Source organism: Staurois parvus, unplaced genomic scaffold (genome assembly GCF_062004578.1).
Source record: "Staurois parvus isolate SC_StPar_1 unplaced genomic scaffold, SC_StPar_1.0 ptg002864l, whole genome shotgun sequence".
Classification (NCBI taxonomy): Eukaryota; Metazoa; Chordata; class Amphibia; order Anura; family Ranidae; genus Staurois; species Staurois parvus.
Genome location: NW_028320660.1, coordinates 1162545 through 1306723, shown reverse-complemented (window position 1 = coordinate 1306723; position 144179 = coordinate 1162545). Strand labels below are relative to the sequence as shown.

Here is a 144179-nt window from a genome sequence, read left to right as displayed (position 1 = left end):
CCAAAAGTAATGGGACAGAATAATAATCATAAATCAAACTTTCACTTTTTAATACTTGGTTGCAAATCCTTTGCTGTCAATTACAGCCTGAAGTCTGGAACGCATAGACATCACCAGACGCTGGGTTTCATCCCTGGTGATGCTCTGCCAGGCCTCTACTGCAACTGTCTTCAGTTCCTGCTTGTTCTTGGGGCATTTTCCCTTCAGTTTTGTCTTCAGCAAGTGAAATGCATGCTCAAACAGATTCAGGTCAGGTGATTGACTTGGCCATTGCATAACATTCCACTTTTTTCCCTTAAAAAACTCTTTGGTTGCTTTTGCAGTCTGCTTTGGGTCATTGTCCATCTGCACTGTGAAGCGGTGTCCAATGCGTTCTGAAGCATTTGGCTGAATATGAGCAGATAATATTGCCCGAAACACTTCAGAATTCATCCTACTGCTTTTGTCAGCAGTCACATCATCAATAAATACAAGAGAACCAGTTCCATTGGCAGCCATACATGCCAACGCCATGACACTACCACCACCATGCTTCACTGATGAGGTGGTATGCTTAGGATCATGAGCAGTTCCTTTCCTTCTCCATACTCTTCTCTTCCCATCACTCTGGTACAAGTTGATCTTGGTCTCATCTGTCCATAGGATGTTGTTCCAGAACTTTGAAGGCTTTTTTAGATGTCGTTTGGCAAACTCTAATCTGGCCTTCCTGTTTTTGAGGCTCACCAATGGTTTACATCTTGTGGTGAACCCTCTGTATTCACTCTGGTGAAGTATTCTCTTGATTGTTGACTTTGACACACATACACCTACCTCCTGGAGAGTGTTCTTGATCTGGCCAACTGTTGTAAAGGGTGTTTTCTTCACCAGGGAAAGAATTCTTCGGTCATCCACCACAGTTGTTTTCCGTGGTCTTCCGGGTCTTTTGGTGTTGCTGAGCTCACCGGTGCGTTCCTTCTTTTTAAGAATGTTCCAAACAGTTGTTTTGGCCACGCCTAATGTTTTTGCTATCTCTCTGATGGGTTTGTTTTGTTTTTTCAGCCTAATGATGGCTTGCTTCACTGATAGTGACAGCTCTTTGGATCTCATCTTGAGAGTTGACAGCAACAGATTCCAAATGCAAATAGCACACTTGAAATGAACTCTGGACCTTTTATCTGCTCATTGTAATTGGGATAAGGAGGAAATAACACACACCTGGCCATGGAACGGCTGAGAAGCCAATTGTCCCATTACTTTTGGTCCCTTAATAAGTGGGAGGCACATATGCAAACTGTTGTAATTCCTACACCGTTCACCTGATTTGGATGTAAATACCCTCAAATTAAAGCTGACAGTCTGCAGTTAAAGCACATCTTGTTTGTTTCATTTCAAATCTATTGTGGTGGTGTATAGAGCCAAAAATGTTAGAATTGTGTCGATGTCCCAATATTTATGGACCTGACTGTAGTTGCCCAATTAAACAGTGCATTGAGGTCGGCTTGTAAGTTGAAGACATCCTGTAAAGATGTTATTCCACTGCACAGTTTGGTGTCATCTGCAAAGACTGAAATGGGATTTATAATCCCAGACCCTATATCGTTTATAAATATATTAAAAAGTAAGGGTCCCAACACTGAACCTTGGGGTACACCACTGACAACCCTAGACCATTGAATATGAATCATTAACCATTACTCTCTGAATACGATCTTTAAGCCAGTTTTCTATGCCTTTACATACGGATTTTTCCAAGCCCATAGACTTTACCTTACACATTAGCCTTGTGTGGGGAAATGTGTCAAATGCTTTTTCAAAATCCAAGTATACCACGTCCACCGCCACTCCTCTGTCCAAGGTTTTGCTCACCTCCTCTGCGTTTTTTTTTGCTTGTTTTTTTTTTTTTTTGTGTGCTATAAACAAAAAAAAGAACAACAATTTTGAATTTATATACTAGCAATGGCTGTGATCAGCGACTTGTAGTGGGACTACAGTGGGCATTCTGACACTGGGTGGGGGCTGACTAACTGCCACTGACATCCCTAGTGACACTAATACAGTGATCAGTACTAATAACTACTGATACTGTACTAATGGCACTGGGTAGGAAGGGGTTAACATCTGGGGCGATCAAAGGGTTAACTGTGTGCTGTGTGTGTTTTACATTGTGTGCTGTTTTACTTGGGAGACATGCTGCTTTGTATCTCTCTGCTGTGCAGAGAGATACAAAGCAGCATGTCCATGCTGGCAGGAGAGAGATGTGTTGTTTGTTTACACACAGACCTCTCCCCTCCCAGTCCTGCTGACCATCACCAAGTCCTGGCCGGGACCCGGCGATTGACATCCCCAGCAGCCAATAGCGGCGCAGGTAGGGTGGTGTGCGCTCACTACATGGAAAAGCAAATCACATATATATGTGATTTTGCGTAGCCTTGCCGCCCTGTAGCAGTAATTCTGCTATAGGGCAGAGGGCAAGTGGGTAAACATGAGCTAATTGGACCTTTTCAGGTTGAAGATGGACTCAAAATCAACTCCCAACCTACTGCCAGTTTTTAGAAGACACTTTTTTTTTTTTCCAAGCAGTGGTGCAGGGAAAAGTCTGCATCTTTCAAGAACACCATGATATTTATTCAGAACAATGCTCCATCGCATGCATCAAAGTACTCCACTACACGTCTAGCCAGTAAAGGCCTTAAAGATGAAAGAATATTGGCATGGCCCTCTTCCTCACCTGACCTAAACCCTGTTGAGAACTTGTGGATCCTTCTTAAATGGGAGATTTACGGTGAAGGAAAACAGTACACCTCCCTGAACAGTGTCTGGGAGGCTGTGGTTGCTGCTGCACAAAAAATTGATCATCAGCAGTTCAAAAAACTGACACCCCATGAATGGAAGATTTATGACTGTAACTGGAAAGAAGGGTGGCTATATTGGTCACTGATATTTTTTTTTTTTTTCTTGAAATGTCAGAAATTATTTTTACTGTTTCCACATTAAAATGCTATCAATGCAGCTTTGATATGACAAATGTTTGTTACTAGTTACAGTCCATATACATGATGTATTACTGCTCTTGACTGACAGGTTTTTAACTTTGTGCTCTTATCAGTATACTTGTTAGCAGTAACAAATGTATATCTAGTTTTCATTTAGTTGCATAATAATTCTGCGCACTAATAGTTGCCCAATAATTGTGCACACATAGATATTATGCTGCGAAAGTCAAAACTTCACTTCTTCACTTTCTTAAATACTTCGGTGTGAGGTTTATTAACATTTTGGATTGACCGAGAGCACTGTAGTTGTTCAATAATGAAATTAATCCTCAATAAATACAACTTGCCTAATAATTGTGCACACAGTGTATTGAGGGATGCAAGAAGTCATTAACTGTTAGGTTATGCTGATGTCTACAGTAGGATTGGACACTTGACAAACAATTGTAAGCCAGCCCAGGTTAACCACAAGCTATGCTAGGAGGATGGACATCTGTTTCTTAGCTCTACTGGGAAATGTGCTGGGATATGGATACTGCATCCAAGGAGAGCCTTATTTTTATTATAGGTACTTGTATAGCGCCATCAATTTACACAGTCCTTTACATATATTGTACATTCACATCCATCCCTAGCCCTCAAGGAACATACAATCTAAGGTCCCTAACTCACATTCATACATGTGATAATTTGGACAGGATCCAGTTAACTTACGAGCATGTCTTTGGAGTATGGTAGGAAACCATAGTACTCCGGGGAAACCCAGGTAGGCACAGGGAGAACATGCAAACTCCAGGCAGGTAGTGCTATGGTTGGGATTCAAACCAGTGACCCTAGTGCTGCTAGGCAGAAGTGCTAACCATTTAGCCACTGTGCTGCTCATATCTTCTTGGTCTTCAAGGAATGATGTTTCTTTGAACCCTCCCTTGACATCATCTTAAGGTATCATTGGAGGCCAGTCCCCTTCCTTTTCTTCACCTACGGCTTGGTCTTCTGAGCCCCATTCTGCCACCTCTCACTAGCTTGGGGTCAAGAAGTCTGCTAAAACCTCAGAGAAGCCTTCATTAGTATGAGGATGTATCCCAACTTTTCCTAGAGGCGCAAAGTTTGATAATCCTTTTCAGCTTTTGGGTAGCTTGCCGTTAAGGTTTTAAGCTGCAAAGAGTATCTGTCATGAGATTGCATTTACAAACTGGCTTGGTGGCTAGGCTGGTTTCATGGGATTAAACCTTGGTTCCTCAGGTGGTCCTGGGAGCCACTGTCCACTCCTTGGAGGTGTTATCTGATCTGAGTCATGATCAGAGTTTTGTTGTTCAAATCTTAAAGAGGCAAATGTGTGCTGTGCAGTCACTCTTGAGAAGGATTTTTTTGTTTCCGGAATCCTTATGGAATCAACTGAGTTGAAACTTCGGCTTTTTTTTCTATTAGACCCATTCTGATCTCCCTTCCACTGGGACGTACAGCAGTTCTTTGGGTTCCCTGTCCACCTCTTTTTTCTGCAAGGGGTGTCTTCCTCTACTTGTTGGCCACAGTTGGGTTGCGAAGTTTTTTTTCCTGTTGGAAAACTGTTGTTTTGTTCCACCCTTCTAGTGAATTAGGTTGACCAGCTTCACACCTTGATGTATGGTTGGTGTCCATCACCCATATGGAGACCTTCCTCACTGGTTTGGTACCAATGCAGAGAATTGATGATGTCTGTTGCTACCACAGGTAATAAGGCTTCACCTTTCATCAGTTTAGACACTTTGTGCATTGTTATTTGCCTTACTAAATCTGAATATGGATATCTGTATAGAACCACTTACGCATGAAGATCTTGACTGTTCTGGAAGTGTCTGGAAGGTTGCATAGGAAATGGCGTGGAGGGATTCCAGGTGAACCGAGTACTCCTTTTGGAAAAGTTGGAAAAACAAGCACTTAAAGCAACTCTGTCACTAGATTTAGAAGCTGAAAAATGCTGCTACATGTAAAGAGAACTAATAATAAAAAAAACCTGTCCCACTACCTAGCTTTGCTTTTACACAGCTATTGTGGCTAAAGAAATATTTTGCCTCAACAGTTCCAGGTGGGAAAGTTGTTCAGTCCCCCATTGCACTTTGATGCCTTCTTGCCCCTCTATGTCACTACAGAATATAGTAGTGACCTAGAGGATGGTGAATAGGAACCCACAGTGTAGAGAGGGGGACTGGGCATCTGTCATTCCCAGAAATGTGACAGATGCTGATTCTTAGACTCTGTTGCCTTCTGCGTAATGCTTTTTTTTTTTTTTTTTTCCACATGACCGCATAGGGCAACCCATTCACTTGAATGGACTGCCTTATGCATGACAAAAGTGCCAAAATAGCTCCTGCACCTTTGTTCAGTGATCCTCGCCCATTTTTGTAATATGCGTTTTGTCGTACCTGCATGCATGTTGAGTGGCATTCTGCTGCTCTGTTATGGGTAGTACCTTCTTACCTATCTGGATTGTAATTTCAGAATCTTTTACTAAAAATCTGTCTTTTGAGTGTAAAAACAAATCTTCAACAGGAACGCAGACAACAATACAAATCTGACAGAAGTTCTACTTCTCCCTATTCAGCTGAAAAAAACAAAAAGCATTTTTATTTCTGCCTGAGTTTCTGTTGGCGATATACCCTCACTTCCTGTCTGGTGAAACGGTTGTCAGCAGGATAGGAAGTGGAAGAAATCTCCCTCTCCCTATTCATGTAATTGGAGCACGTACTGTCCCTGAAGCCAACATGAGGCTTGAAGTAAAGCTTCTGGTTCCCCCAGTTCTGTAATTTTTTCTGCTGCTGTAAAACATTCACATTCATCTTTTTAGTATTCTTGCAGGAATAACAAGGTGTGGGTGTTTTTTTGTGGGTTTTTTTTACATCACTGGAACGAATTGTGTAATCAAAGCAAACAGACCCTTTAAGGAAGGTTCTGTGATGATCTGTCTCATTATTCATATAAAAGAAACAGATGGGAATCTGTTAAAACCATTTCTAAAATCCTTCCATTGTATTAACTGGCCAGGAGCTAAATTTATTCTAAATTTTAAAGTGTTACTAAACCCAGGACCCTGCATTCACTATATCTGGTCTCCCACAGTACACAGAACATGGAAGTGCAGTTATTTTAGTAAATATAAACTGCTTTTCTCATCAGCAGTTAGAGCAGTCTTGTGACTTCAGTAGAGTACTGGTTAAAGCTTGTAGGAGGAGTTTTCTTTCTGCTCTAGGAAGATGCAAAACCCATGACCTCTGTGTTGACTGCTGATTGGCCCTGTGCTGATTACATGCACTCTCCCAACAAAAAAAAAACCTCTCTAGCAATACACACTAAACTGAGTATGTGCAGAAGGGCTACAGGTACAGTCTGTCTGATCAGCGTGGACATTTGAACAAGAAGGGCAGAGAAGTCAGGATCAAACAGCATTTTTACACAATGCAGAGGATTAGCCCCTTCCATTCCACAGTGAGTATAACAAGCATGTTTTACTGCATATACAGACTGATTTTACTGTTGTGGGTTTAGGAACACTTTATGCTAAATGGAAGCATTATTGTCTGTTCTGGCCATGCTCCCCAACCCCTCTTTACATAACTTTTAGTGCTGCCAGGGGAGGAGAGAAGGGGAATACTACAAAGTGTCACTTGAGTGACAGCTTGGTGTCTGCTGTGCTGCTGACATCAAATTCAAGATGGCAGCACCCAGCAGCAGTCTCAGGGCTTTAAGATTTCTACACAAGTATTTAAACAGGCAGTCCACATTCAGGGCCGATCACACGTATGCGAATGCTGCTTGAGTGATTACATGCGTGTGGGCACGATTAGCTGCAAGAGTCGGCAGCTTCCTATTGCTTTTAATGGGGATGCCTACTTGCAGCTAATAGTGGGGAACCCTCACTGGGGTTCTCACAGCTGATCGCACACAGGGTGCATTGGCAAGTGTAAATGCACCCTTATACTGATCCTGCCTCCCAAGTCTCAATCGAGAACCTCGCAACTTCTGAGCCTTGACTAATCAATGTCACCACTGGTTGATGAGTAACAGGACTGTCCAGGAAAGCTTCAGATACCTGGGAAGAAATCAGTAGGCCCCTTTAATTCCCCGCCCCCAATCCTTTTATTTGTTTTCTTTAATTTATTTCCTTCTCTACTCCTTTCTTATCCTCCTTTCTGCCCACAACACACGCCCCGTTCCAACTAAGCCCTGGACCTATCCCTCCCTCCTGAAATACAAAAAAAAAAAACTAAAAAAGGACAGCTATGATATTATTTTTTTTTTCCTCGTTATCAACCACACCGGATATTCCCACTTTGAGCTCTCGTTGGAATAGATTGATATCTGTAAAGGATACCCTGACATGGATCAAAGCCTATCTTGCTGTATGATCAACCCTGGCTATGTTGATGGGGGAATCAAGCAATTTTCTTTCCACCCATGTTGGAAATTGCATAATCTATGGGCTGCTTAAGCAGCAGACAGGCAGTTGGGTATTAACACAATGAGCTCATATTAACTATATAATTTGCAAAAATTCAAGATGCTGAACATACAGCAAGATAGGCTTTGATCCATGTCGAAGTATCCTTTACAGCAGGGGTGGGCAACTGTGGCCCTCCAGCTGTTGGTGAACTACAAGTCCCATCATGCCTCTGCCTTTGGGAGTCATGCTTGTAACTGTCAGTTTTGCAATGCCTCATGGAACTTGTATTCTACAACAGCTGGAGGGCCACAACTGGCCAGATACAGATATCAATCTATTCCAGCGAGAGCTCAAAGTGGGTATATCTGGTGTTGTTGATAAAGAATCCCTCCCGCAGTGCTATTGTGTTCAGCTGGGGGGAAGCCTTCCCTGCCGCGAGAACACAGTGATCACTGCTGGCAGCTATAGCCGACGACGGTGTTAGCTTGAAAAAAATCCAACAGGCTGGTTGTACTGAAGTTGATCAATGGAGTAGTTGATCAATGGATCAACTTCAGTTCAACCAGCCTGCCCATAGATGGATCAAATCTCGGCCGGGCCCTGCTGAACTGGTTGAGATTCGATCCATCTATGGCTGTTTTTTTTTGTTTTGTTTTTTGTGCTTTGTACAATCTGAATGACACTCTGTTACATTTCCTTTTACATCTTAATCTTTGACCAAAATTTGAATGGATGTAAAATCATTTTGCTGTTTTTTTTTTTTTTTTTTCTTAAAGAATTTGTTAAAAAAAAAAACCTGATTGCTATGGGATTACAGCACTTTTCAAGTTCTCATCCTTGGCACTGCTTTAATGAATAACCTGCAAGCCTCTACTAGTACTACACATTCATAACATAATCACACATCCTGCTAGTGCCCTGTTGCTATATAGTAAAAAGCTTTTTGAAAATACCGGTTTAATTAGTGTGTTAATGAATTGTTTTTAATGTGTGTGCAGCTGGACTGCTTTGAAAGACCTTTCCAATGCTGTGGTAGTTGTGGATAGTTTGGAAATGCTCTTATGCAGCGTAAGGAGGAGAGAACTTGTGCAATCATCCTCCGAGAGACATGAATAAAGAATCAGAGATTACAGCTTAGGCTTGAAGGATTCCTTCATGTGTGATTATAGAGGATTTACCAAAGTGATGGAGTTCAGCTGCCTTATAGAACTACACAATTCTACAAATCTTACGGCACAGCATACTTCTGCAGTTCACCCGCAGTGTCCTTATATCTGAGTACCACCCTGACCTGCCCATCGCAACCACCACTGCATCACCAATCGATAAACTGCCTGCTGATCTATCAAGTCTTTCACATTCGGATGGCAGTTCAATGTAAAGCTCAAAGCGATATTAGAGAAGACTGAAAGCTGCTTTACATGTCCCAGTAGTTATTGGGTTATAATTAGAGGATAGTCACATACAAATCTGCACTCTCCTTATATCTACCATTATCACCTCCTAAAATAACTGGAGTATCTGCTAATTCCATACAGTAATTCTACTGTATATAGATGTGCTGTGGAATTGGATATGTATATTTGTTAGGGTTCCCACATGGCTGTTAAAAGCTTGACATATGTGGTGTCATATTTAGATCCCAACCACAGCACCACCTGCCTGGAGTTTGCATGTTCTCCCTGTGCCTGCGTGGGTTTCCTCTGGGTACTCCAGTTTCCTCTCACACTCCAAAGACATGCTGGTAGGTTATTTGGATCCAGTCTAAATTGGCCCTAGTATGTATATGTATGAATGTGAGTTAGGGACCTTAGACTGTACCCTCCTTGAGGGTTAGGGACTGATGTGAATGTACAATAATATATATATGTGTGTGTGTAAATCGCTGCGAAATTGATGGCGCAATATAAGTACCTGAAATAAATATGGTATATATGCACCAGACCCTACTCCAGTAGGTGGAACAAATTGTTCTTGGATACCCACTTAAATCTGAAGGTGCACCTTTAGACCACCCTAGCAGTCAGATCATGCTCTTGGGTGGACAGTTTAGGAACCCTTGTCCCATCAATGTTTGCCCAGTGATAGTACTGTCTGTAGTATGTGAGCTACTCCTTCCTCCTGTCCACATAGCCTAAACATGAAGAGTGTTGCCATGTGGCTAAAGTCGGCCATAGATGGATTGAATTTTGGCTAGTTCATCTGGGAGTGCCTGAGATTCGATCCATCTATGGGCAGTGTGGTTGATCCATTGATTAACTTCAGCACAATCAGCCTGTCGGATTTTTTTGCGTGTGATTACTGCCAGTGGCTATAGCCATCAGCAGTAATTGTGTTCTGCTGTCAGGGAAGGCTCCCCACCGGTAGAGCACAATAGCTCTGCAGTAGGGATTGAGTGATTTTCTTTCCTGCAGCCCGTGAATTGAATTGAATCATCTATGGCTTGCTTAAGGTTACTCAGCTGTGCTTATATGTCTAACCATCTTTGATTCTTATAGCCGGCTTAAAGGAGGCTTACAGTAGATCTGTAATCCAGTGTTTATACAGTATATCCCACCAATACTTTTAACATGGATTTATGTTAATAGTAATAGAAGGATTGAAACACTTGCCTGCCTTGAGAAAATGATGGTGCTGGCTTTATTCAGATGACTGAAGGCATTGGCACAATTTTAGAGTACTCATCTGTGGGCTTCTAAATGTTACCCCACTCAGTATGAGGACTTTTCTACAATAAAGACGTACAGTCACTTCACCTGCATTTCTGACAAGTGGGGCTGATGGCTTGTTTGTGTAGATGTAATCAAATACATAATTGTTGTTTTTCTTGCAAGGTACCTATTCCAGTATTATGATCTTGCCTTTTGCTACTGGTTGCACTGCAGTGTGCTCCACTTGTTACATAGATTTTGTTACACAGGCTTTGTTACATAGATTTTGAATTTCCATTGATAACTTCTATATACTTTTATAGGATTTGGATGACTTAGACTTTTGTTAGCTATACTTTTTTACGATTCCACAGACTGACTGTATGCCACCTGCCTTGTGGACATTACTAGTGCTGTAATAGCTCTTTGAGTTTTTGCATTTCCTTTTACTTGTTTTAATCACCTACTCGGTCTTGTCTAAAGAATGATTGCCATGCCTCAGTTAGAGGTATAGACAAGTAGCTTTACATCATTGAACCTACTTATGTTAATTATAGATGTGAAAGAATTGGCTTTATCATAAACTACTCTGGCGCTCTGATGCGGTGCAGGTTAGAAAAAAAAATTTCATGAAGGCCACCAATATTTTTGTGTATCTGCAACTTTTGTTGATGAAACTGTCATAGCTTATCACAAAATACACAGTTGCCCAATACTTCAAGTGCACTTATGCTTATGAATGAGGACGCAGAAGGCCCTTGCCCATTTCCCCAAACCCTTATTAGACAGCAAATCCAGATACTTGCCTTTCTCTTGGCCAAAACATCTACCAGGCTCCATCTAGAGCTGGAAAGCTACACGAAGGAAGGGTAGGAGCTGCATCTTTTCTCCCTATGACCATCTCTTACCAGCTGCATGTGCACGTACAGGTTATTGACAAAATGCTAGCACCCAGGAGCTGTTTCATGGAGGAAGACCTAGCAGCTGCATAATGATTTGCAAATCTGTATTTTAAACCAGGATAGTCCAAACTTTTCAGTTTGGAGGCCACATTGCATATTTTACAGTTTTATAAATTAATACATCAAATTTAAATAAATGAATAAGTTTAACTTTTTTTTTTGTAATCCGTGAGATATGATTTGGAACAACAGAAACAAACTTCAGTAAAACAAAGCAAAAGAAATTGCAGATAAACTTGAGGCCTTCAAAGTCCCCTTTACATCAGAAAAAGTCCCTCTTACATGAGAGTCCCCTTCCACCCTTAAATTGGCTTCCCCCTTACATCGGGGTCCCTTCAGAGGGCTGGATAAAATCTTGCTTCAGGCCAGATTTGGTCCATATGCCATAGTTTGAAGACCCCTGTTCTAAATTATGCAACTTGATGTTTTTCTTATAGATGCTTCTCAACAAAGCCACCATATCTTGGCTATGTTAGGTCAAGTACTCGTGTATGAAATGGGTAAAAGGGAGATTTCAGGTTTTAAATTTTACTTGGCAGATACAGAGTTTTTATAAAATAGCCAACTATTTAAGTTAGGATTTTGTAGATTGGGTCTTGGGCCCCGTTCACACTTGAGAATTATGTAGTGTGTGGCTCAAAGCTCAAAAATGCTCAGAATGTAGCATTGAGCATTTTTGTCCCCATAGACATCAATGCAAATGCCTGAAAAACACGACATGAGCTTTTTTCCAGCGTTTTTTTTCCAAGTGTTTTGTTGCGTGTTTTCTGCTCAAAAATCTACTCTCTGCCCCTTTTTCAGCAGATCTCCACACCTTTTAGTTGAAAAATGCCTGAAAAAGCTGAAAAAAACGTGAAATTCTGCTCCAAAAATGCTTGAAAAAGTGACTCTTGGGCTCCATTTACACCTGGGCATTTTAAATCGTGGAAGGAGTCAATGCAATTCTCCCCGCGATTTTAAAATGCTCTGCTAAAATGACAAACCACACAACACGAAGCTTGTTGCCCAAGAGAAGCTCCTGCTTCTTTTTGGATGACAATGTGATGTGGTTTGCGATTTATCGTGTGTCAATCACGGCAGAACTGCACCGCATTTTTAGGTGCCATTAAAATTAATGGCATTTCTGCCCAAGATTCAAAGCGCCTAGGTGTGAATGGAGCCTTAGGTGTGAATGGAGCCCCAGGTGTGAATGGAGCCTTAGGCCTCATGTACACAAGAAGTTTTGAAAATTCTAAAAGCTTTTCCTCCTGTCTAAAGCTTTTAAAAGTATTTAGGTACGTTTACAGCCATCAAGTGCTTGGGGGTTAATTAATTTCACTGCTAAGTCTGTGTGCATGGACACATAGGCTAACATGAAGGGATGTTTAGAAGCAGGAAAAAAAACACATCTTTATTTGTAGTTTTTTGCATGTTCTTTTCATCGCTCTAAGGCCCCTTTTCACACAGGCTCCCTGCGTTCCATCTCTGCTGTAGATCCTAGACTAATCCCCTGCTGATTCAGATCAGAACAGAAAAGGATGTCACATCTGATTTTTATTTTATATTTTTTAATTTCTCGTCCATTTTGTGATAGAGGAAAAATGGATTCATGTAATCCCCTAAGAGTAGCCAAATGTAGGAGGAAATGTGTCTGCCTATATCCAGCCACAGTTGATCAGGTCAGTAAAAGCGGACTTGGATGCAAATTTTTCTGTGCCCAACTGATCTGAACAGACCCCAATGCGGGCATACATTTGGCCACCCAGTGGGATATATAGCAGTTAATGTTTATTACATATAATCACGGGTCAACAATAAACTGACTGACTGCCCACCCATAAGAAAAGGACCTAAACCATGTGAGGATTTAAATTTTTTTTTAAAAAAGCCAATTTCCACCATTTTCCAAAATTCTTTGCCCCTTTTTTCTGGACAGCATTACCACCATGTAAATGTGGAGAAAGGTGGAAATGAAGGCATGTGAAATAGAGGAAAGCATTTGGTATGCCAAGTACATGTGTAAACCCCCCCCCCTCCAAAAAAAAATAATGTACCAATCACACAATCACAATATGTTTGTGTTGGTGAACCTTTAAACATGTTAAGCAACATTCAGGATAAAAGGGGAATTGTGTGTGAAAGTGACAGGTGTGGGTTTCTTTTTCCTTAACTTTTCATTTAATTCCAGGTCATGCAGAGCCAGAGATGTAAGCTGGCAGATGTTTGATTCAAGAAAGCAATAAACTGTACAAGCAGCAGATTCTGGCATCCAGCAATGCCAGCCTGATTTCCCTCACCAGGGCATACATCAGAGCAGTAAGCTGTGCCCTGGCTATGTTACATGACTCTCCCAGTCTCTCTACTGGCTAGCTAGAGCACATGTAAATAAATATAAAGCCACCTGCTCCCTATACAAAATGACAGCATTTAAAGCCTGAGTTTATTTTTTTTTAATTCAGCACGAGTGATGGTACTTATATTGACTGGGAACATTGTGTTGGTGGCTTCTGTCGTAGTTTAAATCTTCCTTCCTCTGCTCCCCCTCACCCCCCCAATAATCTTCCGGTGCAGCCGCTGGAGCTGTCATAAGCCCTCATCAAGAGAGCTATGCCCTCCCCTTTCTGCCTCCCTCTTCCATTCATAGAAGCTGTACTATAGATTGCAGCAATGAAAAATGCTTTTCCAAAAACAGGTTTTGAATAGGCTGGCGAGTGGTTAAAACCTATGTTTTTGTCCCAGCTGGGAAGATTTCCCCTCTCTATTTGTCCTGGTGACCATTGTCTCTGGTACAGAAAGTAATGAGAAACCCTAATTTTTGAGTTGCCATGCTAACAGTTCAGTGGGTAAACCCTTACGTTGGAAAGATCATCACTCACTTCCAGTTGTTTCTTGGACAGGAAGTGAAGTGAAATCTCTTTAAGGGGACCCTATTCAAAACTAAATACATTTTGGCTTTACATATACTTGTAAATAGAATATTTAGTTTGGTAAAGAACATCTATATTTTGGGGAAAGTTCATAGTTTGCTCAGGAGTAGTGTCCCACTGTTGATGTTAGTAGAAGGAATAGTGCCTCGTCTTTGGAGTCAGTGGAAAGAATGGTGCCTCGTCTTTGGAGTCAGTGGAATGAATGGTGTCTTGTCTTTGGAGTCAGTAGAAGGAATGGTGTCTTGTCTTTTGAGGCAGTGGAAGGAATGGTGTCTTGTCTTTGGAGTCAGTAGAAGGAATGGTATCTTGTCTTTGGAGTCAGTGGAAGGAATAGTGCCTCGTCTTTGGAGTCAGTGGAAGGAATGGTGCCTTGTCTTTGGAGTCAGTGGAAGGAATGGTGCTTTGTCTTTGGAGTCAGTGGAAGGAATGATGCCTTGTCTTTGGAGTCAGTGGAAGGAATGGTGCCTCGTCTTTGGAGTCCGTGGAAGGAATGGTACCTTGTCTTTGGAGTCAATGGAAGGAATAGTGTCTCATCAGTGGGAGGAAAAGTAAAGGCAAGCAAAGAGCCACATCTTGGCCATAAGCTGAAGTCTGGAGACCAATGTGATGATTGCAACCCTGTCATGAAAGTCTGTTGCATCACTTCTTATTGATCCAATTTTGTTCTTTAGTGTATTTAGAACATTTTCTTCTGGAATTTCTCAGACTCTTCCCTCTAACATTGCTGGAATAGATCTAGTACTCCTTTTAACAAGACTGAGTTTTCTGGTTTATTTAATAGTTAACAGAACCAGTTCTTTCCGATTTTCGGCTTTTCTGTCTCTGTCAATGAGCAGAAGCAGCCACTGAAAATCATCGGCAAGTTTCCCTGTTGTTATAAAGATAAAAGCTTCAGCTCAAAAAGACAGCTGCATAAGCATGACAACTTCCTGGGAATGAATGTAATATATTTCAAGTGTCTGTTTTGAAAATAGAAATAATTACATGTTTAGCAGTGAAGGCCTTTTCTAGAGACACGTGTTGTACAATGATGGAAAGCCTGCTGAGCGGAGAAATGTTACCCTCTGTAAATTGGGTGTAATTACAAAGTTAAGGGGAAGGAGATGAACAGTTTGGCCAGTTTTCATATTTACTTTACAGGACATGATTACTCCAATAATAATGTGTTCTATTGTTCAGGGGTGTGCACTGTACAGTGACAAAGCTAGGCATAGACTGGTCTCGTTACAGAGGCATTAAAGTGATCTGACTAGCTTCTTGGGCTGCTGCAGAGGGAAGACGTCTGCTTGTACACTTAAAATGCAGTAAGTGCTCCATACTGTGGGGTAAAGATAGAACAACTGTGAGGTTATTACTGTGGTCTGTGACCCTGTTCGAGAGATTTCTCCATTTCCAGTCAGGATGGGAATGAGTGGGAAATCTCTCCAGCATGGATACAGACTGCATCAAAGTGCAACTTTTCGCAAAAATGGGGCAGGTTAGGATTATTAAAATACCAGTATAATTCAAACACAAACCTTAGTGCCAATGGAAACTGGGTGTATGGCCTTCAGTGGTACCATTTTTATAAGCTTTTTGAAATGAAAAATGGTCAGCACGCCAGTAAGTAGAAATATAAAATGACTCCTCTTAGTCGTATATTACAGGACACAGGATTGTATGCTGAAACATTGGGTTATACTGCCACAGTCAGGAGAATTGGAAACTGGCAAAGCTGTAAGGACAACCTAGTATAACCCCTCCCGCTCTCAGCATGAGTGAAGCAAAACCTTTTTAATGATGCTATTCAGGCACTGGATCCCCTGTTTAGAGCTCATCAAGGCATATGATACAACACATTGAGTTAGCCATAGGGTGCTGTACTGGTCCAGGGCAGAGGAACACTCATTTGGTCAAACCCAGGCCCTAATGGACAAAGACCACTCAATAGTACTTGTCCATAATACCCTGGCTATTTGCATGGGAAAAGTTGCTGGATGTAAGACAGCTGTGGTAAGATATCCAGTTGCAAGTGGATGTTGTTTTCTATTTTGAATCTGGTGCCTTCTTTTATTTCCTGGGCTGCAGCCCAGATGCCCTCACTGAGCCTGCACAACCTCTCTGTGTGTATTGCAAACTGTGAGTACCCCTAGGGGAGGTTATTCACACCTACATCATAGCAGATCACAGGCACAAGGTGACATTGCCAGCTTACAATCAGCTATCTGCTTGGGGCAGCCGGAGTAGCTACCATCCTTAGGGGCCTCTTTAACCCTTTCTAGGGTGGCCCACTCCTCTAGTTTGTCAAGTGAGAAATTTTATGTTACTATGTCTGTATGGGTCAGCCTTTGGCATTGTTGTCCTCAGCCTGCAGGGACTGCAAACAGATCCCCTTAGTGTCTCCCAAGAGTTTCTCTGATTTTAACCTTAGCAGCAGCTGCTGTTACTTTCCTGGACTGGTCACATGGGGAGATTAGAATATTTACATATCTCCAAAGTTTAATGACACAATTTTGGTCCTTATTACCAGTGGTCACAGGCCTTGACTTAGAGCAGCCTGTGTCGGCCTTACCAAAGCTCTTCAGCCTGGGCTCTCTGAAAGTGCCTTGGTCTGCTAAATCTTCTCTATATACCTGTCTTGTATGGTGACTGGTCCCAGCCTGAAAAGATCTTCATCCCTTCCAAGTGTGTTGCCCAGTAATATATTGAAAAGAGTTTCCTGAAAAAGTGAAATGTCCCTCGTAGACCCAGCCAGTTCCTATTTCAACAAGAACTTAACTACCCCTGTTGAGGATATTTGGGTGTTCAAAGACCATGTGGATGAATGACTGGAATCCCCTGTTTTAAAGCCTTGTTCACCCTTGCAAGCTGTTGCAACCATATCCATCTGCCAATCTTTGGGCAGGCCCTGTCTCATGTTTCTGGTTCTATACTGACAGATCCTTCTGTCCTCCCTGCACTCGGAGCTCCTACCTGTGGCTCTGTGCTGTTGTGTCGATTGCGCTAGCAGATATGATCAGCCAAATATCTAGAATGGGCTTCCTTGAAGAGCATATACAGAGGACCCTTCAGCTTAAAATGTTACTAAACCCAGGAACCTGTATTCACTATATCTGGTTTCCCACAATACATGAACATGGAAATGCAATTATTTTAGTAAATATAAACTGCTAAATACCTTTTCTCAGCAGCAGTTGGAGCAGTCTTGTGACTTCTATCAGTGTCCAGCCAAGCACAAGTTACAGCTTGGAGGAGTTTTCATTTTGCTCTAGGAGGATGCATAACCCCTGACCTATGTTTGGACACTGCTAATTGGCCCTGTGCTAATCACATGCACTCTCCCAAGAAAAAGAAAAACCTCTCTAGCAATACACACCAAACTGAGCATGTGCAGAGTGACTCTACACGATATGTTTTATCAGGAGATAAGAAGGGGACACTGGAAGAAGGGGAAGATCCTTTAAAGACAATGTGAAGGAATAACCCCTTAGGTTCCACAGTGAGTATATCAAGCATGCTGCATATACAGACCGATTTTACTGTTGTGGTCGTCGGAGCTTTAGTGCAATATGCATTTCATGAGGATGCCTTTACCTGAGGAACACCTTTTCAGTGAATCCCTGGAAACCTTTTATGAAGGCAATCATGGGGATGCACAAAGGAGTACCCTTTTGCCCTGGGAAATGAGGACAAAAACTCCAGCACCAAAAGCTCATGCTCCTGAAATAAAAAAGGCTACTTTTTGTTTCTTTCAGGCATCCAAAGTCAAGTCTGGAACTTCAAGCCCGTCCTATCCAGAAGCAATTCCTCCTGTTGATAGGAGACAGCCTGCTTCTTGTTCCACTATCACCAGGTGGATTTGTTAGCTCCTAATTCATGTTTATGACCACAAGGGCAAGGCTTTTCTAGTTAAAGCACACCCCACTAGACCAGTTAGTGCTTCACAGGCTTTTCAGCATGAGGGATCTGTTTTTAGGGTTTGAAAGGCTGCCACCTGGTCCTCTTTTCATACGCTCATTAAGTTTTACCAGATGGATGCTCAGACCTCGGTTGTAGGGTTCTTCTGGTGCGCTGTAGCTCTGGTTAGCCTGTTGGTTTTTTTCTCTATGGGCAATTTAGTGTTTTATTTGCTGTTGCCTACCCCTCCGTTGGACTGCTTTTTAACATCCCAGTGTTTCAGAAAACTATCCCGTGTCTGTTCTTTTCATTACTTGCAACTGAGGCATGCTGGGAGATGAGGTGTTTTACTGGGCTGTTCATACATGTTTGCTTTGTCAGTATGTCCTGAAAGTGGCAGTATAATCCAGTGTTCCAGAACACTATCCTGAGTTTTGTGATGTACTCTAAAAAAGGATTATACCAGTAAGACAAAAATCCTATTGTTTGCAATCAGTAAAGAGCCAAAACACTGATATTTCAGACAAACAGTCCATGTTTTCAACTTGTGGAAGGGTGGATGGGGAGCGGGCCCTATGTTTCCTTGAACCATCTGTGTTTTGGCTGTCGTGTGATCACAAGTAAACTGTTTTGCATTTCTTGTCACTGGCCCAGTGATGAGCATTTCACTAACGCAGAATAGGAAGTAAGGTGAAATCTCCCCTGTGGGGCTAAAAACTTTACAGAATTTTTTACTCTTCCCAAGTCTAACTCAAAACGGTTTGAGCATTGTTAGATGCTACTGTGACCAAGCTATGCACATTAAAATATTTACATACTTGGATAACAAGAATTAAGTTTGCCTTACACCATGCCCTTAGTGACAGCTGTAGCTGAAGGCTTTGTGGAGCACCTCTGCTTCCCTCCCCTCCCCAAGCAATGGTTTAGCAGCCTTCTAGTCTCCAGTCTAAACACAGAGCAGGAGCTCCAAAAGGTAGCAGTGTCATGATTTGAGCTGCTCAGAGAGGTGACTTGAACAGCTTCAGTGCTTTTGCTGTGAAATTTGAGAATAAATTGCTTCAAAGTGCCTACAGCTACAGAGGTCAGTGTGGGCTTACTGTGAGGCTAATTTGATCAGAATAGGTAAATATCCATTGCCCAGACATGGGTTCACTTTAAAAAAGAAAATGTATAGTGTATACTGAGAGCATATTTTGAGCTGTTTTCTTGTACATGATTGTTGTATATTTTTGTTTACTGTATAAAACACAGATTTGTACATCAGCCACTACAGTGAATCTGCATAGCTGCTTAACATAACAATGAATCTGTATAGTTGCTTAACTGCTAAGAAAAGGATACTGATTTACTAAAGGAGTTGAGTGTCTTCACGCAATAAATTGTGTGAATATTTTCTTCATTTATCCAGGTGAATGTGAATATGCAGGTGAAAGAAGTAAACAGGAAATTTTAGCTTTTTACAGAACTGAAGCAATTATTCAGACCATTTATTCTGTGAAGATCTCTGCCCTTGAGATATCCGCCACAAAAGGAAGTCAAGCCCTACACTACAATCAATATATAGCCCTACAAATCAGGAAAGGCATCCGAAAAATGTAATTAGCAAAAAATGGCTTCCTCATGTACATATGCATATAGTCACAAAGTACACATAGAAAGTTGTGTTTAACAAGCGTTAATAAGATTTACATCAAGCTGATGTCCTTTACATAGAAATCGAAAAAAATAAAGCACTAAAATTTTTATTCATTCCCTTTAAGTGCTGAATGGCTGTATTTTAAGATATCGGCAGTGTCTCACTATAAAGAATTGCCATGCTTTTTATTAAGAGCAGTTGCTATATGTTGTGAGTGCTGAGTGTTGTGTATTGAGTATAAAAGTAGTATCTGACCTTGTCGTACAAAGAAACTGTTGACATTCATACATATTACAATTAGAAATTATTTGCATGTATTCATCACAAACATGATGTGCTGATATCTTCTTTCCATACACAGGACCAGAACTGTTCAGTTCGAAGAGCTTTGCCGTTCAAGCACAGAAAAAGATTCTCAGTAAAATGGCTACAAAGACCATGGCAAATATGCTTATAGATGACACCAGCAGTGAAATTTTTGACGAACTCTTCAAAGCCACCAAGGAATACGCCAGGAACAAGAAAGAAGCTCACAAAATCCTAAAGGACCTTATCAAGGTGGCTGTAAAAGTTGGTATTTTGTACAGAAATAACCAGTTCAGCCCGGAGGAACTGGAGATTGTGGAGAAATTCAGGAAAAAGTTGAATCAGACGGCTATGACAGCCGTCAGTTTCTATGAAGTGGAATACACGTTTGATAAAAACGTTCTTTCTGGACTCCTACATGATTGCAAAGGTCTGCTCCATGAATTAGTGCAACGCCACCTAACGCCAAAATCCCACAGCCGCATTAACAGAGTTTTCAATCATTTTGCTGATGTGGATTTCCTTACTGCTCTCTATAGTCCTGATGGGCATTGCAGGCCACACCTCAAAAGGATTTGTGAGGGAGTAAATAAACTGCTGGATGAAAGAATTATTTAAACATTTTGCCTTCATCTTCTTTTTCTGTGTGAACAAGATGGCTTCTTAATGGACATATTGATTGCAGGCAGCCAGACTGAAGCACAGCAGATGTCTGTATGGAGTGTCATTTTTATTTTGTTTTTGAGACATATTTCTGTTCTTCATATACAGAATGAGGCCTTCATCAGCAACCATTAAACTATATTTCCTTAAATAAGCTGAGGTACTTGACAACTAATAAAACCATTAGATTGCCATGACCCAATTGAAAAGGGTAAACTGAACTGCAGCATGGTAGATCATCAACAGCTGGAACGAAACATAACTCTTGAGTTCTGTTGTATTTAATATGGATGGGTCTTTACTTCTCCATTTGATGGTCTTTAAATCCTAAGTCTCAAAGCTGATTTCATATTTATTTGCTTAGGTTCACAACTTTGACAAAGGCAATTCAAGAATCTGCATAACCTTTGCTTATTTGCAAATCTACAGCAAGGATTTACCTGCATGACAATAGGGTGGTATGGCCTTAATCCTAAAGCAGAAAAGGTACAAAACACAGAATTCTTTAATAAATGGAGGTGGTTGAGTGAATAATTTATAAAAAGAACAAACTAATGACTAAACATTTAAAGAATTGGTTCATCCAAGAGTGAAGTACCCGTCATAGATGGAGTCTCGTGTTCTGTGTCACCCCTTCCTTCCACAATGCCAGTTACAGTTCACGCCTGCCTTGAATAGTTGGGTGACCGCACCCCACCCCACTCTCTGTTGCAAAATATAAATTAAAACCTTTACAGGTAGAATGGGACCCACTGCTAACGGCTACAGCAAATGTGTAGACCTAGGACTTCATCCGCAAAATCACCAAACTTCCTGAAAGAAAACCAGCCTCAAACAAAAACAGAAGCATATTTTGTTTGGACTGATCCTTTAAGGACAAATCTACTTTACAGATAAATTGACAATATTACCAAATAACAGATTAGAAATACAGTAAAATTCCAGTAATCAAGCAATTTTAATTTTCAGATGGCTACAGAACATAAAGGAAAAACGTGAAATGTTTACAATTTATTTCTAAGACTACATGCACAAAGATATTTTTTAGGCACTAATACAAGAAAAGCTTCCTCTTTGCCTCTGCAAGACTGTAGTTCTTTTTTGCCATCTGCATAAAAGTCTACTTTAAATAGTTGAGCAACTGTGTTTCAAAGCTCAAACATCTATGAAAACAGAGATTTGCAGAGCAAATAGTTTTTGATTGCTGTAAATCTATTGTTAGCAAAGGGCTTGAAATCACCATAGTTGGGCACTTGTTCATTGTAATCCAGTAATATTGAAGAAAAATTAGCTAGCCTTCCATATATCTGCATTTTGCTCTCTAATATGAGTGCCATGTAAGAGGATGATTTTATTCCCAGTGTGAGAATTTCTTGTTCTTTAAAAAGAGAAAAGAAAAATAGCTATTTATATTTCAATCTGTTTTTATTCTAAGCATGACATAAATTTACCATTTAGGCCTTGTTCACATGGATGTCTTTAGGCATAAAATTACCATAGCGTAAATAACACAGCGTTTTCCTGCACCTGGTGAGCCACAGGTGGAGCGTACAACTTGCCATAGGAGTGAATGGCTGTAGACCTCTATACTGGTTTAAATGCTTTTGTGCATCCACGTTTACCCACGCATGCATGTACAATGTATTTTCCTGAATGTGAATCTTCCACTTTCTGGTAAACACAGAGACAGAGAAGCATTGGTGTTTACATGAGGACCATAACGTACAGTCATTCACTTCTATAGCTGGTTGTACTCTCCACCCATGATTCTCCGGGCCTGGGAAAAATGTTGCGTCTTTTATGCTAGGCTAATTTTATGGCTGAAAACAAGGATGTGCATGAGGCCCAAGTAGAAATTTACACCTTGCTCAGCTCTTTAAAGTAGATTTATATGCTGATGGTAAAGAAGAACTCCAGAAAGTTCGATTATAGTTTTGGCAGAGGTGAAGAGGAAGCTCTTCCCTGTACAGTCACTGACTATACATTTTCCATCCTCGGTAGAAATTCAATTATCCTAGACATACAAGCTTATACATTAGTCAAACCCTGCTCATCAAAAACCTTGAGATGTTCCATGTAAATTAGGTGGTGGATATGGATGGAAAAGCAGAGGAGGTGGCTTTAAATGCCAAGGGCTGTGTGTCTCCAGTAATGGCCAGGCTTTGCAACATCCTTTACCAGATCCGCTGCTGTAAAAACTTACTTTTTCCTTACTGCACATTTCCAATCTTTTCGCTTACTTGAATTAAATTTGTTGGCCTTGTGGGATTTTCTGAATATCCAGAATATGAAGTGTATGGGCAGTACGGAGTCTCAGCCAAGTTTTTATAGCAATATATCTAGGCAAGGAATTCCCAGAAGTATGTGTAACTTAGGCATTACACTTTCCTCCCCCAAAAGCTTTGCCTAAAAACTTCTCTGAAGTTGTTCTTTTATTTCAACTAAAAAATAAAGTGAAGGCACCTAGACATGCCTGCACATACCTTCAGCACCTTGCTCTGCCCGACTGCTGCATTGTTCTAGACAGAGGGCTTGAGAACTTTCTGGTAGTGTTGAAGCTCTCCATCCTTACTCCTGTTCCACTCCACATTCCCTATTGATTCATCACCATATTGGGCTGCCTTACTGACCAATAGGATTGTGTGGAGGGCAGGCAGGTAAGCCTCAACAGTGTCAGAAAGTGTCAGAGTCAGAACAGCCTGTCATTTGGGCAGAGGTGCGGATGCCACAGGTGTGTGCTGACACTTCTGCATCCCTGCACAAAAATGTAAAAATACTTTGTGTCCTGCATCACCAATCTTCACTTTCTTGAACAGCTAGGGTTACTGAAGAATTTTCAGCATCAGAAATACAGGGTGGTGTGGTGGGACAGGTTAGTATGGCTTTCTTTACATTCCTTTTTTAATGTTTAATCTAGCAACAGAGTCCCTATAAAAGTGATTTGGAATCCTGGTGGAAGGATGAAAGTGCAATAAGGGCTGAAGTAGCTTGTTTAAACTCTGATCCTATGTAAGAAAGTTGGAGGGGAGGAACAAAGTATTTCATGAATTGGTTTATTCTGTATACTGCACCACAAGCCTCTGCACTGAAAGCATATGGGTCCTGCTGGGTTCTCATCCCTGCATGCTGTTAGCATAGGACCTGCACACTACTGATGCAGAGGCTCCTGGCAGAGGATGAGACAAGTATATAGAATTGAGTTTTTTATCGTTAGGCCTTGGTTTAAGATTTAGGATAGTGTTGGGTTTAAAGAATAAATATCTCCGTTCCAAGCACCACACACTGGATTTCCCCCTTGACACCCCCCCCCCCCCAAAGGGGTCTACTCTGTGTTGACATGATGGCCTCAGTGCTGCTCTCTACATTAGTACATTAAATGCAGGGTGCAGTGGTGACACTCTGCATTCAGTAAAGCCTTCAGTCTTCCAGGTTGAGTGATGCTGGTCATCGGTCAGCCCAGAAGACTGAATACATCTGCTGGCTAAGAAGAAGTGTGCAGGGAACCTCTCCAGACTGCAGCCAGGGCTGCTTTTTCATTTTTAAGACTGCCCAGGGGGCTTTAACATCAAATTAAAAATTTGGCCCAGAGTTAGGCTTTAAGTGTTGGGATATTATAAGGTAAATATGAATAAAGGGGTAAGAGCTCTTTCTGGGTTGTGTTGGGAGCAAGTTAAATATGGGTAAGTGCTCTTTCTGGGTTGTGTTTAAAGAGTAAGTTTGCCTTCATAAAAAATAATAAATGGACATCTTTTTGAAGGTAAAAAAAAATGTGCATTTATTTTATTATTTTTTTTTTCACTAAAAGCCTGCAAAGCAGTGCACCTGCGATCAGCCGATCGTGGGTGCAATCTCAGGCTCCTGAAGGCTGTCAGTGTATCTGTCTGCTCATACTGTCAGGCAGTTACTGAATGACAGCAAGCAACAATGAACTGCCTAGAGTGCTCAACACTGCTGGTAGTTCATTGAGAGCTACAATCCGTCAGCCACAAAGGCTGTCAGTACTTGTAATCCTCCCATTCACAGAGCTCTGTGAATGAATGACACGGCTGGGTGGGCGAAGCCCCGCACTGGCACATTTTTAAAATATTGTGACAGTGGGTGTGGGGAGAGGATCCCAGCCCCTATGTCACTACAGGGGCTGCTTTATCACTAACATGTTACACCCTGAATATGGGTGTAACTTGTAACAAAAGGTGAACTTATCCTTTAAGGAGAAGGCTTGTTTTAAAGCTTTAGGTGTTGAGTAGTAAGGGACAGTTTTAGGGTGGGGATACTTTCTTAGTAGAAGACTCGGCTGCTTCGGTTCAAACACTGGTTGTCTGCACCAGGAGCCTCGGGCTGAAAACTACCAGTTCCAGACACCTTTCGCTGAGAACAAGTGAATGGGTATGTCAGCCCTTCTATTAATCTTCATGCATCTTAACTGTATATGTCTCTTCATGTTCACACAGTCAAACTACTTTCAAAACCAATATCCTGACTGTTAGACTAGACAAAATGGTATCATATTTACCAACACTAAAAATGAATATAATGCTGTAAAAGAAGAGGGCATGGGATATAGCTGCTGTACTTGATTTTCCATTTATGAAGGTTGTTCTGTATTTGGGAAATGGCCTATCTAAGGCCCTTTAGTCCTGTGTGCCTCCATACCCTGTGCTTGCTCACATAGCAGTATTAGGTGGGTAGGCTATAGGGCAGAACATTGTAAATGACACCAAACCTTTTTATGATTTGATCTCTTTATTGATGTTATTAGAAGCAAAGCATAATATTAAAGTAGTTGTGAAGTTCACTAATCTTAAACACATTGTTCCACAAGGAAATGTTTACCTGTCATAAATTCAGGGTGGCTAGAATGAAATCCCCAGCTTCTAAATTGCAGATCACATGATCACTGTAGCTTTGTGAGCGATTCACAGTCCTGCTGGTGGGCATCTCACGACAGGAGGCGTCATGTCATTGCAGGAAATGACTTGCCACCGAGGGTCTGCATTTTCATGGCAATGAAACGCAGTCAGACCCAGCGGCATAACGTCACTTCCCCATTTTCCCAGCCAAGTGCAGTGGGGAATATGGCTTTCCACTGACTGTAAGATACAGGCACACTGCGCTTTGGCAGGGGATGGCAAGATGTAAATTGACCATGCTAGCATGGAGTGGCCGCCATTTTTAGTGTGGTCAGTTTACTTTCAGGAGAGGCACAGACAGGATCAACCAGGTATTAGCACCAGTAGGAGAAAATATAATCGCAAGTTTACAAAACAGATTATAATACATTAAAGAGGCATTTTTTAGGAGTTTTCCCCCAGGACTACAGGTGCACTTTAAATCAATATCACTGTGTATTAAAGAGGGATAAGCCACCCTTTATATACCTCAAAGAACCATTTTCTCATATGTTACTTCCATATTGTTAAAATATTTTTCTGCACAGCCAAAAGAAAACCTATTAAATATATATATAAATAAAGTATATAATATATAATTCTATAAAGGTTTAATTTATACCAGAAGATGATAAAAGTGTTCTTGTATATATGCTTTATGGGAAGAATACACATAACATAGAAGAGTGACAGCAGAAAAATAACCAAGTGGTCCATCAAGTCTACCTTGAGCACGTTATTTTGCTGTTGTGTCCTCAGAAAACACAATACCGTTTGTAGGGTTTACCTACATCCAAGCTTTTAAAACCCATTTGGAGAATCTTTAAGGACCCATTCACGCTTGGTGTTTTTGTACATTGCGTTAATACACATTGGGTTTGGTTTACTAAAGGCAAATAGGCTGTGCACTGAAAGTGAAGTTGCTCTAGATCTCAGGGGAACATGCAAGGAAAATAAAAAAAACAGCATTTTTGCTTGCACATGATTGAACGAAAGAAATCAACAGCTTCGCCTCATTTCAGAGCTTCCCCTCGGATATAAAGCAACTGCACTTGCAGTGCGCTTGAAGTACACAGACTATTTGCCTTTTTTAATTCAACCTCGTGTCATTCATTAATGTGCATTGCGGTAATGCAGCCCATTCATTTTGGATGGCCTACCAAATTAGGAGCAAAGACCAGAACGTGCATGTTGTTTTTTTCCCCAAAATGCACTGTGGTGTGTTACCCTATGTTGTGGTGCACTGCAGTGCATGTATGTCAGATCTACATTAGTTAAGGCCTTGCTAACACATAGCATACTATACCGTATGCCTGTGCATGGCCATGTTCATCAGCACAAGGGTGCACAGCTGTTTTGTGCACCCCACGTGCAGGCAGTCCCATAGATGTCAGTTGGGACACACCAGCTGCATGAACACAGCCACCCAATATTCAAAAAGTCCCAATATGACATCCATGCAGGTACATGTGCCTGAACGCAGACAGTGTGTGAATGTGCCTGAATGCAGTATATCCCATGTGAAAGAGACAGTGTTTTCAAAATGAATGACACCGCAACGTGCTAATACATGTAAGATGCATTGCAGCAGTGTGTGTAACTACAGTGGAAAAGTGTGATTAAGCCTAGAATCATACTTGTGTGACCTGTGTTCTGCTGCTCTGGCAGCCCATTCATTAGAATGAGCTGGCCTACCCACAAAAATGCAGGTAAAGAAGTCCTGGAGCCTTTTGTTACAATTGTGTCACACAGAATTGCATGGTGCTGTGACACCATGCAGTTTTGTGTGCATGAAAACAGCATTTTGCCATGCGTGGAGGTGCCAATAATGGAAAATTTCGGGCAAATTTTTTTTTTTTCTTTCTAGCTGTGGCTGCACCGTATGCTCATTTTACTCTAGGGGAGAGAACAGCAGAGATATACTCATGTGACCCGCACAACACTGGTTCCTTCAGCTCCAGCCCCCCTGCGGTCCAGCGATCTTGTAAATGGACTCTTCCTGATGTCACCATGCTCAAAGCACACTCCATAGACAGGAACAGTCCACCGATGGACTGTGGGGGAGTGGGGTTTTTCAGTGATTCAGGTGAGTATCACCCCTTGAAGAAAGAAAAAAAAAAAGCAGCTGATCCATGCAGTGGGGGCACAGCCCCACTGCATGGTGAAAAGACATTTTTGAGTTCTGCTTTAAGAACCAATGGAACCCCTGCACATCTGCTAAAGAGAAGCACATTTTGCCAGTGGGTTGGGAACGTGTGCAATTATGGAAGTGTTACCGACCCACACAAGTGTGAACCAAGGCTAAATGATTACTCACTTTTGAAAAAAAAGAAGTAATTGACCCCTTTATGATTCAAGACTAAAAAAGCATTTAGGTAGACAGTAAGTATTTAGGTGCATACGTCAGTACACTATAGCAAGAATGAAAATAAATCAAATCATCTGAATACAGTAAAATTCAATCTGATGGCTATGTGTTTTGGACATACAGTACGTATTCTTAGTGCTTTCTAGGAAATAAGGAACAGCCAAATGATCACAAAGAATGCTCAAAAGTGGGAGCACAGCTTTTTTTTTTTCTTTTTCTTTTTGAGCCTTTACAGGCTGCCTTATTGTACTTTGCACCTAGTCATTGTTCTTTGCCCTGATTTGATCTATTAAATAGTATAAGTTTTAGCAGAAATAATTTGGGTTACTGATGCAAGTGGCTTATTAAGCAAAATTAGAATTTTAATAACACATCCTCATTATACCCTCGTTTTAGATTTAATCAACTTTAATTGAACCAGCAGTGCAGATATGATGTAATAGTAAAATGAAATGAGATCTACATACCATTACCTTGCAAGATCCAAATTGCAAGCTCAGCGTTGGGAAGGAAAATGAGTGAATCCCTGTCAGTGTGTACTTTCCCTTCAGTTGGATTCACGAAATGTCTTAGCTGCTACTCTATGGAAGCCTTCATTTTTAACAAACTGCAAATCAATTGCCAAATGTTACAAAGTGTAGTGAGGACAAATGCTGTGCTTACTGTACGGAATTACACATGTTCGGTGGTACAAATCCTGCAACATCAAAATGTGTTGGCTTTAACCACTATTTGTAGAAGATAATTTTTTTTTTTTTTTTTTTTTTTAACCCTTTCCCCCCAAATTTTCCTTTGTATGACTTGTGACAATTCAGTGCAATGTGTTTCCATTTATTAAAGTAATATATATTGCTTTGTTTGTTAAACATGGGCCATATACAAATCCGTGTCGCCTCTTGTTATTTACTGCATGCAGAATGGTGTTTTGTATGTGATCTGGCCAGAAAAAAAAAATGGAATGTTTAACCCCATAATGACATAGTAACACATATATGTGGCATCCAGAAGGTGGGCTTTAAACCTGAGCGCTGCATACATGTGTTCTTGTGTTTGTGATGGGAGTGCTTTCCCAGCACAGAGACCAGGCTCTCCTACTAATGATTGGGACCCGAGACTCCCAGTCACCTAATTGCTGTGATAGCCTCTGATTGGCTATCACACTGATCAGTCACTGTGCAGCCTGCCCATGTGTTTCCTTTGTCCACAGAGATGATCTGCACAACCAATGCTGCTCTAAAATTTTACTTTGTTCAGGAAACCAGTGTCACATATACAGTAAGTTGACACATTTCATCTTACACAGATTTAAGCAAGAGTTATGAATTGAAGAAAGATTTTAGAGCAGCATCAGTTGTGTGGATCTATGGACAATCATTCTCAGCTGAGCAACTGCAGATCGAACACCCGCAAGCACTATTGATGGTGGATCAAAATGGTAGCAGCACTGAACTATATTCAGAAGAGAAAAAAAACACATGAATATAAACAAAGTGAAAGATACATTGTATATTTTTCTCCTTACAGTAAAGAAAGATTTAGACAAACAAAAATGTGTGAAAAAAAAAAAAAATCGCTAGATTAAGGCTTGATCTAGGTCATTTTCAGGGTAAGGGTCAGTATATTTTAGGTAGGATTGTTAAAAGTCTTTTTTTAGATTGTAATAGTTTTTATTGAACTTTTTTTTTTTTAAATAACATATAACAAATGAAAAAGTCATATCACAAAAGGTGAGTTTTGACACACTTTAAAAGAACATGGGTTATCGGATGCAAAGCAAGCAATAGGAGACCGGGGGCTCTGTAGAATAGAAATGAGATAACCCAAATAGAAAAGTCCACGTCATTTATCTAACCATTTACAGAGATCTCACACAGTGGTGGGGTATGGGAGGAGGAAGGAAAATGGAGAGGAATGTTAGGAGACATAGGGTAGGGGGAAAAAACCACTGTTCATGGACCGGAGACTACACACAGAATCAATGTTGGTTAAGGCATAATGTTGCAGAACAAACAGGGATAAGGTATAACCAACCACAGGGAACAGAAGAAAGAAGAATGAGAAAGAATAAAGAAAGAAAAGAGCAGAAAAAGACAGAGAGGGTCAAGTCAGGACACATTAAGGCACGGAAATATACCAAATCTAGCTAGATGATTCTTGCTGCCAACAGCATATAGGTTATCAAGTGACTTTAAGGGAATGTTGTCTGGGAATTTATGAAAGCGCTATCTTCGGGGATCCGAAAATATTCACCCCCATCACAGAATAGATGAAATTGAATAGGCAGATCCAAAATCTGGTAGTTATTGGACATTGCCACCAGATGTGGTACATAGTTCCCACCTGGCCACAATGCCGGGAGGATGTTGGTGAAACAGATGGATGCATCCTTTCAATCCAGGTAGGGACCGAATACCATTTAATAACGTTTTAGAATTCGCTTCAACTAGAGTAGTGTTGATAAATACCTTAGATAATTCAAATGCAGTATCTTGCCAGTCAGACAGGTCAAAAGTGACATTCAGGTCCCATTCCCATTGATCCATATATGGAAGCTTATACTGCCTCTTAGGAGATCCCTAGTCTGGCACGAAAGTTAAAAATTGGTAAGTATGAGTGGCCCATCTAATAAAGTAAGTTTCGAGCAGATAAAAGAGACAATCTGATTGTATCTAAAGATCTCGATAGAGGGCATTTGCAACTTATCTTTAAAGTGCTGTAAGGAGTATACACGATCACCCTTGAGATAGTCTCCTATCTGCAGCAGCCCTTTATTGATCCACCATTGAAATGGTGCTGATACTACACCAGGTACAAATTCAGGGTTACAAAAAACAGGAGCTAAGGGTGTGTATGGAAATGCTAGTGATTTTGGATGGCACACTCTGTCCCGGACTGTCAACAGAGTATGATAGAGAAAGGAATAGTATAGGAGGGCATAATCAGTTAGGAAGCCAAAGTAAAGAGGTGATGAGGTTGCAGGAGAGAGCTTAAAAAAAGCACCAAAAGGGGAGTAGGTTCCTTAGCAGTGGTGTAGGCCAATTGGGCAATTTAAGCAGCTTGGAGATTAGGAAGGCCAATCCCACCTCATGATTTGGAGACTTACAACATCATCTGGTTCCTCCAAGGTCTTCTATTGTCCCAAACAAAGCGAAGAACCTCAGCTTGTAAGTACTGCATATCATGTCTTGGAATTGATATGGATAGGGTTCTAAAATGATATAACACTTGGGGCAGAAATGTCATTTTAATCAAATTGATCCTGCCAACTCGGAGTAAGGAGTAGGCAGCCCAATGGCAAAGATTATCTCTAAGGTTAAAAAAAAAAAAAAGGGGGGAGATTAGTTAGCTCCATAAAGGGTCTCAAAAAAAGCAGTTAAATGGATCTCTAAATAAGGCAAGGAGTTGCGTGTCCATTGAAAATTATAAGTATTCCGGAGCTGCTCTGTTCATGTTTTTTTTTTTTTTAATTCGCATCAGTGCCAGTGTGTTTTAGGTAGGATTAAAAAAAAAAAAAAAGCAAAATGTGCTACTACAGGTACATACAACAACTAACATACATATAATTTGTATCACTGTAATTGTCAGGAGCAGGAAAATGTATTTTGGCCTGCTCTTTGGTGGTAGATTATGGAAGTAGCAAGAAATATACAGCTACATTTTAAAATTTTTATTTTTAACTATTTTGGGCCAGCTTTCCTTTAATTACATTTTTAAAAAATCAGGAGATATGTGTACCATTTACACCAAATGAAAGCCCAATTTGTCCTGAAAAAATTTATAATACACCAGGATACACATAGCAGTGATCATATGTACAGTTTTACTAACATGTCAAAGTTGCAAAATTGGGCCTGGTAGTTAAGGTTTGATTTTCATGAAGGAGTTAATATATATTCACAGTGAGATGCAATACACAAGAGCATGTAAAAAGTTAAAGCTGAACACCTGAAAACTAACCTGCACCTTAATGATGTCAGAGGACCTCCCCCATGGAACAGAGGGCTGGACTAGCAGTGCAGAGGTGGCTGCAGGAGTGGAACGTCAGGTATTTAAAAAAAAACAAAAAAAAAAAAAAAACTGCTGTTCCCGGTAGCCTAGGGATAAACAAGCAAACTCTTGCAGCGGTTTTTTCCCTATTTTCTAGCCGCTTTAAGTCATTTATGTAAGCCAATCCCAAAAGTCACAGTTCCATCATGTAGATCTTTTAAAGTTTTATAGGTGGAGTGAGACAGATGCTAGCCATATAGAATACTGATTATAAATAAAAGAAACTTGTAAGGAAAAAGCAGAGTATGCCACCTTCTTTTGCCATGCCAGATTTGTGTGTTAATCTATCGCCTAGCCATTGACCTATAATGCAAGCATAAATAGCAGGTGTTCTGAATTCACAGACTGCATACTTGATGTAGATCAGTGACGCAGAGAGCACTGAAATTATGAAAATTCATAATAGCATGCATGTCTTAGGCCGGCCATGCATTATACAATTTTCCTTTAGATTTACCAAAAACAGGTCAAAGCCCAAAAACTTTCAATTTGTATGCAATCAGACAGGCCCTTATACTACATTGTTGAAAATAAATCCAAAGGACATTGAACAAGAAAATTGTATAATGTATGTCCAGCTTTAACCTCATGATCTTAGAAGGGTTCCTTTTTTTTATTATTTCAAAAGATGCATGCAGTGTCACTTGGCGCATACCCAGTATGCCTTGATTGTGATGAAAATTTTGAAAATGGTGGTCTAGGCAATACAGAGACAGTATAAAAACTGATAAAAATTAGGAAAAAAGTTGCATGGAGAAAGGTATATATATATATTACACCCTGTTCCAAATTATTATGCAAATTCTATTTAAGTGTCACAAAGATGAAATATTTTGTTTTTCAGTTTAACTCATGGATGGCATTGTGTCTCAGGGCTCTTTTGATCACTGAAAACAACAGACACCTGTGATAATTAGATTGGCAGGTGAGTCTAATTTAAGGAAAAACGACTAAAGGAGGGTGTTCCACATTATTAAGCAGAGCACCATTTTCAAGCAATATGGGGAAGAAAATGGATCTCTCTGCTGCTGAAAAGAGTGAAATAGTTCAATGCCTTGGACGAGGTATGAAAACATTAGATATTTCACGAAAACGTAAGCGTGATCATCGCACTATTAAGAGATTTGTGGCTGATTCAGAGCACAGACGGGTTCGTGCAGATAAAGGCACATTGAGGAAGATTTCTGCCAGATCCATGCATCGGATCAAGAGAGCAGCTACTAAAATACCATTACATAGCAGCAAACAGATATTTGAAGCTGCTGGTGCCTCTGGAGTCCCACGGACATCAAGGTGTAGAGTCCTCCAGAGTCTTGCAACTGTGCATAAACCTTCTATTCGGCCACCACTAACCAATGCTCACAAGCAGAAATGGCTGCATTGGGCAGAAAAATACATGAAGACTAATTTTCAAACAGTCCTGTTCACTGATGAGTGCCGTGCAACCCTGGATGGTCCAGATGGATGGAGTAGTGGATAGTTGGTGGACAGCCACCCTGTTCCAACAAGGCTGCAAAGTCAGCAAGGCGGTGGTGGAGTCATGTTTTGGGCCGGAATCATGGGAACAGAGCTGGTCGGCCCCTTTAGGGTCCCCGAAGGTGTAAACATGACCTCTGCAAAGTATGTGGAGTTTAGGACTGACCACTTTCTTCCCTGGTACAGAAGGAAGAACTATGCTTTCTGTAATAAAATCATCTTCATGCATGACAATGCATCATCTCATGCTGCAAAGAATACCTCTGCATCAATGGCTGCTATGGGGATAAAAGGAGAGAAAGTCATGGTGTGGCCTCCATCCTCCTCTGACCTCAATCCTATTGAGAACCTTTGGAGCATCCTCAAGCAAAAGATCTTTGAGGGTGGGAGGCAGTTTACATCCAAACAGCAGATCTAGGAGGCTATTCTGACACAAATTCAAGCAGAAACTGTCCAAAAACTCACAAGTTCAATGGATGCAAGACTTGTGAAGCTGCTATCAAATAAGGGGCCCTATGTTAAAATGTAACGTGACCTGTTAAAATGTTTAAAAAGTTAAAATGTTAAAAGTTTGATTGAAATAGCTTTTGATTTCAGTAAATATGCTGCAAACACAACAAATGACAATTTTCAGTTCTTTACAACCTATAAAGTGTATTGAAACTTACTGTGCGTAATAATTTGGAACAGTGCATTGTAAGTTGTTTATGTTTAAAAAAAATGCTGTTATTAGGAGGTTTGTTCAATAAAATTTGAATTGTACTCTTAACAGTTGATAACATGAGAATTATACTGACTGTTAATTACATCAATTATTTAGGTAAATGAGAAAAATATAATTTGCATAATTTGGAACAGGGTGTATACTTGTTTATTTCTCCATACAGTATTATTGACAGTTTTATAAGGGGAGGGGTTCCTCTTTAATGCAGAATAAAGCAGGCCTTTACTCAAATGCCTTGATAAATAAGCCCCAGCATCATTTACCTAAGCATGTGTTGTGTTATGGTAACATGACATAAAATTGGATACATTTGAGTTTTTTCCTGCTGCCATCATAGACGTAAAACAGAATGTGGTTCTGCTGAGCTGCATGTTGAGAGAAGTAAGCAGGATATCACACGCAGGATTATCAGTGATCCAAAGAAGATTAACTCATGAATCTGAATTATTTTTTTAGTGACCTGACTTCAGTACACTGAAAACTGTCTGCTGAGAAGTTGGTGCCCTTTAAAGGATAAGTTCACCTTTTAGACAAAAATAATAAATTCAGTTTTTTTGCAGGTAAAAAAATTGCATTCATTATTTTTGTCTACAGGAGCCTGGAAAGCATGGCACCAGCGATCAGTAGATGCAGACTTGTCAGAATATCTGCTTGCCATACGGGATGTATGGGATTTACGGTCAAGCAGATGTACTGACAGGAAGCTTCAATGAACTGCTACGGTGCTCCACAGTGCTGTGGTAGTTCATTGACAACTACAAGCCGACAGCCACTAAGCCTGTTGGGACTTGGGTTCATTCATTCACAGAAGTCCGTGAATGAATGAAGCAGCTATGTGGGCGGAGGACGCCATGCCGTTTTCAAATTTGACAGATAGTACGGGAAGACTTCTCCTCTTACTATTTGTCAGAGGGGGGGGGGGGGCAGCTGCAGCTATTGGAACATGTTACATGTTCCACCCTAAAAATGGATGGTACATGTAACATGCTCCCAAAGGTGAACTTATCCTTTAACTGTCTTATGGAACAAGCACACTATTTTCCTCTGTAAATCTGTTATATTCATTATAGTCCACAAGGTAACATTGTACAGAACAGATACAGTTGTGTTCAAAATAATAGCAGTGTGTTGAAAAAAGTGAATAAAGCTCAAAATCCTTCTAATAGCTTTTATTTCCATACATACAAATGCATTGGGAACATTACACATTATATTCCAAACCAAAACATGAAGAAAAATATATCAAATTGTGTTGTTCCTCTGAAGAAAAAAAAAATTGAAGAAAAGTGAATATTAGACTGTTCAAAAAAATAGCAGTGTTTGTATTCTTCTTTACAAACTCAAACATTCACTATATAAACTGAAAAATGTTTGAAGATTTTGCTTTCCTTTGAATCACTTAATGAATATTTAGTTGTATAAGCACTGTTTCTGAGAACTGCTGTACATCTGTGTTGCATGGAGTCCACCAACTTCTGGCACCTGTGAACAGGTATTCCAGCCCAGGATGATTGGACTACATTCCACAGTTCTTCTCTATTTCTTGGTTTTGCCTCAGAAACTGCATTTTTGATGTCACCCCACAAGTTTTCTATTGGATTAAGATCCGGGGATTAGGCTGGCCACTCCATAACGTCACTCTTGTTGGTCTGGAACCAAGATGTTGCACGTATACTGGTGTGTTTGGGGTCGTTGTCTTGTTGGAACACCCATTTCAAGGGCATTTCCTCTTCAGCATAAGGCAGCATGACCTCTTCAAGTATTCTGATGTATTCAAACTGATCCATGATCCCTGGTATGCGATAAATAGGCCCAACACCGTAGTATGAGAAACATCCCCATATCATGATGCTTGCGCAACCATGCTTCACTGTCTTCACAGTGTACTGTGGCTTGAATTCAGTGTTTGGGGGTCGTCTGACAAACTGTCTCCGGCCACTAGACCCAAAAAGAACAAGTCCTTGCCATTTGACTATTCTTCTATCCATTCGAATGGTAGTTTTTCACTTTCTTCCACGTCTTTCAGGTTTTGGTTGCCATTTTAAATATTTGCGATCATTTTAGCTGAGCAGCCTATCATTTTCTGCACTTTTTTATGTGTTTTCCCCTCTCCAATCAACTTTTTAATCAAGGTACGCTGCTCTTCTGAACAATGTCTGGAACGACCCATTTGCCTCAGAATTTCAGAGAGAAATGCACTGTAACCAGCATGTACAACATTTGCTGCCTTCCTTCTTTAAATAAGGTCAATAACTGCCACCTGTTTTTCAAAGAATGAATGACCTCACTAATAGAACTCCACACTGCTATTATTTTGAAAATGCCCCTTTCAATTAGTGATTCAGTTACACAGAATCAGCAGCATGCGTGTCATGACTGTTGGGTCTGTTGGATTTCTATAACTCTACTACACCTGCTAGTAAATTATTTGCCATGTAGAAATATCATTTCTACCAAAAACAGTGATTGATCAGGTTAGTGATGTCTGACTGCTATTATTTTCAACACAACTGTAAATCTACATTACAGAAATGACCTGTTATTATGCAATGGGGTAATTATAGCATCTTCTCTCTTTAATTTACCTAAAAAGTAGCACCTCTGTTACATGTCAATTTACTTAATCCAAGAGTCTAAAAGAACTTGGACATAATCTAGAGTAATACTCAAAGATTAAAGCCAGTTTAAATTTTAAGTGTAGACTTACATTAGTAGACATGTCTTGGGGCCTTTTTACACGGGTAGACTCCGCCAAGCGGATCCGTCTGCTCAGCAGGGGATTGGTTCACTGATCCCTGCTGAGCACGAAAATGACAGGTCCATATCCACTCCCCTTGTGTAGTGCGGACACGAACACAGCCCGCTGTTCTCTATGAGGTGGACGGATGTAAGCGGCCTGTCTGTTTACACCTGACTGTCATCCAATCCGCTAGACAGATGGGGAACAGATCCCAATACATCTGTTTTTAGCAGGTCAGATCGGAGCAGGTGTAAATGGACACTGCCTCCCCATAGAGAACAATGGGTGGTCTGATCAGGTCCACCTAAACAAATGGACAGACAGACTCGATCGGTTTACCAGTGTGAAAGGGCCCTTACTTTTATAAATGCCGATTACATTGTTGACATATTAGTGAAGCAGATAGGAAGTTTCCAGATTTCTAGCATTCTTGTAAGATCAGCAGGCATTTTCAGTGCTTTCAAAAATGTTCTTAGATGTGAAGGCTGCATTAGTTAATTTTTTTCAGCCTAAAGGACTGTAATTTGTAATATAATTACATTTTATGTCCTAGGGTTTAGATAACCTGTAAGTGCTCTCAGAAGCCTGTCTACACTAGCACATACAGTAATTTATCTTGTTTATGAATCCTGGTCTCCATGGTCCAATCAATCAGATTTCCGATGTCACTCTTGGTCAAATAAATAATTGCATTTTAAATAAGTTCTGTATGCCTAGATGTAAAAAGAGGAATTTTCAATTACTCTTCCATATATTGGAGTACAGCGCCCGACAGAGCCTGCGTGTTCATAGACCCTGGCTTATAGGCTAGTTCCTTCAGCTGATTTGATACTGCCCCCTCCCCACCCCCCACAATAACCCTACCCACTCTCTAAATCCTTAGTTTAGTAAGGCTGGCCACACTGACCATAGAAGGGTTAACATTCTGCTGGTTCAGTGGGGGCTGAATAAATTTAAATCCGTGTATGGCCATCCCCATTTGAAAGTATTGAATCATTAGCTTGACTTCTGTCGAACGGGAATGGCCACTGGCTGGTGGAGAAAAAAACAAAAGTAATCTATGGTCACTTTGACCCAGGAATAGAAGGGAGGGTGTCCTATACTGTACTTCACGATATGGAATTTACAGGTAAATTAAAATTTGTTCAAGACACAGGTTAAGTATATAGAGACCCTGGAACTCCCCAAGCACTGAACAGGAATGGTGGGTAACAAGCAAACAAAACTAAGCCAAAAGGCCCAAAAACTAGAGTTAAGCTCCATGTACACGAGCCTAACCTGACTGCCGGCTTCCAGAAAATGCAAATTGCGGCAACCGCAGTACCGCAATTTTGCCGTGGCCAGCGGTCAAAACATTCCTATCCTGAACGCGATTCTTCTGCGTTTAGGAGAGGAAAGTTTAACCTCACCTAAACACGGCAGCTCCTAAACTCTGCTAAAAGCCTATGTGTACACGGACACATAGGCTTTTATGGAGTTGAGTTTAGGAGCTGTGCCAAAAAAATGCCAAAAGCTCCTAAACTCAAGATTAGCAGCTGCTCGTGTACATTTAGCCATAAACACCCAACTGCAGAGTGCTGCAGCATGAACCTTGCAGCCGAAAGCTGTACCCACAGAAAACTGGACATCTTCCTGGTAAAACTTAGAAAAGGTGTGAACAGAGGACCAGTTGGTGGCTCCACATAGCTGGGGAACAGAGGTCTAGTGCCAGAATGCTCAGGAAACATCTGGGTGTGTAAAAGTAGAGTGTAAGCTTTGGCGATTAGCTGTCTTGTCCATCTAGCAATGATGTGCTTCCTGACTATATCCAGGCAGTGAAGAGATATTGCCTCGGGATGCTTTGGAGGAGGACACAAGATGGCAGGACTACGTCTTCAATGAGGTGGAGGATTGATACCACTTTAGTAAGAGAAGACTACTTTAAACTAAACTCACAGGGTATTCCCCTTGTCTCAGAGAGGCCATAACTGACCTTGCAGATTCCCTTAAAAATTGTGGAAGAAGGTGCCCGTTTATCCTGTTCACTTTGCTGGTCCCTATATAGGGTCTAGGCTTTGCTGGTCTTCCATCCATAGGGATGAACCACAGCCATTGACCTGTGTAGCACCCTGTGGCTAACTACACGTGTTGCACAATGTGCTGAGGTGAGCATTCTTGGAGGATGTAGGATCCAGTGCCTGAAGCAACAACATAGGGTCCGGGTAGGGTTCCAAAGATTTTACCAGATCCAAATGCACTAATTCTATTGTTGTATTGGAAAACAGTGAAGTTCATTGAAGAATCCAAAGTAGTTAAAGAGTGATTTCTCCATAATGGAGAAGAGATTCATCACCTTTGGACACTAAAAAAAAAAAATGAGGACTCACGGGGGGCAGGGTTAATGGGGGTAGGTATCCAGGGGGCATGTCCTCAAAAGCTTGCCAGTGTCCAGTCACCTGAAGGTACCAGAATATAATCCAAGGTCTATGGATACTTAGCCTATGTCTTTTACTGTATGATTAAGATAGAACCTCACTTTGATTATAGCCACGTACCTGAAGGTTACCTTGTGATGGCAGATATTTTTTTTCTGCTCCTAGAAGCTAAATAGTGTTATCCTTTGTGTTCATGCACACTACTTTAGGTTATTAGCATTTTTTGAGCTTCAACATTGGAGCAAAAAAAAAAAAAAAGTTGTATTTGTGGAGTTTTTTTGGAGCATTTTTCCAGCAGAAAAAAAAACCTAAATGCTCCTAACAGCTTTTCTCTAGACGTTTTTTTTTCTCTACATGTACTGTAAAAATGCTAATAAAACACTAATGCTCCTAAACTCTACAAAAAAAAGAAAAAAGCTATTACTAGTGTTTTTTTGAGCTTAAAAAAAAAAAAAAAAAGCTAGTGTGCATGGAGGCTTAACCTGCTGCAAAACAAGCCATTAAAGCGGTCTATAGAGACACTCTACATGTTAGGTTTATAGACCCACGAACTTCACATTAAATTTGTGAGAAGAAAATACATAAAAACAACTCAATTCTTTAAGCCATTGCAAAAAATCATTCTAATCTTCAGGTTTATTCGTAGCTTCATACAAGAAAGCATACTGAGAATGATGTTCTTTTATAATCACTGCAGATTACTTCAGATTGTAAAACAATCCTATTAGGATGTGTTATATACCACTCCTCCTAATCCATAGAAGTGCTACCTACTGCCTAGACGAGTTAGCTTTAGCAGCTTTTGCAGAGACTGAAGATTATAAGTATTTAAAATAAAGCACATCACATGAGGATGCTCATGTCATTACCATTGTTTAAGAGAGTTTATTTTTGCACTATAAAGTCAATGTAGAACAGAATTCAGCCTGGCAATGACAGACAGGCAGTGTCACAACTTATGTGATTGCAGGACCTTTCTATAGACAACAGTTTTTAAAGCAATTGTTAACCATCAGAAATCATCAAACTTTGTGCCATTCCCTATATCATATATATGATACGTTGAGCAATGGTACACTCATAAAGATACATGTTGACACCACTGAGTTAGTTTATTTTTTCTTAATAAGATGTTGGCTATGGTGCGTCCTTCTTGATCCGGCCTTCACTACCAAAAAGTCCATGATCTAGGACAAGGAAGCAGGTTGTTAGTTACTGCCCACATTCAAGGTAGCCTAAAAAGTTTAAGTGATTACTAGGACAAAATTCCTAGAGCCCACAACTTCGCTCATTTGATGGTGGGAGTGAACAGTAACAGTTGGGGGTGTCTTAACAACATCCTATAAAAAGGAAAGGATGGGGAATGCCATCTCTGAAACTTTTTCAGTTAGGCTTTAGGTGCTACGCCTATAGTAAGGGTCATTATTCAACTTTGGTCAAAGCTGCAGTTTGTTTTTATCTATAGAAATCCCTTACTTGCACAGGCAGGTATTTTTTGGTAAAGGTGAACTGTGCTTTTAAGTTGGCAATGCAGGTTAAAGCAAGTAAGGAAACAATTAAGAACAAATGGAAATTGGGCCATCAAAAAAGGAGTATGTTAGTGAAAAAGTCATGGAACAGTATGAAAAATAAACGGGGGATAGGTTGAATGAGAGCAAATGTCCAATATAAGTAAATTGTGAAAAGGTGATAAGGGAGAAATATATGAAATCTGCAAAGAGTCAAACAGGGCAATAAATTGTTGTAAACCAAGTGGAGCGAGTGGTAAACCGAGTTACTGTGTGTCAGGCATTTATCTGGACTGTGCCGCGATAGAGCCACTAATGAAACTGCTCAATGGCAGTACTGCACACTAAAGTAAATGTTTCCTGGAAACAAGTTGTGCTATCGTTTGTAAGAACAGAATAAAAGCTGGTTCCATTGCAATGAAACTTTTACACTTACTTAGTCTAAAACTTATTCAAATGTTTTTTCTATTTTTAATTTAGATTAAAAGTAGACCTAATATACAGAAAAACATTTCAAAGCCATTGAAGACCATATCATTTAATGTCTTTTTAAATATAGAAATAATGCAATTCTCCTGCCTGCAAGGATACATGAGGTCAGTGCAAAAATCAGCAGCAAAACTTTTGCGGTCAGATGAATAATGTGCATTATTTGAATTAATACATAACAGGATTTCCCATTTGCCTGACTTAGCTTTTTATTTTTCAAGGGCGCCAGCTGCATAACTACAAGGCATATGTGAGGGTATTTGATTTCTCGCCACTCATACTACCCATGACCTAGGCCACTGTACAGTGGAAACCTTCCATGCTCAGTTCCTGCATTAGGTGGTGGAAGTCAGGTCCATGACAGAGCTGACATGTCTGTGGCTCATCTGCCAATGAGAATAAGAATTATTATATTTATTCCTAGTAGCAAAAGTGTGATTGGTTATACATAGTGATCATTTTTCCCCAGCCATTTAGCCTTATATACAAAAATGTTCAGCAAACAAGACCTTCGCTTAGCATTTCTGTGCTTTCCTTTTCATGAAAAGACAGAGGTTACTGCTTTTGTAGCGCAGAAATAATACAGGGAAAAGAATATTTTTTTTTTTATTAAGTACACTGCTCAAAAAAGTAAAGGAACACACATCAGATCTCAACGGGGAAAAATATCATGCTGGTATGGACTGGGTAATGTGTTAGGAACGTAAGGATGCCCCATCGTTTGATTTTCAGGGTGTCTTTGAATTCAGTCCTCTGTAGGTTGATAATTTTAATTTCTATCACAGTGAAAAAATGATGCAGCAGGCTACTCCATTCTGCTGAAAATTTCATTGCAACAACTCAAAATGGTACTCAGTAGTTTGCATGGACCCCCATGTGCTTGTATGCATGCCTGACAACATCAGGGCATGCTCCTAATGAGATGATGGATGATGTCCTGGGGTATTTCCTCCCAAATCTGGACCAGGGCATCAATGAGCTCCCGGACAGTCTGAGGTACAACCTGGCGTCGTCAGATGGACCAAAACATGATATCCCAGAGGTGTTCTATTGGATTTAGGTCAGGCGAGTGTGGGGGCCATTCAATGGTATCAATACCTTTATCCCCAGGAACTGCCTGCATACTCTCTCCACATGAGTCGGGCATTGTTGTGCACCAGGAGGAACCCAGGACCCACTACACCAACGTAGGGTCTGACAATGGGTCCAAGATTTCATTCTGATAACTAATGGCAGTCAGGGTGCCATTGTCTAGCCTGTAGAGGTCTGTGTGTCCCTCCATGGATATACCTTCCCAGACCATCACTGACCCACCACCAAAGTGGTCATGCTGAACAATTTACAGGCAGCAAAACTGTCTCCTTGGCTTCTCCAGACCTTTTCACGTCTGTCACATGTGCTCAGGGTGAACCCTTCTCTCATCTGTGAAAAGTACAGAGCGCCAGTGGCGGACCTGCCAATTCTGGTGTTCAGTGGCAAATGCCAATCGAGCTCTATGGTGCCGGGCAGTGAGCACAGGGCCCACTATAGGAAGTCAGGCCCTCAGGCCACTTCATGAAGTCTGTGTACACCAGTGGCCTGCTGGAGGTAATTTTGTAGGGCCCTGTCCAGCTCTCCTGGAATCTCCTCCATGCTCTTGAGACTGTGCTGGGAGATACAGCAAACCTTCTGGAAATGGCACGTATTAATGTGCCATCTTGGAGGAGTTGGACTGCCTGTGCAACCTTTGTAGGGTCCAGGTATCGCCTCATGCTACCCCATCTAGTACACCTGTTAATCAGTTTCAGCTGCTTTGGTTTTCATTTCATTACCAACCCCCTCTGCTACTTCCTTACCATACTCCAATTAAAACATTTTCCTTTAACTTTTTTTGAGCAGTGTACTTATGAGCATGGAATCTTACATAGCAATGTGATTGTCATGCAGCTGCTATTGTAAAAATAAAAACCATGAATGGTTTTCTGGGTTATGACACTGGCACATATGTTAATCAATGACAGCCTTCTTTAAATTTATGATAAGAATAATATTAATTACAATTTGTGTTCCTATAACATAGTCATTAAGCACTAACATGGCATAAAAAAAAAATGTCAAATGGTAAAACATATTAGCATCCTTATGTACACATTCCATTTAAAGGCACAAAAAGAAGTAAATAAATAAGGCTGCTAGGATGTCAACAGGCAGCTCTCCACATGGAGTGATTTTGCTTAAGGTGAATTTTTTGTTTTAAATAACAATCATGTTAAACTTATCTGCTTTGTGCAATGGAATTACACAAAGCAACCCTCATCCTCCTCTTCTCAGGTCCCCTCACCAGTGTTCCTGGCTGCTCTTCTTCTCAGTTCGCCATCATAGGAAGGTACCTTCTATTATCACACATTTGTGGGCTTGGTCCCAAGCCGCGCTGTCTGCATTCATAGACACAGACAAGGTGGCTTGGCTCCATCCCCCACTCCCTCGTCACAGCATTTGGCTGACAGCAGTGGAAACAAAGGGCTCCTGATGCCTCAGCAAAGCCTGCGAGAGAGGGTTGACAAGACAGAACTGCTGCAGATGGGAACAGCGCTGGATCGAGTGAGGACTCAGATAAGTATAAGGGGGGGGGAGGTTTGAGGGGGCAATAATGATACTGTACCTAAACAATTACCTTAAATGTAGAGCAAGCATTAAGCTAAAATAATTTAGGCTTTAGATCCACTTTAACCATAGAAAACAGCAACACTGCAGATAATTATGGATGGAAAAATGGAAAGATACAGATTTTACTTTCCCTTAAGTGCAGGCAACCATATCAGTAATTTCACAAGCCTGACACCAGCCTCTGTGGTACGGAAAACAATTGTACAAGTTCTATGAATGAAGGAGGTGGGTGATCAGTGCAAATCTTTCACACTCGCAGTGACTGATATTAACCTCAGAGTACTGGAAGAGCAATGCTGTGGGGGTGAAGATTTCTATAGTATGCAGCAGGACACGGAACATACTTCATTACAGGTAAGTTTTGTCCTTGGTGCTTTATAGCAAAATAAAAAAAATTGTAATTGATCTTCAGCTTTAAAAGAGAAGTGTGGGGTTTCCCCCCCCCCCCCAAATTACACTTACCTAGGTAGCTGGATCTGTCTGTCCCCCGCCGGCTCTAAGGGTGAAAACTCAGTGATCACACGACTGATGATCGCTGAGTTCTCACCGTCGCTGTGATGAGCAGAGCTCACTGAAGTGATGGGGTGTGGAGGGGGAGGGAGTTACTGGCTCTGCCTGTCAGTGGCTCGCTGAGAGGCTGAGCCAGGTGCAGCGCCAGACTCTGGGGTGGATCCCAACTTTAAAATCGGGATCATTCCCCAGCCTGGACTGACTGACGTTAGCCAGGCTTCAGCCCACTGTCAGCTGAAAATGGGTCAAAGGAGTGCAGAACGAAATGCACTCCTGTGATCCACAGAAGTAGCCAAAAGAGCTTTGACTGCATTTCTCCTTTAAGGCTGCTGGGGAAACAAAGGTCACAGAAATAGGAAGAAAGGCAAGGAAGACTCTGCAGAAGAAGCAGTAAGAAAACATTGATTAATGAATGGATAAGCTATAGAGCGCAGCTAAAAGAGAATTCCAGGGATAGCTTGGCCACAATTACACAATCAGGGGAACAATCCATTTTATGTAATAATGCTGAATTTGGGGGAGGGAGTGTTGCCACCCAATGATGTAGACCTGTAGTAGAAACGTTTGTGTAAATTCAGGACAACAACTCAGTCGTTACACAAGCTACGGCTTACTCTAGCAGCAGCCCCTTCCCCCATCCATTGAGGAAATACACTTATATTGACAAGTAATTAGTAACTGTTAGCTCACAATCTATTGCAGCTCTCAATCCTTACAATACCAGGCGTGTAATGTTACTTATTTTATTTCTTAAGAAAACCTGTAATGGAAAAATGACTACAAAAGCGGACATCTCCTTTTGAAAATTCTAGTTGCCTGGTTGTCATACTGACCCTCTGGCTTTAATAGTTTAAGTCACAGACTTGGACCAAATATACAGAGGACTTCTGACTTTGCCTGAACAGCATTCCTGCTATGGAACAACCATTTTCAGAAGTATGAACGCAGTGACAGCCCGTCTTTCTCCCCTCACAGGTTTACTTTAAGTAATGTTTTATTTATAGTGTTTAATCCAGCTGGAGTTCTCCTTTAATGCTTTACATCCACTTCCATAAATGTAAAGAACAATACTAATGACTATACGTTTAAACACTGTATTGCTGGCCTATTACTCTATGGAGGGTAAAAATCCATGTCATATCCCTGGTGAGAACTTCACCAATAACTAACACAGTTCATGGTATCTGACAAGAAGATTTTCAACTGAAGAGCATAAAAAAATAAAAACCTGTTTACATTCATTGTACTGCAAACCAATAGTGCAATTATCAATAACTTACAGGTACAAATTTTTTTGTAGTATTTGTCAATAAAAAAATCAATGCTTCTTCAAAGTCTTAAGTTATCCTGTACAACAGTCACACATCTTCCATCTGTTAGCAGCATTGCTTTGGTGCACAATATAATACAACCATGTAAACCTACAGAGGAGGCACAGCAAGTTTTAGTGGTCCTCAAGGGCTTTTTGGCATTGATAAAGTAAGCAGTCCAATAAAGCAGAAGATGATGATCTTATCCATAGAAGCAGCATTCCTTCCTGAAGGTGACAGTGCAGAAGACATGGGACGGAGGGCAGCAGCTGGCATGCGACTATCCCTTCATCACCTTAAAGCAATGCACAAGAGAGAATAAAGATACAATGTAGTAATAATAATGACAGACAAGCATGCATTGTTATAGCTTTTCAGCCTAATTCAGAACATAAACAGGCCTTCGGGTCAGCTATCTTATGACAGGGATCAGGATCAGTAATATTACATGTTACATTCAAAGTAAATATGGCATTATGGACTTTTTTTATGAAAACTTTAGCACACAATGTTAGGGTGAATGTATTTATGTCCACAGATGCAACACTACACCCTAGGATGACCATTACGATTGGCTGGAATATTTTGGCTGATTGTCAAATTATTTGGCTTACTGATCACGTGTCTTTCAACCCCTAATGAAAATTTTTAAATTAAAAAAAAAAAAAAAAAAATTTTACTAGTCAAAATTTCCTGTCTCCTGTCATTTTAGTATATGGCTAGCTTTAGGTTTTTCCTTGGAATTCAGCACAAGGCTGGTAGTCAGGTGTCTTGACCATTTTTGACTATAGAGGGTGGAAAACAAAGGGTGGATGTGCACGCTCAAAAATGTATAAAACTCGTCCCACATAAATTTCCCCCCAAGAAAAAAAAAAGTTCTCCCTGCAAGGAAAAATTATACTGTGATAGTATATGTCGCATACTAGCACACTATAGGAGACTTACAGTTGTGCTCAAACGTTTGCATACCCTGTCAGAAATCATGACATTTTGGCATTGGATATTAAAAATATGACTGATCATGCAAAAAACTCCTTTTTAAATTATAACAGAAATCGCCCATATAGCCTTGATCAAAAGTTTACACACCCTGGAATGTTTGGCCTTGGTACAGGCACGCAAGGTGACACACGCAGGTTTAAATGACAATTAAAGGTTACATTTCCCACAACTGTGGATTTTTAACCTTCATCTTGTGTTAGGGTCGGCACCGACCCGTTTTTAGGTTTTAAATGCATAAAATAACCATATAAATTTGTTTATTGCATCAAGGCTTTATGACTTTGTCAGGAACCTCTATTTCAACAAAATTAAAAAAAAAAAAATAGTTTTCACTAAATTATAAAATGCTCAAGTTGAAATTATAACCTTTGTGTTGTTAGGGTCGGTTTCGACCCAGTTATAAAAATAAGATTATAAAGCAATAAGGAGAGCCAAAACTGAAATCATGAGTTCACTGTCAACCAGCACACTGACAGCCAGCTCCTCTCCCAATCATGTGAGCTTTAGGGGATTCTCATTTGGCCTTGTTTTCCAGTATACCTGCACAAAAACGAACAAAGACGGGCATGTCCAGACATGTGAGGCCAGTTCACTATAGAATTGGTGACTTGCAGAGTGCACATCTCCAATTTGTAGCATGCAAAAATGAGAAGAAGATTTTCATAGAGCCAAGTTCTGGATAATATTTTTGGTGAAAATGAGGGAGAGGACACAGAGGAGCATAGTGATTTGGATGAGCAGGTTTCTGAGGAGGAAGACAATGTGGAGTATCATCCAGAAGACACAGACACATCTGATGAGTCTGATGAGGAGGCCACCGGAGCTGAAGCTGCTCCCGCTGAAATATTCAAGTCCAAAAATGGTAAGATCTGTTGGAGCTCAGTACCTCCTGATGTACATGGCAGGGCAGTTTCTGCAAATGTCATCAAAATGACCCCTGGAAACACAAGGTTTGCTGCGATGAGAGTCAGTGACATCAAGACATGTTTTGAGCTATTTATGCCATTGTCACTAAAAAGAGTCATCATTGCTATGACAAACCTTGAAGGAAAAAAGTCCATGGCAGCATGTGGAAAGACATTGATGAGGAATACCTGGATGCCTATATTGGTGTTCTTCTTCTTGCTGGAGTGTACAGATCCTGCAATGAGGCCACTGCCATCGACAGGCAGAAATATTTTCCGGGCAACAATGTCACTTCAGACCTTTCAAATGATATCAAGAGTCCTCAGATTTGACAGAGATACCAGAGCAAGATCGGATAAGCTTGCCCAATCAGGGATGTCTGGGAGAGATGGGTGCAGCTCCTTCCACTGATGTTCAACCCTGGGCCAGAGGTGACAGTGGATGAACGTCTTGTCCCTTTCCGAGGAAAATGCCCCTTCCGGCAATACATACCCAGTAAGCCAGGGAAGTATGGCATAAAAATCTATATTTTGTTATATATATATATATATATATATATATATATATATATATATATATATATATATATATCTGTTCTGTTTTTCATTTTGTGTTTGTACTAAAGTTCTATTGCTGAAAAAAAAGACTTTTTTGCCTTTTTGAAGTAATTATATATATGGGTCGAAATTGACCCGTAACACCATAGATGTTACTATAGTTAATAATATTAAAATGAAAAAATAAACAAAACAAATTTATTTCAGAGATGTGTTCTAAATCCCCTCAGTAATAGGTGACATAACAACCTTTTATTTAGTTATAGGATTCTCTTGAGGTTCATTTTACATTGTTTTTTAATTGAAATCGAGGGGTATACTGACAAAAAAAAGGCCCACGGGCCCACACCAAAAATATTAAAACCAATATTTTCATGGATAAGGAAGCCTAACAAGGTAACCAAGAGCCGAGAAACAAATTGGATGATAGATAATTGTTTCAAAACCGACCCGTTAACATAAGAGATGGTAACAGGAAACTAACACAAGAGGAAGGTTAAATTGCAATTAGTGTCTATACATAAATAGTCAAGTTTGTTAGCTCTCATGTGGATGCAATGAGCAGGCTAGACCATGACACATGGGGAGCAGAAAAGAACCATCAAAAGACCTGCTTAACAAGGTAATAGAACTTTATACAGATAGAAAAGGATATAAAAAGATATCCAAAACCTTGAATATGACAGTCAGTACTGTTCAATCACATACCAAGAAGTGGACCATTCAGGGATCTCTTAATGCCAAGCCAAGTTCAGGGTGACCAAGAAAGATTGCAGTCACAACTGCCTAAAGACCCACAGGTAACCTCAGGAGAAATACAGGCTGCTCAAAAAAAAAAAAAAAAAAAAAAAAAGACAGTGTGGTTGTTTCAAGGAGCACAATACGACAAAACTTGAACAAAAATTATCTGCATGGTCGACTTGCCAGAAAGAAGCCTTTACTGCACCAATGAAAGCCTGGTTGAAATATTCCTGACACCTTGACACGCCTCACAGCTTCTGGCACAAACCAGACCAAAATAGTGCTTATGGTTGTGAACATAAAACTCTCTGTTTGGAGCAACAAGAATACCATCCCCACTATGAAGCAAGGTGATGGCTCACTGATGTTTTGGTGGTGTGTAAGCTCTAAAGGCATGAGGAATCTTGTGAAAATTGATGGCAAGATGAATGCAGCATGTGATCAGAAAGTACTAGCAGACAATTAGCATTCTTTTGCACGAAAGCTGTGCATGGAACGCTCTTAGACTTTCCAGCATGACACTGACCCTAAGCACAAAGCCAAGTTGGAGTGGCCATCACAGTCTCCTGACCTTAATTTAATCGAGCCAATCTGGGGAGATCTCAAACGCACAGTTCATCCAAGACAACCAAAGACTTTGCATGACCTGGAGGCATTTTGCCAAGACGAATGGGCAAGTATGCCACCTGCAAGAATTTGGGGCCTCGTAGAAAACTATGTTAAAAGACTGCACGCTGTCATTGCTGCTAAAAGGGAGCAACTTTTGAACAGAGGTCACTTCATTTGTTTACTTGTTGCATTCTGTTATAACCTGCAGTTGAATATGAATCCCATAAGAAATAAAATAAATGCATTTTGCCTGCTCACTCATGTTTTCTTTAAAAATGGTACATACATTACCAATTCTCCAAGGGTATGAAAACTTTCAAGCACATCTGTACCATGAAACGAAACCCTCCAGTGGAGCGCCATGTCCGCTGACAAGGCTTCCATCTTCACGGGCCCTGGCCACTTGAATGGCAAAGCAACAATGACGTCATTTCCATGCATTCACACGGGAGTCATGGCCGCGGCATAGAGCTCTGAAGGGATGGCATGAGTATGCCGTCCCTTCAGAGCGCATGCACCAGTGATGTGACCGGCTGCTGCTCACTGGAATATCCCTAAACAATGCACAGTTAGGAGATAATCATTTTACCTACAGGTAAGCTTTATTATAAGCTTTCCTGTAGGTAAAAGTAGCAGAAAAGAGTTCACTGACACTTTAGATTGTAAAGGAAATTTGTAAATTCTGTATAAAATTGTATTCTATTTTGTATACTTTGCCTATGTATTGTACACTGCACTCCTTGTGCACACGGCATGAAGGCTAGGTTCACACCTATGCAGTTTGCATTTGTTCTGTTTCTGCAGTGCTTTTTGCGGAGTGTTTTCCGTTTTTGCAGGGTTTTTTTTCCTTGTTGCCAAGCAGATTAACAAGCAAAACGCAGCAAAAACACACTACATGCTTTTCCGCAGCGTAACCATTGAAGTCTATAGAACCAAAAACACAACTTTTTGCATTTAAAAAAGTCCCTGACCCTTTCCAAAAAATGCACTGGGTGAAAATGTGGAGATGTGGCTGTGTCCCGAAGGAAATCATATTAAATGGACTGTAGTGTGTTTCTGCAAAATGCTGCGGAAAACACTTAGGTGTTAACCTAGACTAATAATCATTTAATTACGTTTGAATTTCTACAAGTCCTGATTAGAAATTAGTCTGCCTATGTAACACGCATAAAAGTGGCCACCCGCCCAAGTCTATAACTGGCTTATGAAGCAAGGACACATAAACAGGCATCACATAGTGAAAAAAGAGGGAGAGAACAATGTTCTTGGACAACTTGCCAGCCTGTTTATGTGTCCTTGCTTCATAAGCCAGTTATAGACTTGGGCGGGTGGCCACTTTTATGCATGTTTGATTTTTTGGTACATGGGTGCACTAGGACCCTGGTTGCCATTGTGCTACATGCTGGGGTCCAGTGCACTCCTTTGCCTTTAAGAGGGGTGGCTCCCTCAGGTCCACCTGCCCTTGATCTATCCATTAAATGCATGTGCCTCTACTATGGGGACTCACAAATTTTAGAGTTAGGACCACAGATGATCAGGGTGCCGTGTCGTGGCTCTGTGGCTTACGTATGTATTTGCAAATGTGTGCTAACTAAACCCCTGTTATAAACGCATACTGTTAGACAGGTTAATATGGTTGTTAGCAAGCTGGCTGGCAAGTTGTCCAAGAACATTGTTCTCTCCCTCTTTTTTCACTATGTAACACCCCTAGTTACCATAAAAGTACAATTGTAATATTAACCTCCCTAGCGGTATGATTATTTCAGATTTTTGGTGCTGAAAGCAGTACCATTATTTTGCATGGAAATTTGGCGTTTTATATTGTAGGCCTGTAATTCTTAGGAATAACTCACTGAAATCTGTCCGAACAAGAGTCTAGTAAACATCCCGGGTATGATAAAACTTGAAACACGAAATCATAAATTATAATTTAATAAATAATCATAAAAAATAATAATATAATAATGCTAAATTTAATTAAATAATATAATCAAACCAAAAACAATGAAATTTGAAATATAACGCCAAGTTCGCACATCACTGAGCCAAGTCGCAAAATTGTTTTCAGTGTCTGATGACGAATTTCCCCACAAATCATTATCACTCAATCCTGCAAGTGGTTCTGATTTACTATCGCTGTTCTCTAGCTGGTCTAAAACCGCTTTTGACCTAAAGGGAAGCTTTTTGGACGCCATGGACATTTCTCAGTTTCCAGGCAGAAAGAACAGTAAAAATGCAGGCAGGGCACAGGACAAAGCACTCGGGACAAAATGTATGTGAAATGGTTTGATACAGTAATGTTTTACTATGTGATTTTAATGAATATCACTGTCATTTTCAAATTTCCCGCCGCTCCGTCCCCCGTACGTCCCGACACTCGCAGGGGACAGCACCCAGAAGACAGATGCCGGCATCCGCCGGATTACATTGCCGGGGACACTGCAGGAGGGTCATCGCGGAAGCGCAGGACAAGGTAAGTGATTGAGGGATCGCAGAGCAGCGCCGCATGGTATTCCCGAGTGTAGCTCGGGGTTACCGCTTGTGGTACTGAAACTTTACCCCGAGCTACACTCGGGAATTCAGTCAGGGAGGTTAATGTGATACCTACGTAATCATGTGTATGAAAAACTTCAAACGCGCTGAATAAACAGAGCTGTGATCTGGATAGATGCTGAGTTTATCTTTGTGTCTGTTCCCTAGTAGTTATTAATTTAGAACCACTAATTAATATGAGGATAGGAGTTGCCTAGCTATAACATTTTCAGTATTAAATGTCCAGAACAAAAGGAATTTGTTTAACAAACAGTTCTTTAAAATCTAATGGGTATTTCATTGAGCTGCAATAACTGCCTAGTCTAACGTACCTTCTCCATCAATCTACAATGTACCATAGAGTTTTTTTTAGCAATTTGGCAATTAGCACACACCTGGGCAGCCTCAGAGCAGAGAACTGGTACTTTGTCTGATTGCTCAGTTCTCATCCTTAGAGCTCGTGGGGGGCACCTAGGTGGGAATTATTTAACTTTAACTCTCTTTTAACTTACAGGGGGAAAGTTTTTTTTTTCTGCCTTTACTACCACTTTAAAGTTTTCGGCTACCCAAAAAAGCCCAATGAATTGGTAAGGGGGACATTCAATTTGCTGAATAGAAAATAGGGTGAATAGATGCATAGGTTGGAAACCTGTACCCAAAAAAGTTAAACATGTATTTCAATGTAAATTGTTATTTACTCAATTAAAATTTTGTCCCACTATTTCCAAATATAGTATTATAGTCCCAAATATGTCCCAGTGGGGAAATTTTAACTGGAGACATGAAATTAAACATGAAGTTGTATTTACTGTTTTTAATGAGATCTACGGGATGTGGTAACTAAGGGGTTAATGGCCAGGATATGGTTAATCACCTTAGGCATAAAGAAAGTATAAGCTCACAGCTTTCTCCCCTGTTGAAGACGATCAACTGCCAAAACGCACTGTATTTAGGAGATCAGAGTGAAAAGTCGCTATGCATTACTGGCTCAGAGACTTTTCACTCTGATCTCCTAAATACAGTGCATTTTGGCAGTTGATCGTCTTCATCAGGGGGGCTGGCCTCTTCTGGGTGTTTCAGGAAAAGTGGTCTGAATAAGCACATATTTCTGGTTGTTTGTATTTTATTATCTTTTCCTTTATAAAAAGTTGGTTTTACTATTCAAGAAGTGTTTTTCAGATTATTACAACAACATCTGGATGAGATAGTGTGTAAAATGAGGATCAGTCAACAATAGTGTCAGTAGAGAGCTTCACACAGCAGAGGGCATGTGGTCTGATGAGAAGTAAAGATGAGCTTAGATGATTGGTCCATTACAGTGAGAGCTTCTTCCTGACAGACTAGGATCTGAAAACACCCGTGTCTGGGGCATTACCTGCCATAGGTATACAAGGGTGTGTATATGTGCAGCTGCATGGCAGAAAATGCCTTTGCTGCTTATGAATGGCTCAGTACAGTGATAGCTTCCTGGCGGGCTAAGACTAGGATCTAAACATGCCTGAATTCATCCCTAAAGAGGAAGGAATGTGAGAGGGAGAATTGGAGAGCAGATGTGCTAACAGAGTCTGGGACTGTAACAACCACTGCCTTTCAGAAAGTGTGGTATGAATCCATCAGAAGGATACCTCCAGCAGCTTCCAGGCAGGAGATAACTGTTTGCATTAACGAGACCTACAAAGTACCAAACTCCAGTGCAAGTGAGGAGAAGGAGAAGATATGGTAGACTGGGCAGTTATTGCATCTGAATAAATTACCTGTAGAACATTTAGGCCTCTTTCACATGTGGACTCTGCCTGTTCATGAGTCTGCATGTGAAAGAGGCCTAAAAGTCTTACAAGTAATTTATTCAGATGCAATACCTGCCCAGTCTACTGAGCAGGTGGATGACAGCTCCATATCTGCTCCGTTTGTACAGAGCAGACACTGACACAGCCCGCTGTTCTCTGAGGCGGTCGGATGTAAATGGACCACCTGTCCATTTATATCCAACTGTAATCCGATCCGCTCCACTAGACAAATAGGGAATGAGTCTCCTATCCGTTTGTTTTTAGTGCATTGGATAGAATGCAGACGGGAAAGAAAAATAAACCAAAAAAAAACGGTCAGACGGATTCGATCGCTCTGCACGTAAACTGCAATATATTTTTTGGGCTTGGTTTTAGATATATGTTTTAAGCAATGAAAACCTTTCCTTCCCATGAGCTCTGTAATAAAATGGTGTACCTCCCCTGTGCCAGATTTTTTCATTAGGCTTTCATAAGTTCAAGATACCGTAGGTGAGAGTTAGGTAAGGATGATGCTCAAAGTCTTAAACAGCAACTCCACTTTTGTTGAGAAGAAACAATCCCCTCTGGGCAATCAATGTACACTGCAGGGATATTAACAAACTTTGTTGCAGATTCCTACTTGTTTCTCCTGTGGAGGAATAGCGGTTTGTTCTTCTGTGTCTTTTGGATACTAATTCTCTATGGGATTGACTTTTTCATTACTTATCAGCTGATGCACTTGCAGGGCTCTAATGAAAAAAGTTGCAGAGCCTGCATACTTTAGAAGTGATTAACCTAGAGAGAGGAGAAAGGTCCTAAAAGTGTTGCTTCTGAGAGGGAGGGGCCTGAACATGGTGCCTTGAGCAGCGTGAGCTCCGGGCGCTCACCATGACTGAGTGAAGCCCAATTCATGACTACCTTGAACTGCCCTGTATTGATCTGAGGGAGCTCCGGCAGACGAGGCGCAGGGGGCAACCGAGGTGCACCGGTGGCCAGACGGTGCTGGTGACAGCTGGCAGGAGTGGATGATCCTCCCAGAGCAGGGTCCATGGAGCGGCCGAAAGGTCTGTGAGCGGCGGCCGCAGGGTTCCCAATGGTCTGGGAGCAGGAGGAGGCGGCCGGATAGCCTTGACAACAGAGGACCTCCCACAGTGCATGGAAGTCTTAAAGGTCCGGGAGAGCAGGGTGGCTCTACGGACCAAAAATACATCGAGCTCTGGAAGGTTACCCCCTTGGGATGAGACCCAGAGGCCCCCCTCCCCCCAGATTGCCGGTAATGCTTAGAGTCCCCCCACAGGTGTGATTGGAAGTCTGTTGTGGAGGCCATGACGGGAGTCAAGAAGCAAACGGAGACTGATCGGTCCTGAAAGGTCGGTGTAGAGGGAGATTGTGAGTTGCCGTGGGCAACACCAGGACTTTCAGTCTTATGTTATATTTGATGCTTTTGTGACAAATCAAAATTAACACACCTTGGGGAGGATTAATCTGCAGAGGTTCTCTTTTTGGTGGTGGAACTATTTAACTTACTCTGGCCCCTAAGGCAATAGGAATAGGGGCAGCAAAAGCCATTAGAAGTAATAGAAAAAAAGGGATTTCTCTGGAGGACGATTCTATTGTATTACAGCAGAAAACCCAGCGCAGAGACACACTGTTGATTACATAGCAAAGAGTTATAGGAAGCCTGAGTTAAAAGAGGAGAAACAGGAAAGTTGAACCAGGAATGAAGAGCAAATCAGCTAAAGGAAGGGGCTCAAAAAAACCCCAATTAAATGTGAAGGGTACTACAATTAAAAACTATATACCCCTTCAGGAGAAAAGTCCAGAGAATCGAACTCAGGTAAAACAACAAGAAAGAGGTAGAAAATTCGAGACTATTCTAGACTGAGGGAAACAAAAAGGGAAAACAAGGACAGAGGCACAAGATGCCTAAGTCAAGAGGGTCCAAAAGAGGTCAAACTGCGGCTTGTAATAAGAAAAATGTATAAATCTTTAATTGCAGTAAAAACACAAATCAATACACATGGTAAAACAAAGACAATGATGAAAGGAGAGAGCATCACCACTACCAAAGAGAAAAATAGAAGAGAATGCGATGGTTGTCCGGGGTGACGCCACGCATGCTATAGTCCCCGCACCAAAAAAAGGGTTATTGAAAACCCAGATAAAATGGGTGTAAGATGTGGGAATAGGAGGAGTAGTGCCAGAGAAAACTATAGAATAGAAATCTAGGTCATAAAGTAAATTTAAAACATAATCCACTTATTTTCTAAACCGTTATCTAGATATCACATGAAAATTTGATGGATAGTAAGCATGATAATGATAAAGCATATGACCAAAAAATAGTATAAAAACACTAGTGTGTGCAATATAAAGATAGTGTTCCAAAAAGAAATCATGGCAATATAGATGCTGGCTTAATTGCCAAATAAATTACTTCATGCAGCCAAATTTGGAACACTCCAGCAGCCACACAACGCACATCTCAGTGAGAGATCGATATACTGAAGATCATGAAGTGTAAACACCGATCCCACAGTATCAGCTTAAATGTATACTGTATATATTCCTCCAGCAGGTGTATGTTCACCAATAACCTATTCATAGACCAGAATTTATATAGAACTGAACAGATATAAGAAGTTAGCTTCAAATCTGCCACCAAACGAACATGGATCCAGGGTGAGTGCAATTCTGTAATCCTTGATAGTGGTTTTCAGGTGTAAGCAATCATTTCTTAAATAGATCAAATGATGTTACCAAAAATAGGTATTTTCACACATGGTATACAGCATAAAGTCCTGCTGGTCAGGTTATATATGGCGCGGTCACTGATGTGGACAGTAATGAACTGATCAAGATTTCTGCAGAGTATACAGCGTATACAGAGGAACAGCTGAGCCTGCTTGTCAGGATATGTAGGCAGTTGGAGCAAAGTCAGGCAGATGAAGGATAAGCAGAGTATGCAACAGAGCGGCTGTGCCTAACACAATAGCTGATGGGGTTGGACAAGGTGCCGTGGGTGCATACAATTTAGCTTTACCATCTTTAACTTGCCGGTCCGAGAGACTACGTATGTGCTGGCGTCACCCGGAAGTGACGTTAAGCTTTTCGCCCACTGAGTCACGTGGGCTTCTTCAGATGATCGTCAGCCATATTTTTGGAGTCTTTTATATCAGAAGATAGACTCATTCTAACCAATAGCAGAATCGTAACAGATAATTACTAATGATTGCCATAAAAATCAACCAATGATATTCAGATGGGAGTGTTTTACACCAAGATGAATTATAAAACAATTTAGCAGGGGACATAAAACGTCTATTTTAATCCCATACATCCACAACAAATTAGATGATCAAAGTTGAAGATATATATCTCCAATATATTAAAAAGAAAGAGAGGAGTAATATGTAGGGATGTGTAGGATAAGACACACACAGTAATAGTGACAAATTCCATGAAAAACTTGAAAAGCTTACTAAAAAGCTGTACTAAAGAGACTAATAAAATTTAAATTTACAAACTGCTCAAAAAATACTCCAGAAATCCTCAAAAAAAAAAAAATTTGAATTTGAATTTAGATGATATGTGTATCAACTACAGATCCAAAAAGACCTGCAGGCTACATTCATTATTGAGACCCAAAAGGTGTCATAGATCCTAGTTTGACACTATTCTACTCTGTAAAGAGAAGGAGTGGATTTTCAAAGTCACCCCGCCTAGGGGGAAGTTTCAGTACATATATGACCTTAGCACGTAAGCCATTTTGTATTTAAAATACTACCAATACGTTCCCCAATACGCACTCTAAATGGTCGTTTTGTCTTCCCCACATAAATTTTATTGCAAGGGCATGACAGCATGTAGATAACCCGTGTCATTGCATAGTTAGCAAAATGTTTGATATGAAAAGATTTGGTACCATGCGCATCCCGGAAAGAATCCGTGCGTTCCACAAATATGCAAAAGGAGCAGTGGCCACACGGGTACATTCCCTTAAGAGGGGGCAAAGATGTGAGCCAAGTTCTAGAAATAGGCCGTGCAAACTCTGAATGTACAAGGTTATCCCTTAGGTTTGTAGCCCGCTTGGCCACCAACAAAGGTCGAGGCCCTACTATTGAGAATAGCTCAGGTGTTTGGGTATGTGCCAGTGTTTTGTGAGTATTGCACGTACTGTATTCCATTGCGTACCAAACCTAGTGATTATCCATGTTGGGGCTGATTCCTGCGTCGTAGGTAAACAATCAGATGTAGCCAATAATTCCTCCCGTTTACGTTTGGATGCTTTGGACCGAGATTTCCTAAGATTGCTATGGGAATATCCCCTTTCACGGAATCTACAATAAAGGTCTTGGGCCTCCTGTTTATAGTCTTCTTGGTCAGTACAATTGTGCCGAAGTCGAAGGAATTGGCCCGTGGGTATGCCCTGGATGAGAGATTTAGGATGATGGCTTCTCGCCATTAGGATAGTGTTTGCCACCGTTTCCTTACGGAATGTTTTCGTAAATAACCGGCCTGCCCTAACTGAAATTGACAGATCCAGAAAGGAAATTTGGTGTTCATCAAAAACGTATGCAAGTTTGATATTTATATTATTATGATTCAATTCTGCCAGAAAGAGGTGGAGATCAGATACATCATCCGTCCAAAGCATCAGCACATCATCGATATAGCGTACCCACATAGACACACGACTAAGATATAATTTGGACTAGTAGACAACCTGTTCCTCCCACCAGCCCAAATGCAAACATGCATATGCGGGGGCCCATGGTGCACCCATGGAAGTACCCGCACCTGATGATAGGAGGTACCCAGAAACTGAAAAAAGTTGAAATGTAAAGCCAGATCCAAAAGTTTGATTAGAAATTCATTCTGAGCATCCATTTGGGGATATAGTTGATCTAGGAAATATGAGATTGCCTTGATACCCCAACTGTGTGGAATTGATGTATATAATGATTCTACATCTATGCTTACTAATAATGCATTAGGGGGTACTGAAATTTGAGATGTTTTAAATAGGACATCATGAGTATCCTGTACATATGAGGGGAGCTTAAATACCATTTCTTTAATTAAGGCATCCAGATATTTGCCTACATGTTCCATTGGGCCCCCAATGGCTGAAATGATTGGACGTCCAGGGGGGTCCGGCAGTTTTTTATGAACTTTTGGGATTATGTAAATAATAGGGATGTTATATTCCTCTACTTGGAGGTACTTGCATTTGTGAGTAGAGATTAACCCTGCCTCACAGGCAAAGGACAGTTTCCTATTTATTAAATCTACCAGTCTGGGAAAAGGATTGTAATCCAATTTTACATAGGTAGATTCATCCAAAAGTTGTCGTCGACTTTCACATTCATAACGGCTGTCATCAGCACTATATTGCTTCCTTTATCACTTGGCTTAATAACCAAGTCTGGGGCATTTTTGAGTTCATATAGGGCACGACGCTCATCCTTAGTGATATTATCTTTACCCTTCTTATTCCAAGTCTATTCTAGACTGTCAGCTGGGTTCCGGGAAGGGAACCTAACAAAATCAATAAGATTGGAAAGTGTCATGGAACAGAGTGTTTCGGAACAGCAAGGAGCTATATCACAAATACCTACAAAAATTGACATGGCGGAAATGTCCGCAAAATTGGAGATGTGCCTGAAAAATGAGATGGGGGTACTATGCAATGACTTGGGTCAGATACGAATGTGAGTGGAAGAAGCAGAGGAGAGAATGGAAGCACACAAATTAATTAATAAATTGGAAATGCAGGTGGAGGACCAGGAGAACCGCAAAAGAAGAAAGAATCTATGGATCCGGGGCCTACCAGAAGAACAGGAAGAGGATTTAGAGGAGAAAATAAAGAGAGTGTGTAATCCAATAAGGGGAAGACCTGTAATAGAAAACCTGTAAATTGAGAGAGCACACAGGATTAGACGGCCATTAGGAGTATCGGTGAATAGCCCCAGAGATGTGATATTTTGATTCCATTTTTATGCAGATAGAGAAAGAATATGGAAAAGTCTACATGATACTACCGAAATTAAATATGAGGACAAAATTGTACATCTTTACTGATATTTTCCCAGAGACACTGGCAAGAAGACCATCGAAACCGCTATTGGAGCATATGAGACAGAAAAAAAATTCAATATAACTGGGGCTTTCCAGCATGCCTGATCGGCTGGAAAAATGAAAAGTCGGCAAGTCAGTCTCCCTGAAGACTACAGTGATTTCTGTGAGAATTTAGACTTGCAAGAAATAGAACTTGAAGTGTGGTCAGAAGGAGTTAATGAAAGTGGTGGGCAGGAAAATGGCAGCGGGTACCTAGGAAGAAGTAGGGAGGCAGCGTGTAGACAGGAGCGGGCAGGTGGGTAAGGTCAGACAGTGGTAGAGCATCCCTAGATATTGCTTGGAGAGGAGGATGATGCCCTTCTCTCTCTCTCTTTTTTTTCCTCTCTCCGCCACCTTCAGGTCCTCTCCTGGCTGCATCATGGTTTCTCTGCCCTTGGTTCCTCCTTGCCCAGGCGTGATGATGGCTTGGGAGAGAGAGAAGGAGAGGTAAAGAGAATTTATTGTTTTGGCGGGTTGCCTGGAGGTCGGACATGCTGCCAAACCCCAATCTAACTAATGATAAGAACTTGGGATTGGAGTGGGCTTGTGTGTTTTGAGCCTCACCCCAAATTAGGAATCACTAGTGGAAATAACGCACGACAGATATGTAGGCCTTGAGGGTGGTAGGGTTAGGGCGAGTGGGAGAGGTGGAGGATCATGTGGTTGCTGGGGGGGAAGGGGGGGGGGGAGATTGGGGGGAAGTTGTAGGGGAAGGGGGGGACATCCAGATCCCTGTGCTGGGAAAATGGATAAGATAGTGAAATAACTTCAGAAATGAGCTTGATTAAGTTTATGACTTACAATGTGAAAGGATTAAATTCCCCCATAAAAACACATAAGATAATTAAGGAAATATACCAACAATCCATAGACATAGTGTTCCTACAAGAGACACATATAACCCATGATACAAATGTTACGTTATACTCTTAAGTACTATCCAATGTGGTACTATGCAGATTCCGCAGTTAAAAGGGCTAATGGAGTAGCAATCGTGTTTTCAAAAAACGTTAGCTTTACCATGGAGGGGAGAATGGAGGATCCTGAGGGCCAATTTCTATTCCTGAAGGGAAGATCGCAAGGAATTGAATATACACTAGTTAATATCTATTGCCCGAATAAAAACCCAGTAACATCCTTGGAGGGTATATTAAGAAAACTCTCTGAATTTAAAAAGGGACAACCTGGTTGTGGCATGAGATTTTATTATGTGTCTGGATCCACAATTGGATACGTCATCTGGTACACAGAGAGAGGGTGGTAGGAAATTAAAATTAATGAAGATGTTATTACACCAAGGTCAATTGACCGACACTTGAAGAATAAAACATCCAAAAGAAAGAGACTACACCTTCTTCCCTCCAGTATACGGAACGTATTCAAGACTGGACTATATAATGATGGAGCATAGACAACTTGAGTCGCTGGTCAGCTCCAACATAGAGGTCATGTCTATCTCTCATCATGCTCCAGTCACAATGAGACTGCGAGCTGGAGTGGATCAGGACAAAACAACCAAGTGGAGACTAAATGAGATGCTTATACAAAACCCTGAAATAGAGAAAAGGTGAAGGCTGGAAATAGAGAAATTTTTTTAGTTTGATGAGACCAAGGTGGTTTCTGTGGCCACAATCTGGGAGGCAGATAAAGTATATATCAGGGGAATACTGATTGCGATAGGGGCTGAAAAAAAAAGAAAGAATGGGGGGGGGGGGGGATAAAGAGGGTGATAGAATAACTATATAAGTTAGAACAGTTATAGAAAAAGACGAGAGGTATGGACTTATACCAGAAGATAATCCTTAAAAGAACTAAAAGATCATATGGAACAGGAGTTGAGGAGAATATTTAATAGGGTATCAAAAGAAAGATATCAGTGGGGGAATAGACCTGGAAAACATCTAATGCAAAGGCTAAAGGAAAAGAAATCCAAACATTTTATAGATAAAATTCAACTTCCAATATTTTAAAAACTTCTTGCAAAACAATCACACAATTTTAATATAAAGATGGAAATAAACATCAATTGGGAAGCCAGCCAGTAAATTAAAGTTGCAAACAAAACCAAACGTATATATAGACTTGATCTTGCATCACTAAACTGTAATTATAGACACCATCAACAGTCTAACTTTACTTACCAATAACTTCTACAATATGAAGGTTTAATTTGTGCTGCAACACTGAAAATAATTCAGGAAGAGACTGTTGGGGATTTGGGATCTGAATTTTTTCCTTCACATCATTCGAGAGGGTCGGCCACAATTTACCAAACTCTTCAGTGGATATTGCCAATGATCTGTATGAAAAGTAAAAGCACCGTAAATTAAATATCTAAATATTTTAAATATAGACATTTACATAAGAAAGGCAGGATTTAAAAGAGGAGCTCCAGGCTCCCCCCAAAATATTAAAGTCAGCAGCTACAAATACTGTAGCTGCTGACCTTTAATAAAAAGGACACTTACCTGTCCAGGGGTCCAGTGCCATCCTCACCTGGGCTAGTTCTTCACTAGCCTCCGGGTTCCCGGTGTCGGCATAGCAAGTAAGGGAAACCAGAAGTGAAGCATTTTGGCTTCACAGCTGGTTTCCTGTTGCCCATGAGCTGTGCTGCGCCTTCTGAATGGTCCCATAGTCTTCTGGGACCTGTGAAGTGTTAGGGGTTTGGGTGCAAACAAGCAGAGCTTCCCCTTTTGGGTGGAGCTCCGCTTTAATATTAGGGTTGCACCGATACCAGTATTGGTGCCAATACTAAGCATTTGCTTAATACTCATGCAAATGCTTCGATACCTGAAACAGATGCCATTGTGGTGTGATTTGCGCCCATACAAAATGAATAAGCTCAAATCACGTGATTTAAACAGGGATGCAGGGCAATTCCTGTCCAAATCATATGTAGTTTCCCTGTGGGTGCAGTGGGATTTGTAGTGCGATTAGAGCCATTTTGTATGGCTCAAAGCGCACTGAAAATCACACCTCACCCACAGGGAAACCGCATGTGATTTGGACAGGAATCGCACCACATTCCTGTTCAAATCACGTGTGATTCTTTGCAGTGCAATTTATTTATTTCAGGTACTTATATAGCGCTGTCAATTTACGCAGCGCTTTACATATCTATTGTACATTCACATCAGTCCCTAACCCTCAAGGGGCGTACAATCTAAGGTCCCTAACTTACATTCATACATACACATACTAGGGACAATTTAGACAGGATGCAATTCACCTACCAGCATGTCTTTGGAGTGTGAGGGAAACCGGAGTACCCGGAGGAAACCCACGCAGGCACAGGGAGAACATGCAAACTCCAGGCAGGTGGTGCCGTGGCTGGGATTCGAACCAACAACCCGAGTACTGCCAGGCGGAAGTGCTAACCATTTAGCCACTGTGCTGCGATTTGAGTCCATTCATTTATATGGGCGCAAATCACACCGCTAAGATATCAGTAATGGCGAGTACTTAAACACAAGTATCGATACTCTTACTTGCCGATAAAAAACGCATCGGTGCAACCCTACCTAAAATCTCTTGAATTTTACATTTAGAAAAAACTAAAAACTCTCCTTTTACCTAATCTCCATGGCAGAAATCTGAGATCTACCCACCTGGAAAGGGATAGGACACAGACAGTAAGGCTAGGCTCACACCTATGCAGGTTGCAGTTATATTTTTCACTTTTGGGATGTGTTAATGTTGCTAAGGGGAGGTATCTGTTGTCACGCAGGAAGTACATGCTTTTTGGTGAAATTCCATTGAACTCTATGGAGCCAAAAATACACCATATGCTGCATGTAAAAAAGCCCCTGCACCTTTCCACGTTCTAAAAACGCACTGGAAAACACACGGGTGTGAACCTAGCCTAAATACTTACTCAGCTTTCTCAGTATATTTCATATACTATCTAATACAAGGAGGGAAACTCAAGTACTGTCATGGATATTTTGGGAAAAAAGAGACATTTTAAATGTCATTTCAATTTTAATCCACACTCACAGCATTTATGAAATGTGACAGTTAACATCCTAATGTATAGAGTTGTGCAGACGGAACCTTCTACTCCTGCAACACCTCGGCCCAGACCACAGGAACAAATAAATAGAAAGAAGTTCAACAGGTCCAAGTGATTTCATTTTTTTTGCTGTTGTTCAGGTAAAAACAGTTTAACTATTGGCCATTGATAGATAGGATTTTCCCCAGTTAGTAAAGCCCCCTGTATCTTGAATGCTTTCTGCCAGGCTGAATGAATGTAAAGCCTAACACACACAATCAGAAAAAAAGAACTATCACTTTCGAAGCAACTGTACGATAATCCGATCGTTAGTACACAGCTTTAATCCAAAATTATTCGAAGGGACAAACACGGAAATCTTTCTCGTATGATACCAGATTGTTAAATTTTTGTTTAATCAACACAATTTTTGGCCGAAAATACAATACAAATACATTGCAATACATCATGACATCACTTCTGAATTTTTATTCTGTCCTACAAGAATGTTCATAATTTTAGTAACCGTTTAATTATCGATATGAGACTAGCATGCAAAATAAAAAATGGACGATCATTCGTCCAATATTCTCGAGTGTATTACTAAACCCACAACAGTAAAATCAGTCTGTATATGCAATAAAGCATGCTTGTTATACTCACTGTAGAACCTAAGGGGTTAATCCTCTGCATTGTGTAAAAAGGCCATTTGATCCTGACTTCTCTTCTCCTCCTCTTGTTCAAATGTCCACGTCTTAGCTCCAGATAAGACAGACTGAACCGCAGCCATTCTGCACATGCTCAGTTTAATGTGTATTGCTAGAGAGGTTTTTTTTTGTCTTGGGAAAGTGCATGTGATCAGCACAGGGCCAATCAGCACTGTACAGACAGAGGTCAGGGGTTTTGCATCCTCCTAGAGCAGAAAGAAACTCCTACAAGCTTTAACCAGTGCTCTGCTGGACACTGATAGAAGTCACAAAACTGCTCTAACTGCTGATGAGAAAAGGTATTTAGCAGTTTATATTTACTAAAATAATTGCACTTCCATGTTGTGTGTACTGTGGGAGACCAGATATAGTGAATGCAGGGTCCTGAGTTTAGTAACACTTTAACTCTGTGCAAACAACCATGCTGCACATCAAAGATCAGAACAAAATTTAAGCCAGGCTTACAGAAGAAAGCTACATATCAAACTTTTTTCTTGGTCGAAGTTCAAGAAGATATGGAAAAAAACTTGACCACACAGAATCTATGCAAACTTTTCACAGATGCATAGTGAGCCCAAAAGACAAGACCAACCTCTTCTAATGGGCCTTCTGGGCCCATTATTATCCGCATTGGATGAGGCAGGTGGCTTGCCTAGTCAGTTTAGCTATAGAAAGTTTTGTAGCCTTGCATCCTTTAATTTTCCTTTGCAACTGAATAAGGAGGTTTCAGTTTTATATCCTTTCTCTGGTAGCCTGATTGTATAATAGGATTCATTTTACCACATCTAAAAACTCTGCTGGTTTCTTCTCTAAAGGTTTTTTCTCCTCTAGGAGAACAGCAAGAGGGTAAGGATGACTCATTATAGGTTACCTAGTACAGAGATAATTTAGTCTTTAGAATGTGTTTATGCTCTCAGGAAAGCGTATATCTTCTACATATTTAGCTGTTAATATTGCTGAAAGAGAGGCTACTTTGATGACAAGCAGCTAATAAGAATCTGACACAAAAGGTGAAATGTCTGAATTTTTAGACCTATATTAGTATAGATCAGTGGTCTTCAAACATAGTCTAGAGGCAAATCGGATATTCCCTGGATCAACTTTACCTATAAATGTTAGTATCCAGTTATATTCTGTGTATCTAGGAAAAAATCCAGGCCTTTTTTTAAAGCAATCCACTGAGCTGGCCAGAACCAACTCTTGAGGGAGTCTATTCCACATTTTCACAGCTCTCACTGTGAAGAAACCTTTCTGTATTTGGACATTAAATCTCTTTTCCTCGAGACGTAAAGAGTGCCCCCTTGTCCGCTGTGATGACCTCAGGGTGAATAACTCTACACAGAGTTCACTATATGAACCACTGATGTATTTATACATGTAGATAATATCCTCCTGCGGCCCATGTGCTGGATGTGGCCCTTTTCATTCCTTTATCCAGCCCTTGGATCGCTGTTCCTCCCACTGATATAAGGCACTATTCTTCCTGCTGTTAACAAGGTTGAGGCACAATTCCTTCCACTGACAACAGTAGTGGGACAAAATTCCTCCCACTGGCATCAACTGTGGGGCACAGTTTCTAACACTGAAACCAACAATGGGGAACTATTCCACTCACTGACACCAATGATGGGGCACTATTTTTTCCACTGACACCAATGATTGAACACCATTTCTCCCACCAGTACTAATGATGCGGCATCATCCCTCCTACTAACCACATGCACTTTGTAATTTTTTTTTTACTACTACGCACCATCAAGTCTCCCACTGATGCTGTGGTATTTTTCTTCCACTGGCCCTTTGCTTAGAAAGTTCGGAGACCCATGGTATGGATAATACAATAAACGATCAGGATAGATAAATAGAAAAATAGGTGAAGCTGCTCTGATAAACTGGTTTAAATACATTGATCCACTGACTTATTGTCAAGGATCCGGGCTTTCAATGTACTTGATCCTTATCATGGCTATAGATAAATGCACAAGATGAATAACATCTTCCTGTAACAAATTAAAACTTGCACCCTATAAACTGAAGTAGAATGTTGTGGTTCCTAATTTCTTGCTCATTTATACAGCAATAAGCAATATTATATATATTTTTATTTTCCATATATACACTGTAATATAAAAGGCATGCAAACATATGGCATTCAATTTCTTAAAGGAGAAGTTCACCTTTTGTAACATGTTACACCCACCTTCAGGGTGTAACATGTTAAGAACAAACTAGCCCCCGCATCCCCCCCCCCCCACTTTGACTGGAGGGGATCTTCTCCCCTCCACTAGCCATCACCATTTTTAAAAAAACACACTCCGCTTGGCCATGTCACTCATTCACTGTATTCTGTATACAAGTCCCAGCAGACTTTGTGATTGTCGGCTTGTATTTCTCAATTAACTTCTGGTCTGAAATGTATCTGCTTGCCGTATGACGTACGGGCACACAGAACAGTGACAGGTCTACAGGAGACCTGCATGGCACCAGCGATGTGCTGATCACTGGTGCAATGCTTTAGAGCAGCCCTTTTCACCCGGGATGCCTTCAGGTTTTTTTCAGGGGTGCCTTGGCAAAATGTATAGAAATTGTCCCAAACTGCGTGAAATTGTCAACAAACCAGCAGGTGGATCAAGCTTGCCTTTCGGTTACTCAAAGCCATTGAAAACTAAAACAACCTTCTAGTCGCCGGTGTCCTAACAACCAACCACTGACATCATCAGTTGATAAGGAGGATGTCGGGCACCTGAACAGCATCCTTGTTTGCCCCAACCCTGCCCCTCTTCATCAGTACTGGGGACACATTAGCAGAGAGAAGGAGAGAAACTGAGTGAGAAGTGAAAAATTGGAATACTAGTCTGTTCCGGTGTGCAAAGCTGTGTTTGCTTTGGAAAAATAAATCACCACCAATGTTGGGTATCCTATGTGTGTGGATATTGCTGAGTTATGTAAAACTATTAATTTATTTTTTACATTTCTGAATGGGGTGCCTTGAGATTGTGCAGAATTTCAAAGGGTGCCTTCACTGAAACAAGGTTGGGAAACACCGCTTTAGAGGCTCCAGAAATAAAAAAAATAATAATAAATGCACATTTTTTTACCTGGAAAAAAAAAATGTGCATTTATTATTTTTTGTTAAAAGGTAAACTTATCCTTTAAACAACAGCTGAATGCCAATAAACAAACATTAAAATATATCGTACATTCACAGAAAAAAGAAAATCAGCTGCAATACAAAAAAATGGTACTTTGGAATGGTATTTTTAGATTATACAGTATGCTAAAACTGCAAAATATGTGCTGCCATTGCAGACTTCCTTCTAAAACTGCTATTTGTTTTTGTTTGTTATACTGACCCACTAGCTTAAACACTTTTAAAGTCACTGATCACAACAGAAAATATAAAGAAAAGTAAGAAGTCGTTAAAGCTGAACTCAAGGCAAACTGCTAAGAAACACACATGAAATAAATATGAGAGTTGTTTTACTTTTCAAAGAATTCATATTTCTATCCATCCAGCCTTGAGATTTGCACAGCTTCATCACACAGTACAACCAGGAGAATGATACACTTACAGTTAAAGTGGAAGTAAACTCTCACTGGACATTTGCACCTACAGGTAAGCTTATAATACAAGGAAGATCTCCTAAACCTGCACCGTTTAGGAGATATTCAGTGTCCCTGCAGCCAATGACGTCACCAGCACATGCACTCTGAAGGAATGGCATACCCGTGGCATTCCTTCAGAGCTCTGTGCCGCAGCCGAGGCTCCCAAGCGCATGCACGGGAGTGACATCATCGGGGCTCGGCCAATGAAGCAGCCAGAGCCCTCGAATCTGGAAGACCAGGTGAACATGGCAGTCCTGTCAGCGGTGACAGCGCGCCGCTAGAGGGCTTCGTTCTAAGGTACGTCTTCCATAATGTGTGAGTATGCAATGCATACTCACACATTATGAGATTTTGAATGGGAATTTTTTCTTCTTTTGGCACTTTACTTTTAAGGTAGTACTACAATCTAAATGTTTTTCAACGGATTCTCAGCATGGTAAGAAATGTCACATTACCTGTCCTACCCCGCTCCAGTGAGGTCTCCAGCACCAACACTGATCCTTTCAATTCCTGCTCTCACAGGAGAAATCGAGGGCAGCAAAGCCACAGGCTCTTGCTGCCATTGGTCAAACCCATGTGAGGAAGGAGCTGGGATATGGCTTACCGGCAATACACAATGGACACACACAAAGCCCAGCTCGGTAGCATGCACACATGGTTGCCTCTGGCTTGCTGCAGGAGGCAGCCCAAAGGAGGGAGGAGCAGAAAACAAAAATGGAGGTCTGCCAGAAGAGGGGAAAGTGACCTTTTTGTGCAATTTAATTGCACACAGCAGGAAAGTACAACTTCTATATTTTTTTTTTTAGCCTTTAGTATCACTTTAAGGAATACAGTGGTGCCTTCTCTTCACACCTTGCTTTACAATTAGACAGTGAAAGATCAGCAGTAGACTGACAGGGTCAGGCCTGTGCTTACTCGCTGCTCTCTCTTCCTATCAGTATCTTCCTTGTAACACATTTACATGCAGCACACCTGATTGGCTCCCAGTCATGTCCCTCCTTTTCCCAGTCTGTGCACTGCTGTACAGGAGGGTACAAAAGGCTGATCCCAAGTTCAAATCAGGTACACTACGTAGTACTTGGATATAAAAATAGTAATAATAATACATTGATACAGAACCGAGTTTATATATTTTATGTCTGCCTGAAGTTGTCTTTCATTGCATACATTTGTTCTAGGACAGTGACAAAGTACACAAGACATTTGGCATTTTTAAAAGAGCTCAGCAATGGCATCCTCTGTGTTTTACTAATGACAGCTTTCATACCTGTATTGTATACTCCCATAAAGGGCCAGAGCAACTTTTACATTTCCTCTATAGGCCTGTTTCAGCAAGAACTTTGTTTTTGGTGGGAAAAACCATGCAAACATGTTTTTTTTATTTTGACCAATAGTTTTATTGTAAATAAAAAGTATACATTTTGTTCCACAATTTGTCCTATTTAAATGACACTATAATGTGGTTTCTTGTATAAAGAAAATTGCAAATGAGAAAGTTTTTCCCCGCATTTTTTCGTACGATACTGACAAAAATAACATAGAAAATGAATGAAAAACTAAATAAATATTAAAGGTTAAAAATCAAATCAATCAGCAGAACAATGACACCTAAAAGAATAAAGGGTGAAGACTTTAATTAGAGCTGATTAGAGTTATTTACTGGTTACCAAAGTTTAAATAGGAATACATTTTATTTAAAAAAAAAAAAAATGTAAAAGTTTCTTTAACTCATCAGATCAAAGGTCGGACCTTTGATTTAGATATGAATGAAATGGTAAATACTTTATATATTATATTTACTAAATAACACTTGCAGACTATCTGTAGTGCCATTTTACACAAAAGTGGTGGCATTTTGACAGTCGCTTCTGCAATGCACCACATAGGAATTTCCAGAGGTCATTTGGACACTTGATAATTGCCGGTAATAGCAGAAGAGGAGAGGAATTGAATGCAACAGAAATGCCTCTGAAACTCTGCTGACATTTTTTAAGGATGTACCTCCAGTGTTCAAAATCTCTAAGTGGAAAAAGAAAGCATATATGCTGGAATTTATTCACAAAAAAGTAATGTCAAATGCCCATGGCATCAAATAAAATTCCTACTGCAGGTTTTGTAAAAAAAAAAAAAATAGTGAAAAAACAAAAAAACAAAAAAAAAAAAACAAGGTTTTGACTTGGCTTGTACTATACCTTTTCTCTGGATTCCTGTTATGTAAATGTTTAGCATTGGCCAGTGACTGGCATATGCCACTTGGGTTAGTAATCCCATAAAAAAAAACCTAGTACTTAGTAAAATATTTTAGTAATAAATTATTATGAAGCAGACAGCTAATACCTACATGACATAAAAAGTAAAAGCCTCAATAAAACATACAGACCAACATTACCTGATAAAATCAAGCAGCACAAATTCTATGGAAAAGTTCATTAGAGAAGGCACCTCTGAATCTAACTGGTAAGTGACACAGCCTGAGACTGTCACATTATTACACGGTTTCTTCAGCTGTACACATTCCCAGCAGTGCTGAACTCCAGCTCCTTCCAGGTGAGAGAGCTGACAACAAAGACTCTTGGAAACCTAAAACATAAAGAAAAGAACGCAACCATCATTATGTTAACCATGGATTCCAATGTGCCCTTTGTATACAATTTATCCATTCACACAGGATATTTTTTCTTTACACTCCATTAGAATTTAATGGAACATAGTGTCACTTAGGTAACAAATCAACAGGTTACGAGGTGCATACATAAAGATTTTTAAAATAACTAAGCAAACAGGCACAAGAGACATTAAAGGCTAACTTCAACGTTAGCGACATGTTATGTACGTAGTTAGGGTGCAACGTTAAACATGTCGCTAAGAATCTGCCCCCTCTGACAACGTGAGGGGGCTCATCTCCCCCACAGCCACTGTCACTTTTAAAACTGGCATAGCTGTGCAGGGTTCTACCCCCACAGCCACATCATTAATTTACAGAGGTCTGTGAATGAATAAACCCACCATCGCTCCAGGCAGACTTGTAGTTCTCAAAAGGAAATATAAATGCGGTAATCAGCACACTCATAGTCCACTGACACTTCCTCCAGCTTTCTAACTGAAAGCCTATACAGAAGTATGGGCAGAGAGCTGGAGGAAGAGTTGTAGGGACCTGACATTTCACAATAGATCCACTGATCATGAGTCCAATGCCTCTGTTTAACAGAAAATATTAAATGCACTTTTTTCCTGCAAAAATATCTGAATTTATAATTTTTCTAAAAGGTGAACTTAACCTTGAAAGGTTAAACACTATCTTAAAGGATAAGTTTACCCCTTAAAATAAATAAAATGCACATTGTTTGACAGATAAGAAAAAACGTGAATGAATGATGCGGCCGTGTGGAGCCCTGCATGGCCACCTCCTTTTCTAAAAGTGACAGCTGGTACAGGGAACTTCTCCCTGTACTGCGGTCACACAGAGGGTTGGATCACAGAGCAGCTGCACGAGCAAGAACATGTTATGTGTTCCACCCTAAGAAGGGTTGGAACATATAAAATGTTCCCAAAGGTGAACTTATCTTTTAAGTTACTTTTCAGTGTTAAAAGAATGTCTGTGTGACACCCCGTCTCCACCACACACACACACACTTGTCCTCAATTCATGTGAAAAATGCCTATTTTCAGACAGGACTCCCGATACATGGCATAAAAACCATATTGTCATCAAATACTTTTCACACAGCTAACTTACAGTAACACTCTCAGAGTCTTCCATCTTCACAGTAATACATTTTATTGCTGAAGAATCCTGATTGACAAATACCAAAGCCAACAAGACACTGTCATCCTTCCATACTTTACTTGAGTAGATGCGCAGAGTTCCATTGCTTGTGAGCTCAGTGAGCTCTGTGTGGGTATACTGGGCGAGTTCAGGAGGCAAGGATGGCACAAAGAGAGTTCGGGAGACTTTGTGTATGGGCAAGGATGGTTCATTTACTTGTACGATGTCCAGGTTAGTGTTTGCAAACAAAGATGAAACCTCTGAATCAACAGTATGCTCTCCAATAGTGCCAGGCCCTTGTGTAGCCAGTCTTGAGTCCATGGAGTGGGTATCATTTGGTAAAGTCTGCATTACATGATTCTGATCCACAAATGTGTACAAGGATGCTTTATCTGTAATTTTATTTCCCATCTTTGATTTCCTCTTGAACTTGTGCGTTGATTGGTCTGTTTTACCCATCTTTAAAATACAATATATACATAAAATCAGATATTTACGACGCAGTGTATGTTTCAGAAAATAAAGAACAGTGAATAGCACATAAGCATTTATAACATAAAGACAACCCCTTTACTGAACACTTCAGGATAAAATCCTCAAACTGCTGACACCTATCAGACAGGAGTGTTGTTATTCATAGATGAACAGCTATGTGTTGCCAGTTTTTTTTTATGTTTTTTTGGTTAGAGATTCAGATTGCATTTTAGCAGAGGATGATGATGTGCTGATTTTAGTATTCTGACTACTGCAAGGATGAGGAACCTGCACTTGGCGTGCAAACATGATAGGAGTTAGAGATGTAGTAAGAGAGCTGCCTACAATTTTCATTCATTGGGTTACTAGAGATAAGCCATGCAATCTAAAGAAAATTCCTACAGCTTCTCAGTTTTGGCAACTAGTAGAACCAAGTTAAAATCGCACAGTGTACCAATGTATTTTTTTTATTAGCAATATAATCACAGAAGGCCAAAACACATGCTGTTCAAGAGTTGAAACATAGCATTAAGAACAATTAATGATTAAAAAAAAAATAAAGTGTTCCCTCCATAATATATATGGTTTAATCCGATCAGCTTTTTGCATTTGTTTCTAATGCAGGTTAGAAATGGAGAAGATCACTGATTGTTATGGGACAGACAGTGAAGCAACAGCACCACAAGAATCAACTGTCAACATATTAGTGATTTTTTCAAGTTAAAGAGGTTGTAAATATCAGACATGAAATGTGAACAAAGCATATCCCCCTATAGTTTGTACTTGTCTCAATCCAGAGCACTAAGTGTCATTTCTGTCAGCTGCTTTGTACCTTTGCTATCAGCATGAATCATTTTTGACAAGTTTTCTTGACACCAAGAGAAAAATGGTGACAGGGCAAGGACCTCCAGCAGATTGACAGCCTCAACTCTGTTTCTGTGTGCTGCGTGAAGGGGGTGTGTCCCTTCACTCCACTCAGCCCTCAGAGCTCTCTTCAATGAGCTCTGCAGAGTGTAACTTCAGCTTTCAGCCCTGTTTTCTGACACTCAGACAAGCTTTATAAATGATGGATTTTGAGCGGATGTGGAGAAAAGAAGATGGCAGATAAACAGGTACAACTTATGTAGGAGGATTTGTTTCATGTAGGTGTATCATCTGATGACAGTTACTTCACTGGGTTTATGTAAGGGTTTACAACCACTTAAAGTGAATCTATGCTTTGCTTATTGATAAAGCAACAGATTCACTATAATGCAACATTCCAACAACACAAACTTCCCTTCCTTTATCTTCTCTGATGCAGCTTAAGATGGCTAAAAATTCAGCCAGTTCAGCAGGGACCGATCGAATTTCTATCTATATGGCCGTTTCTGCTTGACAGAAATCAATGTAATGATCAACTTCTGTTAAATGGGAGTGTTAGAAAACCTTTGCTGGTCAGCGGCAGCAGCCACTTATCGGTGTATTTTGACAGTGGAGGAGTCCAAATATGATGGCACAGTGGTGAGGATTCCTCCATTCACCTTGCTTGTGTGGATGGGGGGAATCTATTTGTTTTTTTCAATCAGTCTGCAGGTTGATCAAGTCGTCAATGACCAGCCTTAGCTCAGCTGCTGGAGGTATAAGAAAGCCCAGTGTAAGCTATGATTCACAGAAGCTATAGCATATACAGGGTTATGACATCCAATTTGTCAGGGCTGATTGGCCCTGGACTGTCACACTGCGTCACATGCTGCTCCATACCCAGAAGTCCCTGAAACTTAAAAGAGACCAGGGTAGTAAAAGAAGGGTAAGTCTATGCTGCCAAGGATGGGGGATTAAAGCAATCTGGTTACTTTGCATGATGACATTTTGTATGCCCTAGAATGGGTAAACTACATATCTGCTTTACCAGTCATACAGAATAAAAAAACAAAAAAAAGAACACTTACCAAGCTGACAGCACTGGATCCAAGACCAACAAACAATGAGGAAGCCAGTTGTTTCTTTTCTCGTTCATCTTCTGAAATAGGCTCCAAGGATTGTTCCCCAGACATCTCAGGATGCTCTTCATCCTCACCCAGTGATATACCGCTTTCCAGTGGAGGAGAGATAGACTCGGATTTACTAGATTTACTTTCCTTTTTTAACAGGTAACCTTCTTTCCCCCAGACTTTCTTTACACCATCCATCTTCAGGCGATTCTCCCTAATCACAAACAGAATGCATTAATTCAACATAAAACTTCTGAAGCAGCGCCCTATTCTTTACCACAGTAGACTGTCATTTATTGGTCTAGTAAACTACTTTATAAACATGTTACTATAAAAATGGTACACATTTTCAGCGTTGCCTAGTCCGGCGATGAAAACTGAGACAATATATTCATGATCAGTAAAAGAGTTCATCTTTGCAACAGCACTGTGGGCTTTTTGATTCATGTGCGTTTCATCTACTTTAATGGGTTAGTTCATGTTCTCAGAAAAAAATTAAAAGGTGAACTAACACCCTAACAACCTCCTGGTTCCCACTGTACTACTTTTTCTAGGTGAGGAGCGGTTAGTACTCACGCAGCCAGTGTAGCGGTCCAGGGGTTTGAAATCTCCTCTCTTCTCTGGGCAACACTTCTGGAATGGATCAGAGCAAATTTTCTGTGTCGGTATTGATCAATTGGAATTACTCTGATCTGTCCCAGAAACGCTGCAGAAACAAGAGTGAGAAGAGTGAGGATTTTAAATGCTGTGGCTGCTACACCAGCTGCCTGGGCACTGACAGCCCATCACCCACAGTGGAAACTGGGAGGGGTGAGGAGGGTATACTGTATAAGTTTGCCTTTTCATTTATTCTGAAAAAAACATCAGCTATTAAAAGATAAATAAATTGAATAAATAAATAAAGAAGGAAAGCGTGTAGTTTGGCTATTCATTTTTTGGGTTTCAAGGTAAATAAACTCATTCCACCCAGAAAAAAATACTGAGTGGAGCAAGCCACAAATTAAAAAAGTGAATCCTGACATTTTTTGTGCTAAATCACAATACATTGGTACTGGAAGCCCCATACACCTGGGAATTGCATGATTATTTTTTCCTTGCAGGGCCCTTGTACAGCTGGAATGTTCCCTCGAAACCTTCTTGGCTGTTTACTTTTTGCTGAAATATTTCTACTAGAAAAAAAATTCAACACAGCGATTCTAACGGAAAGCCATAGATAAAGATCTGATATTTATAATGGAAAACTGCTTTAACTATTCCTGTCTGCCCCCACCTTCAGAATCTTCTGAATGGTAACTTAGTCCACATTAGGGGACTGATAGAGAAGAAGGGGCAGGCAGGAGCAAGTTCAACATTTATAGAGTAGGTTTTGCTTTGTGCATAACTTCAACTGCCTATCGTTCTGAATCTGCTCATTCAGAGCTCAGACTGGAAGAGGGAGAAGCAGCACAAGAGGTCAACCAGTTCTACTGCGGTGCTCATCTCCTAAGAAATAACATACTGACAGGAGAAGAGAGCAGGGTGACAGGGAGATGACCTCATCATTATCAAGCACAAGACGTAGTTGTATTACCTTCCCCCGCCTGGACTGGCTGAGTGGCATCAGTGGACTTTAGCCTGCTGTTGGCTGAACAAGGGGCACAGGAGTGCAGAACGAATGAACTAATCTTAAACATAACATGTCCAATCCCCTTCCAAAACCTATTCTGACTAATCCATGCAAGAAAGATCTACATACTCTCCAAATATCAGGCCCTCCAGTCCGGTCACAAATCTCCCGTGTCAGCCAGTGCCAGCTGCAGGGAACAGGAGAGAGCACTCAACATCTGGAAATACCTGGGAGTGGCAACATCACTCATAGGCTTACTATGGCCCACCTGTTGTTGGCACTCCCTCCTCTCCCTTGCAGCCACTGCTGGCTGACACAGGGGAGCCAGATCACATATATTTAATTTTAATGTGTTTAATACAACACACTGATTATATCTAAAATGTTTATAATGTGGACTGAACAGTCCCAGTTAGAAGATCATTCTCTCTGCCCTACAGCAACCTGAAAGCACAAACATTGTGCAGCACTAGCAGACAAGGCATTAACACACATTGAAAAGGTCATGTAAAAACACCTGCCCAAAACAGTCTAACACGTCAGTAGACTACCACAAAGCGAAGCATGGGGTTATATCTCCAACTATAATAATATGAAGCTTGGGTATAACTCTTATTATATCAGACTGAAGCAAGGATTTTAGCTCTTATTATGCCTGAATAAAACATGGATCTAGTTCTTTGTATATTAAGCTGAAGAGTAGACCTAACGTTAAAGTGGTTGTGATGGCTCAAGGGTTTTTACCTTTCTGCATTCTATGCATGAAGTTAAAAACCCGTGTGTGCAACTGCCCCCCCCCCCCTCCCCAATACTTGTCAATTCAGTGGTGTGCATGAGAGACATATTTTTCTGGGAACTCTTCCAATTCATTGTCGGAGACAGCAGTGAAAGCCATTGGCTGCATATGCAGTCAATCACATCCAGTGAGCCAATTAGGAGAGGGGGCAGGGCCGAGCTGTGGCTGTGTGTGTGAATAGACACGCAGAGCAGTAGCTCAGGAGCGGGCCTGTTTGGGTAGCCCCATAGCAAGCTGCTTGCTCTGGTGGCACTCAGGAGGGACCAGGTGCTCCAGCAGGGGCAAAACCATTCCTCAGACCAGGCAAGTATAACATGTTTGTTGTTTTTTTTTTTGTTTTGTTTTTTTAAATTGACTGAAATGTCACTTTAAGATCAAAAGTATTGAACTAGCTCATTCTCTACAAGACTGAAGCTGAATGTAGCTCTTACTATACCAAAAAGCAAGTGCTTACTAAAAACAGTTAATAGAACAGTCTACTTACTCCTTTTGTCCAGTGTCAACACTGTTCCCGGAAGCCTCAGATACCACAGAGATTCCAGAGGGTGAGTGCCCATCAGTCAGGCCTACAGAAGGTAAACTCGGAGAAAAGCAGAGTCCATATGGTTCTAGATTCAAAGCTATGAGAAACAGCAGAAAAATTCAGTTACCAAGTCTGTATTTGCGGTTTGTGAGTAAGCCCCCGTTCACAGCAAGCCCGACTTTGAAATCGTGCAATTTACAGTGAAGTCGCACGATTTCAAAGTCGGGGGACCCGCTGATACAGAGGTCTATTCAAAATCGCACAAAAAGTAATGCATGTACTACTTTTGAAATCGATGCGGCTCTGATCAAGTTGGAACCGCACCGATATGACCGCTCCAGATGAGGACAATAGGATGCGACTTGGCATGCGATTTGCAAGTCGCAGGGTATGCAAATCGCATGCCAAGTCGTGAATGGGGTGTAAAAGGTGATAAAATCCATAAATGTTCAAGCATCATTTGCAACAATAGGAATTTTACAACCTTCCAGCTGTCAGAGATACTTGCTATCACACATTGATCTTTACTAGTGAATTAGAAAGTTGTAGTAACACCATATAAGTGGAGTACATGTGTCCCCATTAGTTATTTTTCCAGAGACATCAGCACACAAACTAAGCTAAGCCAAACTTAGCTGTAAACTAAACATTCAGATTAGATAATCATAAAGCATGTTTATACAGTCTAATATTCTATGCTGTCCTAACATATAAATCAGTTACAGACATATTCGTAAATCTAGAAAAAGATCTGTCAATCGTCAGTCGATCAGTCAAGTGCTTCAGCTCAGGTCAGCAGCCAGAGATCAAAGCTCTCCAGCAGGTCGCTGCAATGTTACAGCTATGTTATTAAGAGTCTATCCTCTTAAGAAGCACTGGTTACCCTAATGAAATATCTGTTTCCCCATCTGGTCCACAGGCATACGGTGGCTCTGAACCTTGAGTAAACTTTGGATTACCTCCAAGCTGGCGAACCTTACACTTTAAACACTTTGCTAGAGAAGTCACAGTCTCCATTACATACAAGCAAATAAATATGTTTATCAGAAATGGAACCTAATTCCATGACCTATACTAGAAAGAAACTGGTACTTGCAAATAACAGTGTGAGAGCTATTACCTTTTCAAACTGGTACAAGAAAGGAAAAACGGAACTACAAAAAATGTTCATAATATTATCTACTGTAAATAATAAAAGGATCTTGTCCTAATTAATTACACAAAAAGTGAACATACAGTTAGGTCCATATATATTTGAACACAGGCACAATTTTAGTTTTTTTCAGGTATTTACCAAAACATATTCAAGCTATAGTTATATAATGGATATGGGCTGAAAGTGCACACTCTCAGGTTTAATTTGAGGGTATGAACATCCAAATTGGAGGAAGAGTTTAGGAATTACAGCTCTTAAGAATAGCCATCCCCCCTTTTTCAAGGCACCAAAAGTAATTGGACAATTGAATCAAAAGCGGTTTCATGTCCAGGTGTGGGCTACTCCATTATTTCATCAATTAAGCAGGTAAAAGGTCTGGAGTTGATTCTAAGTGTGGTATTTGTATTTGGATTCTATTGCTGTGAACCTACATCATGTGTCCAAAGGGGCTGTCCATGCAAGTGAAACAGGCCATTTTAAGGCTTCAAAAACAAAACAAATACATCAGAGAGATCGCAGCAACATTAGGAGTGGCCAAATCAACAGTTTGGTACATTCTGAGGAAAGAACAATGCACTGGGGAGATCAGCAACATAAAAAGGCATGGACGTCCATGGAAGACAACAGTGGTGGATGATCACAGGATCCTCTCTATGGTAAAGAAAAACCCATTCACAACATCCAGACAAGTGAAGGGCACTCTCCAGGAAGTGAGTGTATCATTGTCAAAGTGTACAATCAAGAGAAGACTTCAAGAGAGCAAATACAGAGGGTTCACTACAATGTGCAAACCATTCATAAGCCTGAAGAATAGAAAAGCCAGATTAGACTTTGCCAAAAAACATCTAAAAAGTCAGACCAGTTCTGGAAAAGCATTCTTTGGATGGATGAAACGAAGAATAATCTGTACCAGAATGACGGGAAGAAAAAGTGGAGAAGACTTGGAACAGCTCATGATCCAAAGCACACAACGTCATCTGTAAAACACGGTGGAGGCAGTGTGATGGCATGGGCATGCATGGCTTCCAGTAGCACTGGGTCATTGGTGTTTATTGATGATGTGACAGAAGACAGAAGCAGCTGCATGAATTCTTCAGTGTTTAGAGATATACTGTTAACCCAGATTCAGCCAAATGCAGCAAAGTTGATTGGAAGGCGCTTCCCAGTACAGATGGACAATGATCCAAAGCACACTGCAAAAGCAACCCAGGAGCTTTTGAAGGAAAAGAAGTGGAATATTCTGCAAGGGCCGAGTCAATCACCTGATCTCAACCCAATTGAGTATGCATTTCACTTGCTGAAGGCAAAAATAAAGGCAGAAAGACCCATAAACAAAGAACTGAAGACAGCTGCTGTTAGAGCCTGGCAAAGCATCAGAAAGGAGGAAACCCAGTCTTTGGTAATGTCCATGGGTTCCAAACTTCAGGCAGTCATTGTCAGTAAAGGATTCTCAACAAAATATAAAAAATTTAACATTTTATTTATGATTATATTCATTTGTTGAATTACATTCGAGCCCCTGAAAATGGAGGGACTGTGTATAAAAATGGTTGCAGTTCCTAAAATTTGTACTTGATATTTATGTTCAACCCCTTGAATTAAAGCTGAAAGTTTGCACTTCAAATTCATTTGAATTATTTTGTTTTGATTTATTCTGGTGGCATACAGAGCCAAAAGTATGAAAATTGTGCCTGTGTTCCAATATATATGGACCTAACTGTATATAGATGTTGTCTAACTACTTTGCAAGTTACAATATAAACAAAGAACCATGCAACCCAAAGCTCTGCATCAAGGCTTAAAGTGGGGCACACACTATGAGCAAATATGAAGAAAAATTATATACCAGGAACAATCATTTGATTTTCATGTAGTGTGTACTCAGCTTTCGACATCCGATTCAGACTTTCCAAAATTATTTCCAAAAGGGACAAACTCAAAAAACTTTTTCTCGTTCGTTAACAGAACAATTTTCATTTAATTTGTACTGTTTTTGTACAAGAAAAAAAAAATCAGATACATACGAACAGTGGCGGCACCAGCCATTGATTTGTACGAAGTACAAATCTGACAGCTGCTGCTGTTCACCCACGCTGTGTGCATGCAGCATTCAGCCCCACAGGTAAGAGTGCTTGGCTTCTCGCCGGAAGCCACCACTGTGAATGTAACCTTGCAAACAGATTTTTTTTATGATCTTTGAGAATGAATAGCTTCACAATAAAGGCAGCTAGAAATATGAGCAAAGACGTATAACAACTGAGAACAAATAAAAACAAATGAGAACATAATGCAAGTGGTTCCCATGTGTTTGACTACAGCATGTGCTGAGAGGGTAGCATTCTCATGCATAGGGAACTGTATCACTATACCCTATAGTATCACTCAACCCTTCCTCCTAGATTGTAAGCTCTAAGGAGCAGGGCCCTCTGTTTCCTCTTATACCAAATTGTATTGTAACTGTAATGTCTACCTTCATTTTGTAAATCAGTAATTTTAGGTTTTTTTCCAGGGTGGGGGGAGGACCCAAGGTCATATATAGAGGCGTACAAGTGGATTTAATCCATGAACTAAATGTATAACATGCTGATACACTATAGAGTAAGCTGGCAAACTGCTGAATTCAATATTCCAAAGTAATTAGGTTAAAACACATATGGTTGGTGTGTACCCTTTTCCCGGGAAAGCTTTTCTTCTTGGCGCTGGTGATGAGGCTTATATGGTGCTGCCCCTTTACTGAGAGCCTCGGCCACAAATCCATCCACAAAAGAAAGAGAGGCATCAACCTGTAAAAATAGAACATTGACATGAAAGGCATATAGAGCATGATTGCACTCAACTGCAAATATTTTACTTAAAAAAAAAAAACAAAAAAAAAAAACTGTAATAGGGGTTGGTCAGTTCTATATGAGCACTTTCTACATTTAAATTGATGGGGTTTTTTGGTTTTGTTTTTTTAATTATTGGTATGAGTAGCAGAGTGATGCACTATATTAGCCATCGATTAATGCAGAAGCTCTTACTAGATATATAAAAAAAGTTGTTCTAGAAATAAATACTCCCGATGATTACAACTGTAGAAGTGACCGCGCATTTAGCACCAGCACAGCCACCTACAGTCTCCAAAAGTGCCTGTGACAGGGTGACAACACAGGAGAGAAATTAGGAAACAAGAACAGAGTGTTGTCACCATACATCTAGTTTAAACACAGTATCAACTACTGTACAGGTATAAAAACTTTTTCTTAACATATTTCAGAATGTTCTTAGTTGCGCTTTTATAGAGCGGACGTGGCTCTTTAAGCTCATTACAATCCAAGTTACACTTGGTTGTTGAAAGATGGAGACCAAGTATTTTAATCTTGTACTTACCGATAAGTCCTCACAGCTGGAGTTCAGTGGAAAAAGCCTCTGTATTAGCTGTGCATCCTCCCACAGAGCCTTTAATTCACAAGCCTGTTGCCTTATACCTGTGTCCAGACAGGTAGAGAATTCTTGGATTAGTTTATCCACTAATGAGCAGTGGTGAGTGACTGCAGCCAGCTTTGTTATTGCTGCCATAATCCAGGCCTTAGTTTCAGAGGTAACAGAACCTTGAAAGAACAGGTCATACAGTTTTCTCATCACAGATTCTGTAGATATGTGCTTGGCAAGGTAGGCATATTCACCCAGCACCTGTATAAAAAAATAGAATAAATTTAAAATAAAACAAAAAAGTAAGTAGCATATTTAAACATGCACCACTAATTAAACACTATATGCACAGCCTGCACAAAGCTGACAAGCAGATTATTATTATTATATTATTATACAGGATTTATATAGGGCCAACAGTTTGCTCAGCGCTTTACAATATCACGGGAGACAATACAGCAACAATACAGTTCAATACAAGAGAGTTAGGAGGGCCCTGCTCCTTGGAGCTTACAATCTAAGAGATGACATTTACTGGTGAAATTTAGAGGAAAGGTAAAGGAACCAATTTATTTTAAGTCTCCCTGGTGTATTTTTCTAAATGACTTGGCACATGAAAGCAGGAGATTTTACCAACAGTAAAATCAGACAATGAAGGACTATTCTCATATGGGGGCCTGAAAAATAAAACCAGTTTTCTTCAACAGTTAAACTCCATCCAAAATTAAAGTGATAGCTTTTGATGGCGGCCTCTTTTAATGACAATTCCTTCCAGAACATTTATTTTCTGGTTGGAATTAATTTGAAGCAGATGTAAACCCTAAATGAATGACATTTACTTAAGTAAAGCCCCATGTAGAACAATTGTCATTTCACTTTATATAACGTTTCTGGTTACATCCAAATGCTGTGCATCTCCAGCAGACACTTCATGCCTTTATGGCTACATTTCTCAGGGTGGGTTCTCTGATGGTGACAAGTGGGTCATGCCTGCATATTGTGTTTTAATATTGACACAGCATTGACAATCTACAGGATGTGTCTAAACAAGGACCCTCATGGCAGGATCCCTAGGTACTACTTGAACATCTGCAGATTTAAACTATTCAAATAACTTTTCAAGTTAAATTAATATGTTAAAGCTTATATAAAGTCTAAGTGATTGGGTTGCTTTAAAGCAAAACTCTAGGCAAAATGATAGGGGGGGGTTGGGGGGAGTTCTAATCGGTTGCAAGATTTCCCCTCTATTACTTTTCTGAGGACAACCCAAATTTGGGATTTTCTTTTACTTTCACTTTCAATTAAAATGGTAAACAGGACAAATAGAGAGGGTGAATCCCCCTAACGTGGACACAGACAGCAATAAAAACTGACAAGCATTCTAATCCATCTCCACTCTATGCAAAACTGAAAAAAAAAGTTTTGCCTATAGTTATACTTTAATTTTGAAGGGAATCTATCATGAGGGAAATATGGTTGCCATTGATTTTTTGTTTTTATTTTTTGCATTTTTGCTAGCTGCCTTTGTCACACAGATTTCCATGGCTCTGCAAATGTATACCAACAAATGCAGTCAGAACTGTTCTAGGTCCGGGACTCAAAATGTATTGAAGGTGTTGGATCAGCATTGCTCCCAAATAACATTAAAGAGGAGTTGCGGCCCTCCCTCCCAAAAATTAAAAGTCAGTAGCTACAATACTAGGGAACTGCAGGGATTCAGTGCTGTCCTCAACCCAAGCCGATTCTTCAATCTGTTGTTGGGTGCTTGCGGTGCCATCTTGATTAAGGGAAACTGGCAGTGAAGCCTTGCAATTTCACAGCCAGTTTCCTACTGCATATGCACAAAATCGCGCTTTGCTTTGTGAATGGACCTCCATCCTCTGAGACTTGTGAAATGTCCCAGATGGCTGCGGGCAGACATGGGAGCAGGTACCTGTCAAAACCAATTATCCACTCCCCCTATGTGGCAGTGGGGGGGAGCAGATAAGTGGAGCTCCCACTTTTAGGTGGAACTCCACTTTAATAGGTTACCATTACTGATATTCTATGTGCCTTAAAGTGGTTGTAAGTCCTTACATACCCACTGAAGCAACTACCCTTAGGTGGTACACAGAGATGAAGCAAATCCGCCTAAATAAGATGTACCTCTTGTCTGCAGACCTCTCTTCTCTACAGCCCTTCAAAGCCCAGAATTTAGACAGCATTTCATAGCTCCAGGAGGCTGGGGATGGGGATCTGACGTCACACACTACACAGCATGGGAGAAGTGCAATCTGAAATCTGACTGGAGGGAAATGACACACCCCCCTCTACAGTGTCATAATGAAACATGCACAGCTGAGGCTGTCAATCACCTGCTGCTCATCTGTTTACATACGTGTCCATTCAGGTCTGTTTTTCTCTGTTTAAATGGATCTGAACGGTTCTAAACAGATGCTGTCTGTTTACATCTGTTCTCTTTATGTCACTTTTAGGAAATAAACATTTTTTGTTTATACTTTCATCACCTATGATTGGTTTCTGCAACAATTAAAAAAAACAGATGCAAATGTGAATGTAAACTGAACTGAATTAAACACAGATGTGCAAACTGATGTATGCTGATAAAACGCGAATCTGTATGCATTAGGTTTTTCTTAGCAAAAAAAACGTGACTGAACTGATGCCCATGTGAAAGGACACTTACTTTAACAGACCAAGCTATTCAAGCACAGTAGCCATTAGTGTTGAGACAAACCATTGACAGGGTTCTTACAATGATCAGCTTTTATTCATTTGTGTAAACTCTTTATCCCAAAAGGACAAAAAAAAAAACCTTTCGATTAACTGCTTATAAAAAGTGTTAGCTGGAGTTCAACTTCAGTTGGTTAGTCAAGTCCATCTAAAGCAGGGTATACACATACCAGCTTTCGGTCATGCTGGAAAACCAGCAAACACAAAAACTGTGTGTGTATACCCTTCTTAAATCTGCTAGTCTAACACTAACCCCACCCCCCCTTCAGATTGACAATGCTGCTGTTCAGAGGTGTCTGCTTTACTGCTTCCACTATGCAGCCACCCTAAAGCTGCCCATAGGTGGACTGAAATTTGACTCTTTCAGCTGGGACCAGCCAAATTACAATCCATCCAAGGCCATTCCTACTAGACAGGAACCGGACTGTCAAAAAACTTTTGTCGATCAGCTTACTGCAGCTGGTGATCAGTGTATACTGACAGTGGAGGAGTCCCACTGTCAGAATGCAAAGGCACAGAGGGGAGGATTCCTCCATCCACCTCGCATGTGTGGATGGGGGAATCCATTCATATTGTTTTTCGACCAGCCCTCTGGCTGATGGAAAGAAAAACAAAATGCATTTATGGCTAGCCTAAGACAATAAGTGTGTTACAAGCAAAATCTCCAAATGAAAAGAAAAAGCCTAAAAAAAAAAATAATGCAGCCTCCACATGTAAGGATTGGTAAACTGCAATATATTACATTTTTGTTTTTGGGCTTAATACAACTTTAATGGATGCTTTATATTAAATAATACAGAATAGGAAAGTAAGACATGCAACCTCATTTCATAAGAAGAAAACCACCTAAAAGCAAATTACTATTTTAATTAAATAAATCCGCAAGTAATTAAAGCAGCATTCCATTACCAAATTTTCTGTAAGCAGATTTAAAAGTTCTGTGATTTGAGAAACTGGAAAATGCTGTTGGGCTTATTTGTAAAAATCCTTTGCTAGCAAGTAAAGAGAGCATAATTAGAAGTTAGCCAGTGTGAAACAGCCAATTTACATGACTGCTCCAAAGCGAGCAGCCTGGCCTTTGAATAGAAAATGCTAATGTCTGTGCCAAGTTCCCCCTTACAAAGACTGGCTTTTCACTAATATCTTCCTTACCCAGCTGATAACCTGTAGGAAGCGCTGGGGATAATGCACATTCTCCATTTCCAGTAAGGCAAGATAAGACTGCACTGCATACAGCCTCAGCTGTCCATCTTCCTTTTCATCAGCAAATCCTGCAGAGATGAAAAATTACATTTTAAACAGAAAGAGTACCCGCTGGACAATGGGACCAAAATAAACTGCCCTCACCATTTGAAAATGTAAGATCATCAGGCTGAAGATATTATACAGAAGACTGTATGTGCGTGGGGGCACACAGAAGAACAGTATACATACCCTTATAGCAGCTCTGCTGTATCCAGGTCCTTATAATTTATCCAGATAAAGCAAAATAACAGCAGAGGCTCAGAGGAGAAATATAATTAAGAGGCAGTGAGAGATGAGGGAACAATGGCTCATGAAATAGAGCCTCCTTTAAATGTACTGTATATTGATGTTGAAATACAATGTAAAATACAGTAATATTATAAGCAAATGTACACCTACCTACTAAAGAGGTTTGCGTCAAGAATATGATGCAGTCATGTATTATGGTTACCTTCTGCTTATCCTACATTTACTTTACTGCCATAAAATCACTGAAATGTTACCTTTATCTGAAGAGTCCTCTTTATGTACTTTTCAATCTATGAATGCCTAATCATCTAATTCATATACCACTTCAGAGAATATACATATTACATATACATACAGTACATACACACCATACACAAAATATTTGGACACCTGCTCTAGGTTGATCCATACTTTATCAGCCCATTCAAACTCAAGTGAACATGCAGGCTTTTCCCAGCTTTAACATTCAAAAAAAGAAAGAGCCCATACTAGTACACTGGAAACTTATTTTTCGCATTCCAACATGGCACAGAATAGCCCACCACTTTGACAAAACCCATTGTCTGTTAAGTGTTTCCCAACCAGGGTGTCATCTGGCTTCACCCAGGGTTCCACAAGCTTGGGACCCAGTTTGCCCTGGATAAGTATTATAAGTTGCCATGGTACAGACAGGCCAGCTGCCAACACTACAACAACCAATGATGCTCTAGAGGCCAAACCTCCACCACCTCCCACCCCTCCTCTGTGTCACTGGAGCCAAAAGGTAGGGATCTGATGTTAAGAGAGGACTGTGTGACTGGAGGGGTGGGCTTGTGTGACTGGAGAGCTCTGTGGTGATGGGGAGACTCAAGTAAAGGGGTGACTCTGGCACAAAGGGAGAAGGAGGGAGACTCTGACACGATGGAAGACTTCTGATGCCTCGACATTTTACATACTTTTAAAAGTTTCTTGTAACTGAAAAAAGGTTGAGAAATGCTGATGTACAGGATCTACTATATCTCTACAGTCAGTCAGTCTGCCCGATTTCATTATTAACTGCCTGCTTCAATCAATCAGTTACTTAAGCTTAGTACACACACCATCTGCTTTTCTGTGTTCAACCCAGCAGGCTGAATAAAAAAAAAACCAAAAAACACTGAAGAGGTCAGGAGGAGCTCGCTGCACTAACTATCCGAAGCGATCTTCACGCTGAGCTATTGTGTTCTGACAGAAGGACTGCCCCTCCAGCAGAACACACCAATCAGAAGACCTTTTTTCAGTCATGCCCCTTCAATTGAAGCCAGACATTTGGCCAGATTCTGCTGGACCAGCTGCCGTATTTATATAGGCCGAATGTCCGCTGGTTTCTGTTGAACCGGCCGATATCGCCCGAATTTCGGCCCGTGGGTACGGGACTTTATGAGGAACTGTACATTAGCTGAGCTAGCTCATCAACACTGCCCACCCCTTTACCTAGTTTGGTTCAGGATCAACTGAATGCAACAGAACAACCTTACTGAAACTCATCTTTAAGCCCTGAGAACAAACACAGATACAGAGTTCATTTTAAAAAGAGGTGCATTAAGATTCTTTGGAAACTCAACATCGCTTCCAGTCACAAACAACTGGGCAATCTACATCAGTTTAACCATGTTTTGTAGATTGAACTTTTTCAAAAAGCTTTGAGTTGTTGGGATGAAAGAATGCTCCACAAAACTCAAGTCTCATTTATGAGCACACTCAAAATTCTTCCACTGACAACTGTGATGGTCCTCCTGATCGGGTATAAATATTTAGGAAGGCCATAAAGGAGAAGTATGGACAGAGCTTTTTTGGTCATACTTGTACACTTTACACTCCTGTAACCAAAAATCAGCCAATATCTGGCTAAAGCCCGCTGTTGGCTGATGTCACAGAACCACTCCAGGCTCTGAAAGGAACCCGACCATATTGTTGGAATCTGCCGGACTAACTGGATTGACAGCTGGCTTCATCTCTTAATGCACACCTGAGAGCCAAAGCCTGCTGCTCTTTTCCCCTACTGAGACTGGAGGTCCAGCAAGCGCTGGAGCAGCAGAGTAGAGAGTGGTGGCTGTCGGTCACCGCTCTCTGCTCAGAGCTGACCAATAACTGAGTGATCAGTGGTCAGTTCTGGGACTTAGAGCAAGTGGGGGACAGCTGCAGCATCAGACTGATGCTGCAGTTTGGAGGAGAGTATGTATGTTTGTTTTTTTTAATCTACCCCAAACTTCTCCTTTAACACCAAGATGTTGGATGATAAACTCTGCAGATCTAGTTGTATTAGGAACTTTATATGATATCAATTAAACCAACTGCCCACCCACGTTTGTGTTTAATAAAAAGGGGAACTAACTTAGGCGCTATTGAGACTTGTATCATCTGTTGTATGTACCTTAAACCTCTTTCTGCTCATGGTGAACCACTATCTTATCTACCTGGGATTGCTCCCGTAAAAGCGAGGCAAAAAAACCCCTCCAAAAACAAACATTCATTTTCTTTTTTTTGCAGTTCTTCACTGTGGATGTCTCCAGACTTCCTTTGTTATGCTAGGTTTCAAGAATGCGATGTCAGGATTAGCCCTGTATCAGTACTCAGCAGGTGAATATGTTAAAATGATATTAAAAGTAATTTCTTTAAAAGTAACAAACATGCTATGAAATGGTTTTGCACAGAGCAGCCCTGATCCTCCTTATCATGGGTTCCCCACCAGCACTCCTGGCTCCTCTTCTTCTCCGATTACTCTGTGGGCAATCGTGCATGATCGTTCCCAAGCCCAGCACTGAGTGTCCATAAGACACACACCGTTCTGCCCCTCGCACCCTCCTCGTGACAGCCGCGGGAGCCAATGGCTGCGGTCTCTCAGCCAATGAGGAGACAGAGACCCAGAAGAGCAACTGCTCTCGTGCACATCGCCGGATTTCACTCAGGTAAGTATCGGGGGGTGGGGGGGGGGGGGGCTGAATAATGAAAGCTTTTTTTTTTACCTTCATGCAGAGAATGCATGAAGGTAAAAAACCTTGTGTCTTTGGAACCACTTTAAGCATGATCAATGAAATTGTCTGTGCTAATTATAAAAGAACATTATACGGTTATATAATGTAAGCATAATCCACTCACTGGAAGCATCCACACTTACCAACATTTAAGGAATCTTTGCCTTAATACAAATATTTTTAGTAAATTCAATAAAAGCATGTCCTTAAAAGATTCAATAATACTTGATTTCCTAGGGTAACACTGGCTGTACCATGTATTTCTTGCATGAATGTGATCATTCCTCTCTGTCAATTCCACCAACATTGTTGAATACCCCTTTTAATTTAATGTCTCCAGGGTTTTTCAAACCCGTATGTACTGTTAGGTCAGTCACAAAATAAAAAATGGTTCACAATGTTCTCTGCATAGAGTTGCCAACTATCTAAAGAAGTCAAAGACTGCACTACTGAATTTAAATAATGTTTGTCAATCATAATACATTTAATTTTTCCCTAAGAGAAGACAATACAGTTTATTTACAGCCCATTCTGAAGTCACAACTATTATTTCTGATGTCCTACCTTCAGCTAGGAGTCGTAGAAAGTTGTTGGGAATGTCTGGGTGTACCATATCTCCTCCAATAGAAAATACAATATTCATGGTCTCAACAAACCACTGGTTGTTTGGGGAGTATGTGAGAGGAATGTCAAGGAAAAAAAATTCTACTATTTGATAAACACATTACAGATAATGCCACTTTCACAGTGCTCCAGTGGGGTTTCCCCGCAGCAGTGTACCCACAGCTTCCGTGCGGATTACCCGCACTTTCCCATAGACTTCTATCATTACCGATGCATTTTCTGAAAATCCTGTACACTACATAATGGTCTATGGGAAAGCAAAGGTGACCCACACAAAAACCACACATATACTATGCTGCACCCATGCTGTGGGGAAAACGCACCGGAGCAATGTGAAAGGGGACTCACTGTTTGTCACATATTGAAACCTGTATGGCAAAATTTCAACTGAATATCAAAGTGAAGTAGGTAAGCTAGTTTTGTCAGTGCTTTTTTGTGACATCTGGCACAGAGCAGCCAGAGAAAATGCTCTAATACCAGCAGAATGCCTGGATTAACATATAGTGAAATAATAGTTTGTCTGACTGGCCCAGTATTAAGTTTATATGTAAACATGATTTAAAAACATTTTTTTCCAGTATTGGTTATCTTTTGCCCTGCATTCAAATTTCGGCAGAGCACATTTCTGGTGATTTTGGAACATTCTTTACCAGTGCTTACCCACAACCCAATGGGTCATAGGTTGCTATATTCCTAAACATATGAATACAGTGTATGGTTACACCTTGCAATCAGTTTATCAATACTCTATAATTACTACAACAGAATACATAAGACAAACAAGATTATGTACAACACTACTCACAAAAGGTCATCCAATGTAATATTACGGGTTCAGAGACATTAGGTTTTGGAGGCAGGGAGTGAGCAATCCTGACCAATCATTAATACTCAAGGTTTGGTGTACTCCTGACTAGTGTAGCAACTTACACGGCTGAATGATACAAAAGTGTATAAACAAGTCCTCATTGTTCAAAGGATATGGTGTGCCATTTAACTTGAATAGTGACATACAAGAGATAAGAAAATGAAAAGCAGTCATTCTAATGGAGAACTTTGTTCTGGAATACCTAACATGTATCCATTACTGTTCCATAGGATTGCATTAGAAATGTATTGGTGTCTTAATGCTGACATCTAGTGGCAATTCAGGGCAACTATAACTTGTTATTTCTGTATTTGCCAATGGTATAACCAAGCTCCCCTGTCTGTTGGGGCTAGTTAGCTTGAGCTAGCCATACATTCAGAGGATTCAGCAGAAACCAGACAAATTTTGATCCAAATGTAGACCGTTTGTTCAAGCTGGTTGTTGGAACAAATAATGTATGGCCAGTTTTAGTCTTTTAAGACAGACCCTCTCCTCCATGTTCCTTCAGTGAGCTGTTAAGCCTTCAAAGCAGGCATGAGGCAGCGAAGATTTGTCACTTTATTTCAAATGACCAGTGATCATCCCATGTGCTGCACTCTAATCCAACCTAGTTTTACTTTTTAAATGAGAAGTGTGAGATTTAAAAAAATAAACAAACATTCATGATGACCGAGGTGGATGCAGCATCGATCCAATGCTGCAGCTGTCCCCCGTCCGCTCCAACGGAGCAATCAAAGACTACTGATCTCTCAGGTCGCGGTTCAGCTCTGAGCATAGCTGTCAGTCAGTGCTCTGCCCCTCCAGCACTCACAGGAACGCAGACTTTTGGAGGGAGCGGCTGGCTCAAGCGCCCAGCGGCGCACTGAGAGGCTAAGCCAGCTGCCGGTTAGGCATTTGGGCAGATCCCTACATTACTGTTCAGATTTCTGCAGAATCTGGACCAGCTGAGACATCGGCTGACAGCAAACTTTAACCCACTGCCAGCTGAATCAGAATCCCAGGAGTGCAGAACTAAGTGTGCTCATGTACCTCACAGAAGCATGGCCAAAAAAGCCTTGGCCATACTTCTGCTTCAAACGTATGTCTTATTGGAGAGTTAAGCTGTCTGTCAAGGCCAGATGGACCAAGGTCTAAAGAAGGTATGTGTCAATGCAAAAACAGAAACTGAAATCAGAACACACCTGCAGAATAAAGATTTGTAACTTTGAATACAGGTACTGTAGTTACTCTAAATTTGCAGGCCAGTTGGGACTGCATATTTTTGAACAGTTGAGTATTAGAATGTAGAGCCTTAAGCTGAAAAACATAACATATTTCTGTTTATATATATTCCACTTAGAGGGAAATATAGAATGAATATACCATATATTAACTGATGATTTATCAGTTCACTATGGGGAACAACTATTGGAGCTCTCAATGCCAAGTTATTTAACAAATTGAGCCTCACTTGCTGCATATTGTATTTCCGACCCTTCAATGGGAAATCCCAAGTCTCTATAACATTCACCTTACTTATAAAAATAGGATTTAAAAATGGCTCATCAAGTATTTTCTAGAAATAGCGTGTTGAAACATCACTCTTTTGAATAGCACCAGAAACCACTGTTTTCTAATCACAAAGGAGTCCATGGAATGAACCATGGTCTCCAATGGATAATGAAAGCAGAAAGTCCGCTACAGGTGAGTATTTGAATCATCCACCCCTCTGGACATCAACAGGTGCAGGTCCGATCCGTGATCACAGCATCAGTGTGGAAAATAAAACTTGAATCACACTACAACGATGTACCAGATAAATTACCATTTATTAAAAACTTCATATAAGAACATGAATCACAACTCCATACAAAAGGACAGTTAACACGTCTCATATGACATACATAATTATGATGAAGCACGTTTTTGTGTGAACCGCGTTAACTGTCCTCTGTCCTTATGTATGGAGTTGTGATTCATGTTCTTATATGAAGATTTCAATAAATGGAAATGTTATCTGGTACATCGTTGGACTGCGATCCAAGTTTTGTTTTCCACATGGAATGAACCATGGAGCCTAGTGAAGAGAAGTGTTATCAGACAACAAGAAGTGTCAGATATCAGTAGTATCAAGAGATTTTCAAGAAAGCAATGTTTCACCACACTGTCCATCAAAGAAGTAGATAAAAGACTTCTTCTTTTACAGTAGGCTGCTGTAATTTCTTGCATCTGGCAACAGGCTTACTTGTAGAACAGATGTAGAACAGTAAAGGACAGTCACATCACTGTACTACTTGTATGCAAGAAGCACAACCTGCATGGAAAAAAAAAAAAAAAAAAAAAGAAGAAGAAAATAGGGCTGCCCTCTGCATATGTACATTTAGTGCACTGCCGTTTTAGATAAATACCCTCTAGGAAGCATTTGGAGGAGATCTTGTTAGCAGCCTGGAAAGCAGAAAATATTGGGTCATACACACACTGTTAACTGAACGGATTGAATTGACCCTGAATGCATAATTATCACGATGAATACAGCAGAAGAATAGTCAGGAAATTAAGCCATTTAAGCCACCTTCCATTCATATTTTCAGCTCTTTGGTTTTACAAACAAACTGCCAAGAGGTACTACACAGGAAAAAGGAGGAATATCCACTACATTTAAAATCTAAAATAAAAAAGCCTTCTAAATAGCTTCAGAAGAATAAAATTGATTAATCCGCTCTCTAGAAAAATCAATGCATTTTGTACAAGCAAAAAAAGGATATTTTTCTGCCAAATCTGCTATTTTTCCAACCAAGGTGATTATTGCATATTCATCCTTGCTTTCTTTCAGATATTCTAACATTTTCTGTACAATAACAGTGACATTCTGTTCATTGGTAATTCGATAGAGGAGTTCCAGTGTCTACATGAAAGAAAAAAAAATAAAGAACTATGAAATGGGAGAAAGGAAATGGGAACTAGGAAATGGGCTCCATCCACAGCACATGGTAGATTTGACCCTTCTATGTTATTATCATGTGTTCACTTATGGCACACAGGGCAGCAAAGCAACTGAATGTTAAACTAGACAGGAAATACTGAAACAGAAACAACTTTGAACAAATTGCAAGCACTGATAAAGCACATCCTTCTCTAATATACATGTACTTATAAAGCTGGGGTTTCAGAGAGAAACTCAAAGAACATGGAGTTGATGGGTGGAACCACCTTTTACCATTTCAATTATCTGTATTGAAGAGTTTGTTGACCTTGTATGGTACATATCCTCTGAATTCTAGCCTTCAAGCCCAACTCCAGCCAAAACATTTTCTTTTAATTTTGGACAGGGGGGAAGGGTTAACATAACTGCTTTCTGTATCTCTGTTGAGGAAAGCGAAGTTCAATAGAGAGAAAGGAAGTACCACCAACTAGCCCCTGAAGCAGTCACACAAGACAAAAATGTGTAGGATGGAGTTACGGAGGTTTTTTTTTTTTATTTCCTTAAAATTTACTTTTTTAAACTCTGTAAAAAACATTCAGAAAGCAGTAAAGAATAATTTGTGTTGCTTTATCAAAATGTGAGTGCCCTGCTTGATTGTGGCTGAAAGATGAAATCTGGAATAGCAGGTAACAGCTGCAGGATCATCAGGTCTACCACAGTGCATGGAGTAGAGAGGAGTGGGTAAAAAATCTAGGGTGCAGTTTGTCCTGTGATAACGTGGATCAGGCAGTGTGACATGTGAAGCTTATAATGACCTGTAAACAGTATACTAGTTGCCACTGTTTGGTGAGCGCGTCCTTGTATCTACTATTTGGTAACAGTCATAGCAGGGAAGGGAATGCTGCCTGAACTAACTTTACTGTGTTACAAACTTTGCAGAGCAGGTACTGGCATTGCAATACATATTACCCGGTGATGCTGCTATTTACACCAGTGCACGACTTTCGTTTCTATGGCGACTACACTTACTCAGTTGCCCTCAATATGGTAGAGTGTGGTCACCGTTTCCAGTGCTGACACACACACCCCTTAATGATAATGCTTTCCAAGCATTCTATCAGCCCTGGATTGCTTGACAGTGGAAGAATGTCTGTTGACATTAAAAAAAGTGACAAACCACTGATGTTTCACTATAAAATATGCAGTCTGCCATATGGGTATTGTAAATGTTTCTTTGGGTATGTTTTACTTCTACTTTAAAATATGCTAAAACCCCAAAGTGTTGTATGTACTGTAAATACGTTTTTTTTTCCCCCCAAAATAAGCTTGCAACAAGGCCTTCTCTGAACCCCACCCCTACCATCCAAACCAATTTGTTGGTATATATTGCTGGGTCACTAATTTCCATAAAGTGAAGCATACACAGCAACCAATCATTTTTAACTTTAATTTCCTAAAGTGCACAGAGAAAATAAAACTGTTTAGTAACAAATTACAGAGAAATTGCCCTATTTCACTTTGTTTCATGATTCACTGCCTAAATGTTCTTTGTGGACTGAATAAATGGCTAACAGTAGTGAAAAGTGTGTATATCCATAGATGTCCCTGCAGAAGCTTCCAGCTGAGAACAGTGCACAAACAGATGCTTTTAAAGTAATCACATTTTATTGTGACACAAAGTGCATGATGCAGTTTCAGGGGTGACTCTTCTTTGTCCAGCTTCCCATATTTTAACACTAAATTAGAATAATCAAAGTGGTGAGAATGCTGCAATACACCAGCAAAACTCCTAAGTCGTTCAGCCAATGTATCTATACACTTATATCTGTGGGTTGAGATTACATAGTAAAACAAAAGATAGAAGTAAAATATGTACCTGTGTTTGAATTGATGACCATCCAGATGGAATAGGCTTCTTCCACAACCAAGCAAATGCAAGCAAATCAGAATGAATGCCAAGTAGAACAACCCCAAAGTAAACAAATGCAAAAGTAAAAACAAATGGTAAAGGGCAATACCAGTCAAAACCAAACTAAGCTAAAATCTATTCCCACCCATCAAATTGCTTGATTCCGTATCAACACAGTGTTGATGATAAGGGAATCTCTCCCGCTGCCCTAATGTGCTTTGCCAGCGGGGAGCCTTCCCTGGCAGCAAAACACAATGATCACCGCCGGTGGCTATAGCCAACGGCAGTGTTCACATGAAAAAAAAAATCAAACAGGCTGACTGTACTGAAGTGAGTTGCTAGATCGTCTTCAGTACAACCTGCCTGCGCACAGATGGATCAATTCATGGCCAGTCCCTGCTGAACAAGAGTTTCAATCCATCTATGGTTGGCTTAAGTTTTGACTGGAATTACACTTTAATCTTTTTATTTCTTAGTTTAATCTCTGAAGTGATCCTGCAAAAACTTCTCAATGGAGAATTCACCCATGATGACCAATTAGATTGCTTTCTTTGTTTTCTAGGAAAATAAAATAAAGAATCCGTTTGGTTGGTATTGGAGGATTCTCTTCTTTTGTAGAATTTTTTTGAACAATATTTGAAAGTATTTAGTAATTTTAGTTCCCAATTCTTCATGCTAAAGCTTAACAAAATCTGACCTCTCTTTTAATGATGGGATCAGGATGGTCTAAGCACTCAATTATGGTCATTTGGTGTTGAAGTGCCAGGTTAGGATCTTGCTGAATAACATATGTAAGAGCTTTCAGCCCTGAAACAAAAAACACAGATATTATTTTCAGAGCAGCAAGTGAAAGCTACAACATTTTTGCATTAGTAAACATACAGTATGTATGAATGTGACCCACGTAATGTACACATTTGCAAAAGGTGGTTTCAGCTTTGGCCTATACATATTCATAGAAACAGCCTTATTTAGCAATTACATATAAAGCCCACCCACATCACAGGGCTGTGCAATGCTTGCACTTTACAGCTGCTCTTAACTTAGGGCCAATTCTCCTGAATTTATATTTGCTGCTTGTTTTTTCAAACTTAGCGACGCAGAAATATTGAATCCGAACACAGCCATCCAACTGGCAATTCCAAAAGCAGATGTGCAAATGCAACCCTTGTATATCGCTCTCACTACTGATGTGCTTCTAAGTAATCTAACATTGCAACGTAATAAGGCAGCAGTCAGATATGGACATATAGGCATTGCATTGACCGTTTGAGGTGAGGGGCCCTCTATCAGGAACACTGACCAGCAATAGTGTGGTTTATTAATGTTTTTTTCCTTTCAGGCTCCCCTAGAATAGTGTGTGTGTGTGTGTGTGTGTGTGTTGATGCTGTTATATGTGGCCTGGGTATCTAGGTATCAGTGACCTCTGGTCAAGTATACTACTCACAAACATTCCTGAAGAAACGTGTGCGTCATACAGACATAATTTCATACAATTTTTTTTCCTTTGTGTATGTGTGTGTACTATGCACCCTCTCTGGTGGATTTAACATAAGATTACATACAAAATGCTAAGTATGGTGCCACAGTCACATAAGCAGGGGGTGGGGGGCATTTTTCTCTCTTCCAGTATATATACACACAAGCAACATATTCTCTACTTACCCAAATACTTTAGATTAATTTTTGGAGACAAAACAAATTTTCCAATGCATTTTGCAGCTTTTTCAAATAAATCAGATTTTGGATAAATAGTATAAATAGTCTGGACACATTCAAATAGAATAGCTAGAAAAAAAAGGAAGACAAAGATACTTTAGTTTATTGTTCTTTATTATTGTAAAAGTTTCATTTGGGGGGAAGGAAGTAATAACTTACCATACGTGATATTATGATTTATTTCCGCTCGCCGCAAGGACTCGTCCAACACATCATATATTAACTCGCTGGTGCTAAAAATGTAGCAAATATCAAAATTACACTATTAAACATTCTAAAGTATAATTATCGGAATGAAACCAAGGCATTGGCTTCAAGTAAAAAATTTCTACTGTGAGCAAGTAATACCTACAAAACATGCAGTATTTGAGAGCTATATTATATATATATACACACAGTGAAGGAAATAAGTATTTGATCCCCTGCTGATTTTGAATGTTTGCACACTCACAAAGAAATGACCAGTCTAAAAATCGAATGGTCCTACACTAAGGCTTGGGCTCCAGACCTGGGTAGAGAGGTGTCGGAGAAGAAATGGTCCACGTCGTTCCACTTTACTCATAAATCGTCTATTTCTTGCTACTCACAAGAAAATAATGTTAAGCTTCTTTCCTGATGGTATAGGGATCCCCTCTCCCTACACAATTTTTCCTTCTACACCTGATCTTTGTTGGCGCTGTGATAGAGCTGTTGGTACAGAACTCCACATCTGGTGGGATTGTGATCGAATACAACCCTTTTGGCGGCAGGTCTTTGCTGTATATAACGAGATCTACGGGAAGTCCTTGGCCCCTTCGCCGGAAATTGCTCTTCTTTCTATATTACCGGGCTCACAGGCATCACAGAAGAAAAGTCTGTTGCGTTTCTTCCTGTCTGCGGCCCGCAAATTAATACCCCTCTTTTGGAAATCAGCTGCCCCCCCCTTTCTCCCGATCTGGGTCTCCGTGCTTAATGATACCATGTGTATGGAGGAAATGCTAGCGTTTACTAAATGATACCTATGATAAACATAAGCTGTTGTGGTCGGTCTGGCTTCATTTCTCCTCCTCTACGACTCTCAGTGATATGTGTGCCCCTGCTGCTCTCTAGTGGAGTTATGCCTTGTCCCCCGACTCAATCTCATTTTGGCTTCTCCGCTGGTTGGACCCTGTGGTGCATGTCGTGCTGTGTGCGGCAGGGTTGCTTCCATGAGACACAAGTGGGCAGCTATCACATTGCTACCCTTTCCACTGACCCCTTTTCTTTTTTCTGTTTCCTCCCCCCCTTTTTTTTTTCCTCTCTCTTTCTCCTCAGTCACGGTTTACCATCTTGGTTGTGCGGAGCTCTTTCATATTGGTCCATACATCATGCCAGGGGATACCCCTCTGACAATCTGTTATGTTTTAGCTTCGTAATATGGGTTGTCAATACTTTCATCTTACTGTTATATTGCACTATTCACCCACATGGATCATAACCACCTCTCTGATGTTTTTCTTTTATGTACTTGTTTTTTATACTTCCTATGCTCTGCTAAATTTACGTAAAATAATAAAGACAAATTTACCTTTAAAAAAAAATCGAATGGTAGGTGTATTGTAACACAGAGACAGAGTAGCAACAAAAAAATTCAAAAGAAATGCATGTCTAACAAATTATGCACTGATTTGCATGTTCATGAGGGAAATAAGTATTTGATCCCCTTCACAAAACATTACTTAGTACTTGGTGGCATATCCCTTGTTGGCAATCACAGAGGTCAGACGTTTCCTGTAGTTGGCCACCAGGTTTGCACACATCTCAGGAGGGATTTTGGCCCACTTCTCTTGGCAGATCCTCTCCAAGTAATTAAGGTTTGGTGGCTGACATTTAATGTGGTTCTTCTTAAGCCACTCCTTTGTTGCCTTGGCCGTGTGTTTTGGGTCATTGTCATTCTGGAACATCCATCCATGACCCATTTTCAATGCCATGGCTGAGAGAAGAAGGTTCTCATCCAAAATTTGATGGTACATTGCCCGTCCATCATCCCTTTGATGCACTGCAGTTGTCCTGTCCCCTTAGAAGAAAAACACACCCAAAGCAGAATGTTTCCACCACGTTTGACAGTTGGGATGGTGTTCTTGGGGTCATAGGCAGCATTCCTCCTCCTCCAAACACGGCGACTTTAGTTGATGCCAAACAGCTCGATTTTGGTCTCATCTGACCACAACACTTCAACCAGTCCTCCTCTGCATCATTCAGATGTTCAGTGGCAAACCTCAGACGGGCCTGGACATGTGCTTTCTTGAGCAGAGGGACCTTGCGGGCACTGCAGGATTTCAATCCTTGCCGGTGTAGTGTGTTACCAGTTGTTTTCTTGGTGACTGTGGTCCCAGCTGCCTGGAGATCATTGACAAGATTCTCACGTGTAGTTCTGGGATGATTCCGCACTGTTCTCATGATCATTGACACTCCACGACGTAAGATCTTGCATGGTGCACCAGACCTAGGGAGACTGACAGTTGTTTTGTGTCTATTCCATTTGCGAATGATTGCACCAACTGTTGTCACCTTCTCACCAAGCTGCTTGGCGATAGTTTGGTAACCCAGTCCAGCCTTGTGTAGGTCTACAATCTTGTCCCTGACATCCTTGGACAGCTCTTTGGTCTTTGCCATGGTGGAGAGTTTGGAAACTGATTGTTTGATTGCTCCTGTGGACAGGTGTCTTTTATACAGTTAACAAAATGAGATTAGCAGCACTCTCTTTAAGAGACTGCTTCTAATCTCAGCTTGTTACCTGTATGAAAGACACCTGGTAGCCAGAAATCCTGCTGAATGATAGGGGATGATCAAATACTTATTTCCCTCATAAATATGCAAATCAGTGCATAATTTGTTAGACATGCATTTCTTTTGAATTTTTTTGTTGCTACTCTGTCTCTCAGTGTTACAATACACCTACCATTCGATTTTTTTAAAGGTAAATTTGTCTTTATTATTTTACGTAAATTTAGCAGAGCATAGGAAGTATAAAAAACAAGTACATAAAAGAAAAACATCAGAGAGGTGGTTATGATCCATGTGGGTGAATAGTGCAATATAACAGTAAGATGGAAGTATTGACAACCCATATTACGAAGCTAAAACATAACAGATTGTCAGAGGGGTATCCCCTGGCATGATGTATGGACCAATATGAAAGAGCTCCGCACAACCAAGATGGTAAACCGTGATTGAGGAGAAAGAGAGAGCGGAGACTGCGAGCCAGGCCTTCTCGCCCGATGTCAGTGCCTGACCTCACAAATATGCATCTGGAAAAATGGTCAAACATTCCCATAGACACATTCCTAAACCTCATGGACAGCCTTCCCAGAAGAGTTGAAGCTGTTACAGCTGCAGGATAGGCCAGCTCAATATTGAACCCTACGGTCTAAGACTGGGATGCCATTAAAATTCATGTGCTTGTAAAGGCAGGCGTCCCAATAGTTTTGACAATATAGTGTATATAGATAGAGAGATATCATCTCTATACAGGGGATGGCCAAAAAACTGGAAACACTACATGATTTGCATTGAAAGTGGAAATGATGTAACATTCTTTTGCATCCACTGTGTGATGAGACATCAAGCTAACAGGTAGGAAGCCTCACTTTCATCATTCACTGCTAGTAATGTGGAATCATGTCAGAGCTTACTGAGCATCAGAGGGCAAATTGTTGTTGCCCGCTTAGCTGGTGCCTTAGCAACTGAAGTTGCCAATTTATTTGCTGTGTCACAAGGTACAGCATCAAGCATATACAATTTCCAAGAAAACGTCTGATAGGAATAAGCGCAGTCAACTGACCGAAAGAGACAAAAAGGACATTGTGCAGGATTGTGACTCAGAATAAGAAAACAACTGCAGCAAAGTGACTGCAGAGCTCAATCTCAGTCCCATGAAGACTCAGATTGAGCTCTGCAGTCACTTTTTGACATACTGTATGACGTGAGAGAAATCTCCCCAGTGGAGACACCGACACAAAATAACTAGCCTTTTCAGACACCACCAAAAGAACATTTTCACTGGCACTCCTGCGTTTAGCATTTATAAATGCGGAAGTCATCTGGGAAGTATAAACAGCATCACTATTTCCTGCATTTTGATGTTCCTGATTAAATTGTGACTAAACATGGCTAAACTTGCTTTACACATGTTTTGGCCTGGTTCACACGTGGTTCATGCATTTTTTAGTGCTTTTTGCAGAAACGCACTACAATCCATTTAACATGGCTTCCTATGGGACACAATCACATCTATGCTTAATTGAGCTGCTGCATTTTTGGAAAGGGTCAAGGACATTTTTAAACACAAAAAGAAGTGTTTTTGTAATAATAGAGCTCAATAGAGATCCTGCCAAAACACAGAGTGTTTTGCTGAGTTTTGCTTTTTTATTCTGCCCAGCAACAAAAACATTTCCCCTTTGACAAAAAAAAAGAAAAAAAAAGAAAAAAAAAACACGCAAAACACGGTACAAAACGCGCAGGCAAAAAAATATATATATACGCAAAACGTACTGCAAAAAGCACTGCAAAACAGACAAAAACGCAAACTGCATTGGCGTGAACCAGGCCTTAGACTGAGTCTAATCAGATCCTGAATGCACAAATTAAATTTTTTCTAAAAACGCAGCTAAAAACTTACTGCACCTAAACACTGGTAAATGCACGGCGTGAATAGCACCATATAAAATTAATACATGCATTTATATATGTGTTTACAAATGTCCTCTAAACACACAGAACTGCAAGTTTGACAGTGCCAGTGTGAATGAAACCTTATACTACCCTACTATCATTCCCGATTGAAAAAGATCTTTTTGCTAGAGTACCACTTTAAATAAAGCAAGTTCACCCAATTTTTGGATGGAATTCAAGTCGTGACTTCAATCAAATCATGGAAGTTCTCAAAATTTCTCAATTGTTCAAATATGATCACATTAAATCTTTGAGCCACCCCCTGACTCAAAAGTACCCTTTTTGTATGCCAATCTTTCTAACAATTTTGGATAAAGGGAAATCTTTACAAAGCAATGCATTTTAGACAGTCATCCCTGGAAGAGGTGTCCCTATTGAAAGATTCACACTTTGTCCCTGTTCTGGTGACAACTGTAAAATTTTGGATTCCACATTACTTTCCGATTTGTCAACAATGGTCACCAGGAGAAAGAGTGATTCTACCTATTGCCAACACAGATAGCAACACAAAAGGTGGTAGCGGTTCTAAACCCTTCCCTACACGATCCAAAAAAATATTTTAAAACTGAATTCCAGAAATTGCTGTTTTGCATAGGTACATTGGTCCAGCCTGGACCAATGAAGTATGCATAAATCATACCTAAAAGGATCCCTGTGGAAGCAGAAAATCACTGTAGCAGTCACTACTTCTACAGTGATCACTTTCTTCCGGATCCTGCTCAGCATGGGTGCCAATCACAGAACACCTTGCATTTTTCTCAATGAATGCAAGGCATTCTCTGACTGGGCAAGGTGGAAAAGTGGGGCTGGGACATCACAATCTCCACTTTTTCCAATCAGAGAATGCTTTGAATTCACCTAAAAAAAAATGCAAGGTGTTCTATGAATGGCACCTAAGCCAAGTGAGCAACCCCATGCTTACCATGCAGCACAGCAGCTGCTTGACACAGAACCCCCAAGGACAAAGGTGATCACTGAGGTAGAGAGTGTGGCAGATTTGTACTTACATTGGTCAAAGATGGAATATTGTAACTATGCAAAAAGAAAGACACCATGGAATTCAGCTTTAAAGTGGACCCAAACTACAGAAATGGGCATCTTAAAAGAGAAGATATAGAAATGTTAATTGCCCAAAAAAATTTGTCTTGGATTCCTCCTGAAAAAAAGGCACATATTGATGAGATTGTGCCAAGGCCCTCTTGTTAAGTAACCGCATAGCTGGATGTCTGCAGTGTAAGAGTGTCTAAGGCAATGGAACATCTGATGGCTGGTCTCACGAGATATGGAGTGAGATTTTGGGATGCTCTTACTGTGCTGGTGCTTCTTGCTATAAAAAAAGCTGTATATGAGGACCTGCAGTGATCTTCTGCTTCATTTAATGTTTGAAGCTGAGATTTCTGCACCTTTCCTGCTGTTGCTGCTGTAATATTCTTACACCAGTGATCAGATCACCAGCCATCAGGGGGCAGCTCTGACGTAATGAAGCAAAGTCCAGCACCACCAACAAGATGGTGACCTCCACAAAGAGACACAGTGTGGAACAAGGCATGAATAGTGATTAATGGGAAAAGGATCAGCTGCAGGAAGACCACGGGCAATACGGATGACTAGTCCTTTTTCCTCTCTTTGTTCTTTCTGGGCAGAGCTTCCACTGTACAGGTCCTCCTTAACCACTTGCCCACTAGGCACTTATACCCCCTTCCTTACCAGGCCAATTTTCAGCTTTCAGCGCTGCCGCACTTTGATTGACAATTGCGCGGTCATGCAACATTGTACCCATATGAAATTTTGATCATTTTTTTCTCACAAATAGAGCTTTCTTTTGGTGGTATTTAATCGCCACTGGGCGCTTTACTTTTTGCGCTATAAATTAAAAAAGTGCAAAAAATTTGAAAAAAAAAAAAAAGTTTCTTTGTTTCTATTATAAAATTTTTCAAACAGGTATTTTTTCTCCTTCACTGATGTGCGTTGATGAGGCAGCACTGATAGGCGGCACTGATGGGCACTGATAGGCAGCACTAAAGGGCACTGATAGGCAGTACTAATGAGGTGGCACGGATAGGCGGCACTGATAGACAGCACTAATGAGGTGTCACGGATAGGCGGCACTAATATGCAGCACTGATAGGCGGCACTGATAGGTGACACTGATGATGGGTACTGATAGATGGCACTGACTGGCATCACTGCTGGGCACTGACTGGCAGCACTGACTGGCACAACCGCTGGGCACTGACTGGCAGCACTGCTGGGCTGCACTGGTGGGCGGCACTGGTGGGTGGGCACAGGTGGGTGGCACTGGTGGGCACAGGTGGGTGGCACTGGTGGGCACAGGTGGGTGGCACTGCAGAGTGGCACAGGTGGGTGCACTGCTGGGCACAGGTGGGCGGAGCTAGTGGGCGCACTGCTGGGCACAGGTGGGCGGAACTTGTGGGTGGCACTGCTGGGCACAGATCATCAGGGCACTGATCATCAGTGGCCCTGATGATCGGTGCCGATCCTCGCTCTGACAGCGTGAGGAAAGTGCAGCCGACAACCGGCACTTGCATTTCCCTGTGATCAGCGTGTAATTGGACACCGCTGATCACGTGGTAAAAGGCCGGTATGATCGGCCTTTTACCACATCTCATGATCAGCTGTGTCCGTAGGACACAGTGATCACGGAGATCGCCGGGTGCGCGCCCCCTGGGGCGCGCAGGAGAGCGCGTTCTGGGGGACGTCATATGCCGTCCACCCAGAACTGGCCGGCCGCAGTGAAGCCGTCATTCGGCTATCTGCGGTCGGCAACTAGTTAAGTTGATAATGTAGTCAGCTGAGCCCACAGTCATATCACAATAATTCTAGCAAATTACTGGTCTATTTCACAACAGATAAATAATTTTTACCTGGGATCATCCTTTCCTAATAGTCTCAATATCCGTAAGAGTTGAATTTGAAGCCAGGGTGCTGGGACACTATGGTAATTAAAATCTACAGGTAGCTTTCCTCCAACCACCTGTTTCAAAATTGTGACAAATGAGCCTGTCAGGTCTTTGTATCCAGATGGGTTGTCCTGTGTAACAGAAATAAACATGCAAGAGTTTATAAATGAGATGTGCATTCAAATTCAAAGTGACCACTGGTAATAGTATTCCAGTTATGAGAAAAAAAATGTTTTTACCTTGATGGCCTGCAGATATATATGTAAAGAGGCAGCCATGACTCCCACATCCCGATCACACAGAGCTTTCCGAAACTTCTCCTGTATGTGCTGTACTTGTGTGGGCGCAATCATATAAAATTTATACAATGCCAACACTGCTTTCCTTCTCACGATTTCCCTAGAAAATAAGGTGTCAAAGAATACAGGTTCCAAAACTGATAAATATACATGTAACAGCTGCCAAATTACAAATTTAACAATACTCTAACAGCAACAATATTCAGTTCTTTGCAAGGTATATTTAAGTAAGGGCAGCACAGTGGCTAAATGGTTAGTACTTCTGCCTGGCAGTACTAGGGTTTGTTGGTTCGAATCCCAGCCACAGCACCACCTGCCTGGAGTTTGCATGTTCTCCCCCTGTGCCTGCGTGGGTTTCCTCCGGGTCCTGCGGTTTCCCCCCACACTCCAAAAGACATGCTGGTAGGTTAATTGGCTCCTGTCTAAATTGGCCCAAGTATGTGTATGTATGAATGTGAGTTAGGGACCTTAGATTGTAAGCCCCTTGAGGGTTAGGGACTGATGTGAATGTACAATATATATGTGTAAAGCGCTGCGTAAATTGACGGCGCTATATAAAGTACCTGAAATAAATAAATAAGTACAACAACATATAGGCTGCTGTACCTTCAACAAATGGATCTAAGCTTCATCAGTCACTAGTGGAAATTTTCTAATCAGGTTTGGCACTAAACTGTAAGTAGCTACAGAGGTCAACGCATATAAACAAATGCAAAATTAAAATACACATATGGGTCTATGGGGATATAAAGAATGTTACATAACTAATGTAACAATTTTCTGCAGTGGATTTGAGCACATAAAACTCAGAATGCAGCAGCTCAATCCAGCAGACACAGGATTTGTTTCCCCCATGTGACTAGCTTGTCTTCAATTACTGTAATATTACTGCAGCCTCTAGATGATTATGGCATTTTGCATCACTGCCAGTATAAACACAGTAGAGAACAGTATTGGAGAAGAATGGAAATGGTTCAAAATGGCACATCTCTCTGGCCACAGATGTCTATGCAAGTCGTACCTGAAGTAGTTCATGCACTACTTTCAAAATCTGTGCGACTCCAACCAAGTCGAAATCGTACAAATATGACTGCTTTAATTATGGACAATAGGGTGCAACTTGCCATGCAATTTGAAACTCTCATCGCATGGCAAATCACATGGTAAGTCGCACCCGGTATGACCAGGCGCTAAGGCTTGGCTAACATATATGCATTTTGCATTTGATCCTTTCTCCAGTGCTTTTTGCAGTTAGCTTTGCGGTTTTCTACACGCAATTTTGACGCCTTTTTTTTTTTGCTGGGCAGAATAAAAATACAAAAAAGGCAAACGCGGCAAAAATACACTACCATGCATTTCAGCAGCTTCTCCATTGAACACAAGAATGTTATAAAAGCACTAAAAAGGGATACAGAAAGGTACCTGAAAGGTCAGGTGCAGATCTCCTAGTGGCATCAAAAAAAATGAAAGCAACTGTATTCCAACCAGTGAGCAATAGATACAGATTCACTAGGAAAAAGTGAAGAAAGGGAAGGTATCGTCACCTCCTGCAAGACCTGAATCAACTGGCAGAACTCGGACTTACACTAGGTCAAAAATGTTGTGTGGGATAGAGCCAGTGGAAACCTTAAAGGTCCCTAAAAAAGGGGGGGGGGTGTCACAGGCTCCACAAAAAATGATAAAGCGAACCTATCCATATATCTATCCCAAGGTATTGGAGTATAAGCAAGGACGGGGGGGGGGGTTAGCCCCGTTGAGGCAGGTTCAGTCAAAGGGAACGCTCGAAAGTCACATGGGGCAATGTTACATTATAGTCTATTATCTACTTTGTAGAACTTTCATTCATACAAAGAAATTGTTCCAATAATGGAACTACAGAATACAACACGGAAAGAGAAAATAGCAAGCTTGATCAAGTCATCCAATAATAGGACAAACGAACAATAGCTGTTCTGTAAGCAAAATAAATTATACATTTAAAGCTAAATATTATTTGATGCAATTCACACCTCTATCTCACATTACAGCTTTGCAGAATAGTTTAATTTAGCCATTTATCACCAACTTCTGAATCTAGAATTAAACTTGAAATCTTCAATAAACGTAATGACAGATTTGCACAACAGGCATGTTGACAAGTAAAAAATATAGTAGGCTTTAAATTGGCTGTTTTGTCAAGTGGTGACTTTTGACCATCTGATCTGATGAAGTGCACCTATACTATATTTAACCATTTCAATACCGTGCAATTTTACACCTTCCTGCCCAGGCCAGTTTTCACGTTTCAGCGCTCTCACACTTTGAATGACAATTGCGCAGTCATACAACACTGTACCCAAACTAAAATTTTATCATTTTCTTCACACAACTAGAGCTTTCTTTTGGTGGTATTTAATCACCGCTGGGGTTTTTATTTTTTGCTAAATTAACAAAAAAAGGCCAAAAATGTTGAAAAGAAAATACACGTTTTTCTTTGTTTCCGTTATAAAAATTTACAAATAAATAATTGTTCTTCATAAATTTAGGCCGAGATGTATTCTGCTACATGTCTTTGGTGAAAATAACCCAAATTAGGATGTATTATTTAGTTTGTAGGAAAGTTATAGAGTTCACAAACTATGGTATAGATCTGATTATTGATCAATCCTGAAGTACTGACGGCCAATCTAATTTCTTGAGGTCTAACAATGTCCAAATAGTACAGTTATCCCCCAAATGACCCCTTTTTGCAGAGTAGACAGTCCGACGTACTTCATAAGAGGCATGGCGAGTTTTTTGAAGTTGTATTTTTTTTGTCAGAATTTTTCAGAAAATGAAAAAATTAAAAAAATTATTTTCACTATTTTTTTTTTACATACTGTCACCAGTGCAGTACAGCGTCATCATATAACTGGCATGGCGGTGAACAGGGACACTGACTGGTGACAGTATGAAAAAAAATATATATATAATTTATTTTTTTATTTTTTTTATTATTTTTAATTTTTTATTACTTTTTTTTATTTTTTTTTTAACATTTTTTTTTCATATTTTACTATGACCAAAGTAGTACAATGTTACCATAGTAACATTGTACTACTTTGGGGAAGTGATCAGTATTTTTTTTTTTTTTTTTTTACACAATTTGCTTATAGCAAAGAAATACTTTGCTATAAGCAAGCATTTACCTGAATGAAATGGATTCATTCAGCTTTTTTTTTTTTTGTGCTTAGCTGTGATTTGGTCACAGCTAATCACATGACATGTGCATGTGATTAGCTGTGACCATTCACAGCTAGGCACTAGTATACAATGGATGGCATCATGAATGAAGCCATCCATTGTATACAACTGTCATGTGACCTGCTGTGATTGGTCACAGCAGGTCACATGGTACCTGCAACGGAGCCAGTACTCGGATCTGTCATCGGCCGTGTCCGAGGTACACGCCCGGTGACAGATCGAGCCGCTGCGCCGCTCTGCATTAGCGCAAACGGCGCATGTGCGGGAGCACGCCAAATGGCGTGCCCCCGGAGTGGAGAAGCAACTTTCAAGCCGCCAAACGGCCATTGGCCGGGCGGCAAATGGTTAATGTTTAGTTAAACTTAAAACCATGTTAACTGTGAGTTCACCAGATGCCATTCACTTTTATGCATCCTTTCCTGTCCCCAGGAGCCACATAGAGACTGGGTGTTTTGATGTCACATACATATACTGTATTAGGTAGCTCATAGATTATGCAATTTTCCTTCCTTGCACCATGGGTGGAAGGAAAGAAAGTTGCATGATCCCCCCCCAAAATCAACAAAGTTAGTATCCCTCCCCCAGTACTATTGTGTTGTGTCAGCAGGAAGCCTTCTCTGCCATCAAAACACAATGATCACCACTATAGCTGCCAGTAGTGAGCGCATGAAGAAAATCGGACAGGCTGGTTGTACTGAAGTTGATTGGTAAATCGACTTCAATACAATCAGCTTGCCCATAGATGGGTTGAAATTCATCCGCTTACTGCTGAACCGGATTAAATTCAATTCATTCCACACCGGCATTACAGGCAGAGCAGTCGTGATACTGGAAACGCAAGTAGCTGGTGTAGGATTTTAGGACAAGCACAGAAATGGGGACTCTAAAATTAAATTTAAAAAAAAAAAAAGGTCTTACATGGAGTGTCAATCCATTTGAAGCCAGAACTAAATGTTACACAAATGGCAGAGCACAAACTGCAAAATGCAGTGACCATAACAAATTAGTAAAAATCTATTTGCAGTGTAAAATCTGACTACTCTATTACTCAGGGTTTGTGAATTCTTTTTCTTTATTAGTCCACTGGATCAAACAGTTTTTGTAAAGGTTCCATGATTGTAATGTTACTTCCACACATTTCATTTGTTTGCAGTTTCTATATATTCAGGAAGTTGCTTCATAGACAAATATACAGGTTCTCCCTCTAAAGTCAGTATGCCACACTGTTCAGCTAAAGTGGGGTACACACCATGTGAAAATCATCCGATTTTCCACGAGTATCATGATGAACACAACAATGGTATTAACATACACGAAAATCCTTGAATGAAAAAGGCAAACGTTCTTTCTTGGGTAGGAGTTTTATGTTTGTTGCCACCTTCTTATGCGTTGTTCTTTGCAGACGCAAAAATGTGCATATTTTTCTACTCAGTTATTTCTGTATAATTACTATACAAATTGAGCAAGAAGCAGATGTGTTCATGTACAATAACATTTTCTAGCTTGCACCTTTGTGTTTTTTTTTTCATTTGAACAGTCGGAATCTGCTGTTAAAAGGATTATACGAACGATCAGATAATCGACCAATCCATCCTTGTAATTCTCTTCCGATTTTTTTTATAGTGTGTACCCAGCTTAAGTCCTGTTGAGAGGTTGAGCATAGATCACACGCAGATTGTACCGTTACCCGTCAGTATGCACAGACCGGTAGACTTGCACTGAGAAAGTGGAACGGTCACACATAGTGGGGTTGATATACTAAAACTGGAGAGTGTAAAATCTGGTGCAGCTCTGCACAGAAACGAAGGTTGCACCGATAACGATATCGGTGTTGTTACTAAGCAACTTGTACTCATGCAAATTCTCCGATTCCTAAAACCAATACATTTTTGTGTGGTGCGATTTGAGCCCATACAAAATGAATGGGCTCGAATCACATGTGATTTGAACAGGAATGAAGTGCGATTCCTGTCCAAATCAAATGCGGTGCGATTCGTGTCCAAATCGCATGCGGTTTCCCTAAGGCTGCAGTGTGATTTTCAGTGCAATTTGAGCCATTCATTTTGTAAGGCTCGAATTGCACTGCACCCACAGGGAAACCACATGAGATTCAATTCGGGAATCGCACCGCATTCCTGTTCAAATTACATGCAATTCTTTGAGCCTCCAGGTTTTATTGTCAAAGCTTAATTGAACACGCTGAAGTTAGAAACTGATTGGCTACCATGCACAGCTGCACCAGATTTTGCACTCTCCAGTTATAGTAAATCAATGTCAGTATCTTTTACCCCCCAAACAAAGACACTGGGTATTTTCAATATCACACCATGTTTGCCTCAACACACTACAGTCTATCAACTTTTTTTTTAACACAGGGGGAATCCTTGGACTATCTGGGCGGAACCCTTGCTAATACGTACTATATCTACAACTCACAGCACAACAGCATGGTTGTCACTGGTAATAATGCTCATTACATTTGTAGTCATTGGAAAGAATCTCCTATTCACAGATAACTAAAAAAAGATCATTGTTGTCAATCGTTACTCATCTGAGAGGCAGAAGCTGCTCATTTATCAAGGAACACCTTGCGACCTTTGGGTTAAACCTAGGATTCCAAAGAACTTTGGTGGAAAATGGCTGCACTAGAACAAGTTAACATTTTGGCAAACGTTGTTGTAATTCTTGCTTTTATCAAATATACATTGAATTACTGATTTTATGACTTATGGCTTACCCTAGGCCCTATCAAACATGGGAGAGGAGTTTAAAAAGCATACTTTCAGTTCTAAGAAACTGTAGAATAATCTCAGGTTAACAATGATCAAAGTTATATCTCTCACATCCAAAATGTTTATATTGCAACACATAAAGGTGATGAACGCTTTACAAATACACATTACATCCTAGCACCAATGTTCTACAAATCATGTTTGGCTTACTTAGAATGTTGCAGCTTGTCCTCTATGAGTGGCAAAGCAGCTGGAATCATCTCTCGAGGAAATATCTGACTCACCACAGTCAAAGCCATACACACCTCCACCAGATTGGTGCTCTGCAAGTCCTAAGAGAACACATTGAAAGGAAACTATAACAGAAGAACAGTCACTGAGGATAGATATTCATTGACATTATTCTTCAAGTTCTATTCATTCAACCATTCTCCAAAACCAGCACCTACCACACCTCCCTTTTTCAATAGAGAAAACGTTTGGGAGTGTCAAGAGGCTCACATGCTAAACAAAACAAAACAAAACAAAAATATTAAAACAAAAAAACCCAGAACTTTCCAATTGTTTCAGGGAGGGTATATTTTGGCTGTTAACCACTTCCAGTCCGGACACTTTTACCCCTTCCTGACCAGGGCCATTTTCAGCTTTCAGTGCTATCACACTTTGAATGACAATTGCGCAGTCATGCAACACTGTACCCATATGAATTTTTTACCATTTTTTTGAGACAGATAAAACTTTATTTTGGTCGTATTTATTCACCGCTATTTTTGTTGCTATGTAAATGAAAATGTCCAAAAATTTTGAAAAAAAGTGTTTTTCTTATAAAATTTAGCAAATAAATAAAATTTCATCATAAATCTTGGCCAAAATTTAATCTGTTATCTTTTTAGTAAAAAAAAAAAAAAAAAAATATAAGCCAAATTAGTTTATAACCAAAAATTATAATTTTTAAACATTTTTCTTTTAAATTTTTTTTTAGATTATTTTATTTTATTTTTTTTTTACATACTGTCACCCTAGCAGTACAGTGTCACCATGGTGACACTGCACTACTTTTGGGGGGGTGATGAAGATTTTTTTTTTTTATCTTACACTGATTGCTTTTACACCCATATAGGATGTAAAAGCAATAATTTCGCTCTCTGTCTGCATTCTTGCAGCCATTGAGAACTACTGAGTGAGCTGTGATTGGTCACAGCTTGTCACATGGTACAAGGCTGTTGTGAATAGCCTTGTACCATGTGACCTCTGTGATCATTCACAGATTTCACACGTAGTAAGCAATGATGTCAGAAGTGACATCTTGCTTACTACTTTGCATGTGATCACGGATTGGCCAATCAGTGATCACATGATCGGGACCTCGTACAGAGGTCCCATCCGACGATCGGTGTTTCACTGTGTCCGGAGGACAAAGCAGGCACCGGATCGTGGTGCTGCGCTCTCCCAGGGAGCACGCACAAGCAGTGTGCGGGGAGGCCGTTTATAAACGGTCACCCAAGCCTGCAGTGCCACCGTCCGGCCGTTTATATACAACGGCCAGTCGGGAAGTGGTTAAAAGCATTTATAGAAAGTTAATGTTTAGTGAGCATTAATGATGTGGAGCTGTCTGAGATGCTTTGATACACATCAGAAGGAAGCAGGTACAGTATATACCAGCGTATAATACATTTTTGATTCTGAGCATTTGCATTGACCGCATGCAGTATATTCAAGGCTAAATATAATGATCTTTCACAGAAGTTCACATCACTCTGACACATCAGGCAACTATCACATAGCATGTAATATCCCACTCCTTAGTTGGCGCATGTGGTTTACACATTGTTTACAGTTTTCACAAAGTTAATCTTACAAAAATAATCTCATCTGAAATTTTTAAGAATATGCTAACAATTTTTTACCCAAAATGAACAGGCCAAGGTCACCTGTTATGGAAATAACTGGGTCTAAAACACCTGTATCCATCTTATAGTTATGGCTACCACATAATACCCCTATCTACATGTGGATGAGAGATTCTGTGTGTTTGATCTCTGGATTTACCTTCATGGCAGACAGACTTTAATACATATGAAGGAAATGTCAGTGAATTGGAGGGGGCTACAGCACATCCCAGCAAACACTATACAAAAAACTCTGTGTACAAGGTTCTGTGCGGTGTATTCCTAAGAGAGCTGCACAAAACTGACAAATCTCCATGTTGAATGTTACCTTTAGGACTGTATTTACTAACAAGAGCAGCAACTCGTGGTTCTCATGAAGGAACAGTGACACTGCAAGATATCCTAAAAAGAAAACCAAAGACATACAATTATATGGGGGTTCTGATATAATTTTCCTTTTTGACAACAGATGTCATATACGCAACACAGTTCAACTCATCCTAATTACAAATCCATTTAAATAAAAATCGGTACTATAAGTTTGCCATGGAAGAAATACAGGGACTTCCATTGCAGGCCTTCTTTCAAAAATGCCAGTTGCCTGACAGATATGCCAACCCTCCAGTTCTACAATTTCCAGATCAATAAAGTGAAAAAGTATGCAGAGCAGGAAAGTCAGAGAATAATTAGAAGTCCTTATTATTATTATTATTATACAGTATTTATATAGCGACAAAAAATTTGCTCAGCGCATTATCAACATGATTATCCTGTGACTCTATATATCAAAGCAAGAGAGTCAGAATTATAGCCATCATTTTCCTGAGGAAGGGTCAGCAGTGGCAGCCTCCATGTTTATCTTATCACTTGTACTACCAAACAGCACATTGTTACCCCCTATCTTCTATTCTCCTTTTTAAGACAATATGTTTTAGGACTGTCATAAACCACCAAAAAGAACACCCTACCACTTACATAACTGGATTAGATCTACAAAGTTACGATTAAACCCTTATGAGTTCAATATTGTTAATAGACCACATCACCAAAGGTTTCAATATAAAAGAAAGTCATACATTTTACTAACCAACTCCAGTCCGAGGCAATTCTGACATTCATCTCCTACGTGTAAAAATCAGCTTTTTTTTTTTTTTGCCTATGCTAGAAAAACTACTTAGAACCACCAAAAACAATATATATATATATATATATATATATATATATATATATATATAAAGATGGCCGCCGGGCCTCCTCGTGGCTCCAGGCGGCTAAGACGTCACGCTCTGTTGGCTCCTCCTAAGGCCTTTCGTGCCAATGCACATCATCAGAGGGGAGGCCAACACTGTGCCCGGCGGCCATCTTACTTTTGGATCAGTCACACTTTACATACAGTTGCAAGAAAAAGTATGTGAACCCCTTGGGATTACGTGGAGTTTTGCATGAATTGGGCATAAAATGTGCTCTGAACGTCATCTAAGTCACAACAATAGAAGAACACAGTCTGCTGAACATAATACTACACAAACATTAGATGTTCCCATGGTTTAATTGCACATAACATGTAAACATTCACAGTGCAGGGAGGAAAAAGTATGTGAGTCCCTAGCTTAATGACTTCTCCCAGAGCTAATTGGAGCCAGGAGTGAGCCAACCTTGACTCCAATCAGTGTGATGATATTGGATGTGTTGCTGACAGCTGTCCTGCCCTTAAAAAACACACCTGTTTTGGGTTTACTGGTTTCAAGAAGCACTCTCTGATGTGAACCATGCCTCGCAGAAAAGAGCTCTCAGAAGACCTATGATCAAGAATTGTTGACTTGCATGAAGCTGGAAAGGGTTACAAAAGTATCTCCAAAAGCCTTGATGTTCATGTGTCCACGGTAAGACAGACTGTCTACAAATGGAGAAAGTTTAGCACTGTTGCTACTCTCCCTAGGCATGGTCGTCCTGTAAAAATGACTGCAAGAGCACAGCGCAGAATGCTGCATGAGGTAAAGAAGAATACCAGAGTGTCAGCTAAAGACCTACAGAAATCTCTGGCACATGCTAACATTTTTGTTGACACATCTACAATAAGGAAAACATTAAACAAGAATGGAGTACATGGGAGGACACCACGGAGGAAGCCATTGCTGTCCAAAAAGAATATTGTAGCACGTTTGAAGTTTGCAAAAGAGCACCTGGATGTTCCACAGCACTACTGGCAAAATATACTGTGGACAGATGAAACCAAGATTGAGTTGTTTGGGAAGAACACACAACACTATGTGAGGAGAAAAAAAGGCACAGCACACCAACATCAAAACCTCATCCCCACTGTAAAACATGGCGGAGGGAGCATCATGGTTTGGGGCTGCTTTGCTGCCTCAGGGCCTGGACGGATTGTTGTCATTGATGGGAAAATGAATTCCAGAGTTTATCAAGACATTTTGCAGGAAAACGTACGACCATCTGTCCGCCAACTGAAGCTCCGCAGAGGATGGGTGATGCAACAGGACAATGACCCAAAGCATACAAGTAATTCTTCAAAACAATGGCTGCCACAGCACAGAATACGCCTTCTGGAGTGGCCCAGTCAGAGTCCTGACCTCAACCCGATTGAAATGCTGTGGCATGACCTTAAGAGAGCGATTCACACCAGACATCCCAAGAATATTTCTACACTGAAACAATTTTGTGAAGAGGAGTGGTCCAAAATTACTCCAGATCGTTGTGCAGGTCTGATCTGCAACTACAGGAAACGTTTGGTTGAGGTTATTCCTGCCAAAGGAGGGTCAATCAGTTATTAAATCAAAGGTTCACATACTTTTTCCTCCCTGCACTGTGAATGTTTACATGTTATGTGCAATTAAACCATGGCAACATCTAATGTTTGTGTAGTATTATGTTCAGCAGACTGTGTTCTTCTATTGTTGTGACTTAGATGACGTTCAGAGCACATTTTATGCCCAATTCATGCAAAACTCCACGTAATCCCAAGGGGTTCACATACTTTTTCTTGCAACTGTATCATTTACTGTTTGAGTGTTTCTACCCTGTTTCATCTGCAATATTTTTTGAAATAAATTCCTTGATTTTACCTACTACACTATGAGGCATTTTTTTGGCTCCTATTGGAGCTAATAAATTCCAGGATATCCTATTACCCATCATTGCCACCGGAGGGAGTTCCATACCCAAAAGTTTACCCAGCTCTAAGGGGATTCCTGGACCTGGAAGCTGCCTACTACATCAGGATCATCTGCTCCCAGATGGATATCTATCTTCCCCACTAGATGAGAGATTTCCAGGGGTCATATATCATATGCGCTTATCTATTGCGTGTTCGGTGAGTGCGCAATTTTACTATTTGATCCTGGTATATTAAGCTTCTACGCAGGATCCTGCGACAACTTGTCTGGACATTAATATCAATATCACCTGATGTATTAGCCAATACCTCTGTTTGTGCAATATACCACAGTGTGTTTTTCAGATCATCTGAGATATATATATTTACTAGCGCCAGCACTTTTTATTTATGTGTATTTTTGAAGGTTTTGCTGAGATTACCTTGGGTGCATTGGCTGCTGATTGGAGAGCGCTCACTTTTTTATTTATATATATATATATATATATATATTTATTTATTTATTAAGCAGAGGCCCTAAAACAGGGTTTTTTTTAAACTGCGGCCCTCCCGCTGTTGCAGGACTACATGTCCCATCATGCTTCTGCCTCTGGGAGTCAAGCTTCTAATGGTCAGCCTTGCAGTGTCTCATGGAACATGTAGTTCCACAATAGCTGGGCTGCAGTTTGTCCACCCCTGCCCTAGAGAATAAAATGGTGTGTGTTGCATATTTGTATGTCACACAATATTTGCGCAGCAGTTTTTCAAACGTATTTATTTTTTTAAATACACATTAATAAATTTGAATGCACAAAAACACGCTAGAATACCCAAATGTTTGGTAAAATATAAAAGATGATGTTACAGGGAGTAAATAGATACCAAACATGTCACGCATGAAAATTGCATACAACCGTAGAAACGTGCCAAACTACGGTACCTATAAATCTGCATAGGCAACGTTTTAAAAGCCCTTGCAGGTTACCAGTTTAGAGTTACACAGGAGGTCTGGGGCAACAATCATGATCTCAGTATAACCACTTTAACCTGCTGCTGTTTACAAATGCCAAAGGGACGGGAAGGGGTTAATTACGTAAAAACACAGCTCTGCAAGGAAAGTTAGCTCCATTTTAGCCTTATATAATAAAGACATCAACATCTGTTCCCAACAGAAAAGGAGTATATGGGATTTTTAAAGGTGTATCATCTCTCATGAGAATAAGCATACATAAAATATGTTAAAATCCAAAATTAATTATCACAACACAACCAAATATCAGGATGGGGATATTAAAAAAAAGAAATATAGTTAAGACATACTTAATATCTAGCTTATGAACAGAGCCCCATGAGTACGACACCAGCCACAGCATAACATACAAAATGTATAACTTTGTTATATTGGAACCTTCCGTGATGTGGACCATCTATCACTAATATCCTATTGGAAGCAGTGATATTGCCATTATCAGCTCACAAGATTTCTGACAAAAATCAACAGGTATTTTTTGCACTTCTCAAATACATTTATAGCTGAATTCCTGGAATTCAGCCACATCAATAAATGTGATGGCATACAACCATTTATGTCAAACAGTGCATTCCACATATTTCTTTAATTTACATCTGACAGTTTTATGGAGCTCCAGAAGGATAGCTAATGTTACAGTTCTGGACCTACAATGCTGGGCTTTCCGGTCTCAGCTCCCACAGTCGCATGCAGCTGATGTGCCCGCCATTCCCCTCTGCTGCCCATTCACAGAAGCCTTTGTATTTTGTGAGCCCATTTATAAAATTCAAAAGCTCCTGTGAATGGGCAGTGGGGGAGGGTAGGGGGGTTGGTTTCAGGCCACTTTCCTCTCAAAGCCAAACAGTGCCTTTGGGACTGCCATAAAAACTAAGATCTGAATTAAAGAAGTCCTTGAGGTGGCATGCCCCTTACTGGACTTACCTTATACTGTGCGTGCCCAGCTTTAACAATACATCTTCAACTGTAGCAGACCAAAAGGGAGCAAAAAAGATAATTTCTGTGCTAGAGCTTACATACACTTTAACAAAGAACTCTCACATTTTTTTACTTTCAATAATTTTTTTATTGAAAAAATATTGAAGTACAAACAGGGGCGGACTGACCATTTGGAAACTCGGGCACTGCCTGAGGGCCCCGAGGTCAGTAGGGGGCCCCATGAGATGCCCCTGGTACCTTTTTCATAGGCTTTTTTGAGTTTGGGCAAGGACACAGGGGCCCCATGATCCCCTATTGCCCGGGGGCCCCATGAGTTATCAGTCCGCCCCTGGGTACAAAATATAGCATTAGAAAACTTTTTGAAATAGCCAAGAAGATATTAAGCAGGAACAGAGCTGCTGAGAATGTAAAAACCTTTCACATTATTTCACTGTCCTGCTCCGTAAGGGACAAAGTACATGTAGTGCATGTTCCTACATGTTTTGTAAACCTATGAGGTCGGACAGGACTCCCACCCCACTCCCCCAGGGCTGTCCAAAAACAAATCTAGTAAGCGGACAGCTGCTTGATAATTGGTGCTTGTCTTGGTCCCAAGCAATTGTCCAAAAAATGTCAGCAAGAGGAATGCAGACATTAACCTTTTCTAATATTTTAATAATTTACACGTCGTGAAAACAACTGGAGGGGGAAATGCGTTGACATTAGTAATATAAAGGAATCCAAGAGTCATTTATTCTGTAAAGATACTATAATTAAAGCAAGCACTTGACTGGTATTGATGAATTAGACAAGCCGTATACTTCATTTTCTTACTCCAGACAGAAGAGGATACATACCAACTCGTTTTTCAAGTAGATTTCCTTGTTGTGCTAATTTAATAGCATGTATATAGCCAAAGGAAGCTTCATAGCCAAGCATTTCACAGTAAATGAGCCTGACCATACACTCCTTCATCTGTCTCTATAACGGAAACAGAGGCCAGTGATTAGAACCGGTGTATCCACAGAAAATGTACAAAGATCATTAATGGGATGACTCATTGCAGCAGAGGACCTCTGCCAAGAGTAGAAACACATTTTTCTCTGCATTTTAAACAACCAGATCCTAGACATCCAACAATGAAATATAAAAAGAATCCCTGTAATAGCAGCTCATTTGGCATGCTCTTTCATATTCCATTACATGACTCATTCTCAAATTGTTCAGAAACTCTGCAGATAACATTTCAAAGGGAATCAGTCACAAAGGCATTTGTTTATGGCTAAGGTATGAACAATGTTTTAGAAAGTATTAGCAAAAGTATAAATTGTTCATGACGAGGATTTTAATTTTGATCAGGAGCACAGTATTTTTTATACAACCCCACTATATTTGTTTAAGCAGGCTTCAGATCTTCCTATTCCTGTACCAAAACCCAACCTTAATGAAGATCTAGAATTTTATTTTTACTTTTATATCTCTTGAGGGTCCAAGTACATCTAGCACTTTGTCCCATGTTGCCAAGTGCTTTCTAGGCCTAGTTATGAGGTCTAACTTGCCACCCTCCCCTCCCACTGTGGCCTATCCGACAACAGCTGGAAAGGAGACGGACATTTCATAACATCAGCTTATCTTGGCTCTGAGCACTTTCCACAGATAAGCAATTGCAAAAGGAGTGCAGAAGCAGACGTTACCTCCACCTTCTTTACTCCTGCCATTGATTTACTGTGGAAAGTGCTCAGAGCCAAGAAAAGGTGCCGTTATGGAGCCATCTTCTCCCCCGTAGCTGTTGTTGGATCAGCTGCTGCAGGAGATAAGGTGGGCAGAACAGACCTCATAACAGTCCTATAATGCTAAGTGCTTTCGAAGTCTAAAGTACATGAAGCAGGAGACAAAATGGTACAAAGAACTGGTAGATCTAGAGATCCTGTCACCAAATCACAGACTCAACTTAACAATGGCATTTTATCTGTATTACATATATTTACAGATGTCCTGACTGCTGCGGCAATTTGAGGCTCGTAAGCACAGATATTAGCACAGTGACTTAGACTGGCCATACATTGTAGAATTTTCTTGGCATTTTTGCTTTAGATTTACCAAAAAACATATAATATGAGGTCAAACCCAAACAACACTTTCAGTTGTATCCAATTAGGCAGACCCTTGTACTACACAGTTGAAGGTAAATCTAAAGGAAATTGGGCAGAAATTGGACAGAAAATTGTATAGTGTATGGCCAGCCTTAGCAAGAAAAAAAACAAACTTAGATGTGCTGGATTGTGAGCGGTCCAGAATGCCCGTAAACCCTGCTTCTACATCATTGTGGACATAGCATACTAATCATTAGATGTATTTACATTACACGGTTTTCAAAAAAATTATTTTTTTATTTTACATAATCTTGAGAGAAATATGGGGCCTGCCAGGGAAGACTTATTCTGGCTCCAATACTTCCAGAGTAAATGGCAACATGTATGTAGATCAGAAAAAGTCAAAAGTCCCAATCTGCATACTTGTTCTGTTTAACAGACTAAGCCATCCAGGCCACTCACATTTTGAGAAAGAGAAGCCAACAATAGTGGATTTCCTTTAAGCCTGTGAAACACAAACCGATATTTTTCTATATTTATTTCAGGAACTTATATAGCAATATAAGTCAATTTAGGCAGCACTTTTACATATATATTGTACATTCACATCGGTCCCTAACCCTCAAGGGGCATACAATCTAAGGTAGACTTGATGTTTCTATCATTTTGAAGCATTTCATAAAATTACAATTAAAATAACCCACATTGTTTTCACTGCATGCCTTAAAGGCTGGTTCACACCAGGATCGCACATTTGAATGGGTACTGTAATACCACGCAATGTGGTGCCTGCAAATGCACTGTGTTTGCAATCTGCGTTTGGAGTGCCATTAACAATATATTGTCACCCACATGCGGATCACAAGAGCAGCGCATTCACCTGCGATGTGGGAAAAGTGCACGAAACACATCTTATGTTCTCCTGTACCGCATTCTCGTGTGAACCAGCCCTCATTGGACAAAACAAATTATTCAATATCCTACATACGCTACTAATCCCTTGAAAACTATAGAAAATTTTCAACCGTTCCTATTCCTCTTCAATTTGAAATAGGAAAATCAGTTGAAAAAGGCTGAATTGTGTCCCTACATGCTTTTTCTAAGTCATAAGTAGGACACAAAAGCTGCACAGTATCTTCATTATGAACATGTCCCCACTATCCCTTTACTTCCTGCCCAAGTGACCGCTATCCCGGTCACAGAAAATGAGGGAAACAGTCCCTTACAGACACAGAAGGAAATTCTAAAACGTCTCACTTTCTTTAAAGTGGTTGCAAACCTCCGACTTGAAATATGAACAAAGCATATCCCTCTATAATGTGTGATTGTCTCAATCCAAAACACTAAGTATCATTACTGTCTACTGCTCTGTTCCTCTGCTATCTGACCGAGTCACTTCTGACAAGTTTTCCTGACACCAAGAGAAAAAGTGACAGAGAAGGCACCTCCAGCACACAGCCGGAGATTGACAGTTTCAGTTATGTTCCTGTGTGAAGGGGGATGCATCCTTTCCTTCAAATCAGCTTTCAAAGCTCTTCTCACTGAGCTCTGCAGAGTGTAATTTCATCCCCTGCTTCTGAAAGCTCAGACAAGCTGTATATATTCTGCATTTTGAACAGCTGTAAACAAGAGAAGAATGCAGACAAACAGGTACAACTTATGTAAGAGCATTTGTTTCATCTCTGTGTATCACCTGAGGCCGGTCACTTCACTGGGTATTTGTAAGGGTTTACAACCACTTTAAAAGAAAAGGTTTTGTGTAGAGTTCCACTTGAAGACAATGCAGTTGTAGACATCACACAAAAAACCTTATTCTATAAACAGTCAGACTAACACACCAATGTTGTATTTGGAGAGGACACAGTTGATCTTAAACTGGCAAGTTCTTGTTGAATTAGTTTTTCTTCTTCCTGGAGAAAAAAAAAAAAAATGAAGTTAGATATTCATTTTTCAAATTAAAATAAATTTGAGCGTGAAGGAATCCCCTTCTGTTAATTTACTTTTACATTTAAACTAGCTCAGAGTACACAGCTTTACCTGCTAAGTGGTACCAAATTAATTAATCCTGGCATTCATTGAATGCAGTCAGTTGATTTACTTGCCAGTTTCTCTAGAGGTTGCTAGTATTCTTACCTTCTGAAGATTGCACCATCTATAGACATGAGATGATTGATGTTTGATCTGACCAATTCATGGAGGATCTGAAAAGGATCCTCATGTCAGTAGACACCAGAGAACCCAGACAGACCATCTAGACAACTGTTATTCAAAGAACTAGAAAATAGCTATGGTGCGTATATTTGGTTGACAGCTACCTGGGAGTAGGCCAGTTCTTAGGATGTCTACCTACTTTTCCTGCCTGTACAGGAACAAGTGTACTCTCAACAGACTGACCATTTGGAAACTCGGGCACTGCTCGAGGGCCCGGGGTCAGTAGGGGACGCCATGAGATGCCCCTAGTACCTGTTTCATAGGCTTTTTTGAGTTTGGGCAAGGACACAGGGGCCCCATGATCCCCTATTGCCCGAGGGCCCCATGAGTTGTCAGTCCGCCCCTGACTCTCACCCATGTCATACTACCACAAGATTCTGCATACAGAAGTCGCTCAAACAGGTTATCTAATTTCTTTGTAGAATCTGGTCAATCACAGATGTGCAGCTTCTTAATTCTGATCTGTATGCCAGGGAAAAAAACAAAAAAACAAAACAAAAAAAAACTCCTTTTATCACACTCAAACCCTGATTAGTGATCAGACGGGCACCCCAGTGTGTCCAGGACACAGTAGTAGGTGAGCACACTCAGTACAATCCGTTTTCTTGTCTGTGCCCACTGTTGAGCCTTAGTGGTTTGAAAAGCATACCTTTGGCTCCATCATGTGGTGAGAGATGTGAAAACCAGGATTTTTTTTTGTTACTGTAAAATCCCTTCAGTTCCTTGACAGACACAGCTCTTCTATTGTTGACCACTGGGTTATAGCACCACCAACAGGAGGAGGACACTAGGCAGAAAAAACAACTCAGCACCACCTACGGGCAGTCCTAGCTGGTATAAATCCCGTCTGCTTTAGGCAATCCTGTCATTTCTGCCTAGTGTTTCAGATAGCAGGGTGCTGTTTATGGTACTTTGTTTGCCCTTTAAAGTGGTTATAAAAGGCAGAAGGTTTTTTTTTTTACCTTCATGCATTCTATGCATGATGATAAAAAGCCTTCTGTGTGCTGCTTCCCCCGTCTGATTACCAATCAGGATTTGAAAATGTCAAATCGCATGGCAAGTTGCAACGATGTGATCCAGGGCTGATACAACAAGCTTGTTTGTGATAACTCGTTTGTTATTAACCAATTGCCGTCCAGCCGGCAATTGGTTAATAAACGGCTGGACGGTAGCAGTCCAGGGGCGGGTTGCCATTCATAAACGGTGCCCACCATTCTGGACTGTGCACGCTCCCTGGGAGCACACAACACCACAATCCGGTGCCCGCTGTGTCCTCCGGACACAGTGGAACACCGATTGTCATATGGGACCTCTGTGCAAGGTCCCATTCATGTGATTACTGATTGGCCAATCAGTGATCACACGTAGAGTAGTAAGCAAGATGTCACTTCTGACATCATTGCTTACTACGTGTGAAATCTGTCAATGATCACAGAGGTTACATGGTACAAGGCTATTCACAACAGCCTTGTACCATGTGACAAGCTGTGACCAATAACAGCTCACACAGTAGTTCTCAATGGCTGCAAGAATGCAGCCAGAGAGAAGGAGAAATTATTGCTTTTACAGCCTTAATGGGTGTAAAAGCAATCAGTGTAAAAAAAAAAAAAAATCTTCATCACCCCCCACAAGTAGTACGGTGTCACTATGGTGACACTGTACTGCTAGGGTGACAGTATGTAGAAAAATAAATAATATAAAAAAATAAAAAGATAGCTGAAGAAATTTTGGCCAAGATTTATGATGAAATATTATTTATTTGCAAAATTTTATAAGAAAAACACATTTTTCAAAATTTTTTCACTTTTTCATTTATATAGCAAAAAAAATAAAAAATACCAGTGGTGAATAAATACCACCAAAATAAAGCTTTATCTGTCTCAAAAAAATGCTAAAAAATTCATATGGGTACAGTATTGCATGACCACGCAATTGTCATTCAAAGTGTGATAGCGCTGAAAGCTGAAAATTGGCCTAGACAGGAAAGGGGTAAAAGTGTCAGGACTTGAAGGGGTTAAAATGAATATTACAGGGCCTCATGAGGCTGGTCTGTTTCTTGTGCTTTAGTTATTGTCAAGTGCCCAATCTGACTTCAGCTGGCCATGCACTATACAAACTATGGGGTTGATTTACTAAAGGCAAGGGCATTTGCTCCAGAGCTCTGCTGACTTCCATCATCCAAACATGTTCAAGCAAAAATGCAGTTTTTTTTTTTTTATTTCCCTGCATGTGATTGGGTAGTCCATGGAACATTTTATTTTTTGCCACAAATTTTTTGAAAATGACACTTTCTCCCCCCCCCCCTTTACACAAAAGTTGTCACTTAAACTATATATTGCTTATGCATGCCATGGGTATATGTGGAATAACACCCCAAAACACATTCTTCTACTTCTCACGAGTATGGGGATACCACGTGAGAGACTTTTTGGCAGACTAGTTATATACAGGCCCCAAAAATCCAATGACCAGCTCCAGGCTTTCAAAGGGCATATTTCCTCATATCATTTCCCCACTACCTATCACCGTTTCAAAGGCCCTAAAATGCCAGGATAGTACAAACCCCCCTCCCCCTCTCCCAATGACCCCTTTTTGGAAAGTAGACACCCCAAGGAATTTGATAAGAGGAATTTGGAGTATTTTACAGATATGTTTTGAAAAATGTGGCAACAAATGAGATCTGCAAAATACTCACCATGCCGCTTAGCAAATACCTTAAGAGTGTCTACTTTCCAAAAAGGAGTCATTTGGGGGGGGGGGGGGGGTTGGGGAGGGCTTCTACTATCCTGGCATTTCAGGGCCAAAAATTAGAAGCTTATGCCACCCACACATCACCCACTCTTGAAGGCCAAGCCTTTTCTGACACTTTTTGTTCACATGAAAAAACAGGGTTTTTTTGCTAGAAAATTACTTTGAACCCCCAAACATTATATTTTTTTTTAAAGCCCTAGAGAATAAAACGATGGGTGTTGAAAGTTTTTACATCACACAGTATGTGCGCAGCGATTTTTCAAAAGCAAATCTTTTGGGAAAAATACACTTTTTAGAATTTTAATTCAGAAAAACACAATATATTGCCAAATTGTTTGATAATATATAAAAGATGTTACGCCGAGCAAATAGATACCAAACATGACATGCTTTAAAATTGTGCATGCCCGTGCAATGGCCACAAAATACATGCATTTTTAACCACTTCCCGTCCGGCCCATGTATATAAACAGCCGGACAGGAGCAGTGCAGGGGCGGGAGGCCGTTTATAAACGGCCTCCCTGCTCCATGCTTGTGCGCGCTCCCTGGAAGCGCACAGCACCGCGATCCGGTGCCTGCTGTGTCCTCCAGACACAGTGAAACACCGATCGTTGTATGGGACCTTGTGACAAGCTGTGACCAATCACAGATCACACGGTATTTCTCAATGGCTGCAAAAATGCAGCCAGAGAGGAGAAATGATTGCTTTTACAGCCTTTATGGGTGGAAAAAAAAAAAAACGCATCTTCATCACCCCCCCCAAGTAGTACAGTGTCACTATGGTGACACTGTACTGCTAGGGTGACACCATGTAAAAAAAACTAATAATAATAAAAAAAAAAAATAAATAAAAATGTAAAAAACATTTTGAAAAATTATCATTTTTGGCTATAAACGAATTTGGGGTTTTTTTTCTTACTAAAAAGATAACTGAATACATTTTGGCCAAGATTTATGAAGAAAGCTTATTTATTTGCAAACTTTTATAGGAAAAACACTTTTTTTTCAAAATTTTTGGACTTTTTCATTTAAATAGCAAAAAAAAAAAATCCCAGTGGTGAATAAATACCACCAAAATAAAGTTTTATCTGTCTAAAAAAAAAAATGCTAAAAAATTCATATGGGTACAGTGTTGTATGACCGCGTAATTGTCATTCAAAGTGTGATAGCACTGAAAGATGAAAATTGGCCTGGACAGGAAGGGGGTAAAAGTGTCTGGACTTGAAGTGGTTAATCACCACTGGGGGTTTTATTTTTTGCTAAACAAACTAAAAAGGCAGTGTGACAGTGTGAAAAAAGTACTGCCAATAACTAGCAAGTGTGTTTACATGGTGATCAGTTGTAATTGGCCCTTTACCGTGTTATGTGATCCTCGCAGAACAGGACGACCGCGCTGTATCCGTCATTCGGCCATAGCCCGGTCGTCAAGTGGTTGCATGCTGTCTATATGCGTGTGGAGGAGATTTTTACTAATTTCTTGTTCTGTTTGACACTTGTCACCTGGACAGGAAGTGGGGAGCAATCAAAATCCCCCACTGGGGGTACACAGGTTTAACAGCCTTCTATGATTCCATCACACTGCATTCTCTTACCCGGATGTACTTTTACCATGTAGTTTATTCAGTTGTTTTGCCCAGTTTAAAGTAAATGTCTGATTATTAACAGATCAATACAGATTATTCTCTGCCATTGTCTGAGCCATAATGCCTCTTCTTACGGATCCATAGGGCAGGTCGCTAATCTGAGAGATTCCAGTAAAGACATGAAACACATAGCCAGCACAATCTGATGGAGGGAACCAATAATAGTCTCCTTTGATATTCTTGTTTTCATGGATATCATGTAATACAGCTGATAGCAACAGAACTAGCCAACCCTTGGACTGCCAGCTGACTATTTAATACATTCATAATATGAGTTTTCAGATGGAATCTCCAGATATATAGTCCCTGCACATGGAATCCTGGGTCTCTATAACTGGACCATTAGCTCTTAAAGGTGAACTCCCGCTATGGTCATTATTACATACTTTTCTTGATCCAGCTTGGCACAATGTAAATATGCATATCTCAAACCCGAGGGTCTGTCAGGCTACTACAGTATTACCTGTGAGCTACTGGGTCCCAAGCCAATCAGGCTTCCCCACTGCACACTGACCACAGGGGGTTGTGCACTTGGCACTCTGCCAATCACAGAGTGACTTGCACTTTTTTCACTGAATGCAAGGTGTCCTTTGAGTAAGGTGACATCACTGCTGTCCTCCACCTTGTCCAATCAGAAAATGCCTTGTATTCATTGAAAAAGATACAAGGTAGTATGTGAATGGCAGCGGTGCTGGGTAACCACCTGTGATCCGTGTGCAGGTGGGAAGCTGCTTGGCACAGGACCAGGAAGGTTGCGGCTATCACTGCGATAGCTCCAACTACTACAGTGATTGTCAGTTTCCCCAAAGGCTCCTCAAGGATGAGATATGTGTACTTACATTGCTCCAAGTATGATTCCCCAAGAGAAACGTCTCTTACTGGTTTGCTTCCTGAAGTAAGACAGACAAGTGCAGTATCAGGACAATCCAGCACCTCATTCTATTAGATCATTCATCATATCTTGGGCAGACATGGCAAAAGTATCTGCCAGGCAGCATTCTGGTCTTCTCTGTATGCCTTGCTAATCACTTCTGTTTGCCTCAGTAAAGTATTAAACGAAAAAAAAAAAGATGTTAAAACAAGTTTTTCTTGCTGTCCCTGTCTGTTTTAGAAAGAGGGATTCCATCTCACTTTTTTTCCAGGAGGCCATTGTGTCTGGTACAGATTGTAAAGGGATATTCAACAGAAACAAGCGATGAGAGGAAATCTTACAATGGGAGAGCCTGTTAAGGTGATATCTGTCATCCTCCAATGTGTAAAGCTCCTCTTAGTTCCCACTGCTTGTGCAGAGCAGCCCCTTATCTCCTCTTCCCGTGTCCCCCTGTCAGCGCTGTCCACATTTCTCTACTATGGGTGTCTCCCTTGCAAGCCAATACTATGGGGGCTCCAGAGCCGGGCTGTGTGCATCCACAGACACACACAACACTTGTATGCTCCCTCCTCACAGGAGTTTGACTGACAGCAGCATAAGCCTATGGCTCCTGCTGCTTTCAGTGTCTCCTGAGAGATCAGGAAGAGAGGAGAGTGGTGCTGCAGACAAGACAGCAATGGATTGGTGAGAGGAGGTAGGTGAGTGTTTGGAGGGGGGAGCTAAAACAGTTAGCGGGGCATTCTTTACTTTAATTCAGGAAATGCATTAAAGTGGAAGTAAACTCCCTTGGTTGAGGTTTACCTATAGGTAAGCCTATGATAAGACCGGGGGAAGATAGGAGCACCAACAGCGGTGACAGTACGACGCTGGAGGGCTTGGTTTTCAGGTAAGGGTGTCATAATGTGCTAGCATGCGGTGCATACTATAGTTCTCCTATTGGAGGGGTCTTTGGGCTTCATTCCCCCCTCCACTCATGCGTTATCTAGGAGTTAGAAACATATTTTATGTCTCTCACATTGACGTGGATGTGGGAATCCTCTCCGTTGTGTCTTTCTATTCTGACAGCAGGGAGACTTTACTGACAACAGAATACACTGATCAGCTATGCGAGATACAGCCAGAAGCACTGATTGAGCAAAAACTACCAACAAGCTGCGTAAACAGAAGCTGATCAGTAGAGTGACTTCTGTACAAACACAGTGGCCACACATGGATCGGAAACGTCCCTGCTGAAATGGATGAATTTTGTATGGACAGCTTTAAAGGGCAATAAATCCTTCTATATCTGATGGGTAAACCAAGTTACAAGTGTGCAGGAAATAAAACTCCTGCTGGCTGTGACATCAACGGTTCTCAGAGCATTCCTGCTTCATCGAGGAGAGTCTCCCTCGTCCTGCTTTACTCTGCATACCAACACACATGGAAAGAGGTGAGAGCCTTCATACAGGTTGCAGCAGGAGGATATAGGAAGCGAAGAGCAGAGATCTCAACTTCAAGGGGATATCAGTGAGTGATGGGGCACTGCAGAGCCTATTACATGGAGAGATCAGATGTCTGGGGATTATCGGCCTCTTATCACTGCCAGCCTCCCAAACTCAACACATACACTGTCAGCCCCTACCCCAAACCCACTGCCAGCCCCCCCCCCCCATACCCAGCACATGCAGTACCAGCCTGCCATACCCAGAGCACGCAGTGCCAGACCCCATATCCAGAACACACACTGCCAGACCCCCTTACCCCATACCCAGGCACTCCTACCCAGCACACACACACACTGCCAACCCACTCATACCCACTGCCAGCCTCCCATACCCAGCACACACGCTGCCAGCCACTCATGCCCAGCACACACTGCAAACTCCCCATAAGCACTGCCAGCCCCCATAACCAGCACACCCACTGCCAGCACCCCATACTCACCTGACAACCTCCCATACCCAGCAAAAGCACTGCCAGCCCCCCATATCCTCTGCTAGCTCCCCCATAACAAGCACACACACACTGCCAGCTCCCACCCATACCCAACACACACTGCCAGCCCCGCCCCCCCCATACCCAGCACACACACACACTGCCAGCCCGCCCCCCAATACCCAGCACACACACTGCCAGCCCCCCCCATAGATAGCATGCGCGCGCGCACACACACACACAAACTGCCAGGCGCCCCCCCCCCCCCCCATACACAGCACACATTGCCGGCCCCCTCATACACAGCACACACACTGGCAGCCACGCCCTCCCATACCCAGCACAGACACAATGCCAGGCCACCCCCCCATACCCAGCACACACACTGCCAGCCCCGCCCCCCCCCCCCCCATACCCAGCGCGCACACACACACACTCTACCAGCTCCCCCCCCCCCATACCCAGCAAACACACACTGCCAGCCCCGCCCCCATACCGAGCACACACTGCCAGCCCCACCCCCCCCATACCCAGCACACACACACACACACACACACACACACACACAGCCTGCCAGCGCCACCCCCCCATACCCAGCGCGCGCGCGCACACACACACAGAGCCAGCCCCCCCCCCCATACCCAGCGCGCGCACACTGCCAGCCCCCACTTATACCCAGCGCGCGCACACTGCCAGCCCCCACCCATACCCAGCGCAAGCGCACACTGCCAGCCCCCCCCAGCACACACACAGCCAGCCCCCCCCCCCCCCTACGAAGCACACACACACAGCCAGCCCCCCACCCAGCACACACACACAGCCAGTCCCCCCCTGCCCAGCACACACACCCACTGCCAGACCCCCCCATACCCAGCGCGCGCACACACACACTACCGGCCCCGCCCCCCATACCCAGCGCACACACACACTGACAGCCCCCACCCAGCGCACACACACTGACAGCCGCCCCCCCCCCCCCCGTACCCAGCGCAAACACACACTGCCAGCCCCACCCCCCCCCGTACCCAGTGCAAACATACACTGCTAGCCCCCCCATACCCAGCGCACACACACTGCCAGCCCCCTACCCAGTGCACACACACTGCCAGCCCCTTACCCAGCACACACACACAGCCAGCCCCCCCCCCCCCCCCCATACCCAGCGCGCACACACACACAGCCAGCCCCCCCCCCCCCCCCATACCCAACACACACTGCCAGCCCCCCCAATAACCCAGCGCGCGCGCACACACACACACTGCCGGCCCCGCCCCCCATACCCAGCACACACACTGCCAGCCCCGCCCCCCCGTACCAAGCGCAAACACACACTGCCAGCCCCGCCCCCCCCATACCCAGCGCGCGCGCACACACACACACACTGCCAGCCCCCCCATACCCAGCACACACACACTGCCAGCCCCCCCCCCCCCATACCCAGCACACACACACACTGCCAGCCCCCCCCATACTCAGCGCGTGCACACTGCCAGCCCCGCCACCCCCATAGCCAGCGAGCGCGCGCGCACGCACACACACACACTACCAGCTCCCCCCCCCCCCCCATACCCAGCAAACACACACTGCCAGCCCCGCCCCCCATACCCAGCACACACACACACACACAGCCTGCCAGCGCCACCCCCCCATACCCAGCGCGCGCGCGCACACACACACACAGAGCCAGCCCCCCCATACCCAGCGCGCGCACACTGCCAGCCCCCACCCATACCCAGCACGCGCACACTGCCAGCCCCCACCCATACCCAGCGCGCGCACACTGCCAGCCCCCACCCATACCCAGCGCGCGCACACTGCCAGCCCCCACCCATACCCAGCGCAAACACACACTGCCAGCCCCCCCCAGCACACACACAGCCAGCCAGCCCCCCCCCCCCCCAGCACACACACAGCCAGCCCCCCCCCCCCTACCCAGCACACACACACAGCCAGTCCCCCCCTACCCAGCACACACACCCACTGCCAGACCCCCCCCATACCCAGCGCGCGCACACACACACTACCGGCCCCGCCCCCCATACCCAGCGCACACACACACTGACAGCCCCCACCCAGCGCACACACTGACAGCCGCCCCCCCCCCCCCGTACCCAGCGCAAACACACACTGCCAGCCCCACCCCCCCCCCCCGTACCCAGCGCAAACTTACACTGCTAGCCCTCCCATACCCAGCGCACACACACTGCCAGCCCCCTACCCAGTGCACACACACTGCCAGCCCCTTACCCAGCACACACACAGCCAGCCCCCCCCCCCCCCCATACCCAGCGCGCACACACACACACAGCCAGCCCCCCCCCCCCATACCCAACACACACTGCCAGCCCCCCCAATAACCCAGCGCGCGCGCGCACACACACACACACACACTGCCGGCCCCGCCCCCCATACCCAGCACACACACTGCCGGCCCCGCCCCCCCGTACCCAGCACACACACTACCAGCCCCGCCCCCCCGTACCAAGCGCAAACACACACTGCCAGCCCCGCCCCCCCGTACCCAGCGCAAACACACACTGCCAGCCCCCCCCCCCCCCGTACCCAGCGCAAACACACACTGCCAGCCCCCCCCCCCCCGTACCCAGCGCAAACACACACTGCCAGCCCCCCCCCCCCCCGTACCCAGCGCAAACACACACTGCCAGCCCCCCCCCCCCGTACCCAGCGCAAACACACACTGCCAGCCGCCCCCCCCCCCGTACCCAGCGCAAACACACACTGCCAGCCGCCCCCCCCCCGTACCCAGCGCAAACACACACTGCCAGCCCCGCCCCCCGTACCCAGCGCACACACTGCCAGCCCCGCCCCCCGTACCCAGCGCACACACTGCCAGCCCCACCCCCCATACCCAGCACACACACTGCCAGCCCCGCCCCCCATACCCAGCACACACACTGCCAGCCCCGCCCCCCCCATACCCAGCGCACACACACAATTACAGCCCCCCCCATACCCAGCGCACACACACTGACAGCCGCCCCCCCCCCCCCATACCCAGCAAAAACACACACTGCCAGCTCCACCCCCCCCGTACACAGCGCAAACATACACTGCTAGCCCCCCATACCCAGTAGACACACAGCCAGCCCCCCATACCCAGCAGACACACTGCCAGCCCCCCATACCCAGCACACACACTGCCAGCCCCCCATACCCAGCACACACACTGCCAGCCCCCCTCCCCCACATCCAGCACTGCCAGCCCATACCCAACACACACACACTGCCAGCCCCCCCCCCCCATAACCCAGCGCGCGCTCGCAAACAAACACACACACTGCCAGCCCCGCCCCCCCCCCATACCCAGCACACACTGCCAGCCCCCCCCCATACCCAGCACGCACACACTGCCAGCCCCCCCCCCCCCCATACTCAGCGCGTGCACACTGCCAGCCCCGCCCCCCCCATAGCCAGCGCGCGCGCGCACACACACACACACACACACACACACACACACACACACACACACACTACCAGCTCCCCCCCCCCCCATACCCAGCAAACACACACTGCCAGCCCCGCCCCCCATACCGAGCACACACTGCCAGCCCCACCCCCCCATACCCAGCACACACACACACACACACACACACACACACACACACACAGCCTGCCAGCGCCACCCCCCCATACCCAGCGCGCGCGCACACACACACACAGAGCCAGCCCCCCCATACCCAGCGCGCGCACACTGCCAGCCCCCACCCATACCCAGCGCGCGCACACTGCCAGCCCCCACCCATACCCAGCGCAAACACACACTGCCAGCCCCCCCCAGCACACACACACACACACAGCCAGCCAGCCCCCCCCCCAGCACACACACAGCCAGCCCCCCCCCCTACCCAGCACACACACACAGCCAGCCCCCCACCCAGCACACACACACAGCCAGCCCCCCACCCAGCACACACACACAGCCAGTCCCCCCCTACCCAGCACACACACCCACTGCCAGACCCCCCCATACCCAGCGCGCGCACACACACACTACCGGCCCCGCCCCCCATACCCAGCGCACACACACACTGACAGCCCCCACCCAGCGCACACACACTGACAGCCGCCCCCCCCCCGTACCCAGCGCAAACACACACTGCCAGCCCCACCCCCCCCCCGTACCCAGCGCAAACATACACTTCTAGCCCCCCCCATACCCAGCGCACACACACTGCCAGCCCCCTACCCAGTGCACACACACTGCCAGCCCCACCCCCCCCCCCGTACCCAGCGCAAACATACACTGCTAGCCCCCCCATACCCAGCGCGCACACACTGCCAGCCCCCTACCCAGTGCACACACACTGCCAGCCCCTTACCCAGCACACACACACAGCCAGCCCCCCCCCCCCCCATACCCAGCGCGCACACACACACACACAGCCAGCCCCCCCCCATACCCAACACACACTGCCAGCCCCCCCAATAACCCAGGGCGCGCGCGCGCGCACACACACACACACACACTGCCGGCCCCGCCCCCCATACCCAGCACACACACTGCCGGCCCCGCCCCCCATACCCAGCATACACACTACCAGCCCCGCCCCCCCCGTACCAAGCGCAAACACACACTGCCAGCCCCCCCCGTACCCAGCGCAAACACACACTGCCAGCCCCCCCCGTACCCAGCGCAAACACACACTGCCAGCCCCCCCCCCCCCGTACCCAGCGCAAACACACACTGCCAGCCCCCCCCGTACCCAGCGCAAACACACACTGCCAGCCCCCCCCCCCCCCCCCCCGTACCCAGCGCAAACACACACTGCCAGCCCCCCCCCCCCCCCCCCCCGTACCCAGCGCAAACACACACTGCCAGCCCCCCCCCCCCCCCCCGTACCCAGCGCAAACACACACTGCCAGCCGCCCCCCCCCCCCCCCCGTACCCAGCGCAAACACACTGCCAGCCCCCCCCCCCCCCCCGTACCCAGCGCACACACACACTGCCAGCCCCGCCCCCCCGTACCCAGCGCACACACTGCCAGCCCCGCCCCCCATACCCAGCACACACACTGCCAGCCCCGCCCCCCCCATACCCAGCACACACACACACTGCCAGCCAGCCCCCCCATACCCAGCGCACACACACAATTACAGCCCCCCCCATACCCAGCGCACACACACACACTGACAGCCGCCCCCCCCCATACCCAGCAAAAACACACACTGCCAGCTCCACCCCCCCCCCCCGTACACAGCGCAAACATACACTGCTAGCCCCCCATACCCAGTAGACACACAGCCAGCCCCCCATACCCAGCAGACACACTGCCAGCCCCCCATACCCAGCACACACACTGCCAGCCCCCCTCCCCCATATCCAGCACTGCCAGCCCATACCCAACACACACACACTGCCAGCCCCCCCCCCCCCCCCCAAAACCCAGCGCGCGCTCGCAAACAAACACACACACTGCCAGCCCCGCCCCCCCCCCCCCATACCCAGCACACACTGCCAGCCCCGCCCCCCCATACCCAGCACGCACACACTGCCAGCCCCCCATACCCAGCACACACACACTGCCAGCCCCCCCCCCCCCCCCCATACCCAGCACGCACACACTGCCAGCCCCCCCCCCCCATACCGCGCGCACGCACGCACACACACAGAGCCAGCCCCCCCCCCCTACCCAGCACACACACTGCCAGCCCCCTCCATACCCAGCGCGTGCGCGCGCGCGCACACACACACTGCCAGCCCCGCCCCCCCATACCCAACACACACACTGCCAGCCCCCTACCCAGCGCAAAACCACTGCCAGCCCCCCCCATACCCAACACACACACTGCAAGCCCCCCCCATACCCAGCACACACTGTCAGCCCCTTCCCCCACCCAGCACACACACTGCCAGCCCCCCCCCCCCCCCCCCATATCCAGCACACACACTGCCAGCCCATACCCAGCACACACACTGCCAGCCCCCCCCATACCCAGCGCACGCACACACACACTGCCGGCCCCGCCCCCCATACCCAGCACACACACTGCCAGCCCCGCCCCCCATACCCAGCGCACGCACACACACACTGACAGCCCCCCCCCCCATACCCAGCGCACAGACACTGACAGCCGCCGCCCGCCCATACCCAGCGCAAACACACACTGCCAGCTCCACCCCGCCCGTACCCAGCGCAAACATACACTGCTAGCCCCCCCATACCCAGCACACACACAGCCAGCCCCCCCCCCCCCATACCCAGCACACACACTGCCAGCCCCCCCTACCCAACACACAGCCAGCCCCCCCCCCCCCCCCCATATCCAGCACACACACTGCCAGCCCATACCCAACACACACACTGCCAGCCCCCCCCTCCCCATAACCTAGCGCGTGCACACACACACTGCCGGCCCCGCCCCCCATACCCAGCACACACACACACTGCCGGCCCCGCCCCCCCGTACCCAGCACACACACACTGCCGGCCCCGCCCCCCCGTACCCAGCGCAAACACACACTGCCAGCCTCCCCCCCCCCGTACCCAGCACACACACTGCCAGCCCCGCCCCCCCCCCCCCGTACCCAGCGCAAACACACACTGCCAGCCTCCCCCCCCCGCCCCATACCCAGCACACACACTGCCAGCCCCGCCCCCCCCCCATACCCAGCACACACACACACTGCCAGCCCCGCCCCCCCCATACCCAGCACACACACACACTGCCAGCCCCGCCCCCCCCATACCCAGCACACACACACACTGCCAGCCCCGCCCCCCCCATACCCAGCACACACACACTGCCAGCCCCGCCCCCCATACCCAACACACACACTGCCAGCCCCGCGCACCCCCCCATACCCAACACACACACACACTGCCAGCCCCGCCCCCCCCATACCCAACACACACACACACTGCCAGCCTCGTCGTCCCCCCCCCATACCCAACACACACACTGCCAGCCTCGCCCCCCCCCCCCATACCCAACACACACACTGCCAGCCCCCCCCCCCCCCATACCCAACACACACACTCCGTACCCAGCGCAAACACACACTGCCAGCCTCCCCCCCCCCGCCCCGTACCCAGCACACACACTGCCAGCCCCGCCCCCCCCCCATACCCAGCACACACACACACTGCCAGCCCCGCCCCCCCCCCCATACCCAGCACACACACACACACTGCCAGCCCCGCCCCCCCCATACCCAGCACACACACACACTGCCAGCCCCGCCCCCCATACCCAGCACACACACACACTGCCAGCCCCGCCCCCCATACCCAGCACACACACACACTGCCAGCCCCGCGCCCCCCCCATACCCAACACACACACACACACTGCCAGCCCCGCCCCCCCCATACCCAACACACACACTGCCAGCCTCGTCCCCCCCCCCATACCCAACACACACACTGCCAGCCTCGTCCCCCCCCCCCATACCCAACACACACACTGCCAGCCTCGTCCCCCCCCATACCCAACACACACACTGCCAGCCCCGCCCCCCCCCATACCCAGCACACACACACTGCCAGCCCCGCCCCCCAGCACACACACACACTGCCAGCCCCGCCTCCCCCCCCCATACCCAACACACACTGCCAGCCTCGTCCCCCCCCATACCCAGCACACACACACACACACACACACACACACACACACTGCCAGCCCCGTCCCCCCCCATACCCAGCACACACACACACACACACACTGCCAGCCCCGCCCCCCCCCCCCCAATACCCAGCACACACACACACTGCCAGCCCCGCCCCCCCCCAATACCCAGCACACACACTGCCAGCCCCGCCCCCCCCATACCCAACACACACACTGCCAGCCCCGCCCCTCCCCATACCCAACACACACACTGCCAGCCCCGCCCCCCACCCATACCCAACACACACTGCCAGCCCCGCCCCCCCCCCCATACCCAGCACACACACACTGCCAGCCCCGCCCCCCAGCACACACACTGCCAGCCCCGCCCATACCCAACACACACACTGCCAGCCCCGCCCCCCCCATACCCAACACACACACTGCCAGCCTCGTCCCCCCCCATACCCAGCACACACACACACACACACACACACACACACACACACACACACACTGCCAGCCCCGCCCCCCCCCCCCCAATACTCAGCACACACACACTGCCAGCCCCGCCCCCCCCATACCCAGCACACACACACACTGCCAGCCCCGCCCCCCATACCCAACACACACACTGCCAGCCCCGCCCCCCCCCCATACCCAACACACACACTGCCAGCCCCGCCCCCCCATACCCAACACACACACACTGCCAGCCCCGCCCCCCCCCATACCCAACACACACACTGCCAGCCCCGCCCCCCCCCCCATACCCAACACACACACTGCCAGCCCCGCCCCCCCCCCCATACCCAAACACACACACTGCCAGCCTCGTCCCCCCCCCCATACCCAACACACACACTGCCAGCCTCGTCCCCCCCCCCATACCCAACACACACACTCCCAGCCCCGCCCCCCCCCCCCATACCCAACACACACACTGCCAGCCCCGCCCCCCCCCCCCATACCCAGCACACACACTGCCAGCCCCGCCCCCCCCCATACCCAGCACACACACACTGCCAGCCCCGCCCCCCAGCACACACACACTGCCAGCCCCGCCCCCCAGCACACACACACTGCCAGCCCCGCCCCCCATACCCAACACACACACTGCCAGCCTCGTCCCCCCCCATACCCAGCACACACACTGCCAGCCTCGTCCCCCCCCATACCCAGCACACACACACACACACACACACACACACACACACTGCCAGCCCCGCCCCCCCCCCCCCAATACCCAGCACACACACACTGCCAGCCCCGCCCCCCCCATACCCAGCACACACACACACTGCCAGCCCCGCCCCCCATACCCAACACACACACTGCCAGCCCCGCCCCCCCCCCCCATACCCAACACACACACTGCCAGCCCCGCCCCCCCCATACCCAACACACACACACTGCCAGCCCCGCCCCCCACCCATACCCAACACACACTGCCAGCCCCGCCCCCCCCCCATACCCAGCACACACACTGCCAGCCCCGCCCCCCCCCATACCCAGCACACACACACTGCCAGCCCCGCCCCCCAGCACACACACACTGCCAGCCCCGCCCCCCATACCCAACACACACACTGCCAGCCTCGTCCCCCCCCATACCCAGCACACACACACACTGCCAGCCCCGCCCCCCCCATACCCAGCACACACACACTGCCAGCCCCGCCCCCCATACCCAGCACACACACACTGCCAGCCCCGCCCCCCATACCCAGCACACACACACTGCCAGCCCCGCCCCCCATACCCAACACACACACTGCCAGCCCCGCGCACCCCCCCATACCCAACACACACACACACTGCCAGCCCCGCCCCCCCCATACCCAACACACACACTGCCAGCCTCGTCCCCCCCCCATACCCAACACACACACTGCCAGCCTCGTCCCCCCCCCATACCCAACACACACACTGCCAGCCTCGTCCCCCCCATACCCAACACACACACTGCCAGCCCCCCCCCCCATACCCAACACACACACTCCGTACCCAGCGCAAACACACACTGCCAGCCTCCCCCCCCCCCCCCCCCCCCGTACCCAGCACACACACACACTGCCAGCCCCGCCCCCCATACCCAACACACACACTGCCAGCCCCGCGCCCCCCCCCATACCCAACACACATACACACTGCCAGCCCCGCCCCCCCCATACCCAACACACACACTGCCAGCCTCGTCCCCCCATACCCAACACACACACTGCCAGCCTCGTCCCCCCCCCCCCCCCATACCCAACACACACACTGCCAGCCCCGCCCCCCCCCATACCCAGCACACACACACTGCCAGCCCCGCCCCCCCCATACCCAGCACACACACTGCCAGGCCCGCCCCCCCCCCATACCCAGCACAAACACTTACACTGCCAGGCCCGCCCCCCCCCATACCCAGCACGCACACACACACACTGCCAGCCCCGCCCCCCCCATACCCAACACACACACACTGCCAGCCCCATACCCAACACACACACACTGCCAGCCCCGCCCCCCCATACCCAGCACACACACACTGCCAGCCCCCTCCATACCCAGCACGCGCACACACACACACTGCCAGCCCCGGCCCCCCCCCCCCATACCCAGCGCGCACGCACACACACACACAGCCAGCCCGCCCCCCCCATCCATACCCAGCGCGCGCGCACACACACACAGCCAGCCCGCCCCCCCCCCCATACCCAACGCGCGCGCACACACACTGCCAGACCCTCCCCCATACCCAGCATTCACACTGCCAGCGCCCCCATACCCAGCATTCACACTGCCAGCGCCCCCATACCCAGCATTCACATTGCCAGCCCCCCCCCCATACCCAACACACACTGCCAGCCCCCCCCCCCCCTACCCAGCACACACACTGCCAGCCCCCCCCCCCTACCCAGCACACACACTGCCAGCCCCCCCCCCCCCCCCTACCCAGCACACACACTGCCAGCCCCCCCCCCCCCCCCTACCCAGCACACACACTGCCAGCCCCCCCCCCCCCCCTACCCAGCACACACACTGCCAGCCCCCCCCCCCCCCCCTACCCAGCACACACACTGCCAGCCCCCCCCCCTACCCAGCACACACACACTGCCAGCCCCCCCCTACCCAGCACACACTGCCAGCCCCCCCCCCCCTACCCAACACACACTGCCAGCCCCCCCCCCCCTACCCAACACACACTGCCAGCCCCCCCCCCCCCTACCCAGCACACACACTGCCAGCCCCCCCTACCCAGCACACACACTGCCAGCCCCCCCTACCCAGCACACACACTGCCAGCCCCCCCTACCCAGCACACACACTGCCAGCCCCCCCCTACCCAGCACACACACTGCCAGCCCCCCCCTACCCAGCACACACACCGCCAGCCCCCCCCCCCCCCTACCCAGCACACACACCGCCAGCCCCACCCCCCCTACCCAGCACACACACCGCCAGCCCCACCCCCCCTACCCAGCACACACACCGCCAGCCCCACCCCCCCTACCCAGCACACACACCGCCAGCCCCACCCCCCCTACCCAGCACACACACCGCCAGCCCCACCCCCCCTACCCAGCACACACACCGCCAGCCCCACCCCCCCTACCCAGCACACACACCGCCAGCCCCACCCCCCTACCCAGCACACACACCGCCAGCCCCACCCCCCTACCCAGCACACACACCGCCAGCCCCACCCCCCTACCCAGCGCACACACACCGCCAGCCCCACCCCCCTACCCAGCGCACACACACCGCCAGCCCCACCCCCCTACCCAGCGCACACACACCGCCAGCCCCACCCCCCTACCCAGCGCACACACACCGCCAGCCCCCCCCCCTACCCAGCACACACACCGCCAGCCCCCCCCCCCCTACCCAGCACACACACACTGCCAGCCCCCCCCCCCCCATATCCAGCACACACACTGCCAGCCCATACCCAGCACACACACTGCCAGCCCCCCCCCCCCCCCATACCCAGCGCGCCCACACACACTGCCGGCCCCGCCCCCCATACCCAGCACACACACTGCCAGCCCCCCCCATATCCAGCACACACACTGCCAGCCCATACCCAGCACACACACTGCCAGCCCCCCCCCATACCCAGCGCGCACACACACACTGCCAGCCCCGCCCCCCCCATACCCAGCACACACACACACACACACACACTGCCAGCCCCGCCCCCCCCCATACCCAGCACACACACACTGCCAGCCCCGCCCCCCCCCCCATACCCAGCACACACACTGCCAGCCCCGCCCCCCCCCCCATACCCAGCACACACACTGCCAGGCCCGCCCCCCCCCATACCCAGCACACACACACACTGCCAGCCCCACCCCCCCCCCATACCCAGCACGCGCACACACACACACACACACACACACACACACACACACACACACACACTGCCAGCCCCGCCCCCCCCATACCCAACACACACACACTGCCAGCCAGCCCCGCCCCCCCATACCCAACACACACACACACTGCCAGCCCCGCCCCCCCCCCATACCCAGCACACACACTGCCAGGCCCGCCCCCCCCCCCCATACCCAGCACACACACACACTGCCAGCCCCGCCCCCCCCCCATACCCAGCACACACACACACACTGCCAGCCCCGCCCCCCCCATACCCAGCACACACACACACACTGCCAGCCCCGCCCCCCCCATACCCAGCACACACACACACACTGCCAGCCCCGCCCCCCCCCATACCCAGCACACACACACTGCCAGCCCCGCCCCCCCCCCCATACCCAGCACACACACTGCCAGCCCCGCCCCCCCCCATACCCAGCACACACACTGCCAAGCCCCCCCCCCCCCCATACCCAGCACGCACACACACTGCCAGCCCCGCCCCCCCCATACCCAGCACGCACACACACTGCCAGCCCCGCCCCCCCCATACCCAACACGCACACACACTGCCAGCCAGCCCCGCCCCCCCCATACCCAACACGCACACACACTGCCAGCCAGCCCCGCCCCCCCCATACCCAACACGCACACACACTGCCAGCCAGCCCCGCCCCCCTACCCAGCCACACACTGCCAGCCAGCCCCGCCCCCCTACCCAGCACACACACCGCCAGCCCCACCCCCCTACCCAGCACACACACCGCCAGCCCCACCCCCCTACCCAGCACACACACCGCCAGCCCCACCCCCCTACCCAGCACACACACCGCCAGCCCCACCCCCCTACCCAGCACACACACCGCCAGCCCCACCCCCCTACCCAGCACACACACCGCCAGCCCCACCCCCCTACCCAGCACACACACCGCCAGCCCCCCCCCCTACCCAGCGCACACACACACACTGCCAGCCCCCCCCCCCCCCCCCATATCCAGCACACACACTGCCAGCCCATACCCAGCACACACACTGCCAGCCCCCCCCATACACCAGCGCGCCCACACACACTGCCGGCCCCGCCCCCCATACCCAGCACACACACTGCCAGCCCCCCCCATATCCAGCACACACACTGCCAGCCCATACCCAGCACACACACTGCCAGCCCCCCCCATACCCAGCGCGCACACACACACTGCCGGCCCCGCCCCCCATACCCAGCACACGCACACACTGCCGGCCCCGCCCCCCATACCCAGCGCGCGCACACACTGCCAGCCAGCTCCCCCCATACGCAGCGCACGCACTGCCAGCCCCGCCCCCCTTACCCAGCACACACATACTGCCAGCCCCGCCCCCCCATACCAAGCACACACACAGACACACTTCCAGCCCCGCCCCCCCATACCCAGCGCACACACACACTTCCAGCCCCCTCCATACCCAACACACACACACACACACACTGCCAGCCCCGCCCCCCCATACCCAGCACACACACTGCCAGCCCCGCCCCCCCATACCCAGCACACACACAGACACACTGCCAGCCCCGCCCCCCCCCCATACCCAGCACACACCACACTGCCAGCCCCCCCCCATACCCAGCACACACACTGCCAGCCCCTCCCCCATGCCCAGCATTCACACTGCCAGGCCCCCATACCCAGCATTCACACTGCCAGGCCCCCCATACCCGCATTCACACTGCCAGCCCCCCCATACCCAGCATTCACACTGCCAGGCCCCCCATACCCAGCATTCACACTGCCAGGCCCCCCATACCCAGCATTCACACTGCCAGGCCCCCCCATACCCAGCATTCACACTGCCAGGCCCCCCATACCCAGCATTCACACTGCCAGCCCCCCCCCCATACCCAGCATTCACACTGCCAGCCCCCCCCCCCATACCCAGCATTCACACTGCCAGCCCCTCCCCCATGCCCAGCATTCACACTGCCAGGCCCCCCATACCCAGCATTCACACTGCCAGCCCCCCCCCATACCCAGCATTCACACTGCCAGCCCCCCCCCCCATACCCAGCATTCACACTGCCAGCCCCTCCCCCATGCCCAGCATTCACACTGCCAGGCCCCCCATACCCGCATTCACACTGCCAGCCCCCCCCATACCCAGCATTCACACTGCCAGGCCCCCCCATACCCAGCATTCACACTGCCAGGCCCCCCCATACCCAGCATTCACACTGCCAGGCCCCCATACCCAGCATTCACACTGCCAGGCCCCCATACCCAGCATTCACACTGCCAGCCCCCTCGGCCATGCTCGGTATTACCTGTCTGGAGCTGAGCCCGGTGATATTCCTGATCAGACTCCCCAGCTTAGAACTGGCTCCAGGCGGGGGCTCCTGTAGTAGGAGGCCAGGCAGGGCGCTCAGTGTCCTCTCCACGATCTCACTCATCTTCCCTGACAATTCACAACAACACCCGGCACCACCATCATCCTACACTTCCGTTTCTCTTCAACAACACACAGCTTTATTCCACGGACAGTGTCACTGTGCACCACACACTTCTTCCACTAGATGGAGCCATAGGATCGGCAGAGAACAGCCTCCTCTACAGAGAGCGTTCTCCACCAATAGAGAATACACAGAGCCATCCTGTACTGTACATTGGATGACCTGGAGGGGGCGCCTCTTATTATCCGACTGATAGGAGATTGGAAGAAAACAATCATGATTACTATTATACATAATAAATAAATGTACCCATCATACTGGAAGCAGTCACCAAGTTCCAGCGAGAACAGAAACCTTGTACTGACTATAGGCAACATCGTTCACCCTTCATCACCCAGAACAGGCCCCCTACATCACCCAGAACAGACCCCCTTCGTCGCCCCAGAACAGGCCCCCTTCGTCGCCCAGAACAGGCCCCCTTCGTCGCCCCAAAACAGGCCCCCTTCGTCGCCCAGAACAGGC

At 43.5% G+C, this 144179-nt stretch overlaps 2 protein-coding genes across 2 annotated transcripts in view; one reads left to right on the top strand and one right to left on the bottom strand.

Moving 5' to 3' along the window:
• The window catches only part of TIPE3 (TNF alpha induced protein 8 like 3), a 134708-nt gene extending 106179 nt beyond the window's left edge, over positions 1–28529 (top strand). The window contains exon 2 of the mRNA XM_089666831.1: positions 19782–28529. Within this exon, the coding sequence (XP_089522957.1) occupies positions 19782–20344 (563 nt within the window). The 3' untranslated portion in view covers positions 20345–28529. The remainder of the gene's footprint in view (positions 1–19781) is intronic.
• An 11375-nt stretch (positions 28530–39904) lies between these two features.
• Positions 39905–143715, bottom strand: AP4E1 (adaptor related protein complex 4 subunit epsilon 1). The gene is made up of 21 exons (XM_089666826.1): positions 143532–143715; positions 121738–121809; positions 118664–118787; positions 113078–113151; positions 111071–111192; positions 104847–105006; positions 104572–104738; positions 97154–97227; positions 96941–97063; positions 95973–96082; positions 93209–93348; positions 89537–89649; positions 85638–85756; positions 81711–82013; positions 81010–81124; positions 77147–77282; positions 74219–74474; positions 71784–72272; positions 70437–70627; positions 61885–62042; positions 39905–45805 (listed from the first exon to the last, which is right to left on the bottom strand). Exons 1-21 carry the CDS (start codon positions 143655–143657, stop codon positions 45645–45647), a joined length of 3333 nt encoding a protein of 1110 aa, XP_089522952.1. The 5' UTR covers positions 143658–143715; the 3' UTR covers positions 39905–45644.
• Positions 143716–144179: the final 464 nt, after the last annotated feature.

Coding starts and splice junctions, on each gene's coding strand:
- AP4E1 (XM_089666826.1), bottom strand. CDS start 143,657: ATGAGTGAGATCGTGGAGAGGACACTGAGCGCCCTGCCTGGCCTCCTA. Junction 121,810..143,531: donor CCGGGCTCAGCTCCAGACAG/GTAATACCGAGC, acceptor TTTTTTCTCCAG/GAAGAAGAAAAACTAATTCA. Junction 74,475..77,146: donor GTTGACACTGGACAAAAGGA/GTAAGTAGACTG, acceptor GTTTGTGATTAG/GGAGAATCGCCTGAAGATGG.